This window comes from Carcharhinus amblyrhynchos, chromosome 1 (assembly GCF_965287045.1).
Source record: "Carcharhinus amblyrhynchos chromosome 1, sCarAmb.v2.hapA, whole genome shotgun sequence".
NCBI classification, from domain to species: Eukaryota; Metazoa; Chordata; class Chondrichthyes; order Carcharhiniformes; family Carcharhinidae; genus Carcharhinus; species Carcharhinus amblyrhynchos.
The window spans coordinates 64672357-64798250 of NC_137324.1; the positions used below are offsets into that span (position 1 = coordinate 64672357).

Sequence of the window (125894 nt, forward strand, 5' to 3'; positions counted from 1 at the left end):
TAGCTGTTTTCCAATCAGCCGATACTTCCCCAGAGTCTAGTGAATTTTGATAAATAACCACCAACACATCTGCTGTTACTTCTGCCATTTCCTGCAGTACCCTGGGATGCATTCCATCCAGGCCTGGGGACTTGTCTACCTTCAGTCCCATTAGTCTACCAAGCGCTACCTCTTTAGTAACTGTAATTGTATTAAGGACCTCATCTCCTACCAACCCTTGATTGTTAATATTTGGTAAGCTATTTGTGTCCTCCACCGTGAAGACCTACACAAAAAACTTATTTAAAGTCTCAGCCATTTCTTCATTTCCCACCATTAAATCCCCCCTCGCGTCCTCCAAGGGTCCAACATTCACTCTAGCCACTCTCTTCCTTTTTATATATTTGTAAAAACTTTTACTATCATTTTTTATATTTTGAGCTAGTTTAGCTTCATACTCTATCTTTCCTTTCTTTATTGCTTTCTTAGTCATTCTTTGTTGTTTTTTAAAGCTTTCCCAATCTTCTAATTCCCCACTATTTTTGGCCACTCTGTACGCATCAGGTTTTAATTTAATAATCTCCTTAATTTCCTTTGTTATCCATGGCTGGTTATCCCTTTTCTTACAGTCCTTCTTTATCACTGGAATATATTTTTGCTGAGTACTGAAAAAAAATCTCCTTAAAAATCCTCCACTGTTCCTCAGCTGTCCTACCAAACAGTCTGTGCTCCCAGTCTACGTTAGCCAATTCTGCCCTTATCCTATTGTACTCCCCTCAGTTCAAACAGAGGACACTGGTTTGGGACCCTACTTTCTCACCCTCCATCTGTATCAGAAATTCAACCATATTGTGATCACTCATCCCAAGAGGACCCCTCACAAGAAGATCCTTAATTCTACCTGTCTCGTTACACAGTACCAGATCTAAGATGACTCGCTCCCTCGTAGGTTCTGTAACATTCTGTTCAAGGAAACTATCCTGACAGCATTCTAAGAAATCTTCCTTAATCCCACCGCGTCCGACTTGTGTCAACTGATCAACATGCAGGTTAAAATCACCCATGATTATTACCGTTCCATTTCTGCACACATCCATTATTTGCTTGTTAATAGCCCTCCCCACCTCAAAGTTATTATTAAGGAGCCTATAGACCATGCCCAGCAGTGAATTTCTCCCCTTACTATTCCTTACTTCCATCCACAATGATTCCACGTTTTACTCCTTAGAGCCTATATCGTCTCTCACTCCCGCTGTGCTATTATCCTTTATTAACAGAGCTACCCCACCTCCTCTTTCTTCCTGTCTTTCCTTCCTAAATGTCTGATACCCCTGGATATTCAGTTCCTAGTTCCGGTCACCCTGCAACCACGTTTCTGTAATGGCCACTAGATCATACCCATTTGTGCTGATTTGAGCCATCAACTCATTCATTTTGTTTCGAATGTTTCGTGCATTCAGGCAAACTGTCTTTATGCCAGCCTTTATCTGGACCTGATTTGTTGAAAAACTACCAATCTCTCTCGAGCCCTCTACTCCTTTAACTAGTTGAATGTCCTCAACATTAACCTGCACACGTACCCTCTCCTTTACCTTTGATTTTGTAATTCCCCATACCCCTGTACCCTCCCCCCTACTAAGTAGTTTAAAGCCCTATCTACAGTCCTAATTATACGATTCGCCAGGACTCTGGTCCCAGCACGATTCAGACGAAGACCATCCCATCTGAACAGGTCCCATCTGCCCCAATACTGGTGCCAATGTCCCATGAATTCGAACCCATTCCTCCCACACCAATCCCTGAGCCACCCATTCATCTCTTTAATCCTATTGACCCTGCACCAATTTGCTCGTGGCTCAGGTAGCAATCCAGACATAACCACCTTGTTGGCTCTGCTTTTTAATTTGGTTCCTAGCTTTTCATACTCCCTCTGCAGATCCTTTGTTCCTGTTTTGCCTGTGTCATTGGCACCTACATGGACCACGACAACTGGATTCTTACCCTCCCACTCCAAGTTCCTCTACAGCCCAGATGAGATATCCTGAACCCGAGCACCAGGCAGGCAACACAACCTTCTGGATTCTCTATCCTGGTCACAAAGAACAGTGTCTATGCCCCTAACTACACTATCCCCAATTACCACTACATTTCTCTTAACTTCCTGTGCTTCAACGGCTCCCTGCACCATGATACCATGGGCAGTTTGCTCGTCCATCTTGCAGTCCTCGTTTTTGTCCACATTGGGAGCAAGAATCTCAAACGTGTTGTGCAGATTCAGGGGCTGAGGCTCTTGGGACTCTACCTCCTGTATCCCAATTCCTGCCTTCTTCCCCCCACTCCCTGCCTCACCCGTAGCCACCCCCTCTTGTCTCTGACCCCCGGCTGAGTTAGTTAGTCTATGGGGTGTGGCTTTCTCCTTAAACACATTATCCTGGTAACACACCCCCTCCCTGATTTGTCGCAGTGTCTGAAGTTCAGAGTCCAGCTCGTCTACTTTGAGCCAGAGGTCCTCAGGCAACCAGCACTTACTGCAGACATGTTCAGTGGAATTCAGCTTGGGGTCCACCAGCTCCCAAACCATGCAGAAACAGCACATCACATGTCCCTCCATCCCAATTACCTAGTTTAAGTTAGTGCAAACTAAGAATTTAACCTACTTTACCTAACCCTTTTCACCTAAGCCCAATGAGCCAAAGCCTTTAATCTCTCAGTCTGCTCCCTGCTCACTCTGCTGCCTGCTACCGACACTGCCCGCTGGTTAGTGTGGCCTCCCTTTTATACCTCGCGCGCTAGAAAAGAAACCTTCCAACCTCACCCTGCGTTCCACTTCCGCTTAACTTTTAAAGTGACTTTTTTTAAAACTAGAAACCCCGCGAAAAAACTTAAAAAACAGTTTTTTAAACAGGATGACAAACTCCTTCGTTTTGTTGACATTGAGGGAGATGTCATTGTTGCCACATCAGTTCACCAGATTCTCTATCTCATTCTTGTACTCTGTCTCGTCATTGTTTGAGATCTGACCTACTACAGTGGTGTCGTCAGCAAACTTGAAAATAGAATTGGAGGGGAATTTGGCTGCACATTTGCAGGTGTACATGAAGTACAGTAGGGGGCTGAGAACACAGACTTGTGGGGCACCGGTGTTGAGGATTATCATGGAGGAAGTGTTGTTGCCTATCCTTACTGATTGTGATCTGTGAGTTAAGAAGTTCAGGAGCCAGTCGCAGAGGGAGTGCCAAGGCCCAGACCACAGAGTTTGGAGATGAGTTTCGTGGAAATAATTGCGTTGAAGGCTGAGCTGTAGTCAATAAATAGGAGTCTGACATAGGCGTCCTTGTTATCTAGGTGTTCCAGGGTTGAGTGCAGGGCCTGGGAAATGGCATCTGCTGTGGACTTGTTGCAGCAGTAGGCAAACTGTACTGGATCCAGGTAGTCCGGGAGGCTGGAATTGATTCGTGCCAAGACTAACCTATCGAAGCACTTCATAATGATGGATGTCAGAGCCGCTGGCCGAGGCAAATTGCTTGGTTTTTCTTAGATACCGGGATGATGGTCATCTTCTGGAAACAGATAGGAACCTCAGATTGTTGTAAAGAGAGGTTGAAGATGTCTGTGAATACCCCTGCCGCACAGGATCTGAGTGTACGTCTGGGTACCCCATCCAGGCCAGTTTCTTTCCGTGGGTTGACCTTCAAGAAAGCTGCAGTGACATCTGCAATGGTGACCCCAGATACAAGTTCACCCAGGGCTTCCAGAGCGAAGGACATGCTCTTGCTGACCTCTCGTTCAAAACGGGTGTAGAATGCATTGAGTTCATCAGGGAGAGGTGCGTTGGAGCTGATGATTTTAATGCCTTCACCTTGTAGCCTGGTATTTGTTGCAGACCTTGCCATAGTTGGCAGGGGTCGGTGTGGCTAGCCTGGGACTCTAGCTAGGTCTGGTACTGTCTTTTGGTGGATCTCCTTAGATTGTATCTGGCTTTCTTGTATAGGTCAGTGTTGCCTGACTTGAACACCTCAGACCTGGACTTCAGCAAGCAGTGGATATCCTTATTCATCCATGGTTTCCAGTTGGGGAACACACGGATTTCCTTCTGGGTTTTGCAGTGGCAAACCCAATGGATCATGCAGAATTTGTGTGGCTCTTACCCAGCTGAATAAAGCAGTTGAATTCTAAGTTCAACCTATGTAGTCTGTGGATGAGAGTGCGGCAAAATTGGGAAAGAGTTCAGTCTTCACAAAGCTAGAAGAAAATAGTGTTTTTTGGCAACTACCCCTTGATGAAAAGTCTCAGTTGCTCACAATTTTTATTACACTGTTTTAGAGATTTTGTTTCAACAGCTGATCAATGAGTGCCTACATCAGTTGTTCTGACAAGACAATATATGGTGCTGGGAGTAAGTACTGCAAAGGTCATTTGAAAAAGTCAAAGAGATGCTGATATCACTTGATATTGTAGCTTACTACAACCCAGACCTAGCCACCATCATTGCTGCAAATGCATCTTCTGCAGGAAGATATATATCTTTTAGATATAGATGGATAAAACAAAAGCATAGACCAGTTTACTATTGTAAGAATGTTTAATTTTGATAAATATTTACAATTAGTTTTAACTTAGTTATGGCATTAGTCAAATAATCATAATATGTCAACCCAATATGGTTTTATGTTGAATTCTGGAACACTAGCTCATCACATTACTTGGTCTTAGCATCACACTCAAGGACCAGGAAGAAAAAGATATGGCCCTTAAACCATTGATGCAGGAAGTCAAGGTTGAACAGTGTGGAACCATTCACCTCTCTAGCAATTAAAATTATCAGCCATGTTCACAAAATTCAAACACCTACTGTGCAAAGAACAACAAGTATTAAAACATTTGACCTAATTGTGAGCCTTGGTCAAAAAGGGATCTATATGACCTTATGAATTAATTTGTACATGGAGCGCTGGAAGGAGCCACTGGCATAGAAGCTTAGAGTGCTGTTACTTACACAACCACTATCAATGAATGCCCTCCTAGTCCCTGTGACACCAATTCCTGGAGAATGTGGCAACGATTATTCTAGGCTCCATCTTCCTGGTAGTCTCTGCAGTATCAACCACCCTCTATCTTCAGTCGTCAAGCTAATTTTGTATCCAATTGGCTACTTCACCCGTGGATGTTGTGAGATTTAACCTTATGCAACAACATACCATGCAGTACCTTGTCAAAGGGCTTGCTAAAGTCCACGTAGACAACATCAATTGCGCAGCCCTCATCTACCTTCTTGGTTACCCCTTCAAAGATCAAATTCGTGAGACATGATTTTCCATTCACAAAGCCATGCTGACTGTCCCTAATCAGTCCTTGACTCTCTAAATGCCTCTCAGAATACTTTCTAATAACTTACCCACTACAGACGTTAGGCTCACCACCTGTAGTTCCCAGGCTTTTCCATGCAGCCCTTCTTAAACCAAGGCACAATATTTGCCACCCTCCAATCTTCAGGCACCCGTAATTGTTGAAGGTTCAAATATCTCTGCCTGAGGACCCAAACTTTCTGCCCTAGCCTCCCACAACATCCTGGGATGCTTCATCAGGTCCCAGGGATTTATCTACATTAATGCTTTTAAGACATTTAAGACTTCCAGCATATCCTTCTCTGTAATATATATACTTCTCAAGGCACCACTATCATTTCCCCAAGTTCCCTAACATCCATGCCTTTCTCAACAGTAAATACTGATGAGAAATATTCATTTAGGATCCCACCCATCTCTTGTGGATGCACACATCGATGACCTTGTTGATCCTTAAGAGGACCTATTCTCTCCCTAGTTACCTTTTTGTCCTTTATGTATTTGTTGAATCTCTTTGGATTCTCCTTTGTCTTATCTGCCAAAGCAATCTTGTGTCCCATTTTTGCCCTCCTGATTTCTCTTGTAACTCTAATCCGGCACTCTCCATACTCTTCAAGGGATGCACTTGATTCTAGCTACCAATGCATGTCATATGCCTCCATCTTCTTTTTGACCAGGGCCTCAATATCCCAAGTCATCCAGCCTTGCTTTTCACTTGAAAAGGAAGAGAATGCTGAATGTTGAAAGGATTCTAGCATGTCTTAGCTCTGCCTCACTCCCCATTTAGGAATGCACAGGTTAGTTGGGTACCCCTTTCATCAGCTCCCCACTCCCACTCATTCAGTGCAGGTGCCTGTCCTATAATCTTCCGGCACAGCTCTCGCCAGCAGAGCTTCTTCTCATTTTAATTTTGCACTGTGTTATTGCTGCATCTTGGAAGATGATGGTGCTGAGCTGTAACTGTCAGACCCTCCCTGTGTGTATGGAAACCCCTCCCATCATCCTTGAGGAGTTTCATCTTCAGGTTTCCCTCCCTCACAAAACTCTCAATCCTTACCCTTTGTTAATAATATTGTATGAAACTGGGTTTGGTACCCTGACTCATGTTCCTAATAATCTCCTTTAACTCCTCAACAAACTGTTTGGAGTTTTGCTTGAGTGAAGGTCTCATGATGAGTGATGCCTGATTTGATTCCTGAACTGTTTGACATTAAACCCAGTTTAGATCACAGTTAATTTGTAGGCCTTTGTTTAGGTTACCTTCAAGCTGCTAAATTAGTGAATTAACAAGTTTTTTTGCCAAATCATCAAGGAGAAATCCAGTTTGATGGCTAGCAACTCTACACTTCCAGCAGTGCCTTTTGGGATGACAGACAGTTTCACCACTATGACTCTATGACTATGACTCTATTGTCTGAACTGTCAGTCCATGCAGGATCAATTGGGCATTTTGGCATGTAATTGGGGCAACATGTTTGACAACAATACAGAAGCAACCTGGTGACCTGCACGTCATTCATATCTTCAAGTTTACTTCAGTGCTTACCCTGCATTTCACAATGCTTGTAGTAATCAATGACAGGCTTCACAGGCAACCATATTGCTTTCAAGGGCAACCTGCCTCAGGCAGGAGAAGGCACCTTGAGGCTAGGGCTGTCCTCACCCTGTATTCCTTGATCCATCGTGTTAGTGGTGAATATCCATTTGTTAGCCCCTGACATTTTGAGGTGGATTCCCCATTTGGACCTTACCCCTCTCCAAGTTATTCCACTTACATAGTTAAACGTGTACACTCTCCCACTTTTGGATACTCAACCAATGCCTTTTCCTCCTCTATGTGTAACTTCCTCCTGAGATCAGTGCAGAAGCCTCGCCATAAGGTAATTAATGCTGCTGTCAGCGTTAAATTACTGTTGGGCAACCGTTAGGATCATGGGTGTGATCCCCATCTTCTGGTTGGGTTCACAGGGCCCCATAAAGTTAAGATGTGATTACTATGTGTTCTATTCTCATTGTCAGTGTGGTTGGGTCAAAATCCTTCCTTCCCTTGCATTAATTTCTGAGTGTTGCATCAACAAGCCCCTTTTGACAGGGTGGTTTTGGCTTTGATATTCAGTTCCAGAGAAACTTATCTTAAACATGAGTGATGTTACCAGAGTTGACCTGACTCTCATCTCTCTGATCTTGGACATATATCTTAAAATAGATCCCTTTTTCTAGTCTGTAATTGGTTGGTCCAGCCTCACAAGTAAACTCAGTAGTTTACTGCCTGTCCTATTAAATGATGATGGCAGAATGGTAAGATCACTGGACTAGTAATCCAAAAGCCCAGACTAATGATCTGGGGATGTGGGTTCAAATCCCAACTGACAACTGGTGGAAACTAAATTCAATTCATAAAAATCTGGAATTAAAAGTTTGATACTTATAAAAACCCTTCTGGTTAACAAATTTCCTTTAGGGAAGGAAATCCCCTGACCAACATGTAACTGGAGACCCACAGCAATGTGGTTCACTCCATTGGGCAACTCTATTGTCTGAACTGTCAGTCCATGCAGGATCAATTGGGCATTTTGGCATGTAATTGGGGTAACATGTTTGACAACAATACAGAAGCAACCTGGTGACCTGCACGTCTTTCGTATCTTCAAGTTTACTTCAGTGCTTACCCTGCATTTCACAATGCTTGTAGTAATCAATGACAGGCTTCACAGGCAACCATATTGCTTTCAAGGGCAACCTGCCTCAGGCAGGAGAAGGCACCTTGAGGCTAGGGCTATCCTCACCCTGTATTCCTTGATCCATCATGTTAGTGGTGATGCCCATATCCCATGAAAGAATAAAAAAAGATATCTATAAAGATACTTGTAGTAGCCAAGTTATTCTGCTAGATAAAGGTTCTTACAGAGTTCTTACTGAAATGAACTAATAGATTGCCCCCCTTACAAAGGCAAAGATACATTTTTCTCTCTGTGGGAAAAGATTTTCATTATTGTTACTTCTGGCTACGAATGATATAATACTTAACAATGTAAGAGATGCAGAATCCACTATTTTTATATCTTAATAGTAAAGGAAAGTTTACCCATATTAAATTGACCAGTCAGAATGACACTGGCTTCAGGGGCAGTGTACGTGAACAAGTGCCAGAGTGTAGCAACTAGGGGTTTTCATAGTAAGTTCATTGCAGTGTTAATGTATGCCTACTTGTGACACTAATAAATAAATTAAACATAAACTAAACTAAACATTCCCCCACTTTTGTCAATCAACCCTGAAAAATGTTGAGTCCTATGGTTCTCGTTGAGTCACTAGAGAATGGCTTTTCTCCTAGCAAGGTAGGCTTTGGGTTTGATCTTTGTCAAGGAGAAAGTATAGGGAATTTTCAGAATTTTTCTCCGTCCTGGAAGAGCTGCTCAACCTATTTTCATTTCGGGAAAGCAGACACGAAATAAAAGCAGACTTGAGGGGGGAAACAGAAATGGGCCATGACAAGACTGACACGTAAGAAGGCCTGTCTCCATTTTATCAGGATATTGCCCAATTGTATTCATGACTTCCAGGCCCCTCAAATCTTCGCTTAACCACCCATCAACCGCTCAAGCTTCTTCATATCTCCCATATCCCCTCTGTGCCTCATTATATCTCCCATGCACCTTCATGCCTACTCACACTTTTGCCCCTATACCAAGTCCGGACGACCAATTTGCATGACAGGACTACTACGGACCTCCACCAGAGTTTCCTCTGGCTTCGCCCTGCCCAGGCATAGTTCACCATCTTTCAGGTCCACCACCAATGAGCCAAAAATAACACTGATAAATCTTTGAGATGCCCAAGACCAAAAAACACACATTCAATATTCCCTTTGAAAAACATTACCCTCCCATCCATTCTCATTCAGTTGTCAGTCATAGGTAGAGAAGGTTCCATCTTGGAAACTTTCAATCCACTTCATACCTCTTAAACTTGTTCAATTAAACACAAAAGCTTTGAAACAAATTATTATCTGTTGTGTTAACAAATTATTGTCTGTCATGTCAACAGATTATTTACAAACTTATAAAGCTGTCAAGCACACAAAGCTAGTACTTCCTTCAAGCTTTGTAAATGGACCTCTGCCGAGCAGTGTCCATTAATCATTCTTGAAGCTCAGCCAAGCATTCACAATGCAGTCACCTGGCAAATATATCTACGAAAGCAGTTTGAACAGATGCCCAGATATAAGTTTTTTTTTTCAAATGAAAATACCATATGCCTATTTTCGTTTTGTTCCCAATTCAGGACTAGAATTCCCCTTTGGTTCACAGTTTCTCTGACCTGCTGTGAACCATGCCTTCTAACAAAAAAGGCCCACCTCCATAAAAGTTAAAGAAAGTCTGAAATGCCTATCTCCACTATGGAGCCAGCAAGGGCAGGAGTGCTGTTTGTGGGTTTGCTTGCTGCAACTTTATCCCTCACTGACAAAAATTGTTGGAAATGGGAATTGAGCAGAAATCCTGGAATCAGGTCCTGCTCACCAATTTTAATGCTTTGACAAAGGGTCATCTGGACTCAAAATGTCAGCTCCTTTCTTTCCTTACAGATGCTTCCAGACTTGCTAAGATTTTCCAGCATTTTCTCTTCGGATTTCAGATTCCAGCATTTGCTATTTTTTCGCCATTTTTAAAGTCCTCCTGTTCTGTTCCAGTGCAAACAGAGGCATGAAAATCCAGTCCTTTGTGTTTATGATTTTTGATACTTCATTATTAGCATTCCTGCACTTTTTATTCAAACAAATTGGAACGGTTGACATCTTTATGTTCAATTTGGTGTTACCTTTGTGCTTGAATTAGGGATAATGGCTTTTTAGATTAATAATGGATGTATGTAATCTAGATGGATGTTCCTGGTCCAATTAAACCAGAACTCTGTGGTTTTAATTAAAGTGCACCACAAGTGGCCTACTGCTGCTGCAATTTTCTATGTTTCTATGCATGATCTTAAAGAAGAAGCATAGGAACAGAAGGTTGTTCAGTCCCTCAAGCCTATTCCACCATTTAGATTGATCATGCCTGATCTGTGCCTTAATTTCATTTCGCCAATTTGGTTCCATAATCCATGGTAACCTGACCTAACAAAAATGTATCAACCTTAGTTTTGAAATGATCAATTTACTTAGTTTCAACAAATTTTTATGGGAGAGTTCCAAATTTGTCCTACTCTTTGTGTGAAGAAATGTCACCGGATATCAGCCCTGAATGGTCTAATTTTAAGGTGAAGCTCCTTTGTTTTAGACTCACCAGGAGAGATACTTCCTCTCTATCTACCCCACTGAATTATTTTATTGTTGTAAACTCCTCAATTTAATTACCCATTAATCTTCTATATCAGTGAAATGCATGCCTAATCTATAAAACCTGTATTTATAAGTTAACCATTTGGTAAATCTGTGCTACATTCCCTCCAAGGTCAGTGTATCTTTCCTGAATTATGGTGCCCAGAAAGAAACAAAGTATTCTAGATGAGGTCCAACCAGAACTTTGTATAACGGTGGCAAATCTCCACCGTCTTTGAATTTCAGCTGCCTTGAAATAAAGGTGAACATTCAGAGTCATAGAGTTTACAGAATGGAAACAGCCCCTTTGGCCCAATTTGTCCAGGATGCCCAGTTTTTACCATTAAAAGTAGCCTTTTTAATTAATTGCTTGTACTCATCTGCTAATTTTATTGATTTCTTGGCCACTGAATCTCCCTGTTCCTCCAGCTTCTCACAGTTGAGAAAATACTCTATATTTTTAGGTTTAAGGTGGGTGACCTCACAAGTTCTCACAATGAACTCCATCTGCCATAGCTTTGCCCACTCATTCAATCTACCAATGTTTCTTTGCAAGCTTCTGCTTCCAGCTCCTCTGGTTACTGTGGCACCTAATTTGGCATCATCAGCAAACTTGCTTATGACTTTCTATTCCTTCATACAGGCTATTATTGAACAATAATGAAAAGCTAAGACCCAAGTAAAAATCCTTGGAGGACTTGTTGCATCCTGCCAATTGGAGTGTGTACCCATTATCTTTATTCTCGGTCTCCTAACAATTCCATATTTATTAACATAAGATTTTTCCGGACATCGTTCCTATCATAGCCTAGCCAAGAACTTTCACTATTTTCTGGTGCAAAACCTAAGGGTGGGCATACTGTAAGTGCTGGAAATTGGTGCAGAATCAGACCTCCTTTGAACCTTGAATCTACCCTACATTTAATTTAATATCGTGAAGGGATATTAAAAATTCAAAATGTTTAATTTATCAAACTAAATGTTATTACTCAGCTATTAGTTTAAACACCTCTAAGCATTCCAGTTTAAAGTGATAAGCAAGAACAGAAGCCAACTTTTTAATTCATTCAACAATCTTGCTTTATTTAACACTTCAGGTACCAACTCAGACTGAAACAGTTGCAACTCTTTTAACTCTTTTACTGAACTTCAACTCTGAAAATTAACTAATTATTTCACTGAAAATAGACACTATTGGGTTTTTATGGAAAAAACTGGTCAAATTCTTTTCTGATGTACAAGCTATCTTTGTAGAAGTTCCTCCAAGGCACACTTCTGTGATGGTGGATCTCTCAAGGTATTGCTAGAGATAAAGGCTATACATGTCTTTTTTCAATAAATTCTTTCAAAGCTTCCAGAAATTCCTCTGTCATCCAGTCAATCACGCAATTGGAAACTGATCAGGCGACTTGAACAGCCAATGAAATCACTGGGAAACAATGCCATTATGCTTTGTTCAAATTGCATGTCTTCCACATACAATCCATAAAATTTGATGCCACTGAGTGTACTCCAGAGTAAACAACTTCCCATATTTGGTCAACACAGGAAGCTTCAGATCACAGTTTCCAGACCATGTCTTAACTCAGAGAGATTTTACAACCTGCATCTGGTTTTAATTGTAAGTTGATCAAAAATCCCAGCGTGCCTAACTCTCAGCCAGAATAGGCCTTTTAAAGCCAATATTGTCATTATTGTTGTTAAAAACATTGTTGGAGTCATTCTTTGTCTAGAATGTGTAATATATTCATCAACTAAAATTTTTGTAAATACATTCTTCAAACATTCTTGGAATTTATACTAATTCCTTATGCACTTCCACTTTTGGCATGGTTACCCAACATTAATTTGTTAATGTTGTCTTCCATCGATGAGAAATTATTCATGGAGTCATTATAGTGCGGAAGGAGGCCATTCAGCCCATCAAGATTGCACTGACTCTCTGACAAAATTTATCCACTCTCCAGACTTTATCCCTGTAACCCTACACATTGACCCAGCTACTGTACACATTTTGCAACACTAAGGGACAAGTTACTATGGCCAATCTATGTAATCTTTGGACTGTGCGAGAAACCGGAGCACCCAGAGGAAACCCATGTAGACGTGCGGAGAACATAGAACACTACAGCACAAACAGACCCTTTGGCCCACAAGTTGCGCTGATCATATCCATATCTACCAGGCCTATGTATAAACTCTCAATCCCATTAAATCCCATGTACTCATCCAGAAGTCTCTTAAAAGACCCCAGCGAGTTCGCCTCTACCACCACCGACAGCAGCCAATTCCACCTTCTGAGTGAAAAACTTACCCCTGACATCTCCTCTGTACCTACTCCCCAGCACCTTAAACCTGTGTCCTTTCGTAGTGACAATTTCAGCCCTGGGAAATAGCCTCCAAGAATCCACCCTATCTATACTTCTCAACATCCTATAAACCTCTGTCAGGTCACCTCTCAACCTTCGTCACTCCAGGGAGAAGAGACCTAGCTCCCTCAACCTATCCTCATAAGGCATGCCTCCCAATCCAGGCAACATCCTTGTAAATCTCCTCTGCACCCTCTCAATAGCTTCCACATCCTTCTTGTAGTGAGGTGACCAGAACTGCGCACAGTACTCCAAGTGGGGTCTGACAAGAGTCTTATAAAGTTGCAGTATTACCTCCCGACTCCTAAACTCAATCCCTCGATTAATGAAGGCCAGTATACCATACGCCTTCTTGACCACATCCTCCGCCTGCAAGGCCAATTTAAGAATCCTATGGACCTGGACCCCAAAGTCCTTCTCCTCAACACTGCTAAGAGTCCTACCCTTGATATTGATCTCCTTCATCCCATTGGACCTGCCAAAATGGACCACTACACTTTTATCCGGGTTGAAGTCCATCTGCCACTTTCCTACCCAGTCTTGCATCCTATCTATGTCTTGCTGCAACTTCTGGCATCCTTCCAGACTATCCACAACACCACCAACCATCCCTCCACTTCCTCATCCAGGTCATTTATGAAAATGATAAACAGCAAGGGTCCTAGAACAGATCCCTGGGGCACTCCACTAGTGACTGACCTCCATGCAAAAAAAGACCCATCCACAACCACTCTCTGCCTTCTACAGGCAAGAACGTGCAAATTCCACACAGTCACTCAAGGCCAAAATTGAAACCGGGTCCCTGGCACTGTTAGCAGCAGTACTAACCATTGTGCAATCCAAACTGGGTGCAAGTTCTGCATTTCAGTAGTACAAAGACATCTCCCTCTTATGTTCAATGAAAACACGATTGCCAAACTCCTCATCATCTTGGAAGTCACCTTTAGCCAGAAACTTAATTGGATCATATATTGGCTACAAGAACAGAACAGAATCTGGCATTCTGCAATGAATGGCTATCTCCAACTTCTCGAGGCCTGGTCACAGTTAAAGCAGAATTTCCCAAACTGCGGGTTGCGACTCTCAATAGGGGTCATAGAGATAGAGTTTGGGGCTGCAAGTGCTCCCCTCCATGGCAACAATGGCAACTGCGGACAAAAGACTGGTATGATTGTCCTGAACTCACTGGCCGTTTGTCACCTAAAAACAAGGAGCAGACAGTGATCCCAAAGCACTTCACAACCTTAGAAATCACTTCTAAGGTTAGTCCCAAGCAGGCCCAGGCTGTTTGTGCACTGCCTTGGTGCAGGCAAAGAGGGGATGATGGTGGAAGAGGAGCTGCATGTATGCATATGGAGGGTGGGGGTGGAGAGGGTCTGATTGCTGTGTGTGTCAGGAAGAGGGGGGGAGAGGAGAAGGGATGATTACAGGGTGTGTGGATGGGGGAAGGGCAAAGGGACTGATTACTGTGGTGGGGGGAAGGGGATGATTACAGTGTGTGGAGGGAGAGGGACTAACTATTTGATGCATGGAGAGGGGCTGATAGTAATATGTGTGAGGAAGGGGACAGGGGCTGGTTACTATTTATGTGTTTGGGGGTGTTAAAGGGCGTTCACCGACTCTTTTGTCACTGGTGAATATGGAGAACTTAGCTGAAATCTATGAATACATAAAATATTAACATTTTTACAAAATAATTTATTATACTGATTTTCATATTTATAAGAACTACTAAATGTTGATCATATTATGTGAACTTTAATAATTATATACTGAATGTTACTCCACTGCTATACTACTGTTTTATTTTTGCTGATGCCTGGGGCCACCTCATTTTTCAGTGTTAAAATTGGGTTGCTTGGAACATAATTCGGGAAGCATTGGCATACAGGATATTTTACTTTATTAACCATGACATGGCATACAAGGAGGGTATTCTAGAACTGTTTAAACACTAGGCAGCCTACAGTTGGAGTGCTGCATACAGCTTTGATCATTGAATTACAGGAAAGATATGATCACACTGTAGAGATTGTCACAGTTAGATTTTATGTGTGTTCTTATGTCCATGATTAAAGTGTTTTGTATGTGATGTGTGTGTATCTTCTTACAGAATGATTGATTTATCCCAATTGAAATAACTTCAGCAGCAAGCTTTTTTGCATGTTTTAACGTAGAGAAAGCTATTTCTTATCCCATACTTGTCTCTGGAGTTCAAAAACATAATGCCTCACTCAGTTGACCCACACAAACAGGTATTTACACAAAGGTTAGGTATAGGATTATCTCAGCCTTGCTTGTAGCAGGCCTTTAGTTTTTTTTTGATGAGTAGATGCTTTGTCTGGAGTGAACGCATTAAAAGGCAGAGGATTCTCAATAAGCTGTGAAGCTTTTTGTAGTTGAATTGCTGGGAAGTTGGTTTTCAGGTGACCTTGAAGTTGGAACAGGTTGGAGAGTGTCTTTCTCCCACTTTCAAGCTATTGCTGTTTCTTACTTTGGCTATTTAGTTGACTGCATCTGGTTTCTGCTGGTCTCTGTGCTTCAGAACAGCCCCTTATCCCAGGGACCAATTTAGTGAACCTGAGCTGTACTGCATCCAATGCAAGTATATCCTTTCTTAGTAAAAGCAAATTACTGCAGATGCTGGAAATATGAGATAAAGAGCGATGTTGGATAAACTCAGTAGATCTGGTAGCGTCCTTGGAGAAAAACATAGTTAATGTTTCAAGTCCATATCACTCTTCTATAGAACTGAAGAGGCATAGAAATATAATGAATTATATAGCTGGAGAGGCTAGTAAATGGGGTGGGCAGAATAGATAGTCATGGATAGATTGGAGCTAAGGAAAGATTGACAAAGATATCATGGACATAAGGCAAAGGGGGTGGTAATAGTTGCATCTTCCCTCCACAGCTTCCAGCCTCAGAGTCCCCCAACCCCACTTTTAGCTCCTTCCCAAGATCCACTACAGGACTGTCCTGGAAGGCCTATCAAATCATCCTGTTCCTGCCTCATGGAACTCATTTCTTCCTATCTTGACTCAATTTTCATTCCCTCCCATCCCCACTCTTGTCCAGTCCCTTCTCACCTACATTTGTGATTCCCTGTGTCACATCAACAATTTCCAGTTTCCCAGCCCTAACTGCCTCCTCTTCATTATGACCATCCAATCCCTTTACACCTCCATCTCAAAGCAGGAGGGTCTCAGGGCTCTCTGTTTCTACTTGTCAGAGAGGCCTGAAGAATTCTCTCTTGCAACTTTTTTTCCATTACATTGATGACTGTACCAATGCCACTTCATGCTCATGTATGGACTTGGAAAAAATTATTGGTCTTGCTTCCAATTTCCACCTCTCTCTCATCTTCATGTGTTCTATCTTAGACATTTCTCTGTCTCCATTTCTGACAATGAACTAACCACCAATATTCATTACAAACCCACTGACTCTCACAGCTACCTCGACTATACTTCCTCACACCACAGTTCCTGTAAGGACCTCATCCCATTCTTACAGTTTTTCTCGCATCTATGTCACCTTCGAAAACAGTGCTTCTTTCAAGTCTGTCTTTTTCCTCAACAACGGTCCTTCCCCGCTGTGATTGATAGGGCTCTTAACTGTGTCTGACCTATCTCCTGCACCTCTGCCCTCATCTCTTCTCCTTCCCAGAACCATGATAGGGTCCCTTTTGTCCTCAGTTCTCACCTTACCATCCTCCGCATTCAAAGAATCATTCTCTACCATTTCTGTCAACACATCTTCTCCTCATTCCCTGTCAGCATTCCATGACATCCTGGTCCACTTGTCCATCACCCCCAATCCTTCATCCCCTTCCCGTGCAATCACAGAAGGTGCAAAACCTGCCCATTTACCTCCTTCCTCTTCACTGTCCAAGGGCCCATACACTCGTTTCAGGTGAAAAAGCATTTTACTTGCACCTCCTTCAATTTGATCTACTGTATTCATCACTCCCAATATGATCTCCTATACACTGGGGAGACGAAACACACAGACTGGGTGACTACTTTATGAAACACCTTTGCTCCTTCTGCAAACATGATTCGATCTTCCTGCCACTTGCCATTTCAACACACCATCTTGCTCTCATGTGTATATGTCCATCCTTGGTCTGCTGCAATGCTCCAATGATGCCCAAAGCATATTGGAAGAACAACATCTTATCTTCCAATTAGGCTAATGGGGTTGATCGAAGTGCTGGTAAATGGGATTAGTATAGATTGGTATTTGATGGCATAGATGTGGTGGGCCAAAGGGCTTATTTCTGCACTGTATGACTCTATGACTCGAAAAGTCACATGGACTTGAAAAGTTAATTCTGTTTCTCTTCACAGATGCTGCCAGATTTGCTGAGTTTATCCAGCATTTTCTGTGTTTGTGTCCTTTCTTAAATGAGGAGACCAAAACTGTACACTGTACCCCAGATATGGTCTCATCAAAACCCTGCACAAGACGTAGCAAGATTTCTTTATTGCTGTACTCATAGCCACTTGCAATAAAGGGCAATATTCAATTTTCCTTCTGCATCAGTGCACTTATTTCATTCCAAAATGAATAACTTTGCTTTCCTTATATTATGGACCATCTGTCATCTTGTTACCCTCTCACTTAACCTGTCTATATATCTTTTCAACTTCTTTGAGTATGCCCCACAGTTTACTTTCGCACCTAGCTTGCTATCATCAGTAAACTTTGATACATTATTCACTCTCTCTTCATCTGAGTCATTAATATAGATTGTAAATAGGCCTCAGCACTGACCTTGTGGCATTCCACTATTCATTGTCTGCCAGCTTGAAAAAGCCCCATTTTATGCCCATTCTCTGCTTTCGATCTGTTAATCATTCCCCATGGTAAAGGAGATAGTCATCAACTTCAGGAGGTGTAGTGGAAGGCATGGTCCTATCTACATCACTAGGGACAAGTAGAAATAGTCAAGAACTTCAAGTTTTTAGGTGTCCAGATCACCAACAACCTGTCCTGGTCCCTACATGCCGACACTATAGTTAAGAAAGCCGACCAATGCCTCTACTTTCTCAGGAGACTAAGGAAATTTGGCATGTCTGCTACAACTCTCACCAACATCCACAGATACACCATAGAAAGCATTCTTTCTGGTTATATCACAGCTTGGTATGGCTCCTGTTCTGTCCAAGACCACAAGAAACTACAAAGGGTCATGAATGAAGCCTAGTCTGTCACTCAAACTAGCCTCCTATCCATTGTTTACTCTTCCCACTGCCTCAGAAAAGCAGCTAGCATAATCAAGGACCCCATGCGCCCCAGACATACTCTCTTCCACATCCTTCCATCTGGAAAAAGAAACAAAAAGTCTGAGATCCTGTGCCAACTGATACAAAACAGCTTCTTCCCTGCTGCCACCAAACTTTTGAATAGACCTATCTCGCATTAAGTTGATCTTTCTCTACATTTTAGCCACAACTGTAGCACTACATTCTTCAGTCTCTCCTTTCCTTTTCTATGTACGATATCTTTGTCTGTATAGTGTGCAAGAAACAATATTTTTCATTGCACACTAATACATGGCAAAAATAAATCAAATCAAATAAAATATTACCCCAACTCCTTAAGCCCCTATCTTGTCTACTAAACTTTTTTGGTAGCTTATTAAAAGCCCTTTGGAAATACAGGAGATATTACATCTACTGGTCCCCCTTCATCTACCCCTTTCTAGTTACATCCTCAAAAACCTCTAATACATTTTTCAAACAGGATTTCCTTTTAGTAAAAACATGTTGATTGAGTCCAATTATACTATTCTTTTCTAAGTGATTGGTTAAGTCTTCATTAATAATAGATTCCAGCATTTTCCCAAATTTCTAATCTAATGGGACCGACCATTCCTGGATCTAAGGAATTTTGGAAAATCAAAGCTGGCACATCCACTACCTCTGCAGTTACCTATTTTGGATCTCTAGGGTGTAGGTCATCTAGCCCTAGGGATCTGTTGTGTTTTAATTTCTTAATTTTCTCCAATATAAATTCTCTGCTGATGGTAATTTCCTTACTCTTTTTAGTCCCTAGGTTATGATCTATTTCTGTTATAAAATGTGTGTCTTCTACTGTGAAGACACTCACAAAATATTTATTCAGTATGTTATGATCCTTGGCTAGGTGCCAATTTGTTGGTTAGATCTGGCTGAGGACCAATAACATTTTGTTTAAAGTAGACAAAGTTCAAGATTCAATATACTTACTAAGCAAAGAAAGCCACAAGATTCCATGGGTTTTGAACCCACAAAAATTTACTTTACAAGGTCAAAAAATTGCAATATTTATCTCGTATTCTAACATTCAGGGTAATTATGAGATGAATGTAAATTAGTCACCCAACAGTGGTCAAACACACAATGCGACACAATAAATGACAGATGCGTTCAAAATGGATTCCTTGGATTTCTCATTAACCTACCCAGGCATTAGTCACACTGATGTTGGCGTTGGACAAGGGTAGGCACAGTAAGAAGTCTCACAACACCAAGTTAAAGTCCAACAGGTTTGTTTGGTAGTGCAAACTTTCAAAGCGCTGCTCCTTCCTCAGGTGAGTGATGAGTTGGGTTCACAAACAGGGCATATATAAGCACAGACTCAATTTACAAAATAATGGTTACAATGCAAGTTTTAACAGGTAATCATGTCTTTACAGGTGCAGGTTACTGGAGAGACGGTTAAACACAGGTTAAAGAGGTGTAACTTGTCTCAAGCCAGGACAGTTAGTGAGATTTTGCAAGTCCAGGAAAGTTGTGGGGGTTACAGATAGTGTGACTTAAACCCAAGATCTCGGTTGAAGCCGTCCTCATGTGCATAACTTGGCTTTCAGTTTTTGCTCGGCAATTCTGCATTTTCGTGTGTCATGAAGGCCGCGTAGGAGAATGCTTACACGAAGATCAGAGGCTGAATGTCCGGGACTATTGAAGTGTTCGCCAACAGGAAAGGAACATTCCTGCCTGGCACACAGAGAGTCACACTGTGAGTCAACCAATCTAAATGAAATTTTGTCTTTCTCATGAGGGTTTCCAGTCTTCAATTTTGAAGAACTTGCCTTAGAATTTTCTCCAGAAGATGGTCAACTTGGACAGCTTCAATGATGGCCAACCTCACAGGGTTGCTTTCCTAGATTTTGTTCCCCTATATTCCTGAGTACCCTTAAACACCACTCAAAAGCACAATTTCATCAAGCAGCACCACGTGTTCAAAGGGATATCCGTGTTCCCAACAACTCTCTTTAAGTCTATTTCTACAGTCCTTTCCCTAACTTGGAGCCTCTTTCTTTGCTACATTCATTTTTCCTAACTTATTGGGGATCTATTTCTGTCCTGTCTTTGTCCCTTACCTGGGACACTTGCTGGTTGACTGATTGAAAAACTGACTGCATCAGACCTGCTGTTCACTTACATTTTAACTGATCTGGTGACCTATCAAAACCCTCCTAGAGAGTTCCACCCTTGCTAGTAGGCAGGAACAAATGTAACAACCATTGGACCATCCTGTACATTAAATGTTACAATCTCCAGAGATTACGGAATTAGTACACAGGGACGCAGAGAAAAAATGTATTTCATAACAAATGTATCTGCCATCTTTTCATTCCCCCATGATCATTTTTCCTGTCACTGCTTCTCAGGGACCAATTTAGTGATTCTCTTCCTCTTTACACACTTGAAGTAAAGCTTTTCCAATTTGTGTTTATATTTCTGGCATATTTTCTTTCCCCCCTTTTTATCAATTTTTGGTGACCCTTTGCTAGTTTCTGAAACAATCCCAAACCTCAGACTTGCTACCGCTTTTGCAACATTGTAAGCCTTTTTTAATTTAATACTACCCTAAACTTCTTGTTGAGTTCTTGTTTTTAAATGGAATGTATTTTTTTGAACATTTTGAATTGTTTCTTTAAATATTTTCCACTGTTCACGTACCTCCATTCCTTTTAGTCTGTTTACCCGAATAACCCGAGACAATTCCCTCCTCAGACCTATGTAATTGGTTTTCTTTAAGTTTAGAATTCTTGTCCGTGATTGATGGGCTTTAGTTACGCCTGTCTTTTTGTTGGGTACATGGAACATTCCTTATTCCGGTCCTACTTGGGCCCCCTCCTACAACTCTTTTCTCAGCACCTCAATACTTGTACGAGTGCTGCTCCCTGCACCTGTTTGAAACTGGAAAAACTAATCAATTTTGCTTCTAATTTTCACTCTTCCCTTGCCTTTACATGGTCCATCTTCAACATTTCCCTTGCCTCCTTAACTTCCCTGTCTCCATTTCTGGGGATAAGCTGTTTGCCAATCTTCATTTTTGCTACCGCTGACTCCCATACATACTTTGACTACACCTCCTCATTTCCTGCTTCTTGTGGGGACTCCATTCCATTCTCCAAGTTCCTTCATCTCTGTCACAATAGATAATGCAACCTTTAAAGACAATACCACTGACATATCTTTCTTTCTTAACTGTGCATTCCACCCACTGTGTTTGGCAGGGCCCTCAACCGGTTCACTCTTTCCAGTACTTCTGCTCTCACCCCTTTTTCATCCTCCGACATCCACAACAGGGTTTCTCTTGGTCTTACTCTCCACCTCACCAGCCTTCACCATTTGTCAACTCCAGCAAGATGCCACCCACCAAACATGTCTTGCCCTCTCTTCCATTCGCATTCCAAAGGGACTGTTCCCCTCATGATACCATTATTCACTCCTGTATTGTTGCTAACAACTCAACACCTTCCCATGTAATCAAAGGAGGGGTAACATCTGCCCCTTTACCTCGTTTCTCCCTCAAAGATTCCTTCCAGGTGACACATCAAATTACATGTATTTCTTTCAATTTAGTTCACCGTATTCACTGCTCACAATCCGATGTCCTCTACACTGGGGAGTCCAAATGCAGACTTTTCTGATCATGTTTCTGAACTTAGTCTGCAAGCATGATCCCAACCATTTCAATTTGCCATCTTGCTTTCATGCTTATTTTTATGACCTTGGTTTGCTGCAATGTTCTGGAGAAGCTTGGTTGTTATTCTCAGGGTTTCATCAGGATCTACAGTTCCAGTTTCTGAAAATGTTTATTTATAATAATGATTCTTTAACTTTGAGAGGAAATGTTATTGTAATACTGTAAGCAGCACTATCAGAATCTTGGCTATATCAAATCTTGGCAATATTAATCTGGCATATCAAGCAAAGATTCCCCAGTAGGCAAACTGGCATAAATTAGAGACAACATTAGAAACATCAGTGGTAACAGCAACAGCTCATCAGTGGCTTCACCAGAAGTGCTGAGTGAATGATCCTTCTTGGCCACCTCTTGAGGTCCCCACCATCACAGATGTCAGTCTTCAGCCAATTCAAATCACTCCATGTGATATCAAGAAATGGCTGAGTGCACTAGACACACAAATGGATACGGGCCCTGGCAATATCCGAGCTGTACTCTTCAACATTTGTGCTATAGCACAATACAGCCTTGCGCCAAGCGATTCCATTACATCTACAGCATTGGTATCTAATTGGCAATGTGGAAGTTTACCCAGGTATGTGCTGTCAATAAAAAGGAAAAATCCAACCTGGCCAATTACATCCCTATGAAATTTCTCATGATTAATAGCAAAGCAATGAAAGCAATCATATATTGTGCTTTCACATGATACTTATTCACCAATCACCTACTCACCAATGCTCAGTTTAGGTTCCACCCAGGCCACTTGACTCCAGATTTCAGTACAGGCTCAGCCCAAACACAGACACAAGAGCTGAAATCCAGAGGTGAAAGTGACTGTGCTTGACATCAAGTGGATCATTGACTCAGTGCCCTCATATTGGGTGGATCACTCTGTCTCATAAGAGTATAAGAACTAGAAGCAGGAGTAGGCCATCTGGCCCCTCCTGATGATGGCTGATCTTTTTGTGGACTTAGCTCCACTTACCTGCCCACTCACCATAACCCTTAATTCCTTTACTGTTCAAAAATTTATCTATCCTTGCCTTAAAAACATTCAATGAGGTAGCCTCAACTGCTTCACTGGGCAGGGAATTCCACAGATTTACAACTCTTTGTGTAGAGAAGTTCCTTTTCAATCCAGTCCTAAATCTGCTTCCCCTTATTTTGAGGCTATGCCTCCTAGTTCTAGTTTCACCTGCCAGTGGAAACAACTTCCCTGCTTCTATCTTATCTATTCCCTTCATAAACTACCCGCGTCTTAAAAATATTTAGCGAGGTAGCCTCCACCACTTCAACGGGCAGAGAATTCCAGAGATTCACCACCCTTTGAGTGAAGAAGTTCCTCCTCAACTCCGTTCTAAACCGCTCCCCCTTTATCTTGAGGCTGTGCCCCCTAGTCCTACTATCCTTTCTGAGCGGGAAGAGTCTCTCCACCTCTATCCTATCCATCCCATTCATCATCTTATACGTCTCAATGAGATCTCCCCTCATTCTTCTAAACGCTAACGAGTACAAGCCTGATTTATTCAGCCTCTCCTCATAGCTCAACCCCCTCAACTCCGGCATCAGCCTAGTAAACCTCCTCTGCACTCCCTCCAAGGCCAAAATATCCTTGCGTAAGTACGGCGCCCAAAACTGCACACAGTACTCCAGCTGCGGCCTCACCAATGCCCTATACAGCCGCAGCAAGACCTCCCTACTTTTATATTCAATCCCCCTCGCTATGAAGGCCAGCATCCCATTCGCCTTCCTGACCACCTGCTGCACCTGCAAGCTGGGTTTTTGCGACTCATGCACAAGGACCCCAAGGTCCCTCTGCACCGTCGCCTACTGCAGTTTTTCGCCACGTAAGTAATAATCCTTCCTACCATTATTCCTACCAAAGTGGACCACCTCGCACTTGCCAACATTAAATTCCATTTGCCATTTCCTGGCCCATTCGCCCAGCCTATCTAGATCCTTCTGTAGACTCTCCACACCCTCTGCACAATTTGCCGTTCCACCAATTTTGGTGTCATCAGCAAATTTCGACACCCTACACTCGGTTCCCTCCTCCAGATCATCTATATAAATGGTATATAGCTGAGGCCCCAGCACCGACCCCTGGGGCACTCCACTAGTCACCATCCGCCAATCCGAATAGCACCCATTGACCCCCACTCTCTGCCTCCTATTTGACAACCAATCCTCTATCCACGCTAACACCCTACCCCCAACTCCATGTCCCCTGACCTTCTGCAATAACCTCTTGTGAGGTACCTTGTCAAATGAAAGACCACATCCACCGGTTCTCCTCTATCCACCGCCCTAGACACATCCTCATAGAACTCCAGTAAATTTGTCAGACACGACTTCCCTTTAATGAAACCGTGCTGCATCTGCTCTATCAAGCAATTCCTCTCAAGATGCCTCGCTATTTCCTCCTTGATGACGGATTCTAACATTTTACCTACAACAGACGTTAAACTAACCGGCCTATAATTCCCTGCCTTTTGCCTGGCACCCTTCTTAAACAACGGCGTAACATTAGCCGCTTTCCAATCTTCCGGCACTTCCCCGGAATCCAGCGACGTCTGGAAAATAACCACCAAGGCATCCACTATCACCTCCGCCATTTCTTTCAGAACCCTAAGATGCATTCCATCCGGTCCTGGCGACTTGTCCACAATCAGTCCCTCCAGTCTGTCAAGCACCGCCTCTCTCGTAACAGTAATGTCATTAAGACCCTCCAGTCCTACCACCTTTCCATCTCTAACACCCGGCAAATTATTCACGTCCTCCTCCGTGAAGACAGAAACAAAAAAGTTATTCAGGACCTCAGCCATATCCCCATCCCCTACCACTAAGTCCCCCTTCTCATCCTCTAAGGGACCAACGTTCACCCTAGCCAGCCTCTTCCTTTTTATATATTTATAAAAACTCTTGCTATCCTTTTTTATATTAAGCGCTAGCCCAGCTTCATAGTTTCTCCTACCCTGACACCAAGATTGGGGGAACGGCAAATTGTGCGGAGGGTGTGGAGAGTCTGCAGAAGGATCTAGATAGGCTGGGCGAATGGGCCAGGAAATGGCAAATGGAATTTAATGTTGGCAAGTGTGAGGTGGTCCACTTTGGTAGGAATAATGGTAGGAAGGACTATTACTTACGTGGCGAAAAACTGCAGCAGGCGACGGTGCAGAGGGACCTCGGGGTCCTTGTGCATGAGTCGCAAAAACCCAGCTTGCAGGTGCAGCAGGTGGTCAGGAAGGCGAATGGGATGCTGGCCTTCATAGCGAGGGGGATTGAATATAAAAGTAGGGCGGTCTTGCTGCAGCTGTATAGGGCATTGGTGAGGCCGCAGCTGGAGTACTGTGTGCAGTTTTGGGCGCCGCACCTGCACAAAGATATTTTGGCCTTGGAGGGAGTGCAGAGGAGGTTTACTAGGCTGATACCGGAGTTGAGGGGGTTCAGCTATGAGGAGAGGCTGAATAAACTAGGCTTGTACTCGTTGGAGTTTAGAAGAATGAGGGGAGATCTCATTGAGACTTATAAGATGATGAATGGGATGGATAGGATAGAGGTGGAGAGACTCTTCCCGCTCAAAAAAGACAGTAGGACTAGGGGGCACAGCCTCAAGATAAAGGGGGGAGCGGTTTAGAACGGAGTTGAGGAGGAACTTCTTCACTCAAAGGGTGGTGAATCTCTGGAATTCTCTGCCCGTTGAAGTGGTGGAGGCTGCCTCGCTAAATATTTTTAAGACGCGGGTTGATGGGTTTTTGATAAGATAGGGGATTAAGGGTTATGGGGAGAGGGCGGGAATGTGGAACTGAGCCACGACAGATCAGCCATGATCTTATTGAATGGCGGGGCAGGCTCGAAGGGCTAGATGGCCTACTCCTGCTCCTAATTCTTATGTTCTTATGTGTTTCTATAAGATCTCCCCTCTTTCTTCTGAATTCAAATGAGTATAGTCCCAGTCTACTCAGTCTCTCCTCATAAGCCAATCCTCTCAACTCTGGAATCAACCTAGTGAATCTCCTCTGCACCCCCTCCAGTGCCAGTATATCCTTCCTCAATTAAGGAGACTGAAACTGTACACAGTACTCCAGGTGTGGCCTCACCAGCACCTTATACAGCAGCAACATAACCTCGCTGTTTTTAAACTCCATCCCTCTGGCAATGAAGGACAAAATTCCATTTGCCTTCTTAATTACCTGCTGCACCTGCAAACCAACTCCCAGTAATTCTAGAACAAGGACACCCATGTCTTTCAGCACAGCAGCATGCTGCACTTTTTTACTATTTAAATAATATTCCATTTTGATATTATTCCTACCAAGATGCATGACCTCACATTTACCAACATTGTACTCCATCTGCTAAACCCTTGCCCACTCACTTAGACTATCTATATCCGTTTGCAGACTTCTGGCATCCTCCACCCTGTTCTTACTGATTCTGGATTTAGTTTAAGTTTGGTTTTTCAATCTTTCTGCATTTGATTTAGTATGGTACCAAAGATCCCCAGTAAAACTGAAATCAATGAAAATCAGAGGGACAACTCTCTAGCACTTAGTCATACCTGGTACAAATGAAGATGATTGTCATTGTTGGAGGCCAATTATTTGAGCCCCAGGACATCACTGCAGGAGTTCCTCAGTGTCATGTACCAGGCCCAACCATTTTCATCTGCTTTATCAATGTTCATCCCTTCATCATAAGATCAGAAATGAGGTCATTCACAGATGCTTGCAATATTTAGCTTCATTCATATCGGATCAAATAATGCAGTGGTCCACAATGCTTGCAAGCCTCGGACCACATTCAAGGTTGGCTTGACAAGTAGGAAATAACATTCATACCACACAAGTACTCAGCAATGCACATCTCCAACAAGAAAATCATATAACCACCTCCCTTTGACTCTGTATCCCTTTTCATGATGGATTATTGACTCTGCGCCATCATATTGCATGCTCATTGACTCTCTTCCCCATGATGGGAAGGGGGTCAGTAACTCTGTGCCCTCATGTTGGGTGGGTCACTGACTTTGTGCCACCATGTTGGGTGGGTCAGTGACTCTCTTCCCCCACGTTGGATGGGGGTCACTGACTCTGCACCCCCATGTTGGGTGGGTCAGTAACTGTCTTCTCCCATGTTGGATGGGCCACTGACTCTGTGCCCCCATGTTGGATGGGCTGCCGACTGTACCCCCATGTTGGGTGGATCAGTGGCTCTGTGCCCCCCATGTTGGGTGGATCAGTGACTTTGTGCTCCCATGTTGATTGGATCAGTAACTCTGTGCCCCAATGTTTGGTGGATCACTGACTTGGTGCCTCACTGACTTTATGCCCGATGTTGGGTGCCCCATGTTGGGTGGCTCGCTGATTCTGCACCCCCATGTTGGGTGGCTCGCTGACTCTGTGCCCCCATGTTGAATGGATCAGTAACTCTATGCCCCCATGTTGAGTGGATCAGTAACTCTATGCCCCTATGTTGGGTGGATCAGTATCTCTGTGCCCACACATTGGGTGGATAAATTACTCTGTGCCACCATGTTGTGTGGGCCAGTAACTCTGTGCCCCCACGTTGGGTGGATCACTGACTCTGTGCCTCCATGTTCGGTGGATCAGTAACTCTGTGCCCCCAACTCGGGTGGATCAGTAAATCTGTGCCCCCCATGTTGGGTGGATCAGTAACTCTGTGCCCCCATGTTGGGTGGATCAGTAACTCTGTGCCCCATGTTGAGTGGATCAGTAACCCTGTGCCCCCAACTCGGGTGGATCAGTAACTCTGTGCCCCCCATGTTGGGTGGATCAGTAACTCTGTGCCCCCATGTTGGGTGGATCAGTAACTCTGTGCCCCCATGTTGAGTGGATCAGTAACCCTGTGCCCCCAACTCGGGTGGATCAGTAACTCTGTGCCCCCAATGTTGGGTGGATCAGTAACCCTGTGCCCCCAACTCGGGTGGATCAGTAACTCTGTGCCCCCCATGTTGGGTGGATCAGTAACTCTGTGCCCCATGTTGAGTGGATCAGTAACCCTGTGCCCCCAACTCGGGTGGATCAGTAACTCTGTGCCCCCATGTTGGGTGGATCAGTAACTCTGTGCCCCCATGTTGGGTGGATCAGTAACTCTGTGCCCCATGTTGAGTGGATCAGTAACCCTGTGCCCCCAACTCGGGTGGATCAGTAACTCTGTGCCCCCCATGTTGGGTGGATCAGTAACTCTGTGCCCCCATGTTGAGTGGATCACTGACTCTGTGCCCCCATGTTGGGTGGATCAGTAAATCTTTGCCCCCATGTCAGTTGGGTCAGTCTCTGAGCCCCCATGTTGGGTTGATCAGTAACCCTGTGCCCCCATGTTGGGTGGATCACTGACTCTATGCCCCCGTGTTGGGTCTGGATTCCGTTTGAATTTGAATGCGATGGAACCAACTGCCCGTCTCGCGCTAACCGGCGGACGAAGGGGGTGTGGTCGCGCGCAGGCGCCATGTGTCCTGGAGCCGGCGCTGACCTCGCGAGATCTTGGGGGGCGTTCTCTTATTGGGTGACCCCTGGAGGGACGTCACTGACCGAAAGGTCAAGCTGTAAATCTCCTTTAACATTGTCCAGCTAAGATGTGAGAATAAGGAAAGCGGGCGGGGAGGTGACTGGGTGGGGAAGCAGCAGGTGGAGCGCCCAGTTGCGTGTCCGCTTGAAGATGGAAATTTCTGTTCTGTTTTTTGCTCTGAGTTTTATTTTCGTCGTGACGTCATTTAAGCGACCAGGGCGCCGACGTCATCAGGAGTTGCCCGAGGTCGCCCAACTTTCCCGATTGTGGAGGCACCGGAGAGTTTGGAGATTTCATTCGGAACCGGGAAAGGAGCCTCCTCCCCTGCCGGATTCTCGCTGTCTCTTTATCTCCTGGCGATGAAGCCCCGTCCCACCCGTGCGTGCAACTTCTTCCCGCTCTCGGAGCGACAGATTTCCTAAAGCTTTTCATTCATTCCGCTTTTCCCAAATATTTACAAACGTGGAGAATTTCTGAGGCCTAATTATCACAATTTGTAAACAAGAATAAAGAAAAAAACAGAACAGTCACTCTTCGCTGCTGGTGCTTCACTTTCCGCTGCCGAGTTCTTGTCAGAACTTCCTTGTGCTCAATCTGTTCATTAGTGAATGTGCCATTGATTACATCCAGAGCATTGGTTCACCCAACTCCACTACATTGTTATGCCGCGGGATATCTGCCACAGTAAGTACAACCTTCAATTTCTGCAGCGAATTTTATAAACATAGTTTTTCATCTCGGTACTTGTGGTATCAACGTAACTGAATAACTTGATTGGTCAAATCGGCAAAAAGCTACTTTTGAAATTAAACCTTTCCAATTTGTCCACTTTTTGGTTTCTTAGGGTTTGTGGCCTTTTAGCAAAATCTTGCTTCTGACGTTAGTTGAAACTTTTAACTTTCTGTAACAGAGTGTTTCTGTATTTCATTGCATGGATTTGTAAAAACACTAAATTCTAGTTGTTGCTGTAAAGTCAAGAGATGAGGATATATGCTAAATAAAAACGATCATTTTGGTTCGAGGAGGATGGCTAATTCGGAATTCCAGAACTATGAAGTTTCTACACGTTTGTAAATTGAAATCTGACAGGTGAATTGAATTCAGCCTTCAAACCTCTGAAGCTTTTGTTATTTGTCCTAATGTCCTTTGGCTCAGTGTCAATTTTTTGACTTATTTTGTTTCTGTGAAGTGGGATATTTTGTTGTATTGAAGGCACAGTATAAATTGATGCATTATCAGAAGAGGTGATTTATATTAATTACTGATTCATTCTCTTAAATGATGTATGTCAAATCTTTGGTACTTAAAAGTGGAGGGTAATTGTCACTTAATCCCTGGAAAGAGTGTTTCTGATTTGCTGTTTAAACTGTTACCTCGTGAGGGATGGGAATAGAGCTAGCAGTTTTTTTGTAGTTGTATTCGTGGAGTGGGAAGAATTAGAATTATGGTGTAGGTTAAGAGTGGCTTACAGTTTAAAAGGGATGCTAATCTCTCAGCTTGGATCGAAGGATGAAAAGTATTCTCAAAGTTTGTTAGGAAAAATTTTGCTTCGTTCAGCCAATGCCTAATGCAACAGTGGGACAAAGTTTATTAGATGTTAGGGTCCTACCTGAAATCGATTTGGACAATCTCAGTTCAGTTTCAATTAAGTGTGTCACTAAATTAGCGGCCTCAGTTAGTGGCTGCAGTGGTGGCTCGTGGTTAAAAAAAATGGAAAATTCACAGTGGTATATTTGGTGCTACTTTTTTGAACTAAGTGTGAAAAGACCTTTCTGGAAAGGCATACAGAATAGTTTAATGTGGCTAAGCATAACGTTTGAACGCTGGATGCTGACACCTGCTGCCAACATTGGGAAAAATGTTTTGTTTGTCAGTATTGACATTCCTCACCTTTAACGAGCACAAATATATTTTCTCAATCCATGTGAGCAGAAAGAACATTTGTAGTTTTTGGTCTTTTCTATTTATATGTGGTCCCATTTTCAAAATAACCTAGTGTCAAGTAGTGGTACTAAATGGGGAAAGTTTCTTTTTAATGCACTAAATTTAAAATAATTTGTATTTAATTGATTTTAGCTGGCTCTTTTAATTTTTGGCGGCTTACATTTCTTTTGGTAGGGAAGAAGGTAGTTTGGAAATGTATTTGAGTTACAATTGGTGATTGCCAGCATATAGCAGTTTTGAATTTTTTGCTTTCTAGTCTATAGTAAATGTAACTGATATAGTTACTTTCCATGAACACATTTATATTAGGTATTCATGTCTATCTAGTTTGAGCAACTATACACGGTGAATTTAGTGGGTCTTCTGGTTAATTATATTATAGAGTTCTCATTTAAAATTTTGTAAATTTAAGACAAGCTATTGTATTCGTTAATATAGGAAAATTGTCCCCTATGTCCAGTCACTTGTTTGCCTCATCATTTTATTATACAGTTCTGATGGGTTGCCTAGTTACAGTAGTAGTGTAATAGAACATCACCTTCCTCCTTAATATGTGTAATGGCTTTTAGATTTCCTGCTATTTCAAGGTTAATTTAATTTGTTCCTTTGTTTAATTGGCGTTCCCTATTATTTAAATACAGTTGTGCATTTTTTTTAGTATTGACTCCATTGATTTTAATTTAGGCACTAGTGTATTTGCAGTAAGCACTACTTCGTATATTAATTCACAAGCTCAAGGTTTCCACGATGCAATCTCGAGTTAAGTGTTACATGATTTAACTAGATACACGTCTTCAATGCCAAATATTGATTACTGCAATAAGGTTTTGTGTTTTGCTGTAATCATGCAGCTTTCAACTACTTCTTGTCTGGAGATAAATGTAGTAACTATGCCACTATTGATAGTCATTTTAGTGTGGAATCTTTATTTCACATTGATATTATCCCTTACTATTTTAGTTGGTACGAACTGCATAGTAGCAGGTATCATTTCTGGTGTTGTGAAGGCTTTGTGATATTTCTTCATTTTCAAGCTTTTGTGGGCTTAAATGGGTGCAATATTTGTGTGCCTTTTGAAACCAGAGAGAGAGGAACTTGTTTCAGGAGAGCCTGGGCTGCATATTGGTGGTATGATATTTGAAGATACTCACACACTGTACATAGTCATTATTGTTGCCAGACTGGGTAATTTACTATCTACTACTCATTGTACTTCCTAAGGCACGCAGCAGTCATTTTACTGAAAAAAAACCCTTTGTGTAAAATCCCAACTAGCAATCAGATTTTCTTTGCAGATTGTGTTTTTTCCTAAATAGATGAGGAAATTATCTTGAATTCCTTAAAAATGTCATTTTTTTAAATGTTTCCACAGTTTTCAAACCTTTTATCAGGTTCATACAGCAATAAATGCTGATGTGATTAAAATTGGAAAAATGAACCTTTGAATGACCCGTACGTTGTGCTGCGATGAAAAGAAGTAGAGTCGTGTGGTGCTGTTGCCGGGAAGTTCACACTGTGGAGTTGCTCCCTTTTTTTGGAGAAAGGTACGTTGATAGATCCTGAATTGCTGTATGATGAGTACATTTTGTAGCTGCTTATGAATAATTATAGATTTTTTAAAAATCCACAAGCCTAAATGAAAAAGAAATGGGTGAAGGAAAGACTCTTGTACATTCTTTACATTGTATTGGGAAACAAAGAACTGAATGCAGATTAATTGTACATTTTCACTTTTACAGGGATCTGCCATGAGGTGTTGATACCTTATTTTAAAACTGAGACATAGGACCTAAATGGCGCAGCATGACTTTGCTCCAGCCTGGCTTAATTTTCCAACTCCACCTTCATCAACCAAGGTATTGTGATACCAGTGTTAATTCTTGCACTTACGAATGTTAAATACCTCAACCTTTTTTCCCACCTCATCGTTTTTTGGTGCACATAGTGTGTTTTGTTTGACAGGGTTAATTTGTACACGGGGAATCTTGCAGTGTGATACTCAATCGTAATACATTAGCATTTGCTTTTCTAGTTGAAGACCAACGTGGCATGTGAATTCTTCACTAATTTGGGCTATTTTTTTGACCCTTTATCAGCTTTAGCAAGCTGATAAAAACACCAGATGACGTTCGGTTATTTCCAAATGATGGGGTAACTCATGAATTTTCATGGACTTTCCTGTTTTCCATTCGTATAAGATATGATAATTTCCCAACATGAATTGGAATGTGTTAATTTACATTGGTAGAAATAGAACAGTGATTTTTAAAGCACTGATGGATGTCAGGTGGCCTATTCTCCCACTTCTTTGCTGAAGAATTCAAAACTAACCTTATTTTGCTGTACTCTTTCCCACCCACCCCTATGGTAACACTCGCTTCACAAATATAATTTTCTCTTAAGTTGCAATGGCCTGTGCCTCAACTCTTCCCAGTTGCAAAACATTCAATGCCACAATAATTCTGGAGTCAGTGGTTTGGAAGGTCAAAAATGCAACCTCACTGTTCAAGTAAGGGGAGAGAGTAAAAAGAAGAGAACTATAAGCCAGTTAGTCTAATATCAGTAGTAGGGAAAATGCTAGAATATGTTTTAGGGGTGTGATAAGAGTATGTAGAAAACCATAAGATAACTGGGGAAATTCAAACATCGATTTGTGAAAGGAAAATCTTGTTGAACAAATCTATTACAGTTTTCTGAGGATGAACTAGTAGGATGGATAAAGGAGAACCAGTGGTTATAGTATAATTAGATTTTCAAAAACACTCAATAGGCTGCTGCACAAGAGGTTACTTAAAAAAAAGTCAGAGGTCTTGAAGTTGGGAGTAATGTATTAACATGGATTGGTTAAGAGTGCGGGAATAAATGGTTCACTTTTGGGCTGACAAACTGTAATTAGTAGAGTATGCAAAGATTAGTGCTTGGGCCTCTGCTATGATCTATATTTAGATGAGATCAAGTGTAATGTATCAGGTTTACTGATGATACAAAGTTGCATGGTAAAGTAAGCAGAGAAGTCTTTGAAAAGACATGAGAATATTGGAAATAGCAGGAGTAATCCTTTGAGCCTGCTTTGCCATTCATGGCTGACCCTCTAAAATCTATCTTCTGTGCTTTCCCCATGCCCATACATATCTTTAGTTTCCAAAAATCTATTGATCTCTGACTTGAGTATGTTCAGTCTCTACCCTTTGATCCACAGGCCTTGCTGTGTTGGAATTTAGCTCAAAATGATTGATCCCTTATTCACAGAACCCCCACTTTGACTTCTCAACCAGGGAAACACCCTTCCACATCTCTCAATCCCTTGCCATTTGTATACTTCAATAAGATTAGCTCTTACTCTTCTAAATTCCAGGAAAGGTCGTTCCCCATTTGTTCAGTCTCTTTTTTTGTAGGATAATACCCTCAATCCATGAATTGGTGAATCTTTCTATTGTGCTCCTTCTGAGGCTAGCATACTTTTCCTTGGGTAAGGAAGCCAAAACTATAGGGCGTATTATAACTGGCCAAGGCCCCAAATAATTGTAACAAGACTCTTAGCCCTTTATAATAAAAGCAAACAACCTTAAAAATATACATGGATGAGCCTTAAAATGTCATAACATACAAAGCTATCGACCAAGTACTAGAAAGTATGATTACTGTAGATTTAATGTAGTTTTGTCAGTGCAGATTCGATGAAATGGCCTCCTCTTCTGTGCTGTATAACTCTTTTTGTGCCATTTGCTTTCCCAAATGCTTGTATTATCTGCATGTTAACTTTCCATGATTCATGTACAAGGGCATCTAAGTCCCTCTGAATACCAATGTTTCCAAAATCCGTTTTTCTGTTTCTCCTTCCAAAATGGATCATTTCACATTTCCTGATATGATATTCCATCTGCCATGTTCTTGCTAGCTCACCTTGACTTCTCTAGATCCTCGAGAAGGTAAATGGGATGCTGGCCTTTATAGCGAGGGGGATTGAATATAAAAGCAGGGAGGTCTTGCTGCAACTGTACAGGGCACTGGTGAGGCTGCAGCTGGAGTACTGTGTGCAGTTTTGGTCGCTGCACTTGCGCAAGGATATTTTGGCCTTGGAGGGAGTGCAGAGGAGGTTCACTAGGCTGATACCGGAGATTAGGGGGTTGAACTATGAAGAGGCTGAATAGACTGGGTTTGTACTCTTTGGAATTTAGAAGAATGAGGGGGGATCTTATAGAGATGTATAAGATAATGAAGGGGATGGATAGGGTAGAGGTAGAGAGATTCTTCCCGCTCAGAAAAGACAGCAGGACGAGAGGGCACAGCCTCAAGATAAGGTGGGGGGGGGGGGGGCAGTTTAGAACAGAGTTGAGGAGGAACTTCTTCACTCAAAGGGCGGTGAATCGCTGGAATTCTCTGCCTGTTGATGTGATAGAGGCTACCTTGCTAAATATATTTAAGACACGGGTGGATAGGTTTTTGGTAGGCAAGGGAATTAAGGGTTACGGGAAGAAAGCGGGAAAGTGGAACTGAGCCACTTCAGATCAGCCATGATCTTATTGAATGGCGGGGCAGGCTCGAAGGGCTAGATGGCCTACTCCTGCTTCTATTTCTTATGTTCTTATCCTTCTCAGAGCATAATTTGCCACCTAAATTTGTCTAGTCAGCAAACTTGGGCACATGACTTTCTCTTCCCTCATTTAAATAATTGATTCAGATTATAAGTACCTGAGATCCAGGCAGTTTTTTCTCTCCCTCTTTTCTTAAATATTGGGGTTATGTTTTCCACTGTCATTGTACTTCCTTTAAAAGACCAGGTTACAGGCTGTTGGGTCCAATGGATTTGTCAATTAGAAGTCCCATTAATTTTTCTTGTGCCATCAGTGTCCTAGAACTCCCTATTTCCACTGAACTATTGATTTACCACTACTTCCAGAATGTTTCTTGTTTTTATTAATTCATTGGGTGCAGGTGTTGCTGGCTTCTTGAGCCACTGCAGTCAGAGGTGTAGGTTTACTCTATGCTGTTAGGGAGTTCCAGAATTTTGAATGGTGATATGTACCCAAGTCAGGATAGTGAATGACTTGGAGAGGAACTTGCAGGGGTGGTGTTCCATGTGTCTGCTGCCCTTGTCCTTTCAGATGGTAGTGGTCGTGGGTTTGAAAGCTGTTGTCTAAGGGGACTTGGTCACTTCCTGCTGTGCATCTTGTAGATGGTACATACTGCTGCCATTTTCACTGGTGGTGGAGGGAGTGAATGTTTGTGGTGCCAATCAAGTGGGCTGCTTTTGTCTTGGATGGTGTCAAGCTTCTTGTGTTGTTGTAGCTGGAAGGCAAATAGGGACCATTCCATCACGCTAACGATATGTGCCTTGTAGTTGGTGGACAGGCTATGGGGAAGGAGGAGGTGAGTCCCTGGGACTCCCTGTCTCTGATCTACTCTTGTAGCAACCATATTCATTTGGTCCAGTTCAGTTTCTGGTCAATGGTGGCCTGAGGATGTTGTTTGTGGGGGATTGAGCGATGATAACGCCATTGAGCAATGGTTAGATCCTGTCTTGTGAACGTAGCTATTGCTTGGCAGTCAAATGACACAGATTATTGGAACTGAGATGATTTATCTCCAACTGCAGCAACAGTCTTCCTTTGTTCCAGGTATGACTCCAACCTGTGGAGAATTTCTCCTGATTCCCATTTGTTAGGTCTCCTTGTTGGCACACAAGGACATGCTGCTTGGTGTCGAGGGCAGTCAGTCTCACCTCATCTCTGGAATTCAGCCGATTTTCGTCCATGCCTAAACCAAGGCAGTGATGAGGTCACAAGCTGACTAACTTGGATGGAACCCCAACTGGGTGTCAGTGAGCTAGTTATTTTCAAGCAATTGACATTTGATAGTACTGTTGATGACCCTTCTGTCACTTTACTGATTGACAGTGGATGGATGAAGTAGTAATCATCCACTTTGGATTTGTCTTTTTTTATGTACAAGATATACCTGGGAAACTTTGCACATTTCTGTGCTGATGCCAGTGTTGTAGCTGTACTGAAACAACTTAGTTAGTGCCAGCATTTCTGGAGCACAAGTCTTCAGTACTACTACTGGAATACTGTCAGGGACCATAGCCTTTGCAATATCCTGTACTTTCAGCTGTTTCTTGACATCATGTGGAGTGAATTCAGTTGGCTGAAGACTGGGAACTGTGATGCTGAGGACCTCTGGAGGAGGCCAAGCCCAATACCAAAGAAAAGCCAAGCAGCATGCCTTAAGACCATCTGGTGGCTCTGACATCCATCATTATGAAGTGCTTCACAAAGCTAATCATGGCACAAATAAATTCCAGCCTCCCAGATCGCCTGAATCCCACTATATCTCACCTACCACCACAACAGGTCCAGAGCACACACCATCTCCCTGTCCCTGCACTCAACCCTGGGACACCTAGATAACAAACACCCACGTCAGACTCCTATTTAAGTGCAGCTCAGCCTTCAACACCATTATTCCTACGAAACTCATCTCCAAACTCTGTGGCCTGGGCTCCTCCCTCTGCGATTGGATCCTGAGCTTTCTAACTCACAGACCACAATCAGTAAGGATAGGCAATGACACCTCCACAATTATCCTCAACACTGGTGCTCCACAAGGCTGCATTCTCAGCCCCCTACTTATACTCCTTATACAACTATGACTATGTGGTTAAATTCCCCTCCAGTTCGATTTTCAAGTTTGCTGATGACACCACCGTAGTGGATTGGATCTCAAACAATGACGCGACAGAGTACAGGAATGAGATAGAGAATCTGGTGAACTGGTGCGGCAACAATAATCTCTCCCTCGATGTCAACAAAATGAAGGAGATTGTCATCAACTTCAGGAAGTGTAAAGGAGAACATGTCCCTGTCTATATCAACAGGGACGAAGTAGAAAGGGTCTAGAGCTTCAAGTCTTTAGGTGTCCAGATCATCAACAACCTGTCCTGGTCTCTCCATGCCGAAACACCAACACCTCTAGTTTCTCAAAAGAGTAAGGAAATTTGGCATGTTAGCTACAACTCTCTCCAACTTTTAGAGATGCACCATAAAGCATTCTTTCTGGTAGTGTCACAGGTTAGTATGGGCCCTGCTCTGCCCAAGACTGCAAGGAACTACAAAAAGTCATAAATGTAGCCCAATCCTTCACGCAAACCAGCCTCCCATCCATTAATTCTGTCTACACTTTCTACTGCCTCGGTAAAGCAGCCAGCATAATTAAGGATTCCACACACCGCAGAGATTCTCTCTTCTGCCTTCTTACTCTGGGGAAAAAGGTAGCAAAGTCTGAGGTCACGTACCAACTGACTCAAGAACAGCTTCTTCCCTGCTGCCATCAGACTTTTGAAATGACTTACCTTGCATTAAGTTAACCTTTCTCTACACCCTAGCTATAACTGTAACACTAGATTCTGCAGCCTCTTGTTTCCTTCTCTATGAATGGTATACTTTGCATAATGTGCAAGATATAATAATTTTCACTATACTAATATTTGACAACAATAAATCAAATCAAAGATTATCTGCTTGACACTTCTGGCTGAAGATTGTTGTGAATGTTTCAGCAAGATCCTTGCACTGATGTGCTGGTCTCTTCTTCATTTAAAATGGGGATATTTGTGGAGCCTCGTGCTCTGGTAAGTTGTTTCATTGTAAACTGCCATTCATGGCTGGATGTGACAGGATTGCAGAGTTTGGATCTGATTAGATCCAAACTCTGCAATCTGATCAGCTGTGGCCTCACCAGTACAGGGTACTGGTGAGGCCGCAACTGGAGTACTGTGTGCAGTTTTGGTTGCCACACTTGCGCAAGGATATTTTGGCCTTGGAGGGAGTGCAGAGGAGGTTCACTAGGCTGATACTGGAGATGAGGGGGTTGGACTATGAAGAGAGACTAAATAGACTGGGTCTGTACTCGCTGGAGTTTAGAAGGATGAGGGTGGATCTTATAGAGACATATAAGATAATGGAAGGGATGGATAGAGTAGAGGTAGAGAGATTCATCCCGCTTAAAGGATAGTAGGACTAGAGGGCACAGCCTCAAGATAAGGGGGGGGGGGCACTTTAGATCGGAGTTGAGGAGGAACTTCTTCACTCAAAGGGTGGTGAATCTCTGGAATTCTCTGCCCGTTGAAGTGGTGGAGGCTACCTCACTAAATATATTTAAGTCATGGGTAGATAGCCTTTTGGCAGACAAGGGAATTAAGGGTTATGGGGAGAAAGCAGGAAGGTGGAACTGATCCACTTCAGATCAGCCATGATCTTATTGAATGGCAGGGCAGGCTCGAAGGGCTATATAGCCTACTCCTCCTATTTCTTATGTTATGTTCTTAGGTATGCAATCTCTTAGCTCTGATTATTGCTTGATATTTATGCTGTTTGACACACGTGATGCTGTCATGTGGCTTCACAAGGTTTGAAATCTTAATTTTAGGTATGCCTGGTTCTGCTTCTGGCCTGCCTACCTGTACTCTTCACTGAAACAAGATTGATCCCTTGGCTTGCTTGGCAGTGGTGGAGTGGAGGACATGCTGGGCTATGAGGTGTGAATGTAGGATTTTGTCTCCACAGTGTGGTAGTTACACCTACCAATACTGTCATGGACAGATGCATCTGCGGCAGGCAGATCAGTGAGGATGTGGTTAAGTATATTTTTCCCTCTAGTACCCTCACTACTTGTTGCAGACCCAGTCTAGCGGCTATGTCTTTTTAAGGCTCAGTCAGTGGTGGTGCTGTTGAGCCACGCTGGGTAAAAGATATTGCAGTCCCCCACCCAGAGTACATTTGAGTCCTTGCCATTCTAAATGCTTCCTCTGGTCAATATGGAGGAATTACTGATTTACCAGCGAGGGGTTGCGGGGAGGGGTGGGGGGGGGGGGGGGGGTGGAGGAAGTAGGAGTAGTTGGGGGTGGTACATGGTAATCAGCAGGTGGTTTCCTAGCCTGTGTTTGACCTGATGCTGTGAGACATCTTGGGATCAGAGTTGATATTGAGGACTCCCCGGGCAACTCCTTCCCAACTGTATACCCCTGTGCCACCATCTCTGGTGGGTCTGTCCTGCTGGTGACATAGGACATAGCCAGGGCTGGTGCTGGTGATGTTTGGATGTTATATGATTCCATGAGTATGACCGTCATTGGACTGTTGCTTGACTAGTCTGTGAGACAGCTCCCTGAATTTTGACACCCAGATGTTCGTAAGGGGGACTTTGTAGGGTTGACGGGGCTGAGTTTGCTGCTGTTGTTTCTGGTGCCGGATGGTCTCTGATTTAGTTCCTTCTGAGTCTTTTTAATGGTTTGTTACAACTGAGTGGCTTGTCAGTGTGCATTTAAGAGTTAACCACGTTGCTGTGGATCTGGAGTCACATGTAAGCCAGATTAGTTAACGACTGCAGGTTTCCTCCCTAAAGGATATTTGTGAACCAGATGGGTTTTTCAGACAAGTGACAATAGTTTCGTAGTTGTTGCTAGACTTTTAATTGTAATTTCTTTCGAGTTTGAATTCCATGATCTGCTGTGTTGTCATTCAATCCTGGGCCCTCTGCGCATTAATCAAGTGAGAATACTGCTACACCATCATTCTCCCCAGCCCTGCTGTAGACAGATGCAAAGTCTTCATTTAATGCCTGTGCTGTTGTTATTTGCCACTATAATTTCTCCTGCCTCTGCCTATAAAAGATTTCCTAATTTTTTTTTACACACCCACAAAAATAGATTCACAGAATCACACCATGCAGTAGAGGCCCATTGGCTCATCGAGTCTGCACTGACATGTGGGACACGCACGCGCGCGCCCTGAATGTTATGATGTACCAAGTGCTCCTCCAGATGTTTTTTAATGGGTATGAGGCAACTCATTTTGACCACCCTCTCAGGCAGTGCATTCCAGAGCGTTGTCATCTTCTGGGTACAAAGGTTATTTTCTCATATTCTCTCTCTCACACACACACACACACACACACACACACACACACACACACACACACACACACACACACACACACACACACACACCCCACCACCCCTCCCCCACCGCCCCTTACCTGGAACTTGTCACTTCATGACTGACCCATCAACTAAGGGGAATAACTGCTCCCTTTCCACCTTGTCCATGCCATTCATATTGTTGTACACCTCGATCAGGTCACCCTCTGGTCTTTCTGCTTCAAGGAATACAACTTGAGTCAATCCAACTGCTCATCATAACTTAAATATTCCATCCCAGGCAGCATCCTGATGAATCTCCTCTGCACTCCCTCCAGTGCATGCATAGAAATTTTGATGCCTCTTGCTAATTCACCTCTGGTTTGTTTTTCTCTCTTATATATTAATTTCTTAGTGAACCTTTTTATTGTATTTCTAAAATCCTCCCAAACCTCAGGTTTATGATGCTTTTTGGTGAGATTATTTTATACTCATTGTACACATAAGGATATGTATGCTGGCATCTACTTGAGCCTTGTCACTAAATTTGTGCCTCTAACGATATTGGCATTATCTGAAGCTTTTCTTAACTGCATCGATACAGTTTGCTTCAACCACTGTGACAGTGAGTTCTGCTTTCTGACTACTCCTAAAGTGAAGCTGTTCCTTCTGAATACCCTATTATCATATTTCTTGGCGACCATCTTATATTGATGCCGTCTCATATTGCTCTTCCCACAAGTGAAAGTATTCCCTGTCTATTCGATCAAACTCTAAGAAATAATTTTTACGAAGAAAGAATTGGATTTATATTGTGCTTTTCACAACCACCAGATGTCTAAGTGCTCGAAGTACTTTGTAGTTATGAAGAAATGTGGCAGCTAATTTTGTGCACAACAAACTTCCAGCATATAAATATAATGTCCAGATAAAACTTTCGTGTCCTGTGATGATGATTTGAGGGATAAATATTGGCCAGGACAAACTGTCGTCTCGTGGTTCTCCCTCTCCCTCCGCAGCTGCTGCTGCTGCCCCCCCCCAATTAATGTTTCAACGTGAATATTGTGTATTCGCCTGAATAAAATTTCTGGATTTGTTTTTTATATGGCAAAAGGCAAATATCATGCCTTTTATACATTATTATTGAGTGACACCCTTCACTGGGTTCTTCTAGACATACTGTGTAAAATGGCTTACATGATGTAATAGCGTGTTGCTGTGAAAGTTACTGGATGATTTAGGTAATCATAATGAGGCCAGATTACATTCCATTTGTTATTTGGTTTGCAGTTTTTGAACAGTTGTGTAAAAATTTATAAAACTCTCTCATAATCAATGAGGAAGATGATTTGAAGTTTTGGGAAAGATGGCAATGTAAATACAGAAATCGTGTATGCCAGTATACCCAGCTCATCCCCACTGCTGAAGCCTGATTATTCACTTCTGTAGTTTTGTGAAGAGACAAACCACTTTGAAACAACAAAAAAAATTACATCTGACATTGATCAATTTCAATATAGTGAATGACAACATTTCACCTGCATAACTATAAATAAGCATTGTTTTTACTGTTTGAATGTCATTGTTTAAATTTTTATGAATGAAATATTAATTTGAATTTATTTACCTATGTGTCTGGGCAGATTGGAAAGGGTGATAAGTTACAAAAATCCAGAAAACATAATCTCTCCTATTCAGTCTTCCCTGGCTTTAGTATATTTTCAAGTGTATTTCTCATGTTTTTAAATGGTAACTTTCTTTCCCTAAGAACCCACTAATGAAGGAATCCAGCTGACTTCGCAGGAATCCTTGTTTTACATGGAAATATCTTGTCCTGTCCTTGTGGAGTTGTCACCTCTCTCTGTGCACATGACAGTCTCTGTGTACACGTCTCTCTTTATCCATGTGTGTGAATGTTTATCTTTTTTTTATCTGTGTGCATATCTCTCGCCACCACTGGGAGCACCAGCATCATTCGTGCTCTTTTACTCTCTCTCTTTCCCTTGCATGCGTTCTCTATTAACATAAATAATGGGGAGGGGATGGGTATTAACATCAATCTTTGTTTTTTGTTCATGGTTTGCCAGTATCTCCGGCTTGACCTGTGGTTACTGCCCCATTTAGTTGCCCTCAAACTGTCAGAAGTTTGCTTCTTTACCCTTCCTGTAACTTGCAAAATCACGAATTAGCATGTATGCTGATTAGTATTGGAGTGCTGAAGTTGCAGTTTTTGACTCTGTACTGAAATATGGGCTGCATAGTTCTCCCCCGCCCCCACCATTGTACTTCATTGAGTCTTCATTCAAGGAAATCAGCCCAAATTCGAACTTTTCCACATTGGAATGAGAAACCTTGTACAAAGCTACATTTTGTTAACTCGGGTGTAACCGGGTTTTTAATTTTGATTTTATTATTGTCACATGTATTAACATACAGTGAAAAGTATTGTTTCTTGCGCTCTGCAGATGAAAACATATTGCCTCAGAGAAGGAAACGAGAATGCGGAATATAGTGTTACTAGCTAGGGTGTAGAGAGAGATCAGTTTAATGCAAGGTCCATTCAAAAGTCTGACAACAGCAGGGAAGAAGCTGTTCTTGAGTTGGTTGGTACGTGACCTCAGACTTTTGTATCCTTTTTCCTGAAGGAAGAAAGTGGAAGAGAGAAAGCCCAGTGTGTGTGGGGTCCTTAATCATGCTGGCTGCTTTGCCGAGGCAGCGGGATGTGTAGACAGAATCAATGGATGGGTGACTGGTTTGCATGATGGATTGGGCTACATTTACGACCTTTGGCGTTTCTTGTGGTCTTGGGCAGAGCAGGAGCCATACCAAGCTGTAATACAAACAGAATGCTTTCTATGGTGATGTGATTAATAAAATTATGAATAAGAGGACCCTGAAAAAGTAATTTTATATCAGTGGAATGTTGCTGAATTATTAGTTATACTTTACAACCTTAATAGCAGAATATTTTAGCTGCTACTTTCACCCCATGTATATAGCCAACATTTAACTTGCTCTGTGTAAAAATAGTGATTTAATTTTGCCACTTTGTTTCTTTTGGCCTTCAACAATGTTGCTGATGTGTCTGCTTCCACCACCTCTTCTGGCAGCAAGTTCTAGGCACCTTCCACTGCGTATCTCCCTTAAACTTCCCCCTCTAACCTTGAACCTGTGCCCCCTTTTAATCAACACTTCCACCCTTGGAAAAAGCCTCTGACTACCCTCCCTGTTAATGTCTCTTGTAATCTTGTAGACCTCTATCAGGTCTCCCCTCAGCCTCTTTCCAGTGAGAACAGTCCGAGTTTAATCTCTGCTCATAACCAACACCCTTGAGACCAGGCAACATTCTGGTGAATCATCTTTGCACTCTTTCCAAAGCTTCCATGTCCTTCTGGTAGTGTGGTGACTGGAACTGCATGCGATACTCCAATTGTGACCTAACCAGGGTTTTATATAGTTGCAACATGATTTCCCAACTCTTGTGCTCAATGCCCTGGCTGATGAAGGCAAACATGCCATTTGCTTTCTCAATCACCTTGGCCACTTGTGTTGCCACTTTTAGGGAACTGTGGACCTGCATGCTCAGATCCTTCTGTATGTTAATGTTCCTAAGGGTTCTGCTAGTTACAATCTAATTCATACCTAAATTTGATCTTCCAAAATGCATCACCTTGCATTTGGCTGTATTGAACTCCCTTTGTCATTTCTGTGCCCAGGTGTCCAACATATCTAATATCCTGTTGTATCTTCTGACAATCCCTGGCACAATCAGCAACTCCACCAATCTTCATGTCATCTATTAACTTACTAATGAGACCACCTGTATTTCCTTCAGATCTTTCATATATACTGCAAACAACAGGTCCCAGCACTGATCTCTGCGGACATAGAGCCTAGATTTGTGGCTTTTTGTCTTCTATAACCAAGCCAGTTCTGTATCCATCTGGCCAGCCCAAATCCCAGTTTTTAGTTTTATACCAGTCTTGTTGTCTGGCAACTTGTCATTCATCTGACAGAGGTTAACCTGAAGCTTGAATTTACTATCAAATAAATCAGTTGGACTTAACCCTGGTGTTGTCGGACTTGTTACTGTGTTTACCCCAGTCTAACGCTGGCATCTCCATATCTCCACACAACTTGTCAAATGCCATAAAGTCTTTATAAACTGCATCCACAGCCCATTCCTCATCAATTATCTTTGTCACCTCTTCAAAAAAACTCAATCAAGTTGGTGAGATATGACCTTCCTCATACAAATCCATGCTGCCTGTCACTAACTGGTCCATTTTCTTCCAAATGTGCTATACCCTGTCCCTCCATATCTTTTCCAGAAGCTTCCCCACCGCTGTTGTTGGGCTCATCGGCCTGTAATTTGCTGGATTATCCCTAGTTCCTTTTTCAAACAAGGAAACAACATTGACTGTTCTCCAGTCCTCTGGAACCTTACCTGTGGTCAAAGAGGATGTGAAGATATTGCTTAAGGCTCCAGCTATTTCTCCCCTTGCCTCCTGAAGTAACCTGGGATAGATCCTATCTGGCTCCAGGGACTTGATTGTCTTAATGCAATTTAGGATACTCAACATTTTCCTCCTTTTGATGATATGATATTCTCAAGAGCGTTCACACATTTATCCTTATTCAACACCCATCAAGTGCTCCTTCTTGGTGAACACTGATACAAAGTACTCATTAAGGATCTCGCCCACTTCCTTTGGCTTCATGCGTAACTTCCTTCCATTGTCTTTGAGTGGGCCTACTTTTTTTTCTTGCTACCCTCTTGTTCCTAACATATGCATAAAAAACCTTGGGATTCTTCTTGACCTTGTTTTGATAAAGACATTTCATGGCCTTCCTAATCCCACGTTAAGTTCCTTCCTATTTTCCTCGAGTGCTTTCAGTTTTTAGATGCCTGGATCTATCGTAAGATTCCTTTTTCCTTTTGACTAAGCTTATAGCTTCCTTTGTCATCCATGGTTCCTGAATCCTGCCAATTTTATCATTCATTTTCCTAGAATCCTAGAATTTTTTTAAGGACATGCCTGTCTGCGCTTCAATCAACTGGCCTTTAAAAACCTCCCACGTGCCAGATTTGGATTTGTCCTCAATAGCCACTCCCAATCCACATTCCCCAGTTCCTGTCTAATTTGGATGTAATTGGTCCTCGCCCAATTAAGCACCCTCGCCTGAGGGCCACTCTTGTCCTTATCCATGACTCCGCAAAATCTTTTGGAATCATGGTCACTAAATCCAAAATGCTCCCCCACTGAAACATTGATCACCTGGCCTGGCTCATTTCCCAGTACCAAGTTTCGGATGGCTCCCTCCCTGGTTGGATTGTCAACATATTGTATCAAAAATCCCTCCTGGACCCACCTAACAAATTGCTCTCCATCTGAGCCTCTGGCTATAAGGGAGTACCAGTCAATATGGGGGAAGTTAAGGTCGCCCATCACAACTACCCTACTATTTTCGCACCTTTTCAGTATCTAACTACACAACTGCTCCCCTGTCTTCTGTGAACTCTTGGGAGGCCTATAGTACACTCCTAACATTGTGATTTCACCCTTACTATTCCTGAGTTCCACTCATAGTGCCTCACTTCAAGGTCCTTCCAATGTGACCTCCCTCAACGTGTCTGTGGTGTGCTTCCTAATCAGCAATGCAACTCCCCCACCCTTTCAGTTACCCCTTCTGTCTTGTCTAAAACAACAATATACCAGAATGTTAAGCTGCCAGTCCTGTCCCTCCTTTAACCATGTCTTTGTAATTGCAATAATATCATAATTCCATACAGTTGTCCAGACTCTCAGTTCATCTGTCTTGCCTGCTTTGCTACTTGCGTTGAAGCAAATGCATGCCAGACCTCCAGTCCCACTGAGCTCTGCCTGCTGTGACTCTGCACTACATTTATCTCAGTCTTGCTTTTCTCCGCAGTCCCTACATTTACTGGCCTGTTGTTTCAGTTCCTAGCTCCTGCCAAACTAGTTTAAACCCTCCTGAACAGCAATAGCAAGCCTCCTACCCAGGATATTGGTGCCCCTCTAGTTCAGCTGCAACCCGCTTTTCTTGTACAGGTCCCACCGTTCTCACAGACATACCATTGATCCATATATCTACTCAACTCTTTAGTCATGTGTTCAACTGTTATTTCCCTGTTTCAAGCCTAACTAGCGCATGGCATGGGGAGTAATCCTGAGATTACTAGCCTAGAGGCCCTGCTTTTTAGCTCCTGACCTAATTCCCTGAATTATCTTTGCAGGACCTTTTTTTTTCTCTCTTTCTGCCTATGTCATGAGTACCTGTTTGGACAATGACATCTGTCTATTTAAATTAACATTTCAGGATGCCCTGTACCCGCTCAGAGACATCAAGGACCTACAATCTCTTTTCTGCACGATTCTTTTGATATACTTTTGAAAACATTAATTGACTCTGTCTCTTCCACACTCTCAGGCAGTGTATTCTAGATCCTAAATGCTCTTTTTTTAAAGTTTACCTTTGTGTTGCTTCTTTTACCTATCACTTTAAATCAGTTTCCTTTGTTGATCTTAGTGAGGCATGATGAGTGTACTTGATTGGCCACACATTTTGGGGGAATACTTCGGCTGCTGAAATGCACGTCCATGCTTTAATTATGTTTACACTCTACTGCTTTAATGCTCTCCTGGTTGGCCTCCAATTTTGTACACTCTAAACTTCAAAATTCTGCTGCTTTAATGCTGACTGACTTTAGCTTCTGGTCTGGCCAAGTCTTGAATTTAATAGCTCATGTTGATATTTAAATCCCTCCATGGGTCTGGACCCTCGCTTTCTCTGCAATTGCCTCAAGCCCTGGCATTCTCCAAAATCTCTGCACTTTCCCAATTTCTGCCTCTTGCTAAAATTCTTAATTTATTTTGCCCCACAATTGATTGTTTCTTCATCTACTGAGGCCTTAGGTTTGGAAAAACTTCTAACCCACTCGCAAATTCTCTGTGACTCGTCTCCGATATTGTCTGAACGTGGTTGCAATACGCCTTGGGGCATTTCGTTATGTTAAATGTGCTATATAAATGCAAGTTGTTGTAATCATTTGGACTTCTGGTTGTCAGTCAGTATGCTTTCATCCTGTTCAATCTGCCATTTATGCTGTTTTGAATTAAATGGGGGTCGGGTTTCTACTTATGTGCAGTTGGGAAATTGAGTCCAAAATATGTTCAAAATTGTGCTGATTAGTTTAGACTGCCAAGTTAATTTGCATTATCAAAAACATATAATCTGCCATGAAGTAAAGCAAATGTGCAGCAAAACAGAATGTCGTTTTCCACTTTAAAGTATTTTTGATGTACTTAAGATTGGTAACTTGGTGCAGTGTTATTAATGCAGCTAAAATGAGTTCATCAGGAAAATAAAGATTTGTTTGTGAAACCCTCCACCTAGCAGTAACTAGGTTTAAATTCCCTGAAAATGACTTAAAAAGATCTCTTGCAGGGATAGCAGGGCTACTTAGATAACGCTTGCAAAGAGTTAATGTCTGGCATAATTGGCTTTTCTCTTTATATTATTCTCTAAGCCAATTAATTGGTGTATACTGGTCAGTTTCTTAGTAAAGTAAGTATTTCTTGAGATGAAAAATATTCTAAAACATGACTCCAAGTATCAAAGAAAATGAGCACGGTTTGTAGAACTTTTCTTGGCTGATGTAATTTTTACCAGGTGTTGTGATCAGTTTTGTGGTTGGGGCCTGATCCTGGCAAATTGAATGAAAATTTATAAACAGTTGCAGAAAGCATGAAGGTAATTGGGTTTTGGTGTAATTCACTTCCATAAACTTCTTGAACTTGTGTGCTGATTTTGTGGATTGTGTTGGAACTCGAGTGCAAAGCCAGCAGATAATTGACCCCATACTGCATATGTATATGAAGTCTGCTCTCTTTCCTAGTCCTTTCCAATATTGCATTTTCCAATATTGCATATGTAAATCTGCTCACTTAAATTTGAAATGATATTATGTATCGACATGAGTTTTAATCTGTTTGAAGCCACATAATAAGGGAAGGAAAATCCTGAAAGTAACAATTCTTTATTGACTGATCTCTTTTTTTTCTCACTGAATAGAGTAGGAAGTTTGGCATGACTTGGTTGCATTACACAAGCTGAGATATAGATGTTGGAATGTTTGACCTTCCTTTTAAAAAAGCTACATATATTCACCACATATGCTATTAAGTATATTTTTCAGTAGATTTGTTGCCCTGATCTGGGGCTCCATTTAAAATGTTTCTGTTTAGTTTAAGTATGTTTAAAATGTAATTTGATTTTCTTTACATTGGCAGATGTTGACGGTTTGAAATGTCATTCAGAATAGTACATTAGATTGTGTGTGCACATAGAACGAACTTCTATGGAGGATTTGTAGAATGTGACCAATTCAGTGTACCCAATTTATATTGCAATTTGCATTCACCATACTGAACATACGTTTGAGTGTTATTATCTCATCTCATCAGCGTAAAATGTTGCTCTTCATGTGCCCATGGCCAATTTGCAGAGATTAGTACTAATTGATATGTTCAACTTAAAATTGTTCTTAAATAAAGTAACAGTTAGTCTTAGTATGGCCAGATTTGTTATTTTTAACTGCTTCACATTAGTTAGCTGCAGGAGTGGTATTGCGGATGCTTTGAGATGGGTTTTACACATAAACACATACATACACAAGACTATGCGTACTTTCACAATACTGTTATACAACAATATAATAAAGACAATCTAAATTCAAATTTATTAAAACAAACAGATAACCTCAAAGTAACGAACAGTGAAAAAGTATTTTTTCAGTGGCAAGTGTGTAAGCTTGCACTCTAGAGCATTTTGTAACGTTGATCACGTGTTTTGTGACACTTGAGGTGCCATACACAAAATGGACCAAACTATAATCCTATCTCGTTGTATTTCTGTTCAAGTGATTACAATCATAAGGATGACCAGGCACTTTAAACGGGCAGCATGGTGGCACAGTGATTGGCACTGCTACCTCACGGTGCCAGGAACCTGGGTTTGATTCCCAGTTTGGGTCACTGTCTGTGCGGAGTCTGTATGTTCTCGCCATGCCTGCGCGGATTTCCTCAAATCCAGAAGACGTGCTGGTTAGTGCATTGGCCGTGCTAAATTCTCCCTTTGTGTACTCGAACAGACACTGAGTGTGGTAACTTGGGGATTTTTCACAGTAACTTCATTGTAGTGTTAATAGAACATAGAACATTCCAGCACAGTACAGGCCCTTCGGCCCTCTGTTGCGCTGACCTGTGAAACCAATCTAGTCTATGCTATTCCAATATCATCCATATGTTTATCCAATGACATTTAAATGCTCTTAATGTTGTGAATCTACCACTGTTGCAGACAGGGCGCCCCATTCTCTTACTACTGAGTAAAGAACCTACCTCTGACATCTGTCCTATATCTATCACCCTTCAATTTAAAGCTATGTCCCTTCGTGCTAGCCAAATCCATCCGAGGAAAAAGGCTTACACTGTTCACCCTCTCTAATCCTCTGATCATCTTACATACCTCTAAGTCACCTCTTAACCTTCTTTCTAACGAAAACAACCTCCAGTCCCTCAGCCTTTCCTCGTAAGATCTTCCCACCATACCAGGAAACACCCAGGTAAATCTCCTCTGCACCCTTTCCAATGCTTCCACATCCTTCCTATAATGCAGCGATCAGAACTTTATGCAACACTCCAAATGCGGCAGCAACAGAGTTTTGTGTAGCTGCAACGTGATCTCGTGCCTCCTAAACTCAATCCCTCCACCAATAAGGCAGCATACGGTGTGTTGGCTTTTAACAACCCTATCAACCTAGGTGCCAACTTTCAGAGATCTATGCATGTGGGCACCGAGATCTCTCTGCTCAACACAACCAAGTATCTTACCATTAGCCCAATACTCACTCCCTGTTACTCCTTCCAAAGTGAAGCACTTCACTCTTTTCCACATTTAAAATCCATTTGCCACCCCTCAGCCCAATTCTGCAGCTTATCTATGTACTTCTGTAACCTGCAACATCCTTCTGCACTGTCCACAACTCCACCGACTTTAGTGTCATTCGCAAATTTACTAACACATCCTTCTACACCCTCATCAGGCCATTTATAAAAATGACAAACAGCAGTGGCCCCAAAACAGATCCTTGCAGTCCACCAGTAGTGACTGAACTCCAAGATGAATGTTTCCCATCAACTACCACCTGTCTTCTTACAGCTAGCCAATTTTTGATCCAAACTGCTAAATCACCCTCAGTCCCATGCCTCTCTAACTTCTGCAATAACTTACTGTGGGAAACCTTATCAAACACTTTACTGAAATCCATGTACACCACATTAACTGCTTTACGCTCATCCACCTCTTTGGTCACCTTCTCAAAGAACTCTAAGGTTTGTGAGGCACGACCTACCCTTCACAAAACTGTTAACTATCCCTCATCAAATTATTTCTTTCTAAATGATTACAAATCCTATCTCCTATAATCCTATCTCCTATAATCCTTTCCAAAACTTTGCTCACAACAGAAGTAAGGCTCACTGGTCTATAATTACCAGGGTTGTCTACTCCCCTTGTTGAACAAGGGGACAACATTTTGCTATCCTCCAGTCTTCTGGCACTATTCCTGTAGACAATGATGACCTAAAGATCAAAGCCAAAGGCTCTGCAATCTCTCCCTAGCCTCCCAGAGAATTCAAGGATAGATCCCATCTTGCCCAGGGGACTTACCTATTTTCATAATTTTCTGAATTGTTAACACCTCCTTATGAACCTCAATCCCATCTAGCCTAATAGCCTGTATCTGAATGTTCTCGTTGACAGCATTGTCCTTTTCCTTGTGTGAGTACTGACAAAAAAAATATTCATTTAGCGCCTCTCCTATCTCTTCGGACTCCACACACAACTTCCCACTACTGTCCTTGACTGGCCCTAATCTTACCCTAGCCATTCTTTTATTCCTGATGTACCGATAGAAAACTTCAGGGTTTTCCTTGATCCTACCTGCTAAAGACTTCTCATGTCCCCTCCTGGCTCTCTTTAGCTCTCTCTTCAGATCCTTCCTGGCTAACTTGTAACTCTCAAGCGCCCTAACTGAGACTTCACGTCTCATCTTGATATAAGTCTCCTCCTTTCTCTTCACAAGAGATTCAGCTTTATTAGTGAACCACGATTCCCTCGCTCGACCACTTCCTCCCTGCCTGACAGGTACCTATCAAGGACACGCAGTAGCTGTTCTTTGAACAAGCTCCACGTTTCAATTGTGCCCATCCCCTGCAGTTGGTTTCCACATCCTATGCATCCTAATTCTCACGTAATTGCATCATTTCCTTTCCCCCAACTATAACTGTTGCCCTGCCATATATACCTATGTCTTTCCATCGTTAATGTAAGCCTACTTGTGACACTAACAAATAAACTTTAAAGAAATAAACAGTAACAATTGCGAATTCACTTATACTTCTAGCCAATCCTGATGTACGCCATTATATGCTAGGGCACCAAACATAACAACCAATACCATGGTTTTGTTTGTTTTGTATCTTATCCGTCCTTTTGTAACACATCTATTTTTCTCTTCTGGGTTTTGGCTACATCTATGATTCTTATTTTTCCTGTCAAATCATTTCAGCTACCTTCCAATAAATTATCGTAATTGCATTGAAATCCAGTTTTAAATGTCATGTCACGTAGAGGTATCCATTATCTAAATTTCATTTAAAAACTAAAGTGTAATTGTATGCAATGTAATCTGTTACGCATCTTCTAGCAAATGATAAAACAGTTCTAAAGTTGTAAATTAGCAGCCCTATTGCCAGTCTGTTCAATCATGTCTTGCATAAACACTCAAATGTGGGACTGTTTCACTTTAGCATTATTAGACTTAAAAACGAGAAGCAGGAGTAGGCCATTTGGCCCTTTTGAGCTGCTCTTCCATTTCATGGCTGATCAACTCATTCAATATCCTGATTTCCCCACCCTTTCTCGCATATTCCTCGATTCCTTTAGCCCCAAGAGCGATATCTAATTTCTTCTTGAAATCAGACAATATTTTGGCCTCAACTACATTCTGTGGTGATGAATTCCACACATTCACCACCCTCTGGGTGAAGAACTTTCTCTTCACTTCAGTTCTAAAAGGTTTACCCCTTATTCTCAAACTATGACCCCTAGTTTTGGACTCCCCCACCGTTGGGAACATTCTTTCTGAATTTACCCTGTCTAACCCTGTTAGACTTTTATAAATTTCTATAAGATACCCTCTCACTCTTCTGAACTCTAATGAATATAATCCGAAGCAACCTTGGTCTCTGCTCATGACAGACCTGCAATCTCAAGAATCAGCCTCGTAAATCTTTGCTGTACTCCCTCTATAACAAGGACATCCTACCTCAGATAAAGACACCAAAACTAAACACAATACTCCAGGTGTGGCCTCACCAATGCCTTATACAATTGCAGCACAACATCCCTATCCTTGTATTCAAATCCTCTCTCAATGAAGGCCAATGTACTATTTGTGTCTCTACAGTCTGCTGTACCTGTGCGCTTATTTTCAGTGACTGATGGATGAGGACTTAAGGTCTCACTGAGTATCCACCTCTCTATATTTACACCCATTCAAGTAATAATGTCATCCGATTATTGCTACCAAAGTGGATAATCTGACATGTATATCCACATTATACTGCATCTGCTATGCCCAAATCATGCTATGTGTGTTTGAAACGAAAACTGGGACAACCCTGGGTTTAATACACTCTTGGAGAAATTCAGTAGATTGCTTTCCTGCTCTTAATTTATGTCAAGCTACATTGTTGGTATCCTGAATTTGGTCTTTGTTGTACTTCTGTCTCAGATATACAAGTAACCATTTGGTAACACAGAATTTGAGTATTACTTCCCTGCTGCCATCAGACTTTTGAATGGACCTACGTCGCGTTAAGTTGATCTTTCTCTACACCCTAGCAATGACTAACTCTGTATTCTGCACTCTCTCCTTTCCTTCTCCATGAATGGTATGTTTTGTCCGCATAGCGCACAAGAAACGATACTTTTCACTGTATACTAATTCATGTGACAGATCAAATCTATACTGAAGTAAGACATTTTTTCTTGAAGCTTTTTGGCTTGCAATCATTAGAACAGCTGCAAGAGTACTAATGTAAGAAGAATCAGCTGATACAGACTGTAGTCAACCAGCCTATGCTTGCAAAACTCAACAGATTTTTCATCATTTAGATTTGATCCCCCGATTGGCCAACATTTGATAAATAATCTTTAGTTTGCTAAAAGTTACGCTCACAGCCAATTTCAAATTGTCAGTAGGGCTTGTAATGTGGCACATTTGTGTGTACTTGAATCCACATATACTAATACATAGGACCCTGACCAAAAGAATACATGCACATGTTATGCCTGTTTCAGCTAAACAAATTGATGATAGCCATTTGCTGGTTCATTCTGCAGGAAAATGCCTTGACCAATCAGATTCAAGTTACCTAGTTTAAATTCCACAGTGCTCAACAGTTAACTATCACTCACCATCAACTGGAGCCTTCTCTATGGCAAAGCCTCAAGTCCACTTGCCAACCAAACCATATTCGCTTCTCATCCTGTATAAAGTTATTTCCCCTGACTTCCCCTGGATTCTTGTGATTGTCTTGATGAGTGCAAGACGCAATGTTTAACAACATTCTTTTTCAGTCATACTCAAATTCTTTACTGCCAAATAACTCCTTGTACAGCTGAGACTCGAAGCGTTGACTCGATGTTCCCTCTCTATAACTGCTGTCAGACCAGCTGAAACTTTCCAGCACTTTCTGTTTTAGTTTCAGATTCCAGCATCTGCAGTAATTGTTTTTCATTACATATGCTTTAGATTGTTCTTTTGTTCTCTGATGCACTATCTTCTGTTGAGACGCATTACAGCATCTATGATTATCATCTATGTATAAATGCTGGTTAGTACCCAAAAGGATTCTGAATAGCTGAATTTTTTTAGAGGAAAAATAATTAAGATGCATGAATTGTTAAGTGGGTTTGCTATTTTGATTGTCAAAAAGTCACATATTACAATATGTGCAAAAACATATTGGGTATGTTGTATGCATATTAATTTTTAGGTTGGCACTTCCATCTTTCATGGGATGTAGCTGTTGCTGGCAACTCAGTATTTTGTGCTCATCTGTAATTGCCCTTGAACTGAGTAGCTTGCTCAGCCACTTTGGAGGGTCATTTAAAAGTCAACTACATTGCTGTGGGTCTGGAGTCATATGTAGGCCCATTCAAGTAAAGATGACAGATTCCCTTCTCTACAGGAGATTAGATGAACCAGATGGATTTTTGCAACAACCAACAATGGTTGCATTGTCACCGTTATTGAGGCGAGCTTTAAATTCCAGGGTTATTGATTGACTTTGAATTACATCAGCCATGGTGGGATATAGACTTGATTCCTCTAGGGCATCAATCTGGGTCCCTGGAATACTAATTCAATGATATTGATACTACCCCACCGTCTTCCTATTTTGGTGGTGTTAACTTGGTCATGGTAATGTGAAGCTGCTCGGTCAGTTACAGTTAATTTTTGACATATAAACTGTATTTTGTACAACTAAATGTATTATACATATGTATAATTCATATAGTTATATAACATATACAATTGTTGGCTTCCACAAGTATAACAAACCAAAAGAATGAAATTTATTGAATGAAGCCCAGCAAGGAAGCCAATGAACAAATTTCAGTTTTTGTAAAGTTTTCTTAACAATCAAAACAAACAGGAGTTATAAAAATTGCACATTAAATAGAAAATACAACAAAGTTGCATTTCACTGTTCTAAGTAGTCCACTCAGCATATATGGCACTAATTTCAGCCATACATCCTTCAAATCTTTCTCCTATAGATTTCTAGCTCCTTTTCTTCAAGGGTTCAGCTGTGTCCCCAGCCAATTCTTTCAGGGAGCCAGTGCAGAGTTGACAGGCTGAATGGTCTTCTGCACTATAAAGATGTTGAGATTCCATGACAACAGCACCTAAGCAATTTGAATTCAATGGGCACAGTCTTGGCACATTTGTGAGCCCAGCAAAATCCATGAAAGAGACAAGGCTGAGAGCATTTGCAACCAGCTTCAGCCAGAAATGTCAAGTGGTTGATCAATTTCCACCTCCTGGTGGACCCCAGTACCACAATGTCAGTCTTCAGCCAATTTGATTCATTCCATGGATATCAAGAAATGGCTGAAGGCACAGGATAGTGCAAAGGCGATGGGCCCTGACAATATTCTGGCAGTAGTAATGAAGACTCGTACTCCAGAATGAGCTGCACCTCTTGCCAAGCTGTTCCAGTGCAGCTGCAAGACTGGTATCAGACTGGCAGTGTAGAAAGTTGGTATGTCCTATCCACAAAAAGTGGGACAATCCAGCCTAGCCATTTACTGGCCCTTCAATTTACTCTTGATTGTCAACAAAATGATTGATAGTCACCAAAAATGCCACCAAGCAGTACTTACACTGCAATAACCTGTGCAGTGATGCTTAACTTAAATTCCGTTGGGCTACTCTGCTTCTGACCTCATTACATTCTTTGTCTAAACATGAACAAAAGAGTTGAACACCAGAAGTAAACAAGATTGACTGTGTTTGACAGCAAGACAGCATTTGACCAAATCATAGAGTCATTGAGGTTTACAGCATAGAAACAGACCCTTCGGCCCAACTTGTCCATGCCGCCCTTTTTTAAACCCCGAAGCTAGTCCCAATTGCCCACATTTGGCCCATATCCTTTTATATCCATGTAACTGTCTAAAATACTTTTTTTAAAAGACAAAATTTTACCCGCCTCTGTTACAACCTCTGGCGGTTTGTTCCAGATGCACCATCCTCTGAAAAAACTGTCTCCATGGACCCTTTTGTATTTCTCCCCTCTCACCTTAAACCTGTGCCCTCTAGTTTTAGGCTCCCCTACTTTTGGGAAAAGATATTGACTGTCTAGCTGATCTATGCCCCTCATTATTTTATAGACCTCTATAAGATCACCCTACAGCCTTGTATGCTCCAGAGGAAAAGGCCCCAATCTAGCCAGCCTCTCCTTATTACTCAATCCATCAAGTCTCAGTAGCATCCTAGTAAATTTCTTCTGCACACTTTCCAGTTTAACAATATCCTTCCTATAATAGGGTGAGCAGAACTGTACACAGTATTCCAAGTGTGGCCATACTAATGCCTTGTACAACTTCAACAAGACGTCCCAACTCCTGTATTCAATGTTCTGACCAATGAAACTAAGAATGCTGAATGCCACCTTCACCACTGTGTCCACCTGTGACTCCACTTTCAAGGAGCTATGAACATGTACCCCTAGATCACTTTGTTCTGTAACTCTCCCCAACGTCCTACCATTAACTGAGTAATTCCTGCCCTGGTTCAGTCTACCAAAATGCACCACCTTGCATTTGTCTAAGCTCCATCTGCCATTCATCAGCCCACTGGCCCAATTGATCAAGATTCCGTTCCAATCAGAGAACTTTCTTCACTGTCCACTGTGCCACCAATCTTGGTGTCATCTGCAAACTTTGTAACCATGCCTCCTATATTCTCATCCAAATCATTAATATAAATGACAAATAACAGTGGACCCAGCACTGATCCCTGAGGCACACCACTGGTCACAGTCTCCAGTTTGAAAAACAACCCTCTACAGTCACCCTCTGGCTTCTGACATCAAGCCAATTTTGTATCCATTTAGCTACCTCCCCCTCAATCCCGTGAGATTTAATCTTATGCAAAAAACCTACCATGTGGTGCCTTGCTAAAGTCCATGTAGACAAGAAACCCTAGCGAAGTAAATTGGAATTGGTGGGGGAAATCCCTCCATTATTGGAATCCTACCTAACACAAAGGAAGATGGTTGTGTTTGTTGGAAGTTGAATCATCTTGGCCCATGGACATCCCTACCTGAGATGCTTAATAGCATTCGAGACCCAACAAATCTTCAGGTGCTTCCTCAATGACCTTACTCCCACAATGGGGTCAAATGGGGAAGTGACGACCATCGAAGATTAAAACATAATCTCTTAAGCTCTGCTCATGATGAATCCACCAACATTATCATAAGTGACAAAATCAGCTGCAGCAATTGTGCATTTGCTTACTCCTATTCAGTGATTCAGCCTTTCTGTACTGCATCACTGGGATCTCAGTTGAAATGCATTTTTTTAATATAATTTGATTTCAAGCATTGTGAGTTTCCTCAAACTTGAAATTTCATTGTTATTGTAATGCATTCATTTGTGTGTTGACATGAAAGTGTCTTCACTTTTCTAATTGTCATGGTGACATTCTTGCTCTCAGGACCTGTGAAAATAGCTAGTGTCCAAAATGGTGAAGTTCAATGGTATGGTAGAGCATCTGCTTCCAAAATTTTTGTTTAGAATAAAAGTTTATGGTTTGGAATTGATTTGAACTTTGATTTTTCAGGCTGTTAGATACTTCCAACCTAACTGGTACAAAGGACTTTTATTTTTGTTTTTATTCCAATTCAATCAAATCAAGTCAATTTCAGTCTCAAGTTGAGACATTCCCGATCCAAGCTGACAAGACAGGGCTCTCACCACCTGTCTTGAGCTTGAGCGACATAATCCAAGCTGATTGGAGTAGATGTAGCTCCTCTTCCAAGGCTTGATCTCATTTGCATCTTGGCCAAAAGGCCGAGGTGCAGCTTTTAAAAATTGCTTCAAATGAAGCTAAAATTTAACTAATGACTTGGCTGCGTTAGATATTTCCCACCTACTTCGTACAAAGGACCGTTTCCATAAACAAGCCATTCCTTATAAATCAAAGTGTGGCTTTACAATGGTCATTTGGCATTGCCCAGGATTAAGCAGAACAACCTTTGCTCGTATGACTTGCTTAAAATGACAGACACGCTCTCTCTCATATCTCCATCTTCAAACAACGGAATAATCACTGTACAACTTTGTGGCTTAGGCCATAGTCTATGAATCAAGCTTAAAAGGTAAACAGTAAGCAATAGCAAGAAATTAGAACGAATTTGCTAAAGATCTAATATTCTTAATTGCCAACATCAAAATTTAAGAGTTGTATTACTTTTCTAATTCTTGTAATACTAAGACTAGATTAGTATCTGATGTAACCAGCATTTTCTGCAACAACCCCATCCCTCCTGGTGAATCCGCCAATAACTCTGCTTTTTCAGTGCCTGTAAGCAGCTTCTAGAGCAAGGACAATTTTCTAGCCAAATGGAAGAAATATTATCACTTGATGCTTTGACATGCGATATTTCAAAGCTATTTTTCTGTGTGGGTGGTATGAGCTAACTTTCACAGTAGGTGGCTGAAGTTGCTGAAACTTTCTTTAAACTTCAGTCTGAAATGTGAAAATGTGTTCAGTTCCAGCACAAGTCAAGTCTGCAGTAATCAATTTGAAGTGGTAGTGTACACTTAAAAGCCTCTTTGTCACAATCTCCTTGACTCAGTACATGACGTAGTGACTAATACGTGCCCCTTCTGCCAGGGAATGGGGGGATGGGGATGATATTGTTTTGATGGTGGGAGATTGTTGAAGGTTAGTGGTTGATGGCTGGGCTTTCTCTTGTCAAGATAATCATTACTTGCCACTCAGCATAAAGTTTAGCTCGCAGTTATCATTATCCAAGTTTTGCTGTAGTTTGACGTGGGCCGAAGTATTGACAAAGGAGTTAGTAATGCAATTTAATACTGCACCAATGCTATTTCATGTCTCCACTCAACATTCTGATGTAATGACAATCATGCAAGTGGCTGAAAATGATTGAGACAAGGATGCTTCCATGAACTCCTCCAACAATGTCTGGCATTTGTGATGGCTTGCCTTTTGGAAAACCCAGCTGTTGTTTTTGAAATTAGGAGAAAAACACAAATGGCAAATCTATAATAATGAGTGACTTTAAACAAAGCACAATCCAGCCCACATTAGTAAACTTAAATTTATATTTTTAACCTGCACAAATGCTGAAACCAGCCCATAGGTAAGCCACCAGCTAACAGCTACAACCAGAGTAGGCACCTGTTCTCATTTATTCTATCTGTAATCCCCAAACACTGCTTTACCGATTGGCGTCCTTGGTCAGCAAGAGCATGCCCTCCACCCTGGAAGTGCTGGATGAACCTGGTATCTGTGGTCACCAATGCAGATGTCAGAGCAGCCTTCTCAAAAGGTCAACCCACTGAAACAGCCTGGATATTGTTGAATGGTGGAGCAAGTTGAATGGACTACATAGCCTACTCCAGCACCTATTTAGTTCTAAATCACACGATAATTGCTGTGATTGTCATGCACCACCCTTTTAGTTTTGCCTTGAAATTTTGACACACTCGGTCAAATTACTTTTATCCCTCTATCCTGTTGCTCACTTTGATTTCCTTCCCTGAATTCCATTGCATTTCCAGCAATGGTTTCTATCCAACCTCCCGCACAGTTGCATCTGAAGCACTGCAAGGATCTATCGCCACCACCTGCACCAACAGTGACTTTATCTTTAAACGTGACATTTGATTCCATGTGTACAGTGACATAACTCGGCCTCATCCCTTTTACTACCTTTCGAGACCTCTCCACTCCTCTGTGTGATCAAGCACTCAATCCTGCAAAGCTAACAATTTTTTCCACTCAAACTTTGGAAAAACAAACAATTGAATTTTGCAGCTCCTACCAAAAACCCCATCTTCCTCGTTAGTTGATATTCATAACCAGAAGCTGAGACCCTGAGGTCATGTCTTCACCATCACAAGGATAACCTGCTTCCACCTAGTAACAGTCAATCTGTGGCTGCAACCCTCATCCACAACTTTAGCTTCTTCATTTTCCATAAACTTCAGCTCGTTCAAAACTCCTGTATCATTCTTCTCACTGGTCACTTGTATCCTTCTGACCTACGAAGGGTCTTGCCTTGCTGCCAGTCCCCCTAAGTTTTTTGATTTTAATATTTACGTCCATGTCAAAATTCTTTTATAGATTTGCTTTTTGTTTCCCAGCCCTGTGTCCCTTTGTTTCTCCAATTCTGGCCTCTTGTATATCTCTCTCTCTTTCGCCCCACAATTGTCAGCCATCTAGGCTATACTCTGGTAATCCCATTTTAAATTTCCACCTTTCTTTAGGGATTTTCCTTTATAAGAACATAAGAAATAGGAGCAGGAGTAGGCCATCCAGCCCTTCGAGCCTGCCCCGCCATTCAATAAGATCATGGCTGACCTGTCACTGCTCAGTTCCACTTTCCCGCCCTCTCCCCATAACCCTTAATCCCCTCTCATCAAAAACCCATCAACCCGCGTCTTAAATATTTAGTGAGGCAGCCTCCACCGCTTCAACGGGCAGAGAATTCCAGAGATTCACCACCTTTTGAGTGAAGAAGTTCCTCCTCAACTCCGTTCTAAACCGCCCCCCCTTTTATCTTGAGGCTGTGCCCCCTAGTCCTACTGTCTTTTTTGAGCGGGAAGAGTCTCTCCACCTCTATCCTATCCATCCCATTCATCATCTTATACGTCTCAATGAGATCTCCCCTCATTCTTCTAAACTCCAACGAGTACAAGCCTAGTTTATTCAGCCTCTCCTCATAGCTGAACCCCCTCAACTCCGGTATCAGCCTAGTAAACCTCCTCTGCACTCCCTCCAAGGCCAAAATATCTTTGCGCAGGTGCGGCGCCCAAAACTGCACACAGTACTCCAGCTGCGGCCTCACCAATGCCCTATACAGCTGCAGCAAGACCTCCCTACTTTTATATTCAATCCCCCTCGCTATGAAGGCCAGCATCCCATTTGCCTTCCTGACCACCTGCTGCACCTGCAAGCTGGGTTTTTGCGACTCATGCACAAGGACCCCGAGGTCCCTCTGCACCGCCGCCTGCTGCAGTTTTTCGCCCCGTAAGTAATAGTCCTTCCTACCATTCTTCCTACCAAAGTGGACCACCTCACACTTGCCAACATTAAATTCCATTTGCCATTTCCTGGCCCATTCGCCCAGCCTATCTAGATCCTGCTGCAGACTCTCCACACCCTCTGCACAATTTGCCGTTCCCCCAATCTTGGTGTCATCAGCAAATTTCGACACCCTACACTCGGTTCCCTCCTCCAGATCATCTATATAAATGGTAAAAAGCTGAGGCCCCGGCACCGACCCCTGGGGCACTCCACTAGTCACCATCCGCCAATCCGAATAGCACCCGTTGACCCCCCTCTCTGTCTCCTATTTGACAACCAATCCTCTATCCACGCTAACACCCTACCCCCAACTCCATGTCCCTCGACCTTCTGCAATAACCTCTTGTGAGGTACTTTGTCAAACGCCTTCTGAAAATCTAGAAAGACCACATCCACCGGCTCTCCTCTATCCACCGCCCTAGACACATCCTCATAGAACTCCAGCAAATTTGTCAGACACGACTTCCCTTTAATGAAACCATGCTGCGTCCGCTCTATCAAGCAATTGCCTTCAAGATGCCTCGCAATTTCCTCCTTAATGACAGATTCTAACATTTTACCTACCACAGACGTTAAACTAACCGGCCTATAATTCCCCGCCTTTTGCCTGGCACCCTTCTTAAACAACGGCGTAACATTAGCCGTTTTCCAATCATCCGGCACTTCCCTGGAATCCAGCGACGTCTGGAAAATAACCACCAAGGCATCCACTATCACCTCCGCCATTTCTTTCAGAACCCTTGGATGCATTCCATCCGGTCCTGGGGACTTGTCCACAATCAGCCCCTCCAGTCTGTCGAGCACCGCCTCTCTAGTAACAGTATATTCCCAACTCTGTGAGCAAGCCTTCCTACTGCTCCTTTTGGATTTGATGTTAATTTGTATTTAATTACACTTCTGGGTAAATGTTTGGGATTTAAAAAAAAATTAAATACTAAAGGCTCTGATGCAGTCTGACCTAAGTTAACATTATGATAATGCAAACTAGTCTAAATTAAATGCTTACTGTGGTATTTCATTCAGATGTTGGGGAACTAATTTGATAATTTGGTAAAGTGGGGAAGACTGAAGAATGTCACTGATGTAAGGCAGTGGATTTTTGAACTGCGTTACCAGATGACCACTTTTCTCTCTGTCTTGATCTCTTCCCATTTTTCTCGTGCCCTCGTGTGCTGTTGTCTGATTGTTTCCTAGGAGGTATAAAGATATCCTATTATCTAAGCCATTGTACTTTTCCCTGGTAGATTGAGTCATTCCTCAAGGGGTGCTATTTTAGTAGACTGTGGCAACAATACTGGAGTGTAATTATGAACTTGAACACATCAACACTGTTAATTCACCTGTTGTGTATATGGAGTCGCATCTGCACCTCGTATGTATATTAGATTAAGTAAGAACTTGAGATCCACCATCCCAAATGCTGTACTCAATTTGATAAGAATATAATCAGTACATTCTCTCTAAATCTCCTTTTTAAGGAAACTAGCAGTGCTAGGCTGGTGACCTAGAAAGTGAAGGCCTATGATATCAAACAATCCTTCCTGTTCTTTTTTAGTATTTGCATTCACTGGTAAGCTTAATAAATCTAGTCACTGATAATATATCAAAATAGATAATATATCATGCTGTTTAAGCTGTGATTTAATTGTGACTCAAACTTATTCTTACAGTTCTTTTGACTTTTTCAAGTCAGTTGCTGTATTATGCCTTGCTCTATATTCAGCTTTTCTGCAAAAGGACAATAGATGACAGGATTAGCAGTGATTAACTTGTTGAATTGCCAAGTGATCAAGTTCAAATGAACTCTCATTGGGACTGGATGGGAAGTGCTTATCTGTTTATAGGTGCAAGTGAAACTTGACTTGCAGAATCAGCTTGACTTAGTTGGAAACATTGGTATTTCTGAATCATAAAATGATAGATCCAAGTTAAACTCCAGGACGTACAGAAGAACTGCAGCATCCATGATGCTATTCATTCAGTTGGATGTTTAGTCGAGGCACCTCTTGCATTTTTTTGGTTCTACTGTAAACCAGTGCTACTGAAAACAAATAATGGTCATCTCATTGCTGTTTGGTTTTTTTGTGCCCAAAATGATTATTCTGTTGACAGAACAAATTATCTCTCCTAGTCATTAATTGCGTATGAAGTATTTTGTAAAAGATGGGATGTGGTGCCGTATAAGAGACATTCAGATAATTTACTGTAATTGCTAATATTTGATTTGAATTTCATCTTTTTATTGTAGCAGTCACTCAGTGTTGAAAAGAATCCTGAAACTTTGATCCGACCAGAGAATCGTTACGATGTGAATCGCAGGCGACACAACTCATCAGATAGCTTGGAGTCTTCTGGGACTCGTTCTGGTGGAGGTGTGTTAATTCATCAACTAATAAGTGTGGTGAGAAAATTACAAGTGTGTTCAGAGGTTGTTACAATCTGGTTTGGGACCAGTAACTTTATTCAAAGTAGATGAAGTTTGAAATCCTAGCTCATTACTGAGTGAATAAAGCCACAAGATTCTAATTTTAAACAAAATAAACTTTACTGTGCAAAGTCAAAAAAGTTAGACAATCTACATATTCGTCTTATACTCTAACATTCAGACTTAATATGAGGCAAATGCAAATTAACAGGCAAGCTGAGCTTCAACACACTGCATTGCACACTGTGACAGATGTCATCAAAATAGATTCCATGGATTACTCAGCAACCCACCCAGATGATCATGACCACTGTCAGTCCCAATACATTGTTAACGAAAGATTTCAGCTCCTATTTAGGAGATCTAGTCACTGAATTCCCTTAAAAACCACTGTCTTGGACTGCCTCAGTGACTGCTCACATCATGGTGGTTCAATCTCTTCTCCTAAGACGGCAATCCAAGGGATTCACAAAGCTGCCTCCAGTTACTGGCGCAATTCCATCTCTTCAGCAGAATGCTACATCTGATAAGTTAGCACTGCACAGGGTTTCTCTGCATTCCATTCTCCCAGTTAAACTGAGCTATAAGTGGCCTCCACTGAACCCTAACGCTCCATCACAGAACCAGTGACCTTCCACTACATTTTCAGCTGGTCTTCTGAGACCTGACTTCCTGAAGCCTTCCTGACAGCAGCTCTGTGAATTACAACTGCAACTGATCCCCTCTTCCAGCAAGGACACAGATAAATTGACATCATTGAACTGCCTTACACTTCATCCATCTCCACGATGATGTAACCTTTCAAAGGTCCCTGAATGCTTTTAACGGACTTAGCTCCAACTCCCAAAAGAAACTATCTCTGGACTGCTCTTTATAAGCACTGTGGACTTCATGCCCCAAGCTTAGTAAGCCCAGCTGCTGTTTTATGATTCTTGCCTTTCCAGCTGTTCACCCTTTAAGTCAACTTGGCCCCAACCATTTGAGCATAATAGATTTCAAGTTGTTTTAGTTTTCTTTATTCCATTTTCTACAGGTAAATTTGAATCTTCCCAGAATTAAGCATTATCCCTAAAATATTAGCATGAAGTTTGAACTTGGTATTCGTAACTTGTAGCAAATGGCAAATACGTTGAAATGAAAGTAATGTACTTGACTCTGAATATTAGAAATAATGTATTAATGTAACAGTGTTTGAGTCTCAGTCACTCATTTGGAATATTCAGTTCATTTTGTAATTTATTTCTTGTAATGTAGTTAAGAAAATCCAGGCAATATTAGGACTTGATAAAGAGAGCTTATTCAGCACAAAAAGTCAAAAGTGAGTGCATTAAATCAAGGCTAATTTGTCAAACCAATTAGGTGAAACTTATGACTTATTACCTGTTAACATTTTAACACATTTGATATCAAATTAATTTGCTGTGAAGTCCGTTGTCTTTATTTCTCATTACTTGGTATATTTAAACATTAGTAGTGTATGTTGGATCTGTTCAACTGGCAGATTAGCTTTTGTCACAATGAGTATTTTGTATATTTGCATAGGTAAATGATGTACTCCAACCTCTAAATTAACTGCTCAACTCATTCATTGTATTGTAAATCATATCCCACAGGTATCATCAATGTAGTTTCATATCCTACATTAAAATTGGGTGAAGCTAATGAGAGAGAATTGATTTTAATTGTTCTCTACATCCTTTTGTGTTTGTTCTGAGTAGTTAAAGACCCAAATACAAAACTGGATTAAGAACATAAGAGCAGGAATAGGCCAAGTGGCTCCTTGAGCCCATTCTGCCTTTCAATAAAATCATTGTTCACCTTCCACCTAAACTCCACTTCACTTTACTGCTCTATTCCCATATCTCTCGAGTCCTTTAACAGTCCAATAGTGTGTTGATCTCAGCCTTAAAAATATCCAATGGGCAAGTAGCCATGCCCTCAAAGGTGGAGAATTCTAAAGATCCGCAATCCTCTTGATTGTAGAAGTTTCTATTTATCTCTGTTCATAATGACTGACCCCTAGTTCTACACTTCAGCCATGGGAAGCAGCCACTCAGCATCTGCCCATCATCTTTCACCTCTCAAATCACGTCTCATTCTTTTAAATTACAAAGAGTTCTAACAAATATTACACTGATTCTTGACTCAAATGACAGTCTTCTTAACCCAGGAGTCAATCTAGTGAACTTGGTTGCTGTCCTGTTTTAGCCAAGCTTCTTGTTTTTTGGATAAGATAAAAACTGTATGCAATCAATGTCTTAGATAATTGCAGCAAGACTTTCTCTCTCCAACTCCCTTGCAGTAAAGGGTAACGTGCTAGCCTCATGCTGATTTTCTGTATTTTGTATATAAAAACCTCCCAAATACCTCTGAGTACCAACTTGTTGTTTCCTTTCAAATTCAACTCTATCTCGTATTACTTAATCCATCTGCCACTTTATTGCCCATTCGCTTAACTGCTGTATTTTCATTTTCAGTCTCTTTGCATCCTCATCACAACTGACCTGGCTACCTTATATTTAGCCTCCTTGTTTAGGCCATTGATGCAAGTTGTAAATAACTGAGTCCCGAGCACCAATCCTTGTGACTTCGTGCCAGTTACGATCAAAATGTTCTGTTTATTCTTGAGTTCTCTGTCTGTTAATCCCTCCTCAATCCATGCTAATCTATCTTAAATCTCATTAATTTACTTTTGTGTGCCAACTCCTTGTCTGGTGTTTTTTGAATGCTTATTGAAAATCTAAAATGTACTACATCTGATGGTTCCCTCTTCTCTACGTTACCAGTTACATCATTAAAAAAAGTGGCAAATTTGGCTAACTGAATTTCCCTTTCATAAAATTATGTTGGATGCACTAAATAAGACTGCACTGAAACATTCCCAAAAGTAGCAATCAATTGCTGTACCTACATGTTACCTTTCTGTGATTCATGCAGAAGACCTATTATTGTGATGTGGATTTTGAATATTCTCATGTTTTTGCAACAAGTCCCATTCACTCTTCCTTGTGTTTGCTGACCTATGCTGACCCCTTGTGAGCAAAGTCCTGAGCTTGAAATTATTGTTCCCTGAAATCTTGAGATCTGGGCTCCTCCTTCTAGCTATTTGATAGCATCCATGATTTTAATTGCCCCACCACTGCCTGTGCATGCAGCTATCAAAACCCAAGCTCTGGAATTCTGTTGCTAAACTTCTCTGCCTCTGTACCCCTCATTCCTCCTTTAAGATGTTCTTTGACCAAGCTCTTGACTATCTGCCTTAAAATCTACTTATCTGGCTCAGTGACAATTATTTTGTGAGAGCTGTTCTGTGAAGGACCTTAGGACATCTTTTTGTATGTTTAAAATTGCTTACAAAAATACAAGATGTTCTTGTTAATAAAGTTTGTATAGCATACCTCAATTTCTTCATTATCCGAGACCTTTGGTAAACTTGATTTGATGTTTTGTTTCTACCACAAGCCATGCCCAGCCACTCTGTTCAATCAGAATTGATCCAGTTTTCTTCTGTTTGGCCCAAAGATTTAGCTTGTAATCATGCATCTGATTCTGCCATATAAGATACCTTTTAATTGATCTAAAAATTTGCATCAAATTTGAGAATGTGTTGAAAATAAGTTCATAAGATATTGGATTCAGAATTAGGCTATTCAGCCCATCAAGTCTGCTTTGCCATTCAATCATGGCTGATATGCTCCTCATCCCCATTTTCCTGCCTTCTCCATAATCCTTCAACCCACTACCAAATAAAAATCTGTAACTCCTCAAATTTACTCACTGTCCCGGCATCCACCGTACTTTGGGGTAACGAATGATCTTTTCATACAAATGCACATGTCACAATAAAGGCTTTTATTGTGTGATTCTCCTTTTTTAGGTAAGATTGTCAAACAAATGTATTACTTGGTTCAATGCTGTTTGCAGATTGGGAATAAAAAATGTTTGGTTTACAGGAAACTTCGGGAGAAAAGAGAAGAATGGTTGGCGGTCACAAGGACGGGGCACGGAAACTGTAAATCCACGAAGTGGCTACCATGGAGGAAATCCTCGTCCTCGAAGTGGCACTTTTCATGGAGGAAAAGCTCCAGCATTGCATGAGAATAATTTAACAGAAGATGAAAATGGGAAAAAGGAAGAAAAGGAGAAATCGAAGCAGTTTGAGGCTGAAGATTTTGTAAGTTGATTTTGCAAGTCGATCTTCAACTAAGGTTAATGTTAATGCTTTTTTAATTTTGGTTGTAAATCCATTAAACAATCTGGCACATGTTATGTGGGTGGCGCAGTGGTTAGCACTGCTGCCTCACAGCACTAGATATCTGGGTTCAATTCGCTGTGTGGAGTTTGCACCTTCTCCCTGTGTCTGCATGGGTTTCCTCTGGGTGCTCCGGTTTCCTCCCACATTCTGAAAGACGTGCTGATTAGGTGCATTAACCCAAACAGGCGCTGGAATGTGGTGAGCAGGGTAATTTCATAGTAACTTCATTCCAGTATTAATGTAACCTTACTTGTGACTAGACATAAAGTAAAGTTCAAGTTTATTTATTAGAGTTGTACACTAAGTCAGCGCCATATGATTTAAGATGTTCGGTATATGTTTGGAAGCCGTTTCACAAATGTAATCTGTAATGCTTTAAATTCTACAATTTTTAAATTTAAGTTGCTTTATTTTGTTTATCTTTTTAAAGAAAGCGCATTTTTGATTCTCCAACTGTTTATCTATTGTTGGCAGGAAAAACAGGCTAGTATTAGGAATAATTTTTAGTTTGTGCTCCTGGTGGTGATCTTTTCACACGAATGCACGTGTCACAACTTGGGTGCATGTTGTCCACTATTTTCTGGTCAGTATTTTAAATTGTGCACTGAATGATCTGTATGCCTTGCTGGTGCATTTCCCAACCAGGTATACAAAGCTGACAATTCCTCCTATTGGACAGAAGCCAATAATTTAAAACAAATGACTGAGTGCAAGTTAAAAACAAAAGAATCAATCTGATCAGTATTAGACATGTCTTTGAAGAATATTGAGATTTAAATTTGAGGGAGCCCACCTTCATATTTTAAATCCTTGTAAATAACCTCAGCGTATAAATGTTATTCAAAGTTTTGCATTGGTTACCATTCTGTGAGGATGATCCTTACTAATTCAGTGAGCAAGATGAGCTGTCTTGTTCAAATTGAGGCAAGAGCACCTAAGGGAGCCGTCTTGTTTGAATTTTGTGCCTTGAGACCCTACTGATCTGGTGTTCTTTCCTCATTTCTTGCCCCGATCCATTATAGCAACAAGAGAAAATAATATATTTGAATAGGCTTAAGCTACTAAAATGTGTCTAACTTCTGTAATGTATTGCTATTTATCACAGTTCCCAAACGTGATAGAAATGAACACAGTATAGATGAATTTAAAAAAAAAAAATGACGAGTTAGACAGGCAAGGAAGTAAGGTACCCACTTATGTCAGGGCACCTAAAGTAAGGAGAAGCTTTCCACTGACTTTATTTGACTGTAAGTAAGTAGTTCAGAGGAAGTAAAGATAACTTAAGTTATTTACCGTGGACAACTGAGTCAGCACAAAAAGGGCATATTATTTTATGATGGTTCAAGGCATACAAGTGCAAATCAGAAAATCATGCTAAAATGGTATTTTATCCAACTAAGTGAGTTTAGCCACTCTAATATGAATTAGAAATGCCAAGCAATCTGAGCAACTAAATGTAATGTATGACTGTATTTTGATTTAAACGTGTTATGAAAGTTAACCTGCCTTTTATTTTTGACTTCATCATGACATGACCTCATGAATCTCCCTAGGTCAGCACCGAACTCACAACTTTGTGGTAGTGTATGGCCATAAAAGAATGTTTTGTTTCAAGGGGCACTTTATATTCCATTTTAGCAGAGGCAGATGCCACAGTGATGAGGCCTACTTGTCCTCGAAGATCATGATATGTTGCTTCTTTTCAACTGCTTCAGTCCACGTGCTGAAGGTGCTCTCACAATGCTTTTAGGTAGTGAGTGCCAGTACTTTCCAGATCAGATGGAGAAACAGTGATGTATGTCCAAGCCAGGATGGTACTCAGAAGTTTCTCTTGGGTACGTGCTGCCCTTGTCCACTAGCTTGAGTATGTGCAGTGCTGTTCAAGCAACCTTGGCGAGTGCTGCAGTGCATGCAGTATATCATGTATGTATTATTCATGGACTGCTGATGGTGACAGGAATTGTGTTCCAGCTAGTGGATGAATTGTAATTAATTGGGCTGCTTTATTGTGGATAACGTAGAGCATAAATATTGTTGCTGGTTCCATGCATCCAGGCAAGTGGAAGTAATCCATCACATTCTTGATTTGTATGCAGTGGCAAGGTTTTGGGGAGTCAAGAGGTGAGTTACTGAAAATATGCATCTTTTGACTTGTTTTAGCAACTACGCTTGTTATGTGGCTGTTGCAGCTGCATTTCTGGTGACTGTGAACCCCAGAAAGTGAGTGGGTGTTTCTGAAATCATTAATGTCATTGAACACCAAGAGGATATGATCAGACTCCATGTTGGAGAAGGTCAATACTTGTCACTTATTCTTTTAGCTAAGCCTTTGACAAGGTCCCCAAGGAAGAGTTATGAAGAACACAAATGCACATGGGATATATGGTATTTTGATAAAGTGAATTCAAAATTGGCTCAGTTGTGGATGACAAGTTGTTTTAGTGACTGGAACCAGTTGTCCAGTGGCATATCACTGGAATCTGTGCTAGATTTCCCCCCCTCCCCCCCCCAGTTATTTGTCTTTCACGTAAATGACATAGATGACAATATGGTGGATAGAATTAGTACATTTGCAGATGACAAAATTGGATGGGTGTTTAACAGTGAGGCTGAGGGCCCTGGGCTTACAAGGAGATATAGACATGATGGTCAAATTGGCAGATAAATGGCAGGTGGAATTTAACTCAAAGTGAGAGGCAATACACTTTGAAGTATTCAATGAACTGCATGACGAGAAGTTCTGTGAAACAAAGGAATCTTGGCATGCTTGTCCACAGATCCCTGAAAACAGAAGGGCATGTTAGTAAAGTGGTGAAAAGGCATATGGAACACTTGCTTTTAACAATATATAGAATATTATATAAAATCTTGGTGAGGCCACAGCTAGAGTACTGTGTGCAATTCTGGTTGCCTCATTGTAGGAAGGATGTGATTGCACTGGAGGGATTGCAGAGGAGATTTACCAGGATGTTGCCTGGGATGGAACGTTAAAATAATGGAGAGGCTGGATAGGCTTGGGTTCTTTTCATTGGAGCAGAGAAGACTGAGGGGCAACCTGATCGAGGTGTGGAAAAAGAGCAGCTGTTCCCTTTAGTTGGAAGGGTCAGTTGTGGGTGGGTGGGGTGGGGGAGGGCAGGAGGTTATGGGGGGGATGTGAAGAGAAACATTGATATTCAGAAGGTGTTGATGATCTGGAATGTGCTGCCTAAGAGGGTGGTAGAGGCGAGTTGTCTCACACCCTTTTAAAAAGTACCTGGATGAGCACTTGGCACATTATATGATTGGCCATGGGCCAAGTGCTAGAAAGAAACATGGGAAACAGGCCCTTCGGCCCAACGAGCCCACACCACCATCTTAACAAAGCATTTTCCTACACCTACCTTGCCCTGTGTGTATGCAACTGGTACCCCTATTGTAACCAGATTCAGGGGAGAATAGTGTAGGGTCAATTTGGTACACCAGTCGGCTTAAGAGCACATCTCTGGGGTGTGGGAGGAAACCGGAGCACCCGGAGGAAACCCACGCAACCACAGGGAGAATGCGCAAACTCCCACAGACACTGGCCCAAATCCATGTATCTGCACAGCTAGCAGTGATAGTCACTGAGCTGTTGTGGTGCCCATCTGCTGGTCCAAGTTTAAGTGCACACAACGACGCAAAGTACTAGGCCACTCTCGAAACATGCAAGAGCAGCCCATGCACGACCCACTGTGTGCATGCCCCTCGTTTGACGACAAGGTGGACTGACACACCTGCGGATTAAAGGAGACAAAACATTAACACGTAGTATTACATTTCCAGTATCGTCCCAAGGCTCTGATCCTTTTTAAAACCGTCTCCTATAACGCTCCATCCCTGTTTCACTCATGTGCCTATCTAAGTAAACCTTAAACAAGTCCAGCGTGCCTGCCTCCACCACCTTACTTGGTAGCGCATTCCATGCCCCCACGACCCTTTGTGAAAAATGGGATTAGGTGAGAGGTCAGGTGTTTCTCATGTGTCGGTGCAGACTTGATGGACTGAAGGGCCTGTTCCATGCTGTATGATTCTTTGAAGACATAGGCCAGTTGAATGGGTAGACAAGTGGCAGATGAAATGTAATACAGAAAAATGTGAGGTGATGCATTCTGGCTGAAATGACAAGAGGAGGCAGTATAGATTTAATGGCACAGTTCTAGAGTGTGCAGGAGCAAATTGTAAAACTGATATCTGAACAATTGGCAATTGTTTGTGGAAGCTTCTGTAAGTTTGCTGGAAATTGAGGGAGCTGCTGCATTAAATTAACATTGTGAATTTTGTGGCAAATCTGAGATTATTTTCCTGAGGGCAAGTTACCAGTTATGCTGCCAAGTCAAACTCAGCAATCAATTAGCAGCAAATGTATACTGGTTATTCAGTTAATTCAGGTGGCTTTTGGAAAACGCTAATTTGAAGACCTGAAAGCTGATGACCCTCAAGCTGACTACCTGTCAGGCAGTGATGCAAGATGACTCTGGAAGAAGAGCATAAAACAAGATTATTTGTTTGGAATGAACATCAAATGTAGATTCCCCTCCCACCTACAAATTTCCCTAATTTCCCCAGGATGCCTGCGAGAAGATTCTTGCTTTTGCATGTGTGTTGAGTGAAAGGGAAGGCAATAGCTTTAGTGAGAGTATCTACCTTGTTCCCTGTCCCCCTCACCTACTTACACACTTGCACTCTCTCTTCCACTTCTGTTAGATGAGCAAAAAGCAGCATTAACATTGGTAAGAAAAAAGTTACATTATCCACTCTTCAGTTGTATGAATCAAAGAGCATTGTCAGTGAGGCCTACTTTTCTTTTGAATGGCTAACTATTATTTGAGTAGTTTAAGTTTCCAGTTATTTTTCAGTAACCTAGGCTGTAATTCTGAAAAAAAATGTTTGCAAGCACTTTCCTTGTTCATATAGTTCATGCTTTCCTTTCTCCTAGCCATCACTTAATCCTGAGTCTAAAAAAGAACTCGGCAAGAACAAATCCATAGCAGGAGTGTGGGGTGAGTTACTAACTAATTCTTAGTTATTAACTGCAATTTATAACCAGTGCAGAGTTTAACTATAAATACTGATGTAGGGTTGGGGATGTCCAAGTCTTTTAAGCTGTATAAATACACCAGGAATTCTTGCGGGAAGTTATTTGAAGTTACTGCTTTTACTGGTCTTGGTGTTCTGAATCATTTACCAGTGGGGCAATAGCTAAAAACCAGTCCATAAAATTCAAACTTAATAGTTTACTGTGAAATTCAGAAGATTGTGGGTTTGAGGCTCACTCCAGGACTTGACAACCTTTGAGAACACGAGTGCAGTACAGTGGGAATGCTGCACTGCCTGGTGCTGGTAGAACTAACATTGAGACCCTATCTACAATGTGAAAGATCTCATGGTACTATTTTAGGTGAGAACAAGGGAGTTGTTCCTGATGTTCATACCAATATTTATCATTTCAAAAACTGATAATCTATCACACTGTGAGTCGCTGTGCATAAATTGACTACCACATTTTCAATGAAAAGTGATTGCATTTCATAAAAGTATTTAGTTGGCTGTGGAGTGCTTTGGGAATTCCGGTGGTCATTAAAGGCACTATATAAATTCTAAAATGTAAATAGGCCTGAATTGTCAGATTTTTAAGAGCCAATAATGTTGGCTAGAGTTTCAGCTGGCTACAAGGCTGCAGTATGGTAGATGAATGTTAAAACCGGGTCCCACCTTGCACTGTTTAGGGGAAGTGAATGGACATTTTTCATTCAACAGTAAAAACTACTGAAACTGACAATTGCAAATGTTAAAATAAAAACAAAATGCTGGAAAAGTTCAATTGACCTCGCAGCATCTATGGACAGAGAAATGAGCATTCAAGTTTGGACATTTTATCAGAATTTGCAATGAGGTAGTATAGCTGGAATAGTAACCACTTCTTTGGTACAGATGGTGACATTTTATGGACGTTATGGTGGCACAGTGGTTAGCCCTGCTGCCTCACAGTGCCAGGGACCTGAGTTCAGTTCCTGCCTTGGGTCATGTCTGTGTGGAGTTTGCACTTTCTCCCTGTATCTGCATGGGTTTTCCTCCAGTTACTCTGGTTTCCTCCCACATTCCAAAGATGTACAGGTGAGGCAGACCGGCCATGTTAAATTGCCCCTTGGTGTCAGAAGGATTAGCAGGGTAAATAGTTGGAGTTATAAGAACATAAGAACATAAGAACATAAGAAATAGGAGCAGGAGTAGGCCATCTAGCCCTTCGAGCCTGCCCCGCCATTCAATAAGATCATGGCTGATCTGTTGTGGCTCAGTTCCACTTTCCCGCCCTCTCCCCATAACCCTTAATCCCCTCTCTTATCAAGAACCCATCAACCCGCTTCTTAAAAATATTTAGCGAGGCAGCCTCCACCACTTCAACGGGCAGAGAATTCCAGAGATTCACCACCCTTTTGAGTGAAGAAGTTCCTCCTCAACTCCGTTCTAAACCGCCTCCCCTTTATCTTGAGGCTGTGCCCCCTAGTCCTACTGTCTTTTTTGAGTGGGAAGAGTCTCTCCACCTCTATCCTATCCATCCCATTCATCATCTTGTACGTCTCAATGAGATCTCCCCTCATTCTTCTAAACTCTAACGAGTACAAGCCCAGTTTATTCAGCCTCTCCTCATAGCTCAATCCCCTCAACTCCGGTATCAGCCTAGTAAACCTCCTCTGCACTCCCTCCAGGGCTAAAATATCCTTGCGCAGGTGCGGCGCCCATGGGGAGGGCTTGTTGTCAGTGCAGGCTCATAGTGCAGGATGATGCCATTCAGCCCAATCAGGATTCTATGATTATAATGGTGATGCCTCTGGACTGAGGTCCAGGCTAAGTCCCTGCAGGCATGGAAGCTGGTGGAATTTAAATGCAAATAAAAATAATCTCACTGGTGTCCACACGTAATAATTTTACGAAGGCCAGTCTTCCATCACCCATCGTCCTTTATTTATAGTATGTTCAAAATGTTGTTCAGTGGTTACAGAGTGCAGGTCAGCCCCAAGTTTTTGTCTGCTGGACTGAGTGGAGCTGGCTGGTTTTAAACCGCAAGCTGCTCCTTCCCTATTGGGCAAGCCTCCACACACCTAATAGGGGAGTTCATATTCTACGTGGCCCAAGAGGAGATCTATTGATGATTCCCTGTGGGCCAACATAACACCATGAAAGTAAATCAAGAAATCTGCTCTGGCCTCCATGTGAACCATGATGTGGAGATGCCAGCCTTGGGCTGGGGTAAGCACAGTAAGAAGTCTCATCACTAGGTTAAAATTCAACAGGTTTGTTTGGTAGCACAAGCTTTCGGAATGTTGCTGCTCCTTCATAAGAACGTAAAAACATAAGAAATAGGAGCAGGAGTAGGCCATCTAGCCCTTCGAGCCTGCCCCGCCATTCAGTAAGATCATGGCTGATCTGTCGTGGCTCAGTTCCACCTTCCCGCCCTCTCCCCATGACCCTTAATCCCCTCTCTTATCAAAAACCCATCAACCCGCGTCTTAAAAATATTTAGCGAGGCAGCCTCCACCACTTCAACGGGCAGAGAATTCCAGAGATTCACCACCCTTTGAGTGAAGAAGTTCCTCTTCAACTCCGTTCTAAACCGCCCCCCCTTTATCTTGAGGCTGTGCCCCCTAGTCCTACTGTCTTTTTTGAGCGGGAAGAGTCTCTCCACCTCTATCCTATCCATCCCATTCATCATCTTATACGTCTCAATGAGATCTCCCCTCATTCTTCTAAACTCTAACGAGTACAAGCCTAGTTTATTCAGCCTCTCCTCATAGCTGAACCCCCTCAACTCCGGTATCAGCCTAGTAAACCTCCTCTGCACTCCCTCCAAGGCCAAAATATCTTTGCGCAGGTGCGGCGCCCAAAACTGCACACAGTACTCTAGCTGCAGCCTCACCAATGCCCTATACAGCTGCAGCAAGACCTCCCTACTTTTATATTCAATGCCCCTCGCTATGAAGGCCAGCATCCCATTTGCCTTCCTGACCACCTGCTGCACCTGCAAGCTGGGTTTTTGCGACTCATGCACAAGGACCCCGAGGTCCCTCTGCACCGTCGCCTGCTGCAGTTTTTCGCCCCGTAAGTAATAGTCCTTCCTACCATTCTTCCTACCAAAGTGGACCACCTCACACTTGCCAACATTAAATTCCATTTGCCATTTCCTGGCCCATTCGCCCAGCCTATCTAGATCCTTCTGCAGACTCTCCACACCCTCCACACAATTTGCCGTTCCACCAATCTTGGTGTCATCAGCAAATTTCGACACCCTACACTCGGTTCCCTCCTCCAGATCATCTATATAAATGGTAAAAAGCTGAGGCCCCAGCACCGACCCCTGGGGCACTCCACTAGTCACCATCCGCCAATCCGAATAGCACCCATTGACCCCCACACTCTGCCTCCTATTTGACAACCAATCCTCTATCCACGCTAACACCCTACCCCCAACTCCATGTCCCTCGACCTTCTGCAATAACCTCTTGTGAGGTACTTTGTCAAACGCCTTCTGAAAATCCAGAAAGACCACATCCACCGGCTCTCCTCTATCCACCGCCCTAGACGCATCCTCATAGAACTCCAGTAAATTTGTCAGACACGACTTCCCTTTAATGAAACCATGCTGCGTCCGCTCTATCAAGCAATTGCCTTCAAGATGCCTCGCAATTTCCTCCTTAATGACGGATTCTAACATTTTACCTACCACAGATGTTAAACTAACCGGCCTATAATTCTCCGCCTTTTGCCTGGCACCCTTCTTAAACAACGGCGTAACATTAGCCGTTTTCCAATCATCCGGCACTTCCCCGGAATCCAGCGACGTCTGGAAAATAACCACCAAGGCATCCACTATCACCTCCGCCATTTCTTTCAGAACCCTCGGATGCATTCCATCCGGTCCTGGGGACTTGTCCACAATCAGTCCCTCCAGTCTGTCGAGCACCGCCTCTCTAGTAACAGTAATGTCATTAAGACCCTCCAGTCCTACCACCTTTCCATCGCTAACACCCGGCAAATTATTCACGTCCTCCTCCGTGAAGACAGAAACAAAAAAGTTATTCAATACCTTAGCCATATCCCTGTCCCCTTTCTCATCCTCTAAAGGACCAACGTTCACCCTAGCCAGCCTCTTCCTTTTTATATATTTATAAAAACTCTTGCTATCCTTTTTTATATTAAGCGCTAGCCCAGCTTCATAGTTTCTCCTACCCTTCTTTATCAACTTCTTTGTCAATCTTTGTTGACATTTAAACCTCTCCCAATCCTCTTCTCACCCACTACTCTTAGCTACTCTAAATTCCTCCGCTTTTAATTTAACACTTTCCTTCACCTCCTTCGTTATCCACGGCTTATTACCTCTCCTCCTACTGTCCTTTTTGACCATCGGAATAAATTTCCGCTGAGCACCAAGAAAGATCTCCTTAAAGATCCTCCACTGCTCCTTGGCAGACCCTCCCTCCAACGCGCTCCCCCAGTCAACATTCGCCAATTCTTCTCTCATCCTACCGTACTCCCCTCTATTCAAACAAAGTACGCGTGTCTGGGAACCCACTTTCTCCTCCTCCATCTTCACCACAAACTCCACCATACAATGATCACTCTCCCCAAGAGAATCCTTCACCGCAAGGTCCCTAATTCTACCTGCCTCATTACATAGCACGAGATCCAAGATAGCTCTCTCCCTCGTCGGCTCCAACACGCACTGTTCCAGGAAACTATCCCGGCAGCATTCCAAGAACTCCTCCTCGAGCCCACCGCGTCCAACATGGGTCGACCAAGGAGGAGCAACACTCAAAGACTGTGCTTCTAAATAAACCTGTTGGACTTTAATCTGGTGTTGTGAGACTTCTTACTCCGTGTGAAACCAGATCCATGGTAATGTGGTTGAACCTTAACTGCTCTCTCTCTTAATTAAGCCACTTAATTAAATGACAGTTAGGGATGGACAACAAATGATTGTCTGGCCAACAAAGCCCACCATCCCATGAAAGAAATAAAAGAAAATTAGTTGCTTCCAGTAATTCCTGTTATAAATTAGGTTTCCTGAATTTTCTTCATTAAACAATGTGAATTTCTTACTTAGTGTAACTTTCTGCATCATGTGTTGGAATAAATAGTGATGCAGGTATTAATATAGTGATGAGATTGATTTTAAAGTTATTTATTATTATCTGTGATTTAGAAAATCCTCCAAATCCAAAATCTAGAACATCCAAAATGCTGGTCATTAAGAAGGTCCTCAAAGAAGAACCAATACTACCAGGATATCCTCTGACAGGGGGATCTCATCCCCAGCCTGTGAAGAATGGGACAGGACCCAGTGTATATAAGGGATTGGTACCTAAGGCTGCTGGTCCTCAAACAAAGGTAAATTGAGACATTATCTCTATGGTTAGTAACATTGCTCAATTAATTTACCATATCAAAAGTTCCTAAGTCTCCTTATTCTAAATGTACGGAACCATTTCCACTTCAGATGTAAAAGCAAAGTACCATGGGTGTTGGAGATCTGAAATAAAAACAGAAAACGTTGGAAAAACTCGATTGGTCTGGCAGCATCAGTGGAGAGACAAAAATGAGGGTAGAATTTCCCAACCCTACCAACGGAGGATATTGTGGTGGGTGGGAGTGGAAAATTCAGAGAAATCAAAAATCTGATTTCCGTGGGCAGAAAATCAGCTTGGAATTTTATCCTCATCACTTCACGGCTGATCCATGTCGGGGATATCATTTGCATGCATTAGCATGTCATGAATGTTCATTACAGATGCAACTTGCCGGAATCCTGTTCCCCCTCCCAGGCCAGTGAGAAATCAAACTGATCTAATTCACATTCGAAAATTAGTGGCATGCAGCTGTCGGCCTCACTTTGCTCTTGACTTTGAGACGAGGGTAACATTTAAAGCCCATTTGCATAGTGCTGCTTCTGTTTCTCAACAATGGCATTACAGTACCACATTGAGGGTAGGATTGGTTTGCTTTTGTACTCTGAGGACAACACTGAAGTGTGCAGCAGTTCTCGTGCAGGGCTACACTCCGAAACAGATCAGCATTATGACCTGGGTGAGGGCAGGTTGGGAAGTGCAGGATAACGGAGACATGAGTATTGTGGGGTTGGTTGATGATAGGAGGCAGAGGGCACATGAGAGATGGATTGTACAGAGACTCATGGAAGTTGGGGTGGGGACAGTGGTGGAAAAGTGAGACTGTTCTGATCAACCATGAAGAATGGGAGAGTTAGAAGGACAGTCATAGTCCCTGGTCTGGGGACCAAGCAATTGAACTAAGATTAAAGGCAGCCCTGGGGCTTTGTGAGGGATTAAGTGCTGCCCAGGCCATGCTGCAGGGCTGTGCATGGTATACATGTAGTCCTACACTGGGGCAGTTGGGGGTCCACAATGCCTGTGCACTCAATTAGGATACTGCATAGCTTGGTATGCAGTGTGTTCATTGGAAACATAGAAACTAGGAGCTTGACCCTGCTCTGTCATTCAATATGATCATGGCTGATCCTTGATCTCCATGCTGTATTTGATTCCATTTCATAACTGTACACCACTACAAACAGTGTTTATGTTGTGACTCCCTCGCAGAAAACATCAATGTAGTTTGTGACAAATGTGTTTTTCAGAAAATGACCCTGAGCCTAACCTAGAACGATGAATCCATGCAGTACATGTCTCTGTGCTGATGGAGGTTACAAGTAGATCCTTATCTCCCCTCCTGAGGTGGCTTGGAGTTTATGTTGCTATAGTCTGTCTGACCTGTTGCTGCCGAAGAGAGCAAAGATTGATTCAGTTCTTGAACAGGCTGACTACAGCATTGCATATCATTCACTGTGAATGTGAAGATGTGATGAACTGAGGAGGGCTATCCATACCAGCTTGCTGGGAAAGACTGATCTCGCCTTCATCACAGAAGTGACCTCTGTCCTCCCCTGCCAACTTGAAGGCATCCTCCTTGAATTTGGCCATCTCTCCTCCAATCTGGAATCTTTCCCTCTTGGGGGCAAGCTTGACAAATGGATGTAATGTGATCAGAAGGGGTTGAGTAGGGGTTGCATGCTTACTATATGTGCCGAGCCATCCCCAGTAAGGGCTGAGAATGGACTTTGTGCAGCATTCCAAGTATGGAGAAGTTGAGTAGGTCATGCCTGTACACGAGCAGTGGCTTACTGAGACCTTTGGGATTCTCAGGAGGCTGACAGAGTGGATGCTGAAGGGTTGTTTCCCATTCTGGGAGAGTTGAGGACCAGTGGGCATAATCTCAAGAGTCAGAGGTCGTCCATTTAAGACACAGATGAGAATTTCTTTTGAAGGTTGTGATTCTGTAGAATTCTTTACCACAGAGGACTGGAGAGGCTGACGCATTAAGCATGTTCAAACCTATGATTTTTAATCCAGGGTTATGGAGATGAGACAAGAAAATGGAGTTGAGAATTATCACATCAGATCAACCACAATCTCATTGAATGGCAGAGCACACTCAATGGGCTGAATGGCCTACTTTTGCTCCCATGTTTTATGGTCTCGTCACGTAACAGATGAGATGCTGTTGATGTGATACATCCTGGCGTACCCTTTCTGATGTTGAGATCCCTGAACATTCTAACACTTGAGTGCATGATGCCACTGAGTCTGAGATTGGAGTGAGTTGTAGGTTGACTTACCCTAATGGAGCAGGTAAGAGCATTCGTCCTGTTCCTGCACTGCTTGGTGTTTCTTGGACAGGTGCTTGACCAACTGACCTCAACCCTCTCCTAAGCCAGCAAGGTAGAGGACATCACAATGCCAGTGGACTCCATGGATGAGGGACTCAAGGGAGTCATTGCTGAACATTGAGGCAACTTTTTCTTGGGTGCAGCCATATGAACAGACTTCCTGCACACAGCTAGGATAGAGGGCGTGAATGTGCAGGTTTGCCCCACCATGTAATTTAAAGAAGTAATCGCTGATGCGTAATTAATTAGCTTCCCAATGTGATAGTGGGTATGAGTTTCTGCCCTGCTCCCCTTAGGAAACTTGTGAAACCTGCCCACCATTGCACTTAGCTCTGGGTGGAATTTTTCATTTTGAAGACCAACGTTTTGAGTCCAATATGAATTTATTTATTAGTATCATAAGTAGACTCACATGAACACTGCAATGACGTTACCGTGAAAATCCCCCAGTTGCCATGCTCCGGGACCTGTTTGGGTACAATGAGGGAGAATTTAGTGTGCAGGATGTGATGTGTTTTGTGCTGTTTAAAAAGGAGGGTTGGGAGTTGGGGGCAGGGAGGAGTGGGTAGGTAATACAAAAGAAAAGTTTGGAGCTAGGATAGGGGGCAGGGAGATTAAATTACAAAGATATTATTGAACACAAGGCAAAGGGACTGGTAATAGTAACAAGATGAAAGGCACAAACTGAAATCTTGTCATAGAGAAGAACAGAACTACTTCAAGGTAATAATCCCTGGAAGAGTTGACAATGAATTAAATGCTAAGATAAAATGCATCACATTCCAATCTCTCATCATTTCCAAAGAGGAATCATGTTGAAGTTGTTCACTCTTTCTCCACAATGCTGCTAGACCTGATGAGTTTTTTCCAGAATTTGTCTCTTTTCAGATCTGCAATATTTTGCTTCTCTTTTAGGACTGCCTGCTATGAAGTTCTGCTTTTCTCATTGACAGGATTTCCGTTTCTCTCCTTCATCTTTTGCGACTATCATTGCCACATCTTTTATCTTGTTTCACAACACCTTTGCCATTTAATCTCCCCTGTCCTGTGAGCTATTCCTGACTTTTTTTGTAGCACCTATCTCAACACCCTCCACCACCTTTTAACCAGCACAAAACCCCATCACATTCCAGCCTGTCTTGACTGACAAAGAAGAGTCATGTTGGACTTAATGTGTCTTTTTCTTCAAAATGCTGCCAGACTTGTTGAGCTTTTTGGTTACCTTGTCTTTATTTTAGTTGGCCTGAAAGGGTTGATGTTTTCTTTACGACAGGAAGTTGATGGGAGAATTAGAGGTATATGCAACCATGATAGTGAATAACCAGGGGTGAGTTCTTTTAGCAGGAAGGCCAATAATCAGCTAACGTAGATTTAATATGATTGATAGAAGGATTGAAGGGGCGTTAAGGAGAAATTCTCCCACCTAGAGGATGATACGGGTTTCAAATTCGATGGTAGAGGGAGAAACCCTAGTGCATTTAAATTACTTGGATTTGTACATCTTGGGTTACATGTGAGAGAAAGAAATGCAATGTGGGTGTTGCTAGCAAGACCAGAGTTTATTGCAGTTGAGAAGGTGGTGGTCAGCTGTCTTCGTGAGCTGCTGTGGTCCATGTGGTGAAGGTACTTTCACAGTGCTGCTGTTGGCAAATTCCAGAATTATGACCGATGATAGAAGGGTGATACATTTCTAAGAATGGTGTATGATTTGGAGGGAAGTTTAGAGACTGTACTGATTTGATGTACTTGAATAGATGACAGACATTCAATAATTCATGTTTTCTCGTTGCTGGCAGAAGTTGCAATCACTGGATTTGTAATCTCTCTTCCCCATTTGGGTACCAATAAAATTCCAAAATGTAGTATAATTTGCTGCTGATTTGAAATTCTGGTTCATTACCTGTAACACTGTATCCCAGTGGGAAATATTGCCTATACTATACCTACCACATTTCTGAATTAAAATCATTTTGCTACCTTCCACCATATCTGCTAAAACATACGCTTCTAATTATGTCATAGAAAATCTTAAGAACACAACATAAGAAATAGGAGCAGGAGTAGGCCATCTAGCCCTTTGAGCCTGCCCTGCCATTCAATAAAATCATGGCTGATCTGAAGTGGCTCAGTTCCACTTTCCCACTTTCTCCCCATAACCCTTAATTCCCTTGTCTGTCAAAAACCTATCTACCTGTGTCTTAAATATATTTAGCGAGGTAGCCTCCACCACTTCAACGGGCAGAGAATTCCAGCGATTCACCACCCTTTGAGTGAAGAAGTTCCTCCTCAACTGTTCTAAACTGCCTCCCCCTTATCTTGAGGCTGTGCCCTCTAGTCCTGCTGTCCTTTGAGCGGGAAGAATCTCTCTACCTCTACCCTATCCATCCCTTTCATTATCTTATACGTCTCTATAAGGTCCCCCCTCATCCTTCCGAGTACAGACCCAGTCTATTTAGTCTCTCTTCATAGTCTAACCCCTTCATCTCTGGTATCAGCCTAGTGAACCTCATCTGCACTCCCTCCAAGGCCAAAATATCCTTGCGCAAGTGTGGCGACCAAAACTGCACACAGTACTCCAGCTGCGGCCTCACCAGTGCCCTGTACAGTTGCAGCAAGACCTCTCTGCTTTTATATTCTATCCCCCTCGCTATAAAGGCCAGCATCCCATTCGCCTTCTTGATCACCTGCTGCACCTGCAGACTGGGTTTTTGCGACTCATGCACAAGGACCCCCAGGTCCCTCTGCACTGTAGCATGCTGCAGCTTTTTGCCCTTTAAATAGTAATCCCTCCTACTATTATTTCTGCCAAAGTGGATAACCTCACACTTGCTAACATTATACTCCACCTGCCAGGTCCTCGCCCACTCGCTCAGCCTATCCAGATCCCTCTGCAGACTTTCCACACCGTCCGCACAATTTGCTGTTCCACTCATCTTTGTGTCATCGGCAAATTTCGTCACCCGACACTCAGCCCCCTCCTTCAGATCATCTATATAAATAGCTGATTTGAGAAAAATCAATCAAATATGTGTAGTTTGTTAAAATTGGATTAACAAATACAAAACTGAAATTTGGCTTGGTAATTTGAATGATGACCAGAAAGCTGCTGAATTTTACTATTCTATGAATCCCTTGGTTTGAATGTAGCCATAAATTGTTTAAAAACATTTAACCTATATTTAAACAAAAAACACCTGTGCGTTTCTCTTTCCCCTTTCTTGTTATCTCTTTCAAATTCTCTTCCTCCTTGGCCCTTCTATTTGGATTGACGTGTTTCTTTCCTTAGCTTGCCTGACTTCAGTGTCCCGTCCCCTTCCTGCATTTAATGATTCTACTTGCAAATTGCATACCATTCACTATTGATCTGTTTCGTTTAGCCTGCACAGTGGAAAGGCTCAGCAAAAGAGAACAAGCATGGGACTCCATTTGTCAGCTTCAATGCTCTCCTAAAACCTGTACCTCAGACTTTCAGTTCATCACCAAACTCTTTAAAGGAGGTATAATTTTTATGCATTAATTAATTATTTAAACAATTCTATGTGTTCAATTTTAAATGTGTTTTAATCTTTTAAATTCCATTTGTGCTCTCAGTTCTGTGCAAGCACTTGGCATTCAAAATCAACTACAAGTCAAGTATCCATTATCCGAATCTGAGGACCAATTATTTTTCAGATTTCAGACAGTTTCAGTTTTTGATTAATGCAGAAAGGGTAAAGCCTACTTACATTGCAGTAGCCTAAGCCCAGTCAATGACGAGAAGTAAGACCTATCACTAAATAATAGAGTACGTGTCATATGTTCTCACCCATAACCCTATCTGCTATGCTGCTAGTAGAAGAGAGTTTAGAATATTAATATGCAGTCATAGAGGTTTACAGCATGGAAACAGGCCCTTCCGCCCAACTTGTCCAAGCTGCCCTTTTTTAAAGCCCTGAGCTAATCCCAATTGCCCGCATTTGGCTCACATCTCTCTATACCCATCTTCGCCTTGTAACTATCTAAATGCTTTTTAAAAGACAAAATTGTACCTGCCTCTATTACTACCTCTGGCAGTCTGTTCCACAGTCACACTCTATGAAAAAATTGCCCCTCTGGATATTTTTCTATCTCTTCCCCTCTCACCTTAAACCTATGCCCTCTAGTTTTAGACTCCCATACCTTTGGGAAAAGACATTGACTATCTACCTCATCTGTGCCCCTTGTTATTTTATTAGATCTCTATAAGGTCACCCCTCAACCTTGTATGCTCCAGAGAAAAAAGTCCCAGTCTATCCATCTTCTCCTCATAACTCAAATCATCAAGTCCCAGTAGCATCCTAGTAAATTTTTTTCTGCACTCTTTTTCTAGTTTAATATCCTTTCTGTAATAGGGTGACCAGAACTGCTTACAGTATTCCAGTGTGTCCTTGTCTTGTACAACTTAAAGACGTCCTAACTTCTGTATTCAATGTTCTGACCGATGAAGCGAAGCATGCCGAATGCTGCCTTCACCATTCTGTCCACCTGTGACTCTGTTTTTGAGGAACTATGAACATGTACCCCAGATCTTTGTTCTGTAACTCTCTCCAATGCCCTACCATTACCTGAGTAAGTCCTGTCCTGGTTCAATCTACCAAAATACATCATCTCGCATTTGTCTAAATTAAACTCCATCTGCCGTTTGTCAACTCACTGGCCCAATTGATCAAGATCCCATTGCAATCGGAGATAACTTTCTTCACTGTCCACTATGCCATCTATCTTGATGTCATCTGCAAACTTATTAACCATGCCTCCTATATTCTCATCCAAATCATTAATATAAGTGACAAATAACAGAGGACCCAGCACTGATCCCTGAGGTACACCACTGCACAGGCCTCCAGTTTGAAAAGCAACCCTCTGCAACCACAGAAGCCAATTTTGTATCCATTTAGATACCTCACCCTGGATCCCGTGAGATTTGACCTTGTGCAATAACCTACCATGTGGTATCTTGTCAAAGGCCTTGCCAAAGTCCATGTAGCCAACATCAACTGCATTGCCCTCATCTACCTTCTTGGTTACCCCTTCAAAAAACTCAAATCAAATTTGAGACATGATTTTTCACTCTCAAAGCCATGCTGACTGTCCCTAATCAGTCCTTGCATTTCTAAATGCCTGTAGATCCTGTCTCTCAAAATACCTTCCAACAACTTAGCCACCACAGACAAGCAATTAGACCTCCTGAGCTAAAGATTGGGTGCGGTTGGCGAAGTTCATGTCAGCTCAGGTCAGGGGTTTCCCTGCTAAAGGTCAGTGAGGTTCCAAAAATTGCACTTTTAAATGTGGATTTACAGATAAAGGATACTTGACCTGTAATTTTTAGAAGTTAATCAACTGATCTTTGTTTGTATTGGATTTAGTGGGGTCTGGCTCAATGTGAGTCGTCTTGAAAACAACAACCATAACTTTGCTTAAACTAGCCTCTGGGACAGCTGCTTTTGGAAAACAAAACTCCTGGAGGATCGTTTTGATGAATGCAACATAATTTGCTTTGGGTTTTGCCCTTGGCTGTGATAGATGTGTGCATTGGAACCCCGTTGAACCCAATATAAAACTAGTTTTCTGTTCATGACAGACCCGTGCCATTTTTGTTAGTGTTTTTGCTGCTCTAAATATTTTTTTGAGCTGTCGGTGTGCTAAAACAAAAGTAACTGATCTGTTATGACATTCTGCCGTTGTGGCCAGCGAAAGTACTTCCTCCTTTTGCTTTATTGTATGAAAATTCAAATGGAGCACTTGTTTGAAAGTACATGTGCACTTGAGAATTTATGCCAAATAGGATGTTTTAAAAGAAACAATTTTATGAAATGTAAATCTCTGCTGGTGCACAGCTTTTATAACGTGCAAGTTTCCTCATAGAAATAGTGAAAAAAATATATTTTCTGTCCCAATTTATGAACTGCCCAAGGATGTTTTTTTTTAAAACAGGAGCTTTATTATGAAGTGTTGTATAAATGTAGCTTAAATTACTGGATTTATTTTCAGCAGGTATTAACCAGTAGAAAGAAAAGATCTAAACTTTGGACTAAAATAAGTTATAGTTTTTACCATTGCAATGATCCTTCACGCTCAGGGCAGGAATTTGAATGACAAATGTAACATACTATGACAGTCTTGTTAACTCATGTTGACTCAATAATTTTCAACCATTCCTTATTACTTAAAATTGAGGGAAAATGAATGTGCACAGATTTTTCTTGATATGCATCAGCAAAATGTACTTTTTATATAGGTCAGTTTAGTAGGGCACAAAAAGTAGCTACTGTATTTTTGCATTAGTTTTTTAATAAGCTACATTGGACCGTAACTGCTGAGCTCCCCAGCGTACTTTTTAGAGGGTGGGGATACTCAAAGATGTGCTGGGGAATGCCCTTCATAAGTTCCCAGATAAGTTTATACAGCAATTGCCAGGAACTGCAATCTTCTCCTGGCAATTACCCAGCACTGGGAACTGTCCAAAAAATATGATTTTAAATAGCAAACTTTGGATGCTTCCAACTAGGTTGCAATTACGGTTTCCCAGAAAGAAATTAGAATTAATATTTCTTCTAACTTCTGGGTAACTGCTCTACAGATCCATGTCAACCCTCCCACTCCATGGCACTCCCAACACCCTCCTTGAATCTTTGTTTTATGATAATTTTGTATAGATATACGTTTTCCCTCTTAGCATTCATCACTTATGGTTTACAAATAGAGGTAACGTGTTTCTCAAGTCAGCACATTGGTGTTGCATTAATTCATAAGCCCTATCCATATTATAATTGTCTTTTTAAATTTAAAGCCTAATTTTTCCTAACTATGGTGATGCCACTTTTAGAAATGTGCAAATATGTCACAACTTGTATACCAAGTTGTGATTAGATCCTATCAGCTTCTGCTTCCTACTGATGTTTTATTTGTATTTGTGACGTTTTTCCGCTGTTTTGAATGTGTTCCTGTTAGCTGAGTCAATTGCACATGTAAAGATCTATCAGTAAGTTGTCACATGTTGAATGTACTCGGTATTATTTTTGAATTAATGATTCGATTTATTTAAATAGAGTAGTCGCTCCAATTCTTCTTCACCGATTGATATAGCAAGTCAACCTCGTATGTTGAAACTGACACGCATGCGCTCTGACAAGAAAAGTGAGTTTCTGAAGACTTTGAAACAGGACAAATCTGGTGAAGGCTATCTTGACGATGGAGACAATATAGATAAAGAAAAGGTAACACTGGCCAGATCATGTTCTTTTGGTATAATTTGATATTGTTTCTTTTACTTTTTTGCAGTATTGCATGTTTTTTTTGGTATTGTTATTTAACAATGATTTAAATGTATCCTGTTTGTTATTACTGTATGTGTATCTTTCTTTAGGTTATCAGATATTTTTAGGGGTGGCATGGTAGCACAGTGGCTAGCACTACTACCTCTCAGCATCAGAGACCTGGGTTTCTGCCTCAGATGACTTGTTTGTTTGTGTAGAGTTTGTACGTTCTCCCCATGTCTGTGTGGGTTTCTTCCCACACTCCAGAGATGTGCAGGTTAGGCCGTGATGAATTGTCCCTTGATGTTAGGGGATTAGCAGGATAAGAACATAAGAAATAAGAGCAGGAGTAGGCCATCTAGCCCTTCAAGCCTGCCCTGCCATTCAACAAGATCATGGCTGATCTGAAGTGGATCAGTTCCACTTTCCCGCTTTCTCCCCATAACCTTTTAATTCCCTTGCCTATCAGAAACCTATCTATTCGTGACTTAAATATATTCAGTGAGGTAGCTTCCACCACTTCAATGGGCAGAGAATTCCAGAGACTCACCATTGTTTGAGTAAAGAAGTTCCCCCTCAACTCCTGATTAAACTGCCCCCCCCACCCCCATTTTGAGGCTGTGCCCTCCAGTCCTGCTATCCTTTCTAAGCAGGAAGAACCTCTCTACCTCTACCCTATCTATCCCCTTCATTACCTTATGTCTCTAACATCCCCCTCAGTCTTCTAAACTCCAACGAGTACAGACCCAGTCTATTCAATCTCTCCTCATAGGCTAACCCCTTCATCTCTGGTATCAGCCTATTGAACATTCTCTGCACTCCCTCCAAGGCCAATATATCCTTCTGCAAATGTGGCGACCAGAAGTGCACACAGTACTCCAGTTGCGGCCTCACCAGTACCCTGTACAGTTGCAGCAAGACCTCCCTGCTTGTATGTTCTATCCCCCTCGCTGTAAAGGCCAACATTGCATTCGCCTTCTTGATCACCTGCTGCACCTGCAGACTGGGTTTTTGCGGCTCGTGCACAAGGACCCCCAGGTCCCTCTGCACTGTAGCATGCTGCAGCTTTTTGCCCTTTTAAATAATAATCCCTCCTACTATTATTTCTGCCAAAGTGGATAACCTCACACTTGCTAACATTATACTTCATCTGCCAGGTCCTCGCCCACTCACTCAGCCTATCCAGATCTCTCTGCAGACTTACCACGCCTTTCACGCAGTCTGCTTTTCCACTCGTCTCCGTGTCATCAGCAAATTTCGTTACCCTACACTCAGCCCTCTCCTCCAGATCATCTATGTAAATGGTAAACAGTTGAGGCCCTAGCACCGATCCCTGCAGCACTCCACTAGTCACCAACTACCAACCAGAGTAGCACCCATTGATTCCAACTCTCTGCTTCCTATTAGACAACCAATCCTCTATCCACGCTAACACCTTACTCCCAACTCCGTGCACCCTCACCTTTTGCAGCAGCCTTTTGTGAGGCACCTTATCAAACGCCTTCTGGAAATCTGAAAATGCCATATCCACCGGATCCCCTCTGTCTACCGCACTAGTCACATCCTCATAGAACTCCAATAAATTCGTTAAACACGATTTCTCCTTCACGAATCCGTGCTGTCTGCTTAATCAAACCGTTCTTTTCTAGGTGTTTCGCTATTTCTTCTTTGACGGATTCTGGCATTTTTCCAACTACGGACGTTAAACTAACCGGCCTATAATTCCCTGCCTTTTGTCTGTTACCTTTTTTAAACAGTGGCGTAACATGAGCCATTTTCCAGTCTTCTGGCACTTCCCCTGAGTTGAGTGAATTTTGATAAATAATTACTAAGGCATCCGCTATCACCTCAGCCATTTCTTTCAGAACCCTGGGATGCATTCCATCCGGTCCTGGGGACTTGTCTACCTTCAGTCCTGTTAGTCTATCAAGCACTACCTCTCTAGTAACAGTAATTGCATTAAGGACCTCATCTCCTACCATCCTTCTATCTTTAATATTTGGCAAGCTATTTGTGTCCTCCTTCGTGAAGACTGACACAAAAACTTATTTAAAGCCTCAGCCATTTCCTCGTCACCCACCGCTAAATCCCCCTTCTCGTCCTCGAAGGGTCCGACGTTCACTTTAGCCAGTCTCCTCTTTATATATTTGTAAAAACTTTTACTATCATTTTTTATATTTAGAGCTAGTTTAGCTTCATACTCTATCTTTCCTTTCTTTATCACCTTCTTCGTCATTCTTTGTTTTTTAAATCTTGCCCAATCTTCTAATCGCCCACTATTTTTAGCCGCTCTGAACGCATCCACTTTTAATTTAGTACTCTCCTTTTATTTCCTTCGATAACCACGGCTGGTTATCTCTCCTCCTACAGTTCTTCTTTACCGTCGGAATATATTTCTGCTGAGTACTGCAAAAGATCTCCTTAAAAATCCTCCACTGTTCATAGAACATAGAACACTACAGCGCAGAACAGGCCCTTCGGCCCATGATGTTGCGCCGACCAGTTAAAAAACAATGACCCACTAACCTAAACCAATCCCTTTTCGTCCATAAACCTATCCACGGATCTCTTAAACGCCCCCAAACTAGGCGCATTTACAACTACAACTGTTCCTCAGCCGTCCCACCAACCAATCTGCACCCCCAATCTACAGTCACCAATTCTGCCCTCATCTTATCATACACCCCTCTGTTCAAACAGAGGACACAGGTTCGGGACCCTACTTTCTCATCCTCTATCTGCATCAGAAATTCAACCATTCTATGATCACTCGTCCCAAGAGGATCCCTATAGGTTCTACAATCCATGTCAAATGTTTGTATCAAAATACATGGGGTTACGGGGATAGGGCCTGGGCGATATCGTCAGTGCAGGCACGATGGGCCGAATGGCCTCGTGCACTGCAGGAATTCTGTGACTTAATGGGTGCTTGCTGACCAAACTCTTGTTGTTTTCTAACTTATCCTGAGAAGCAATCTGGCCATATTTTGTAATGTTTTAGTTCCCCCAGTTATAGGTTCACAAGATAAAGGACAACAAAGATGCACACATTTGACATAGATTGTAGCACCTATGGCCAAGTATTGGAAATGCTGCCTTGTTTGTTTATGTGGGGAGTACAATGTTTGAATGATCCCATTAATTTGTAGTGAACTACAAAGGGAGAGTGAAAACTATCAAAAGAATGTGCCATTTTGGAAAAATAAGTGGCTATTGGCCTAGAAGTTCCAATAGTAGTGATGATGCAAAGTTGGTGTTTACTGTCATTATCATGTATAATTGACAAGAACCCCATGCATCCAGTTAAATGCCAGAAATTTATGATCTGCTTCATAGGGGTGTTGATGCAGTCTTCATAGATGGCAGTTCACTGATTTTTGTGTTGATTGTGTGAACTTCATGGGTGGGGTTCACCCCGCAAAATTACAAGTGCCGAATTCACATAAAAACTAGAGTAAATGCCGCTTTTTTGTGGGATTTTCAAAATGAATCTCCCCACCCCTGGTGGCCAGCCCCGATCACTGGTCCTGCCCTTGGCACTGCCTAATGCCTGGAGGGTAGTTCCAAGGTGTCCCTTGCGCAGTGCCCTCTCTCCCCGCACCCCATACCCCATCTCTTGGGGGACCTCCATGTCCTCCCTTCACTGTAGCAGGGTCAAGCTGCCAGCTCCCTGCGAATGGAGAGCTGCCCCAGTCCTTTTACACTCTATTCTCACTGTAAGGAACCATTGAAAATGTTAAGCCATTTACATTGAAGTGCAACTGAATTTTCAATGGCACACTAAGTCATGATGACTGATCAACGTCTTTGGTCCTGAAAACACATTTTGCAAGTATAGAGCATTATTTTCTTCAATATCATTTTAAAATTCACATCTATATTTTACTTTACAAAGTTTGTTTGGCATTTCAGCATTTACCTTAATTTCACATTTGTGTTCCAATTTTTATTTTGTTTTCTGTAAAATGATTGAGAAGTGGATTATAATATCTGCCTTTTAATTTCTGGTTTACTGTCCATGAGAATTCTTCAATTTGATTGGCTGGTTAGTTTGCTTGATGCTTGCCCTGTTGCTGGATGTCCCAGTTCCTTATAGGTGGCAGCAGATTTTGTCCTATCAGAATAAAATAAACTGATGCTGTACAGCCTGCTAAATCTTTATGGGTGGCTTTTCTAGAGATCAGCAGAGAATGCTATCCTTGTATGGTTGATTTGTGAAAAATAAAGGGGCAGGATGAGTTGATAATGTGATACATAAAGCATATGGGTTCACCTTTTTTTAAAGAGGCATGGAGCATGAATGCAGAAAGATCCTACTGGTTAGACAAATAAGCTGAAGCATTGTGGACAATTCTGGGCATTTCAGGAAATATATAAAGGGTTCATTCAGTAGGTTCACCAGGATGTTCGCAGAGATGAGGAATTTCAGTTATGTGGAGAGATTTTAAAAGTTAGCATTATTCTCCTTAGAGCAGTGAAGAATAGGAGGTAACAATAGATACTTTCAAGGGCATGAGAGATTTTGATGAGATTAATCATTGGAACCTGTTCCCAATGGTGAGTAGCTCAATAACCAGAAGCCATGGATATAAAATAACTGGCATAACATCCAGATGGCTTTTCAGGTAAATTATCGGGACCTGGAATGCTCCATCTGAAAAGATGGTCAGAGCTGATTCGATGAATAATTTTAAGTGAACTGGACAGGTACTTGAGGATTAAGAATTTTGAGAGTTAAGGATAAAAAGCAGTGGTGTGATATTAAGTACAACTGCTGGTTGAAAGGGTATGACTGGTTAAATAGCCTCTTATACAATGAGTTCCAATGATTCCATTGATGTTGTTGAATCGGTAATATATAAAAGTATTTGTATGACAGTTCTGATGAGGTTGTGTAATTGCACCTTGCAACTTGAGCAATATATTTAGTTCCAATTACCATAGCACAAGAAGACACCCAAGCTTTGGAAGAAGTGCAGAGAAAGATTACAGGACTGATCTTTAATATTAGTCAGTTATTAGAAAAGGATTGAACAATTTAACTTAACAGTCCCAAAAGAAGGTAAATGAAAAAGTATATAAGGCACCAAGTCGAAAAGAAAGTTGAAACTGGAACACAAGTTAAATAGTGTTTGCAGAACAAAGGAACTTGAGTAAAAATTGCTACCAGTCACATTCAGGAATAATTTGTGTACAGTGATTTAATTCCTGAAATGGACGTCCAAATATGGTAATGGAGATAAAATAAGAGGCCGATGATGCGATCTTGGAATTTGAATGGAACAATCTGCTACATGGCCTTTTAAATTGCCCTAGTCAGTACAGTACAGTGATGGCAATGTAATGCAGAATCCTGCATTCATGATCCAGCAAGGTAAAGTTCACATTCCACCATGGAACTATGAGCATCTAGATTTAGTGTTTTTAAGTAATTAATACAAAGCTGATATCTCTATTCCTCAGGTTTTATTTAAAAAAAAATGAAAATGACTAAGAATCTATTGTCATTGCAATTAATTCACTAATATGATTTTAGAGCATGGCTAACTCTTGTGATGGGCCTAAATGTGACCCAAATCCTACTCCAACATTGTTCCTCAACTGTGTTCTGAAATTTCCTGGGAAACCATTCAGCTATGTCAAGTTACTACTAATAGTTCTTGAAACAAACTCAGCACCTTCTAAAGGCAACTACAGATGGATAATGAAATATTGGCTATGCTAGTGACACTGGCATTTCAAGAATTAGTTTTATTTTAAATATCTTTTGGGCTTCCCAGAGTTTGAGATTTTGTAAACCATCTGATTTCATAGTTAAATCAATCGATTCTTAGTCTTACTAAGTTAAATTAGATCACTTTGCCCAACTAACGTGAAATAACGATGATAAATGCTGGAAATATTTGCCAAGTCTGGCAGAAAGAAATGTTTCAAATGTGGGACTTTTCATCAGAATTGGAAAAAAAAATAGAAACGTAAAAGGTTTTGAACAAGTGGAAGAAAGGGTGAGAAAAAGAACAAAAAGGCAGTTAGGAGAAACAAAATAAAAAACATTCCAGGTGAAAGGCAAGGAGGAGTTATAACTGGACATGTCAATAAGCAAAACATATCCAGGGGAGCCGTGCCTGGCAGGATCTTGAATTGCTGCCATCTGAAATCAAAGAGAAGAAAAAAGAAAATTAGAAAATACAAACCAACAAAGAGGAAACAAAATAGGGGAAGAGGTTATGATCTATAATTGTTGAACTCGATGCTGAGTCTGGAAGGCTTTTCAGTGACCATAAGATGTCCAAGCAGAAGTGGATCATTTGGCCTATAGAGTACTCCAACATTCAATGAAATCATGACGGGATGCCCAGTTGAGCTTCATTGGAACACTGTAGGAGGCCAGGTTCGGAGAGGTTGGAGTAGCCGCAAGATTGCATGTGCAGTATTACATGGATAAATGTGAAATTATCCACTTTGGTAGCAAAAAGAGGAAGGCAGATTATTATCTGAATGTGCAACGAGATGTGGGTGTCCTCGTACACTGGTCGCTGCAAGTAAGCATGCAGGTGCAGCAGGCAGTAAATAGAGCAAATGGTATGTCGACTTTCATAATGAAAGCATTCGAGTATAGGAGCAGGGATGTCTTGCTGTAGTTATACAGGGCCTGTTAAGACCACACCTGAAATATTGTGTGCAGTCCCCTTGCTATGGAGGGAGTGCAGAGAAAGTTTACCAGACTGATTCCTGGGACAGTGGGACTGAAGTATGAGGAGAGGTTGCGTTGGTTAGGATTATAAAAGAATCATTGAAACCTGTAAAATTCCAGCAGAACCACAGGTTAGAAACATGAAGGATGTTCCTGATAGTAAGACTATCCAGAACCAGGGGTCACAATCTAAAGTGGAGGTTAACCATTTATCACTAAGATGAGGAGAAATTTCTTCCACCAGAGAGTGGTGAGCCTGTAGAATTCACTACCACAGCAAGCAGTTGAGGCCAAAATATTGTGGGGGCAATTTTACCTTCTTGCCCAGCCAGTCGGTGAGTGGGGTGAGCTGGTTTACACCCGATTTCTTGCCTTTTGCAATCTTACTGGGCCCACATTCCTGGTGATACCAGCTGTGTGCCCAAAAAGGATAAGTGTTTAGTAGCAAAACATTACTATCAAATAGAATTTTACTATATTAGTGAGACCAGGACAAAATCGTCTGGGCTCAGTTGTCTTAGTGGCCTTGCTGGTGAGGATCTTCACCTGCAAGGATCATGATGGTCCCCAATCAACAGAGACCTGTTGTGATGGCTTCAATGGTAGGACCAGAGGCTATAGAGTCTCCTACCTCCCTCCTTCCCCACCCACCCATTGCTGACCCTCAGGAGATTGGGGGGGGGGGAAGAGGGCATCAGCCTCGGAAGCCAATGATAGCGGGGTGTGGGGCAATCCAAGGCAGTGACAGATCTCTTTCTGGTGAGCTTAGACCCTGTCCCCTCATCTTGCTGGTGGAAACAGATTTAGTAGGATCTTCTGACATAAGATTAGACTTGTGGCCTCGCGCAGAAAATGGATGTGAAGGCCCCTGTTTTCACACTTATTCGGGACTTGCATTTTTTTGGTAACGTTGCTGCCCTCTGTACATTTTCAAGAAGGAATTAGGTCTTGGGGTTAAAGGGTTCAAAGGATAAGGGAGACAGTGAAAGCTGGATGATCAGCCATGATCACAATGAATAGTCGAGCAGGTTCGAATGGTCTACTCCTGCTTGTATTTTCTATGATTCTGTGGATAATTAAAATAACTATGCCTACAGACTGGATAGTGATGTTTCACAAAGCATTCACCCATTCTGTATTCGATTGCCCCAACGTAGTGAAGATCACATCGTGAACTGTGAACACGTATACTAAATTGAAGTACGAGTAAATTGCTGCTTCTCAGGGAACGTTTAGGCATTGGATAATGTGAAGAGATGAGGTGAAAGGACGTGTATTGCATATCCTGCATTTACATGCAGCTGCTGTGGATTTGGAATATCGGAGTGACTGACGTGTAGATCAGGATTTAGCAGAAGGAACAGTGCTCTCTGAATTCTGAAATGGAAGTGGAAGGTGTGCTTGTTTGTAGCATTACCCAGGAAGTGATGGCAGAGGCTGATTTGTTGAATGCTGAGGCTGATGGGATGGAAAGGAGGACAAGAGAAATCTAGCCTTTTGTCTTTTGGACTTGCTGGGACCAACTTTTAATTTTGTTTTTTGTCAATGGGAATCGCATCTTTGTTACACATCTTTGTGATTTTCTAGGGTATTAATACCCTTTCTGTAATTAAATGGCTGGAATTGCATGCTGCTGGAGTTGAGCCAATACTATATATGGAAACAGTGTAACTTGTTTAGATTTGTAATCTTCTGCTCATATCACTAATTCCTTAATTGCATTTTTCACTTGTACATTTATTAGTAACCTGATAGCATTTACTAACCTGCAGCCTTATTCCACTTTTACCATTGTGCCATTTTTTTCCCGTTCTCTTCCTTTCCACTAACCCTATTCCCACATCTTTCTCCCTATTCTGAAATTATTTTCCCTATTGAGGTGTACTGATACTATAGGATGGGAGGGCCCCAGATGGAACCCTGTCTCAATAGACTATAAATTTTACTTTGAGGTTTGGATAAGCAAAGTCACAGCTGCCATTTAGCTTTTTACAAAAGAATTTGGCATTCATTAAACGTTACAGTACTCTACCCCATCCTTATGTTCACAGTGAGACCCACTTTTAAGGAATTGCCAAATAAACCTTATAGTATATTGTTTTTGGAAGTACATGGCCCTCTAAACCAACAGGCCAATTGTGATCAGACTTGTCTCACCCTGAAACCAAATGGCTGACACCACCCAGTACAACCTTTGTGGATTTCTTATCAAATCATCCTCTTCTTCCCCCAGCCCAAGATGCTGATTGCACTGTGAGCCAGCTGGTCTCACTGGAACTCTGGCTTCCATACAATGTCTTCCAACTCCACTCGTAAAGACACACCTTGGAATCTTCTCCCAAGCAGCTTTCTCTCGGATGCTTTCACCATTGATCCATTTCCAGGATTTCATTCTCTCCTTTCAGTATTCCTCTGCCTTGGATTATCACATGCATTCAAGCTTCCACACAATTTCCCAGGTATCCAGCCATGCCAACAGAACACCATGCTTAAAGTATCACCAACCTGAGGATTATTTCAGCCATCTGGCTTCTTAGTAGCTGACTTTACCAGTTCTGCACGTTTCAGCTCTATCTTTAAGTAGGAGCCTCTCACTGCCCCTTTCTTTAACTTGACCAATACCTTTTTCAATTTCTAGTTCCTTTTATCCCTTTGATTTCAGTCTTCCTGGGTCTCTTGCATTCCCTGGTTTCTAGAACAACTTATTCTTTAACCCCTGGGACTTGCTTTTTGACCTTACTCCATCATCCCGTCTCTCTGCTTCTGAGAGATCTGCCCCCTCTCCAGCTACTTAGTTCCAACAGCTACTGGGTCCAGCTTAAAACTAAATATAAAAAACCTTTTTAACTTAGTGGTCCCTGATTGCTAAGAAGCAGCTTGGTCTTGCTTTAATATCTTTTTAATTTTATGTCATGGACCCTTTAATCACAATGTAGGCACAGTTTGAAATGAAACCAAAACCCCCATACAAATAAACACCTTTTGTTTAACATGAATCTAACTAAAGTTTCAACCTTTTTTTTCTTTTACACAAAAACACATGACTAAACTCACCTAAATCTCTAACTTGTTTCTGATGTCCAAAGTATCAAATATAGATTACTTAAAACTACCTGTTTCCTGACATCGGCTGCAAATACTCTGTCAATGTGGCTGCACAGGACATGTATCTGAGCCCAAATTTCTTTTCTCAATGTCTAGAAATGTAGTCTCACTAGGGTGTTCATACCAGTTCATTCTCAGCTCATCCACTGTTGAAACTTTATCTACATTTTAGTTACCCTCAGCCAAAGATGTGTGGATTAGGTGGATTGGCCATGCTAAATTACCCCTAATATCATGGGGACTAGCTAGGGTAAATGCATGAGGCTATGGGGAAAAGGCCCAGGTGGGATTGTGGTCAGTGCAGACTTGATGGACCCAATAGCCTCCTTCTGCCTGTAGGATTTTACAAAGACTTAACTATCCTAGTGCTTTCTTGGCTGACCTCCATAAATTTGATGCCATCCAAATTCTTCTGCCTGTGTGCTAACACACAGCAAACATCATTCACCCGTTAACCCTGGTTATTCATGACCTACATTCGTGCCTGGTTACATCACACCTTGATTTTAAAATTCTCACCCTGTTTTCACATGGCTTCATGATCTGACCCTGCCCTATCTCTTTAGTTTACCACAACATAGAATCATAGAATCCAACAGTGCAGAAGGAGGCCATTTGGCTCGTCAAGTCTGTACCAACCACAATCCCACCCGGGCCCTATTCTGATAATCCCGTGCAATTACCCTAGCTAGCCCCCCTGACACACGAGGGCAATATGGCATGGCCAATCCATCTAACCCCCACATTTTTTGGAGGAAACTGGAGCACCTGGAGGAAACCCACGCAGACACAGGCATCGTGTGCAAACTCCACGCAAAACAGTGACCTGAGATGGAATTGTACCCAATCCTGGCACTGTGACACAGCAGGACTAACCACTGTGGCACCGTGCTGCCCGTGGAGATTTCCTCTGGAGATTTTGGAGACAACCTTTGGAGATTTTTGCACTCCTTTTAATTCCAACCACTTGAGCCTCCCACATTCTAATCCTTGCACCCTTGGTGGCTGTACCTTCAGTTGCCAAGGACTCAAGCTCTGGAATTTCCTCCCTATACCTCTCCATTCCTCCTTCATTTTCCTTCGCTAAGATACTTTAAAACTATCTCTTTCATAAAATTTCAGGTCACCTACCCTCATGTCTCGTGATGGTGTCATATTTTGTTTTATAATGCCTCTTTGAAATGTCTTGATGTTTATTACACTAATGACAAAATAGTAAGTTCACATCCTTCATGCTTACTATTGCAGCTCTGTGTTCCAAACTGAAGCCAGTTGTGGCAATCAGTGTTTCATTTAACAGCTGCCAGACCTGTACTAGCATACTGGATACCGGATTTTTCTTTTGCCCCTGTCACAAATCAGTGAAACTTTAAACTAAAAAATGTTGAGGTTTTATGATGCTCAATGTTTAATTTAGTAAATATCCTAATTGGCTAATATAATTTTAGTTTGAAATAACCCTAATTTAAACTATCTTTGTAATAGCATTTATTAGTGCTAATGAACTTTGAGGAAAAGTCAATGGCTGTGAATTTGCTTAGAGCGAGAACAGCTCAGAAAAGTTTTGGCATAATTGCTTGTTGGGAAATCAGGATGAGGGATGGATGGGAAGATTAAGTAAAAGGTGTGAGAAGAGTTTGCATAATTATGGAGTGCAATTTGTGAAAGGCTTTGTATATACCTTCCAGTTTGCCCTTGAAAGAGGCGAAATGTCCCCTTTGGAGGTTCCAGTTGCATCATTAATCCACATGAGGTAATAAGCCGTGGATAACGAAGGAGGTGAAGGAAAGTGTTAAATTAAAAGCGGAGGAATTTAGAGTAGCTAAGAGTAGTGGGTGAGAAGAGGATTGGGAGAGGTTTAAATGTCAACAAAGATTGACAAAGAAGTTGATAAAGAAGGGTAGGAGAAACTATGAAGCTGGGCTAGCGCTTAATATAAAAAAGGATAGCAAGAGTTTTTATAAATATATAAAAAGGAAGAGGCTGGCTAGGGTGAACGTTGGTCCTTTAGAGGATGAGAAAGGGGACAGGGATATGGCTAAGGTATTGAATAACTTTTTTGTTTCTGTCTTCACGGAGGAGGACGTGAATAATTTGCCGGGTGTTAGCGATGGAAAGGTGGTAGGACTGGAGGGTCTTAATGACATTACTGTTACTAGAGAGGCGGTGCTCGACAGACTGGAGGGACTGATTGTGGACAAGTCCCCAGGACCGGATGGAATGCATCCGAGGGTTCTGAAAGAAATGGCGGAGGTGATAGTGGATGCCTTGGTGGTTATTTTCCAGACGTCGCTGGATTCCGGGGAAGTGCCGGAAGATTGGAAAATGGCTAATGTTACGCCGTTGTTTAAGAAGGGTGCCAGGCAAAAGGCAGGGAATTATAGGCCGGTTAGTTTAAAGTCTGTTGTAGGTAAATTGTTAGAATCCGTCATCAAGGAGGAAATAGCGAGGCATCTTGAGGGGAATTGCTTGATAGAGCGGACGCAGCACGGTTTCATTAAAGGGAAGTCGTGTCTGACAAATTTACTGGAGTTCTATGAGGATGTGTCTAGGGCGGTGGATAGAGGAGAGCCGGTGGATGTGGTCTTTCTAGATTTTCAGAAGGTGTTTGACAAGGTACCTCACGAGGTTATTGCAGAAGGTCAGGGGACATGGAGTTGGGGGTAGGGTGTTAGCGTGGATAGAGGATTGGTTGTCAAATAGGCAGAGAGTGGGGGTCAATGGGTGCTATTCGGATTGGCGGATGGTGACTAGTGGAGTGCCCCAGGGGTCGGTGCTGGGGCCTCAGCTATTTACCATTTATATAGATGATCTGGAGGAGGGAACCAAGTGTATGGTGTCGAAATTTGCTGATGACACCAAGATTGGTGGAACGGCAAATTGTGCGGAGGGTGTGGAGAGTCTACAGAAGGATCTAGATAGGCTGGGCGAATGGGCCAGGAACTGGCAAATGGAATTTAATGTTGGCAAGTGCGAGGTGGTCCACTTTGGTAGGAATAATGGTAGGAAGGATTATTACTTACGTGGAGAAAAACTGCAACAGGCGACGGTGCAGAGGAACCTCGGGGTCCTTGTGCATGAGTCGCAAAAACCCAGCTTGCAGGTGCAGCAGGTGGTCAGGAAGGCAAATGGGATGCTGGCCTTCATAGTGAGGGGGATTGAATATAAAAGTAGGGAGGTCTTGCTGCGGCTGTATAGGGCATTGGTGAGGCCGCAGCTGGAGTACTGTGTGCAGTTTTGGGTGCCGTACTTACGCAAGGATATTTTGGCCTTGGAGGGAGTGCAGAGGAGGTTTACTAGGCTGATGCTGGAGTTGAGGGGGTTGAGCTTTGAGGAGAGGCTGAATAAACTAGGCTTGTACTCGTTAGAGTTTAGAAGAACGAGGGGAGATCTCATTGAGACGTATAAGATGATGAATGGGATGGATAGGATAGAGGTGGAGAGACTCTTTCCGCTCAAAGGATAGTAGGACTAGGGGGCACAGCCTCAAGATAAAGGGGGGACGGTTTAGAACGGAGTTGAGGAGGAACTTCTTCACTCAAAGGGTGGTGAATCTCTGGAATTCTCTGCCTGTTGAAGTGGTGGAGGCTACCTCGCTAAATATTTTTAAGACGCAGGTTGATGGGTTTTTGATAAGAGAGGGGATTAAGGGTTATGGGGAGAGGGCGGGAATGTGGAACTGAGCCACGACAGATCTTATTGAATGGCGGGGCAGGCTCGATGGGCTAGATTGCCTACTCCTGCTCCTATTTCTTATGTTCTTATTCAACTGTTTAAAACTTTAGTTTGCATCCCAGTAGCTTCGTATGGTGAGGTTATTGATGGAGAGGAATATGCAGCTAATTTCACAATTTATTGATGTGCTGCAGAGTGAAGTACATTTTATGTTGGGTTAGAGGGCCCTTCCTTCCTGTGATTCTGCCATTCTGTAAAAAAGAGCAGGATTTCTAAAAGCTCTCTACAGTGGAAAAGTGCTTTTGAAATGAAATCTTTTATAATGTAGGAAACATGTCAGTCGGTTTGCACAAGTAAGCTCCCACAAACAGCAATATGTTCTGTTTTAGTGATGTTGATTGAAGGCTAAATATTACACACTACATAGAATCATAGAATTCCTATAGTGCAAAAGGAGGCCATTCGGCCCACTGAGCCTATACCAACAACGATCCCATCCATCCCTATCCCCATAACCTCACGTACTTACCCTGCTAATCCTCCAAACCTACATATCTTTGGACACTGGGGGACAATTTATCATGGCCAGTCAACCTAACCCGCACACCTTTGGAGTGTGGGAGGAAACAAGAGCACCCAGAAGGAATCCACGCAGACACAGGGAGGATGTGCAAACTCCACACAATCACCTGAGACTGTAATTAAAGCCAGATCCCTGGCACTGAGAGGCAGCAGTGCCAAGTGCTGTGGGGCAGCAGTGCTAACCATGTGCCACCGAACACCAGAGAGAACGTTCCTGCTCTTCGAAACAGTAAGAAGTCTCACAACACCAAATTAAAGTCTAACAGGTTTATTTGGTTATAAAAGCCACTAGCTTTCGGAGTGCTGCTCCTTTATCAGGTGAGTGGGATTTCAGTTCTCAAACAGGGCATATAAAGACACAAACTCAATATCACAAAATAATAGTTGGAATTTGAGTCTTTACAGGTAATCAAGTCTGAAAGGCACAGATATGTGAGTGGAGAGAGGGTTAAGCACAGGTTATAGAGATGTGGATTGTCTCCAGCCAGGACAGTTAGTGAGATTTTGCAAGCCCAGGCATGTCATGGGGGTCACAGATTGTGTAACATGAACCCAAGATCCTGATTGAGGCTGTCCTCGTGTGCGGAACTTGGCTATCAGTCTCTGCTCAGCGACTCTGCGTTGTTGTGTCGTGAAGGCCACCTTGGAGAACGCTTACCCGAAGATGATTGCCCGTGACCGCTGAAGTGCTCCCCCATATGTAGAGAACATTCTTGCCTGGTGATTTCAAGCAGTGTTCATTCATCCATTGTTGTAGTGTCTGCATGGTCTCCTCAAGTTACCATGCCTTGGGACGTTCTTTCCTGCAGCATATCAGGTAGACAATGTTGGCTGAATTGCAAGAATATGTACTATGTACTTGGTGGATGGTGTTCTTGCATGAGATGATGGCATCCATGTCAATGATCCAGCACGTCTTAGAGGTTGCTGTGGCAGGATTGTGTGGTGTCGTGGTCACTTCTCCCGAAGGCTGCGTAGTTTGCTGCGGACAGTGGTCTGTTTGCGGTTGTGAAGACCTGTAATTACCTGTAAAGACTCGCATTCCAACCATTATCTGAGTTGCCCTCTTTGTGAACTGAAACCCTACTCAACTGATGAAGGAGCAGTGCTCCAAAAGCTAGTGGCTTTTGCTACCAAATAAACCTGTTGGACTTTAACCTGGTGTTGTAAGATTTTTTTTACTGTATTTACCCCAGTCCAACGCCAGCATTGCCACATCTTCTAAACAGTACCATGGAACCTTTTGATGTCCACCTGAGAGAGCAGATTTAATACCTTACCCAAAAGACATCCACAGCCCAGCACCCTGTCAGTATTGCAAAGGAGTGTCAGCCTAGAAACTTTTGCTCCAGTCTCAGGAGTGGATTTTGAACCTTTTGACTCTGTGCTGAGGAATGCTGCTACTTGTACCATGGCACACTGGTATCAATAAATATTGGTGTATCTCTCTCAAATTAATTATTGGTTTTTCTCCAGCTGCTTTGAGTAGTACACTTGCCATCACCCAACAGAATTATTTTTTAAACAGAAATTGAATAATTGTTATTGATAAAGGCACATATCATAGGGTCTTGTGCTACAAATGGCATTGGGCACCTTTTTGTTTCAAGCTGTTTCTTTTAAAAGCGAAAGATTTGCTTGCCTTTAAAACTTGTTGCACAATGTGAAACTTTAAAAGTTTCTGGCGTATTTTCTTTTCTCAAGAAATCAATATTAGCAAACAGCTGATCTGCAAAATTTGTTTTTGTCTTGGTCTATCATCTGCAGGATTATGAAATGTTTAGCATGCAACAAAACAAGAATACTCATCAAGAAAGAGATGAAAACAGAAATTTTGATAAAAACGGTGATCGTAGGGAGAATGGAAATGCTCGAGCTCTTTCCCAGTCAACCATTCGCCCATCAGCATTCCCCCAATCTAATATTTTATCAAGTTCACTGGAAGCTGAGCATAGGTATGTGTAAAATCATATAGACATACTTAAAATCTGAAACTCCAATTCATTTTATTGATTAGGTGCAGTAAGACCGCAAAGGAGTCAATTACAAGTTGTTGGGAAACTTTCCGTCTGGCAATCTCTAGCATTATGTACATTATGCCGTCAGTTCTGTGAATGTAATTGTAGGATTGGTTTTTTCCATGTCCAAATGCAATTTCCACCCATTATCTTGTCCTTTTGTTTTAAGAGTTGTACTGTTTACAGTACTTAGGCGTGTTGTAGATTTTTGATTTTTTTCCCCCTCCTTTTTACACACAAACCTTCTTTCTGTCTTACGTGGATACTTTATTTCCATTTCAAAGGTTTTTACAATCTCATCACAGTTGTACCCCTTGAACTGTAGCTGTCAGTAATAACCATCCAAGGAATATTTTTCTAGTGTCATGTTTGCTTTCCAATTACATCATTTATCTTCCCAAGTATAAACTTGTGATGTATAATGTTTGTTTTCTTAGCAGATATTATCATTCTGTATATAATGCATGTTAGGCTTGTTGGCTTGCATTGTGTTCCATGTTGACTTTGATTCTAACTTGACATCATCTAGATAATTCTGAAAAGAACTGATGGCAGCTGACTGATGAATTACAAACTTTGAACAGTAATTCTGGGAAAGGGGATGTTGTATTTAAAATAAAATGACCTTCAAATGGAAGTGAAGAATATTATGCTGTAAAAGTATAATGCTTGAACTTAGATTTCCTTCAGCATGGCACGTTAAATAGTGCATTATTCTACTGAATACTTTGTTTCCTTCTAGGTTGCTGAAAGAGATGGGTTGGCAGGAAGAAAGTGAAAATGATGAAACTTGTGCTCCATTAACAGAGGATGAAATGAGGGAATTCCAGGCAATCAGTGAACAGGTAACAATGTTCTGTTCGGTATTTGGCAGAACTGCATCTATTTTATGACCCTTTTTATTTGCGCGCGTATACACACACACACACACACACACACACACACACACACACACACACACACACACACACCTCTCCCCATCTTACCCCTCATTTTTAGTTATACACCTTAGATGTTAATTGGTTCCAATACTTAGTAAGCAATATGCCAGATTGGCAAAATTCTGAAAATGTCAAATTGAATAGCTTGTAAATTTTTTGGAGTGAACTTTTGATTTGCTGGTGGCATTCCTGAGTCAGAATGTTCAGCATTTGATCCCCACGGCAGGCATTCCTGGCATGTGGCAAACAGAGCTTCAGCTCTAAATTCCAGGAGTGAGCTAGATACATGAGTTTGGTAGGCTTTTTTTTGTTCATTGGATGTGGGCGTCGCTGGCTGGGCCAGCATTTATTGCCCATCCCTGGGGGCATTTACGAGTTGGGCATTTAAGAGTCAGCCACATTGCTGCGGCTCTGAAGTCACGTTTAGAATATATATTTAAACCAACACTCTGGATAGCACAAATGCCTGGATTGTAGTTAAGCAAGTGCATGGTGGCACAGCGATTAGTGCTACTGCCTCACAGCACCAGGGACTCGGGTTCAGGTTGTGTTCCTATTCCCATTGTATGGATTTTAGAAGCACGTTATTTCCTTCAGCTGGATAAAACTAGCTGGTGTAAAAATGTTTGTAATGGCAACACTTTGTGTTGCAGCTGGATGGCCTGTTAATCAGCCCATGAATTCTCCTATTATGTCTTATTAGCCTCCAAGATGATAGCGTGATGTTTTTAAAAAAAAAAAAATTTTTTTTAAATCCCCTCTACTGCTTTTCAACTCGCATGGAAAAACTTTTTTTATAGTTGGTTAAAAAGCAACAAACTTTTTTATATTCCTTCCTCAACTTGAAATGTCACGTTTTTATCCAGGTTTTTTGAAGGTGAAATGAATCACAGAATCCCTACTGTGCAGAAGACCATTCGACCCATTGAGCCTGCACCGACACTCAGAACATCTTACCCAGATCCCCTCCCCATCCTATCCTGCAATCCCATACATTTACCATGGTCAGTTGCCTTAACCTGTACATTTTGGGACTGTGGGAGGAAACTGGAGAACCCAGAGGAAACCCACGCGGACATGGAGAGAATGTGCAATCTCCATATAGGCAGTGACTCCAGGTTGAAATGGAGCCCAATTACTTGGTGCTGTGAGGCAGCAGTGCCACCCACTGGGCCACCACAGTCTTAACTTGTGCCAGCTTCTTTCCATCACGACAGTCCAGGCACCTGTGTTACCCAGAGAGTAGGTCTAAATATGTATGATCAATCTTGCCGGAACTCCCTGTTGGATAGTCCTAATTCTAGACTTATTGCATTAGATGCTCAAGAGTTGGAAAGATATTTGGGCTGTCATGGTATTTGTGTGGAGCCTTTAATGTAATAAAACATGGCATTTCACAGGATTGTTATGAAGCAAACTTTGATACTGAAACTATGCAAGGAGATAGTAGGGCAGATGGTCTAAAGTTTGGTTAAAGCAGTTGATTTTAAAGATTATCTCAAAAGAACATAACATAAGAAATAGGAGCAGGACTAGGCCATCTAGCCCTTCGAGCCTGCCCTGCCATTCAATAAGATCATGGCTGATCTGAAGTGGATCAGTTCCATTTTCCTGCTGTCTCCCCATAACCCTAAATTCCCTTGTCTGTCAAAAACCTATCTACCTGTGACTTAAATATATTTAGTGAGGTAGCCTCCACCACTTCAATGGGCAGTGGTGGAGGAAAAGAAAAAAGAAAGGCAGAGAAATGGAGAAGTTTCATGAGAAATTCCTGAACTTAGGGCCTATGCAGCTGATGGCATGATAGCCAGTCATTGACTGATTAAATTTGTAGTGCTCAAGAGCCCAGAATTGGAGGGGCACAGACATCTTGGAGGGTATTGGGGCTGATGGAAGATACAAAGAAGTGGAGTTGCCAGGCCATGGAAGGCCTTGAAAACCAGATTGTGTTTTATTACCAAGATGTTGCTTGACTGAGAGTTAGTGCAGATTGCACATTTTGGCAGCAGTTTGTACCATCTACAAGATGCACTGCAGGAACTCACAGAGGCTCCTGAGACAGCACCTTCCAAACCTGCAACTGCTGTCGTCTAGAAGGAAAAGAGCAGGCGCGTGAGAACATCACCTGGAAGATCCCTTCCAAGCCATTCACCATCCTGACTTGGAAGTGTATTGCTGTTGCTTCACTGCTGCCTGGCCAACAGCCTGAAACTCCCTTATAGCACTGTAGTTGTACCTGGACCACATGGACTGCAGTCGTTCAAGAAGCCAGTTTGTCAGCACCTTCTCTAAGGCAATTAGAAATGGGATATAAATGCTGGCCTGGCTAGCGATGCCCACATCTCAATTCTTAAAGAAGGCTGACTGGCCTGTCATTGCTGAGTCTCTCCTCGCACCAAAGGTGCAACATTTGCAGTTCCCCAGTCCTCTAGCACTACACATATCAAAGGAGTTATGGTCAGTACCTCTGAAATTTCAGCCTTACTTCCATCAGCATCCTGGAACTTGTCTGATCTAGTTTCATCAACTTCAAAGTACCTCCACCCCCATCACACCTTGCAGTGTTTCAGCTATCATCATCTTCAGTATGTTTTGGGCAGCTTCTTCTTTCTGCATAAAGTCAGATGCAGAGAGCTCATACAGCACTTTCTCCATGCCCCATGCATCAATTCCCTTTTTGATCTTTAATCAGCCCCAACCTACCTCTTACTACCCTTTCGTTATTTGCCTTTAGAAGACTTTTGGATTCTCTTGTATGTTGGTTGCTGGTGTTATCTCTCACTTTCTCTTTTTGCTTCTTTTATTTCTTTTTCCATTTCCCCTCCAAACTTTCTACAGACAGCTTGGTCTCTCTTTTGTTTTGTCAACCTCACAGCTGTCATATACCCCCTGATTCATCCTATTCTCTATCCTCCAGCAAGCACTGGCTTTTGTTGCTCTTTCCTCTTGGGGATGTACTTCGACTATTCCTCAACCATCTCCTCCTTAAAACCCTGTCAGTCGTATTCAGTTTACCTGGAATGGATTCATTCTTGCCTATGTGAAATTGCTCCTAGTCCTTTTGCATAGCTAACATTATGAGACAATAATCATTGTTCCCTGTTTGTGTTGTGCATTCAATTTGAAATATCTGATTTTTTTCTGGCATTTAAATTCCTGCCTATCTAAGTTGTTTGGATTGACTAATTCAAATAACTGAATAATTCAATATTTCTACACTAAAAGAATTAGAATAATGTAGCTTAAATTGTAGTAGATACATGGATTTGAAAGGAGAAGTGGTGAAGCTCAGGTGATTTTTGAATGTCCTCTGGATCAGTGTTAGAAGTCTGAACCAATTTCTACAAGTCTGGAAAAACTTACAAGAAACAGTCTTCCTTCCTCTGTGAAGTTGTTACCAGAAACATTACAGTATTTGTGCTATAACATTTAAAGATGGTATTCCCTTCCTTTGTGAAGTTGTTACAAAATTACATGGGAAGAGATTACAAAGGTATATCATATACATTTAAACTACACTCATCATGACTAGATTAAATTAAAATAAAAGTAGGGCAGGCGATGGCCTACTGGTATTATCCCTAGACTATTAGTCTGGGGATCCAGGTTCAAATCCTCCATGGCAGATGATGGAATTTAAAGTCAACTAAAAGAACCTGGAATTAAGAGTCTACTGTTGACCGTGAAACCATTGTCGATTGTTGGAAAAACCCTTTTGCTTCACTAATGTCCTTTTAGGGAAGGAAATCTGCTGTCCTTAGCTGGTCTGACCTACATCTGACTCCAAAGCCACAGCAATGTGGTTGACTCTACTGCCCTTTGGCCAGCATTTGTTGCCCATCAGCGACGCCCATGTCCCATGAGCGAATAAAAAAGATTAAAACTAACAAATGGGATAAGGGACATATTCATGAATCTCTAAGAATTATTTGCATCAAATTACACTTTTTTTTTTAGTGTGGAGCATTCTACCATGTTTAAATACGACTAAAATCTTGAGAGGAAACTGTTTGTGCGACTACTTCAAATGCATTCTTTCAAAATGCCAGTCTCGTTCTAAAATATATTTTGTTTCATCCTGGTGAACAATAATTTGACATTTATTCAAAATAGCAGAATTTGGAAGGAAACCTGAACAGTTTTGCTGCTAGAATATTGTCTTGTTAAGGAAGCATGAATTTGAAAATTGAAACTAAAGGACAGGTTGCCTTTTTTATCACTGCACAAATCACCAATTTAAACAGTGAAATCTAGATTGTACGTTGGTGCACTGAGGAATTATGGAGTGTGTGTTCATTCCTATATATATATATATATTATATATATCCTATATTATATATTGTGCATGAGTCGCAAAAACCCAGCTTGCAGGTGCAGCAGGTGGTCAGGAAGGAGAATGGGATGCTGGCCTTCATAGCGAGGGGGATTGAATATAAAAGTAGGGAGGTCTTGCTGCAGCTGTATAGGGCATTGGTGAGGCCGCAACTGGAGTACTGTGTGCATTTTTGGGCGCCGCACCTGCGCAAAGATATTTTGGCCTTGGAGGGAGTGCAGAGGAGGTTTACTAGGCTGATACCGGAGTTGAGGGGGTTGAGCTATGAGGAGAGGATGAATAAACTGGGCTTGTACTCGTTAAGAGTTTAGAAGAATGAGAGGAGATCTCATTGAGACGTATAAGATGATGAATGGGATGGATAGGATAGAGGTGGAAAGACTTCCTGCTCAAAAAAGACAATAGGACTAGGGGGCACAGCCTCAAGATAAAAGGGGGGCGGTTTAGAACGGAGTTGAGGAGGAACTTCTTCACTCAAAGGGTGGTGAATCTCTGGAATTCTCTGCCCGTTGAAGTGGTGGAGGCTGCCTCGCTAAATATTTTTAAGACGCGGGTTGATGGGTTTTTGATAGGAGAGGGGATTAAGGGTTATGGGGAGAGGGCGGGAAAGTGGAACTGAGCAGCGACAGATCAGCCATGATCTTATTGAATGGCGGGGCAGGCTCGAAGGGCTGGATGGCCTACTCCTGCTCCTATTTCTTATGTTCTTATATTTCCCCCACTTCATTCTTGTTGCCCATTTTCATTTGAGGTGTATTCCCAGAGAGAGGAAAGGAAAAGTCAAGATGATCTGCATGCCTCTTATGCATTTAACATCAGATTCAGGAGTATGACTGGCAAGAGAGTTGGAAGCAAGTTGCAGTAAATGATTTCACTTCAAATCAACTCCTTAATAGGAACAGAATAGCTTTGTTTTTGGCATTCTTGAAGGACTGTTTCTTTTATGCCAGTCACACTTCACTAGGGTGCTATCGGGATTTGATGGATTGAGTTGTAAGGAGAGCTGGATAGACTGGGACTTTTTTTCTCTGGAGTGTAGCAGGCTTAGGGGTGATCTTATAGATGTCTATAAAATAATGAGGAGCATTGACAAGGTAGTTAGTCAATATCTTTTCCCAAAGGTAGGGGAGTCTAAAATTGGAGGGCGTAGGTTTAAGGTGAGAGGGGAGACATACAAAAGTGTCCAGAGGGGTAATTTTTTCAGAGGGTGCTGAGTGTCTGGAACAAGCTGCCAGAGGTGGTAGTAGAGGCGCATACAATTTTATCTTTTAAAAAGTATTTACATAGTCACATGGGTACGATGGATAGAGAGGGGTATGGGCCAAATGCGGGTAATTGGGATTAGCTTAGAGGTTTTAAAGGGTGGCATGGAGAAGTTGGGCTGAACGGCCTGCTTCCATGCTGTAAACCTCTATGACTGTATGATTTGGAGAGTAGAGCCTTACTGCAGTACTATCCACTAATATGAATGCTATCTCAGTGCCACAGTTCAGCCAAAGGAAGCTGGAGGGAGATGATGTGTTAGTTCTGTCTGGATGCATTGTCTCCACTCATGTACTTTGAGATCAGTTAACGAAAAGATTGTTTAATCTAGTGTTTGGCTGTGACTGAGGGTCAAACACAATCTTTTTTAGTTCTTGGGATATGAGCATTGTTGGCTGGGCCAACATTTATTGCCTGTCCCTAAATGCCCAATGTGATGAGCCACTTTCTTGGACTGCTGTAGTCCAACTGGGATGGATATATCAGCAGTGTTCTGAAGGAGGGAGTTTTTTTAACTCAGTGACAGCAACAGTGATATTATTCTGAGTCAGGGTAGCATGAAACTTGGAGAGGACCATTGTAAGAAGTGGTCTGATGCCCTTGTCCTACTAGTTGCTAGAGATTGTATGTGTGTATGGAAGGTGCTGTTGAAGGAGCCTTGGTGAGGTGCTGAAATGCATTTTGTATATGCTACACACGACTGCCACTGTGCCCTGGTAGTGGAGGGAGTGAATATGGAAGGTGGTGGTTAGGTTGCTGATCAAGCTGTCCCATCCTTGTAGTGGAATGAAGGTCATTGAAGCAGCTGAAGATGGTTCGGCCTACCACACTGCCCTGAGGAACTGGTGTCCTGGAGTTAAGATGATTGGCTTCAACCCTCTACCTTTGTGCTCTGGGGTAATCGAGGGGTTAACTCTGCTCTGGTTGAAATCAAACGATTTCACAGAAATCAAACAATTTCAACCAGAGCAGAGTTTACCCCTCGGTTCCCATTTTGATGTTATACTTGATCAAATGCTGCCTTGAAGTCAAGGGCAGTCACTCGCCTTAACTCTGGAATTTAACTCTTGTCCAGTTTTGACTAAGGCAGCAGCATTTTACATTATAATTGCTGTATTGCTGGGTTTGTTACAGATTTGTTATATTTGTGGTTTGTTACCTTGCAATTTTTTAATGTATTCTTATGTTTTATTTCAGCTACAGAAAAATGGTCTTCGAAAAAATGGTCTTCTGAAAAATGGTCTAACTTGTAACTTCAAATTTAGTACGTGGAAGAGCACTTGTAAGCCCACTGTTAATGATGACACAGAGACGAGCAGCAGCGATACATCTGATGATGATGTGTGAGAGGTTAAAGAAAGACACAAAAAATTATTTGGGTATAATAATTATCATTGTGGTAAACTGCCAAAAATAAACTGCATTAAAAGCAGTACGGTACCCCACCAGAAGAAATATGAGGGGACTTCTTTATTCAAGAACACAGATTGTTGGACTTGGCCTAATTTGAACTTTGCTTAATGCTTTGTAACGGCCTTTTGTAGTAATGAGGATTTCAGTTGGATTTAGCATTGATCTGCTTCATCACTGCTGATCAGAAGATACATTACTACAATGTGAAAAAAAATTATTGATCATGGGATAATTCACAGATCTAATAAACCGAATTGAAGTTCAAATTGTGTATTGTTCCATGGAGCTTTTGGCTTAAAGTTGTTCCATTCGTTGAGAAACAGCAATCTGAAAACACAGTATCCTGCTTGTTGAATCATATTCATTACCAAAACAGGACCCTGCAAGTCCAGTGTCTACAGAAAAACAGGTGATGTAGCATGTTGTCCAAAAGTGGAGAAAGATGCAGTAGAATTTTCATTGCCTAAAATTAATGAGTGCTCTTGTACTGTTCCACTTCTTTCTCAAAGTTAATTGATTTTTTGTAGTTTTTTAAAAAAATCATCACATTCTTCAATTTGCAGAAAGAAAAATACTGAGATCAAGAGCTTTATCTGTGCTGCACACAGCCTTGATATTCAGGGTGGACTGTCCAAAGCAAACTATTCAAAATTGACAGATTATTTTGATAAAGCAGTTACTTATAAGTCTTACCGAGAGGTTATGATCACAGTTGCTGGATCTATTCACTAAATGGAATAAAAACTGGATTTGCAGCAAGTCTGATGATGGTCTGACTTTGTGCCAGGACTATTTTGGGAGTTGGTGCTCCTGCATATTTAATATCAGGCTTCAAATTCCAATTACCTTGTAAGAGAAGCTGAAACCTTTTAAAAAGGTTGTGGCCATGACCCATAACAGACTGGGTTTAATCTCCACATGAGGATTTGAACATATAATCTAGGTTAACACTTCAATACAATCCTGAGTGTTATATTGTCAGAGGTGTTGCCCATTCTGATAATTGAGATGAACTTTAAACACCTCATTGCACTATTCAAAGAGCGTGGAATTTTCGCAGTGGCCTAGTTGAAATTATTCCTTCAGCCAGTATTCAGAGAAATTAACAATTGTCATTAATTTAATTGCTCTGTGTAGGAGCGTGCTATGTTTGATTGACTACTGCATTTACTCACTCTTCAGTAGGTGAACAATAATTTACTCTTTGAACTACTTTGGGATTTTGATAAGTGATATGGTACTACATAAATGCAAATTTGCAGACCTTTTCCTTTCTTTCAGCCGGGATTATGTGGCTTTGATTTCATGAATTTTATATGTAGACACTCAATTATTTTATTTAACCATCGCAATCTGTCTACTTTTCTGCAAGAAAAAAAGGCAAGAATTAATTGTATGAATTTAGTTGCAAGAATTAGTGTAAAATCGTCCTTAAAAATATTTTAATACTAGTTAAATTTCATATAACACTTCACAGGCGTGTTATGTAATAGGATCCCTGCCTTGGCAAATTATTTAAACGCTAACAATTTTCTTGATGTTGTTTTGTGACACACAGGATGCACTCTTTGGTTACATTTGATATAATGTTTAACTTTGAATGTAATATCAAAACTACTGATATTATGGGCCAGAAGAAACAAAATTCACTTTTTTATTAGGTGAATTTTTTGTGGAAAATTAATTACAATTTCAGAAATTTGATGAATTTCCACAGTTATCTTACAAGCTGGAAGAAGGAAGAATGAAAAACTTAGGCCAAAGAATCCAAGATTGCTGGCACCATTTTCTTCCCGGTTTTCCATGACTCTGGTTGATGTGACAGTCAGCAAATAGAAACTCGGCCCTTAAACCTCTAGTTTTAATTTCTTATCTCATAGCTTTTTTCAAAAGTGCAACAGTCACAGCAGTTTTCAAATTCTTGGTCTTTTCCAGGTTTTCGGGATCCTTGGAAGATTACTATTGGTGCATTTACCATCTCTGTAGCTACTTTCTTTAATATCCTAGGATGCAACTCAAGTCCAGGGGATTTATTGACCTTATAGCTCCATTAATATTGCTAATATTTTTTCTCAAAATAATTATAGTATTTATTTCCTCCCTACTTTCCCTTGATTAGTATTTTTGGAATATTATATGTCTTCTACTGTGCTTATTTCTCCCACCATTTCCTGGTTCCTGAGTATTATTTCCCTATTTCATTCTGAGGCCTATGTTCACTTAGATCTCACTCCTTTTTAAATATTTAAAGAAGCTCTTGCTGTCACTTTTTACTTTTCTTGCTGGTCATCTTTTATCGGTTTTTAAAACTTTTTCCACCCTCTGGCTTTATCGTTAATCTTTGCCATATTGTATATTTTTCTCTTTCAGTTTAATACTATGCTTAATTTCCTTGTTAACTATGTTTAATTTATCTTCCTGGAATCTTTTTCCTAGGTGGGATATATTTGTTGAGAGTTATGAATTCATGAACAAATAAGTCGGGGAGTGCAGCTGTATTAAATTTTAAGGGAGTAAGGTCAGGCTGGATGGCCTCTATTTTAACACCAGAGCTACCGCAGGTAAAGCAAGTGAGTTAAGGGCAATGATTTACACATGGGAGTGTGATATAGCAGTCATCAGAGACTTGGTTGAAGGAAGAACAGAATAGGCAACTCAACATTCTGGGATATAGAATCTTCAGGCAAGATGGGAGGAGGTAAAAGAGGAAGAGGCATTGCATTATTAGTTAAGGAGTCAGTTACAGCAGTAAGGAGGGATATCTTGGGCAGGACACCAAATGAAGCTTTGAGAGTAGAGTTTAGGAATAAAAAAGGGGCATCCGCATTGCTAGGTGTTTATTATAGACCTCCAGACAGGAATATTGAGCAGCAAATATGTGCTCATTTGTGGAGGTGTGTAAAAATGAAGGTAGTGTTACTAATATTGGGTGATTTCAACTTTGCCACATTAACTGAGATATACATAGTGTTAAGGGCTTGGATTGAGTAGATTTCTTGAAATGTGTACAGGAGAATTTTTTAGATCAACATAAGGAAGGCCCAACAAGGGAAGGAACTGTTTGGGCCTAATTCTGAGGAATGAAGCCAGACAGATGGTTGAGGTGGTGGTGGTGGGGGAAGCATTTTAGTAATAGCAATCACAACATGCTGCAAATTGAGCTTCTTATGGACAAGGAAATTGGCAAGCTATTGGAGAAACTTAGGATAGAGGTGGAGAGACTCTTGCCGCTCAAAAAAGACAGTAGGACTAGGGGGCACAGCCTCAAGATAAAGGGGAGGCGGTTTAGAACGGAGTTGAGGAGGAACTTCTTCACTCAAAGGGTGGTGAATCTCTGGAATTCTCTGCCCGTTGAAGTGGTGGAGGCTGCCTCGCTAAATATTTTTAAGAAGCGGGTTGATGGGTTTTTGATAAGAGAGGGGATTAAGGGTTATGGGGAGAGGGCGGGAAAGTGGAACTGAGCCACAACAGATCAGCCATGATCTTATTGAATGGCGGGGCAGGCTCGAAGGGCTAGATGGCCTACTCCTGCTCCTATTTCTTATGTTCTTATGTTCTTATGAAGGACAGCATCCCTTTCCACTTAGAGAGGCAAAGCTTGATCAGGGATAGTCAGCATGGCTTTGTCAGAGGGAAGTCATGTCTAAGAAATTGATTGAATTGTTTGAGGATGTGAACAGGTGTGTAGACAAGGGAAGTGCAATTGATGTAGTTCATATGGATTTTAGCAAAGCTTTTGACAAGGTCCCGCATGGGAGACTTGTAAAGCACATGGGATGTAGGGTAATTTGATAAAGTAGATTTAAAATTTCCTCAGTTGTCGGAGACAGAGGGTGATGACAGGCTGCTTTAGTGACTGGCAGCTGGTGTTCAGTGGCATATCACAGGGCATTGGACCCCCTATTAGTCATTTATATGTAATGGGAAGGATTAGAAAGTTTGTGGATGACACAGATTGGCCAGGTGATTAACTGGTAGAATATATCCAGCTACAAAAAGATACAGACAATAGGCAGATAAATGGCAGGTGGAATTTAACCCTGAAAAGTTTGGAAGGAGTAATTTGACAAGTACTCAATGAATGGTAGGATACTGGAAGTTCTGTGGAACAAAAGAACTGTGGCATGTTTGCCCACTGATTTCTGAAGACAGAAGGGCATGCCAGTAGACTGGTGAACAATTCCTGTGGGATACTTGCCTTTATCAATCGAGGCATAGGTTACAAAAGCAGGGAAGTCATGTTGGAATTGTATAGAACTTTGGTGAGGCCACAGCTAGAATACCGTATGCAGTCTGATCACCACATTATTGGAAGGATATGATTGCATTAGAGGGGATGCAGAGGAGATTTATCAGGATGCTGCCTGGGATGGAACATTTAAATTATGAAAAGAGGTCGGATACGCTTGGGTTGTTTTTGTTGACGCAGAAAAGACAGGGTGACCTGATCAAGGTGTACAAGATATGAGGGACATGTACAAAGTGGATAAGGAGCAGCTGTTCTCCTTAGTTGAAGGGTCAGTCATGACAGGACATCACTTCAAAGTGAGAGGCAGCAAATTCAGGGGAGATGTAAGAAAGACTTTTTTTTTTTACCCAGAGGGCAGTGATGATTCAGAATGTGCTGCCTGGGAGGGTGATCGAGGCAGGTTGCCTCATATCCTTTAAAAAGTACCTGGATGAGCACTTGGCGCGTCACAACATTCAGGACAATGTGCTAAGTGCTGGCAGATGGGATTAGGTGGGAGTTCAGGTGTTTCTAATGTGTCAATAGTGACTCAATGGACTGAAGGGCCTCTTCTGCATTATGATTCTATAAATTATTTTCATGTCTGCCACTGTCGTTCAACTGTCTTTTCCATTGAACTTCTTTCCCAGTCCACTCCAGCCAACACTCGTCCCTTGGTAATTAACCTTCTTCACGAACTGCTAAATATTATGTCACAGTTTCCTCGGGGATCTTTTACTCTTGAGAATATTTATCTCATCACCAGATCCAAAGTAACCTGATCTCTGGTTGTATCCCCACCATGTTATTCAAGGAAACTGTCCCAAATACACACTATGAATCCTCATGGCTCCCTCTGTTAATTGATTTTCTCAATTCACATGAAGATTAAAGTCACCCGTGATTAACGTACTGTCTTTTTTACATACCATCATTATCTCCTGATGTATTCTTTGCCCTACAATATATTCTAGGGTCCCTATAGACTACTCCCACTAGTGTCGTCTTTCTCATGTAATTCCTTACCTTCACCCATGTTGATTCTACATCTTCCAATCTAAAATTGTTTCTTGCTATTGTACTTATTCCATCTGGTACTAACAAAGCGACCACACCACCATCCTTTTGTCTGACCTTAAGGAAAATCACATACCCCTGAATATTTAGTTTTATCTCCTTGAAACTGTCTCTGCATGGTTATAAGATCACACCTGCTAACCTCAATTTGTGTTGTCAGTTAATTTATTTTGCGCCGAATATTGCGTGCATTTAAGTAGAGAGTCATTAATGTTGCTTTTTTACTGTTTTTTCTGTCCCTTGATTCTGTTTGCTGTTTTTTTTAACGGTAGACACTCTGACCCTCCTTGTCAAACTCTGGGGATAATTACCTTAATAGCGCCTTCCTATGCTTCCGTATCTTTTAACCTTGTAAGCCTACATATCCTCCCTTCAGAATCATTGACCCCTCATTTAGTTTAAAGCCCTCCCTACTTCCCCAGGTATGTGGTTTGCAAAAACACTTGCTGATTTTTTTTTTAAGTGGGATTTTCAGATTGAATTTCCCGCACTAGCAGGATTCCTTCTGAAAATCAGGGGGTGGGACCTATTTCCGTTGGAGAGGCCAGCAGCATAGCAATAAGTGGGCCACTGTGCATGCATGCGCCAATCTGTCAGTGCCAAAATTGATGCACGCCCCATACTGCAAGCTTTCTAATTGCTGGCCAGCCCTGCAAACCTTGCCACCCCCACCCCAATCACCTGACCTGCTGGACCTCAGGGCCAATCCCTATGTCTCCATTCCCTGTCCAGCCCCAATCCCCACCCTCCCACCCCACCCCGGATGGCCAGGCCTGATCACCTGCCGCCGACCTTGAATGCAGAGTGGCAGTGGGTCCCTCCCATCCCCACTGATTTGCCCCCAATAGGTCCTGCCCCCTCTGGCCACACCCTTTGGCTTTGCCCAATGTTTGGGCAGTGCCAAGTGCCCCTTGAGCATTGCCAGTTTGCCCCTAGGGAAGTGCTGGGGGTAAGATTGGCACTGCCTAGGGGGCACCCCCTTACCCTGACCTGAGGGGGCCTCCATGGCCTTTCTTCACTCCAGCGAGGTTGGCTGCCTGTTCCCTGTTAGTGGGGAGCAGTTGTAAACCCTGCTGGAATGAACCATTCCTGGTAGGGTGGGAGACCCTAGCAGGCCCGGGCTCCCTGCTGAGTGCTACGGCCTTTGCGTATCTGTGGCCGCTGGATTTCCAGCATGCCAAAATCGGTGTGGAGCTGAATAAATTATTCCAATGCTCATTTAAACCTGTTTAGTGGGTCTGGGCCTGAAGTCTGCCACAAATGTTTCACTCAAGTGAGCTTTACAACAGCTCCTACTAGAAGGGAGCTGGTGGCCCGACCCTGTTGGAGTGAAGGAGAGTCCTGGAGGCCTGCCAGAATGGGGGGGGGGGGGGTGGGATTTACTTCAGTTTTTTCATGAATTCGACACTTAGAATTTTTTTGAGAGAATTGCACCTTTTTTGAAGTTATCTACTTTGGTAGGAAGAATAAAGGAACTAAGTATTTAAATAGAGGAAGAAAGCCAGAAGCTGCAGCACAGAGGGATTTGGGAATCCTTATACATAAATCACAGCTAGCGTACATGTTCGACAGATAATGAGGAAAGCAAATGGAATATTGGTCTTTATTCCAAAGGGAATGGAATGTAAAAGTTGGGAAGTTTTGCTAAAATGATACAAGGTACAACTTAGATTACAGCTAAAATGCATTTCAGTCAACAAAGTGTAATCTTTTTGCAGATTTTTTTCTGCAAAACTAATGGTATAAAAGTGGAAGATCATCATTTCAAGTGATGTCAAGAGGAATCATTGGCAGCAACTTCTGGATTTCTGTGTTTTAGCTGTTTCACAGTTGTAACGATGCCAAATGCTGACAGTTTTGCTGTCATTACAACAGTCAAACCTGAACCAAAATATTTTAAAATGGCCACACTCCTCTTGCATTTAACATTGTATCACATGCTCACCTACAGGCAAAAATGACATTTGTATTAAAGACACTCCCAAAGAAAATGGACACTATTGTGATCCAATTAACTTGCATGGTAAAATACCCAAGAGGTACTCAAAAACCATGGGCAGTCACAAATTAGAAATTGCAGATGACCTTCAATGCATCAAGCCATTTTACAGTATAAAACACTGGTTGTACAGGTCAGTACAAGGCAGTAGCGGGTTTTGTGAAAGAAACGGCTTTTGTAGGATAGAGCACTATTTAGCCAGTAGCCATAGTGACAGAGAAACTGTTTTATCTTTGCAAGCACTCAGTCCCAAAACTAGAATTTTTTCTGTTGCTGTGGATGTTAAGTAAAGAATTCCATTTGAAGAGTACTTTCTAAGTCTATAAAGTGACTAATTTGTAAATAAGGGCAACTATAAAGATATGGCAGCTGATGCCAGTCCCTAAACTGTCTAGTTTGTAGGTTTCACTGTACATGTAAGCACCTTTGTAATTGATTTGCTCATTGAAATCAAGGGGTTAGTTTCTCAATGCATTTGATATATTGAGGGAGTTTATTATAAAGTGATATGCATTGTATGTACTTTTACTTCATAGGGTGTATATTTTAGGAATTCATTCATGGGATATGGAAATCATTGCTAATGCCCTAATAGCCCTTGAAGAGATGGTGGTGAGCTACCACCTGCAAGGTTCTATGGTGAAGGTACATCTATTGTACTGTCAGGGGAAGAGTTCCCAGTAATGATGAAGGGGCAGCGAGATCTTTCTAAGCCAGAATAGTATGCGAATTGGAGGTGAATTTAGAGATAGACGTTCACTTGTGCATCTGCTGCCTTTGTCCTTCTAGGTGGCAACGGTTGCTCATTTGTGAGGTATTTATTCGTTTTCACTAACTTTCTTTTTAAAAAAAGTAGTTATTTCACGGAATTATTTGAAGGTAAGATAGAGTTCAAACTTATGAAACTTATTTAAAGTTTACCTTGGCTATTTCTAAAATGTGCTTTGTATGTGTGAAGCAGGAAGGTATTTTAAATGCAACAGTCTGTAGATTTATATGTTCGTTATTTCAATTTTGTTTTGCAGCTTTTAATATTCTGGGGCTGAGTTTCCACTTTGGAGGCTTGCTGAGAACTCTGCCATACCACACTTGAAATTGTGCTGGGTGTAGTCTACAATTGAAACTTCCTGCTGAAATTCATTAGTGTAATCATAAATATAAAACATTCCATGAACCAGCATTCTTTCTGACTATATCACAGCTTTGTATGGTTCATTCTCTGCTCAAGACCGCAAGAAACTACAAAAGGTTGTGAATGTAGCCCAATCCATCTCACAAACCAGTCTCCCATCCATTGACTCTGTCTACACTTCCTGCTGCTAGCATAATCAAGGACTCCATGCACTCCGGACATTCTCTCTCCCATCTTCTTCAGGAAAAAGATACAAACGTCTGCGGTCACATACCAACTGACTCAAGAACATCTTCCCTGCTCATGTTAGACTTTTGAATGGACTTACCTTGCATTAAGTTGATCTTTCTCTACAACCTAGCTACAGTTGCAACACTACATTCTGCACTCCCATTTCCTTCTCTATGAACGGTATACTTTGTATAGCGCACAAGAACAATACTTTTCACTGTATGCTAATACATGGCAATAAATCCAGTCAGGCAGCATAATGGAATGCAATGCAACCTCTTCTTTGAGTTTCTCGTCAAATAACCACTTTAGGTGTGTGACCAAACATTTGCCTGATTTAAATGAAAATGTAGTTTCATTGATAAACATTAGTCAGTGCTTTGTAAACTAAAAATGTTTTGAAATAAATAAACCTTTTGCGTGCCTGTGTGTGTCAAAAATGAACACAATTTGAAGAGCCTTCTTAAACCAGTGCAATTGATTCCTGCAATTTCAACCTGGGGATGTGGGCAGGATGTGATTGAGACATGAAGAATTTTGCCCCAGCATTGAAAACACATACTTGGGTGGTAACAAACTTAAATTGTGTTAATATTACTGGTGTAAATGTGCAGGAAACTCTAACCCTCTGTTTTTCTCTGAGGTGGAAGTCTAATTAAGTCTCCCAATCGTTTGTTGTTGTGAAAATAAGTCAAATATGGCAAGAGTAAAGAGAAGTAGGTTTGCAATTAAACATTTTAATAAAGCTAATTTTAAGTTCAGAAAATCTGCCAAGATGAGTGAGCCATAAGTAAGAAATATGAAGGTAATTTTTTGCTGCCCAAATTTGAGGGTCTTTATCCAAAACAAAAAACGAACCAATTCGATTCAAAGTTTCCAAAATAAACTGACTCAGATTAACACATTTTATTGACAGAAAACATAAAATCTAATTAGTCATGTGCCTATGTGTGACAGGTGGAGATGCATGCATCCAAGATCACTTACAAACTTCTAAACTATTGATGTCAGGTATGGGAAGCCCTTACCAGTGCTGTCAAGCCTTGATCTCAGTTCCCAGCCATTGCTTATTCTCTCTTCTCTTCACTTGCTGATCACAGAAACATATAAGTCTGTGCAATCTTCCCTGATTTTGGCACTGCAGTTGTGCTGAAGCCTAAGACCAGTTTTCTCAGTATCACAATCCCCCACTACTTCAAATATCACCCTGCTGGGGTGGCATGATAGTGAAGTGGTTACCGCTGCTGCTTCACAGTGTTAGAGACCCGGGTTCGATTCCCAGCTCAGGTCACTGTCTGTGTGGAGTTTGCACATTCTCTCCATGTCTGTATGGATTTCCTCCAGGTGCTCCGCTTTCCTGCCACATTCTGAAAGATATGCTGGTTAGGTGCACTGACTCGAACAGGTGCCTGACTGTGGCAACTAGGGGAATTTCACAGTAACTTCATGGCAGTGTTAATGGAAGCCTTACTTGTGACTAATAAATAAATATTCTGGTTTTAAAACAAGATGAGGGATAATAAATTGCATAAAAATTGTGGAATATTTATTTAGTTAGATGGAGAGCTATAGGAATTACAGTATTACAATGTTTATACTGGTATATTACCTATCTATCATTGCCTGCAATATTAATTACTATCAGCTATGGAAGACTTGACATTAGTGACCCAACTTTGGCTTCGAGCACTGCATGTTCTTGGGCCTTGACTGCTTTTGATCTCTGCACTATAACATTTTCATTTTTATTCCATTAATTGCAGTTGTTTGTAGCAATCTCACACAACTGACAAATTTGTTCAATTAGTTAATTGTAGAGTTCAATATTTTCTTCTTGAAGGACATTTTTTAGGTCGGATTTTGACTTATAGGTTTTTGATCATAATCCCACGGAGGTGGCTTCGCAGCATTGGCTCCTTAGCCAAGCGCATACACCAAATGTCCAAACCTGCGGTTCCTCTGGTACTGAGCAGGATTACATTTGCTACAGCACTTTGTAATCGTCAGTAGGGTCAGTCAGTAAGTATCTTTATTGTGTAATTTAGTCAATGCTTAATTTATTGCTGGTACTTATTTAAATTACACTGCTGGAAAGAATTTATATTAATTTGTCACTCAAGCGCAACAAATCTGACTCTTGACAAGTTAAGCAACCAGAATATATTTGATTAATTCAAAATTTGTTAAAAATTCCACTCCCAGCAAGAAGGTAAGGAGCCCAGGTTTTGCATATATTTCAACATAGTAAAATAAATGTGCCTTTTTTCATTCATTCGTGGGACATGGATGTCGCTGGCTGGCTTGCATTTATTGCCCATCCCTAACAACCTGAGGGCAGCTGAGAGTCAACATTGCTGTGGATTTGGAGAAGTATGTAGGCCAGGTAAGGACAGCAGATTTCCTTTGCTAAAGGGCATTAGTGAACCAGATGGGTTTTTCTGGTCACCGATGATAGTTTCATTGTCATCAGTAGATTCTTAATTCCAAATTTTTTTTTACTGAATTCAAATTCCACCATCTGCTGTGGTGGGATTCGAACCCAGGTCCCCAGAACATTTCTGGATTAATTGTCTGGCGATAATACTACTAGACCGTTGCGTTCCCCATATTTAGCCCATAGAACTCTAAGGGCTAAATCCAGTATATAGTTACTATCCTCACATGTTATTCCAGGTTTGGGAAAGCTGTCTTCAGTACTCAGGTAAAGAATCTTCTCTGTTTTAAGTTTTGAATTTAAACAGCAGCCTTTCAGAAATAGCAGCCTTTTCACAACAGCTTGGTTTCGGGAGAACTATAGCTAACTGTGGCTCACTTCTCTACCCTTTTCTCCAGTTCTCTTGCCATGGATATATCGTGTTTTTCCTTTAATGTGTCCCACTTTGTAGACCAGGCTTTTAGCAGATGAGTGCCAATTCCCTTCTCTCTCCACTTGAAGTTACCTCTTCATAGCCATTGTTTTCCCCTAGACATTTGGGTAAACACTAATTTGCATCTCAAAAAAACACTGCAGACAGCTATAGTTTTTGGTTCCCATTTTATCCCATTTCTTTATTTTTATCCCAATTGAATTTTTAATCTTTATTTTCCTTGATTCTTAAAAAAACTAATGTGTTTTTAAATTGTCATTGGCAAGTTGATGAGAAACATGAGGTGGACAAAGATAGGTCTTTGAGGAACTCCAGAAGTAACAGTGCAGGATGCAGGAAAGAGAAATCTTTGTATGTCACTCTCTGACCATGATTGGATGGATAATGGATGAGGTCCAAGTAAGGCAGTCCTACCCAACTGGACAACTGAAGACAGACTTAGAAGGCAGATGGTGTGGTCAACTATGTCAAAAACTGCAGCTGGGCTGTGAAGGACAGGGAGGGAGAGTTTATCGCAGTCCTATAAAATGTTGTGATTTTGAGTGGTTATTGCACCATTGGTGTTAGGGGCCTGATTCAAGGGATTCAAACATGGAGTCTGGGAAAGATGTGCACTGATGTGGGAAACAACTGCACATGAGGATTTTGGAGAGAAAAGGGATGCTGAAAGTGGGATAGCACATTGCAAGGATTGGGGAGTTGAGGAAGACGGTATGAAGTCAAGAGTTTCATAATTCATTGCACCCAGCCATTTCTTGCACTTATACTGTTAGAACTTTCAGTAATTGTTTATTTCAAACAACCATTTCATGTTGTGCCACCTTCAAAGATGTAAGTATGGACACCCCCAGGTATCACCATTCCTCCATTCCCTTCAAAGTTATAGCTGGCAAAAGGAGGGTGGTTATGGTTGTCAGAGGCTAGTCATCTCAGCCTCCAGTTGCTTTATCAATGGCTTTTCCTCCATCACGAAGTAAGAAGTGGGATGTTTGTTGATGATTTCAGTGTTTGCACCTCTGATATTGAAACACAAGATACTTTGTGGCTGACATCCTGAACCACCATCTGCGCTAAGAAGCAAACTAGGCAGCAGGAAGATATCTTTGGACTGGACAAGTGGTAAATAGAATTCAATCCAGAAAAGTGTGATATTGTCATGAACCTGGGTAATGTTATCTGTGAAGATATCCCAACTCGGAACACCAGTTTGTAGTGGTGTATAATTTTGTTTATTGGAATGGTGTGAGGAGTCACGTGGAAGACCCAGTGAGAGCAGTAACCAGCCCAGTTACAGTATAGCACTTATGAAAGTCCACTTATTGCAATAAAGCAATACATGAACTGGACTGTAATGATCTAAGATAGTTATATATAAGAATTGCTAAAAACATACACACACTTCGTGCAGAAATGACCCTAAGGTGCCTGAACTCTTTCAGCACTTGCCTCTTCCCAAACAACATCAAAATTGATAGATCAATAAAGGCTAGCTTATCATTACCACATTGTACATGATTGAGAAGATATTCTGGGAGATGTATTTTCTTAGTTCAGCGATGATGCAGTTTTTAACTCCCTCCACTAAGGTTTCTCACTCTTGCTCCTCTGCTAGCTAGAAATGCTTCCAGGCTGTTTGGTGGCATCTGCTTTCCTGTATTGTGTGTTGGTAATTATACTATTTTTCCCTTTAATTGTTCTGTGTATTTGCTGTCTGTCCCTCAGCTTTTGTGGTTCTAAAAACTTAACATATGTATGCCGCCTATTGATAGTTCAATCATAGAATCCTTACAGTGCAGAAGGATGCTTTTGGCTCATTTGAGTGTGCACCGACTCTCTGACAGCACCTATATCTAGGCCTGGCCCACACTCTCCCACCCCATTTTCTTAACCCCTTGCAATTACCTTGCTAATCTCCCTAACCTACAGTCATTGGAATATGAGAGAAAACTTGAGCATCTGCTGGAAGCCCATGCAGACATGGGGAGAATATGCAAACTCCACACAGACACACACCCAAGGCTGGAATTGAACCCAATTTCCTGGCACTGAGGTAACAGTGCAATTAAGGTGTTTCCTATTTTGCTGTTAGCATGATTGATGTATCCTTCTGATCTGCCTAAAGCCTGCTAATCCCATTGCTGGGAGACTTGCATCCTGTGAAACGCTGGTAGTTTCTAACCTGTAATTTTGTTACATTCTTGATATTGCTTGTTAATAAGTACATTCATGACAACGTACACCAAGAAA

General features: G+C 41.8%; 1 protein-coding gene across 2 annotated transcripts; it reads left to right on the forward strand.

Moving 5' to 3' along the window:
- The first annotated feature begins 28640 nt into the window (after window positions 1–28640).
- Window positions 28641–121032, forward strand: LOC145341291 (vasculin-like). 2 transcript variants are annotated; one of them, XR_013886347.1, is made up of 13 exons: window positions 28641–29198; window positions 31831–32002; window positions 32198–32314; window positions 63630–63753; window positions 67760–67980; window positions 73016–73079; window positions 78278–78462; window positions 84193–84312; window positions 87883–88050; window positions 103913–104100; window positions 104906–105008; window positions 111898–112522; window positions 120443–121032. XR_013886347.1 is itself a non-coding variant. In XM_080186216.1 (12 exons), exons 3-12 carry the CDS (start codon window positions 32252–32254, stop codon window positions 112045–112047), a joined length of 1386 nt encoding a protein of 461 aa, XP_080042342.1. In that variant the 5' UTR covers window positions 28641–29198; window positions 31831–32002; window positions 32198–32251; the 3' UTR covers window positions 112048–112881. The 2 variants fall into 2 exon arrangements, 1 of the variants encoding a protein (XP_080042342.1); XM_080186216.1 differs by lacking the exon at window positions 120443–121032 and having other exon boundaries at window positions 111898–112881.
- Window positions 121033–125894: the final 4862 nt, after the last annotated feature.

What these genes read in the sequence shown, in the direction of transcription:
- LOC145341291 (XM_080186216.1), top strand. Translation starts at nt 32,252, where the DNA reads ATGGCGCAGCATGACTTTGCTCCAGCCTGGCTTAATTTTCCAACTCCA. An exon ending in CTCCACCTTCATCAACCAAG is followed by an intron (nt 32,315 to 63,629) that starts GTATTGTGATAC and finishes TTTTTATTGTAG; the next exon opens with CAGTCACTCAGTGTTGAAAA. An exon ending in TCACTGGAAGCTGAGCATAG is followed by an intron (nt 104,101 to 104,905) that starts GTATGTGTAAAA and finishes GTTTCCTTCTAG; the next exon opens with GTTGCTGAAAGAGATGGGTT.